This window comes from Cuculus canorus, chromosome 3 (genome assembly GCF_017976375.1).
Source record: "Cuculus canorus isolate bCucCan1 chromosome 3, bCucCan1.pri, whole genome shotgun sequence".
In the NCBI taxonomy this organism is placed as follows: Eukaryota; Metazoa; Chordata; class Aves; order Cuculiformes; family Cuculidae; genus Cuculus; species Cuculus canorus.
The window spans coordinates 116465984-116596043 of NC_071403.1; the positions used below are offsets into that span (position 1 = coordinate 116465984).

A 130060-nucleotide genomic window follows, 5' to 3' on the forward strand; every position below is an offset into this window, starting at 1 on the left:
TGTGATGATGGGAAGGTTGCTGGCTGGATCCTGCCCAGCTATGGATGAAGATCCTGGCTGAGGCACACGGACAAGCACTGGAAAGGAGAAGCATGGCTATTATCCAACCATTAAGCAGTAGAGCCAAGGGAGTCATGTGAAACCTAAGCAAAGAGTCAGCATTTAAAAGGCTTCAGCACTTAAATTATTGGCAGTCACTGTTTAAAGTAGGATAATTAATTCTCCCTGCTGATAGCTACCTGATGCGCTCCACCAAAAATGTGCTTTATTTTGTAGACTGTGTAAAAAAGTAACGATTTAGGATGAAAAAGTCCATGAACAGCCTCACCCAGCAGCATGAAATGGCAATTATTGTACAGTCGGACAGCATGGAGCCTGTGCTTTTAATGCAATTAATTCTGTCACGGCTTAATAAATTCATTATATTGGTGTAGTCCATACTGAAGTTTAACAAGCACAACGATGAGGGGTCTTTTGTGTTTAAACATATTAGAATTCAGATTCTTAAAGGGAAATTCTGCCTACTCCGAGGCCTTGGTTGTTGCATAATTGAAAAAAAATCTACAAAAATACTTTTTTCTGATATGACATTTTTATTATTTTGCTTTGTATTTGCCACAAAAAAATGGAGAGTTTTTTAAAAAATATAAATAAAAGTACTTGGACTTTTAGATCCTCTAATGCTCTGAAAACAAAAAGTAAATCAGGTGCTTTGCTGTGCCTATTTGTGTTGGAAGAGCAGAGTTTTGCGGATGTTCACCACACCTTAGAGGAGTGAAGAAGATGCTTTTATCTCTTGTAGAAATGTTCTCCCTCTTTTCTTATACAGGGCATGATGTCAAAGTATTCAGAGGAGACAGCAGGCGGAAATCACCCAAATCACCAAGATTCAGTTAGGATTAAGTTACAGTCATTATTAAAAGAGGCAGGCAATTCCCACTTTCCCTTCTCTGGCTCTGGTTACTCATTGCCACCAGGCTACTTGGGACATTTCAGGGTTCACGCAGTTGTACCATCAGGGAACAGGTCTGGTTGAAAATTATTTAAGAAGAAAAGAAAAAATAAGCTGTCTTCTGATGGTTCAGTTCCCTGAACTGACTTAGTGCTCATTTCTTGCTCTTATCATTACGCCTGCGTCAATCACCTTCTAGTGGCATGGATTTCTCTTCGTTAGTTGATGCTAGATGGGTTTATCTTCATTAGTCAATGCTAGTCAGTCCAGTAAATAATTCTTTCTTTGAATTTGGAGCAGGATGGGAGCACCAAGGCAGAGAGGCAGAGTAATATTCCAAGGTCACTAAGGACCAGTCTGTGTTTCTCAGCCTGGTGCTGGATGTGAGGGCATGGCTCGTTCTTAAAGGACACACAAAGCCTTTACAGAAGTGAGTTGTTAAGAACATTATTGCCCACACAGTCTCAGTCCAACGTAAAATCTGCAAAAATGACAAAAACCTCCCAAAATACCGGCTTCCCATGGCTTAGTTACAATCTCAGATGTCTCAGTACTCATTTTGATTTGTTAAATCTGAAGAGCAAACAAGCAAAGTGAGGGATGTACAGTCAGTGTAAGGTGAGGATCGACAGTCAGTTGATCCACGTGACAATTGTATTTGTGACTCACATGCTGAGGGCACTTTTTCAGGCCTGCAGCGCTGGCAGTGTGCTCCTTCTTGATGATAGTGGTAACTTTGAATGGTCTCATCACCAATGACAGTTGCAGCACTGGTATTTGTTGGAATTTGCCTGGGGCCTCACATGCAGTTCAGTCACCGCACTTGAAGAAGGATGTAGAGTATTCGGGGCTTCAGGGGACAGCAGTGAGAAAGTTTTAAGGTCTAGAAGATAAGGTTTGCGGTGTCAAAGAACTTGGGGAATGTCAGTCCAGGGAACAGATGACTGCCAGGGAAAGATAAATGTTTCAAACAAGGCAAAAGTGCCTTCAGAACGGAAGGGAACAATCTGTGTTTGTGGCTGGAAAAGGGCCAGAGACTATAGGCTTTAACTGCAGCAAAAGGATTTCAGTTAGGAGTCATGAAAAACTTTCACAACCTCATAATCATGAAGCATAGAGTTGTGTGTCCAGGGGAAGTTGAGTAGCCTTCATCTCACTGTCTTCTTTTAAGGGGAGATTAGAGAAGCACCTGTCAGGATTAGCTTCAGTACTGCTGATCCTTTCTTGGGGTGATGGATCTATGTTATGACCTTGTGAATTCCCTTTCAGGCTGATTTTCTCTGCTGTTATTATCCCATGGAAATTTGTCACAGAAAGTCATCTCTCCCCAACAAGCGAGGTGCAGCCGCGTGGTATTCCAAGTGCACTGTAACACCTTTGCAGTGAGCGGCAGTGCTGCAGAGCCCCTCAAAGCAAAAGTGCCAGGACACAGCACGGGAATGCAGAACTGGAATCTGACCAAGAACCTTTAATTAACAGTGTAGCTCTTGAGAGGGGTGTCCTGGAATACTTAAGAAGCGGGAGGTTATCGACTTTTGCAGGGAATCAGACTATGTGGGAGCTGTGCATTTCCCTGAAGGCTCAAAGCCTTTGCAGAACAGGACTGCTGAGAGACCATAAACTATGTGGCTTGATGATATATTTCTATAGAAAGTCTTGCTCCCTAGCAAGCCAGTGCAAACTTGCCTGTCTCAAATATACCCAAGCAGTCATCAAAAAATGTAGTTTTGCTCTGTAAATCTTGATTCCTGGTGGCAGCAATTATTTGGAACACTAAAAATAAATATATCATGTACCAAATGGCATTTCTTATACAAAATTCATACACTTCATTGGGGTTCTACTTTTCATTTGCCATCTCTAAAGGGATAGATCCAGTCTAGGTAATTGCAAAAACAACACGCCAAGAATTATCTCATTGTAAACACATTAGGAGCTGAGATAAATCCCGGACAAGCCAAGCTTGCAGCAGATGAAACATAGCAGAAACAATGCTGTTTTCTAATTCTACAGAGGTGGGGAGCTGATTCTTCTGTTCAAATACATAGGTATAGATATCTGTACAGGTATACACAGAAAACGAGCGTTCGTCCTGGTAATCCCTTTTCCATTGTGAAACGTTTGCAGTTTGCATGCATGGGAGCCGAGCTAGAACAGCACCTCTTGCCTGGGCCTCTGCAGGGAGAGCCAAAACCAGAAGCAGATCCAACAGGAGCGATTGCTGCTGAAGGAGAGGTGCAGACCTAGAGCATAAGTTGGAAGAGGAGGATGCTGCGTTGCACCTCTCATGTAAACAGCAAGTGCAGGCTGGACCGAGCAGTGCTCCGTGGTAGGAAGATGCTGCCTTTGGCTGATTTGCTTCAGCATCTCACAATATCTTTGAGGCTGTAAGGAGTATCAGTTGGTCACATTTTGGGGGAGAGGGGACACATTTTGGCACAAGAACCTTCCTGACCGTATACAGACCTTTTTAATTTGGTATCAGCTGACTCCCCAGGGCGAACACGATCTGGATTTGTATGTCTATGGCACAACCCTGACCTCCCAAATCACACCAGCTCCTTTGCTTCTGCGCTCAGAGATGCACTGCCAGCCTCTCTTCATTCTCACCTTGAGAGCCGCAGCTGGTCTCACACAAATTGCTGCAGCAGCAGGACCCATGTTTCAATGACCCCCTGCTTTAAAGAGGTCGCAGGCCAACCTGGGTATTTTATTTTATGGTAACTCTGAGAAATGAAGGCACCAAAAATTCCTTTTACATCATCTGTTGAGTCGCTTGAGTTAATGTTAGCATTTTCTATGTGCATTTGCCATGAACAATTCCTACAGGGTAGGGGAATTAGCCAAGCCCCTGTGGCATTATCAGCAAATAATTTTCACTAATGTTTCTCTGGTTTTGAGGCAGTAGACAAAGATGTGATCTGGCAAAAAGCTGTAGGAGGAAAGACTGTATTTCTGATCCTGCCAAGACTTACATCATCATCTCCAGGAATTTCTCCTATGCAGAAAGCACAGAGCAGCCCCTCTCTGGAAGGTTAATAGGGTTATTTAAACTTGGGTCATTTTACACAGCTGGGCAAATGAAACTGACAAAACTGAAGTGGCAGTAACCTCTGGCAATGGGACAGGAAGGAGTGAGAGGCCAGGATGACTGTCTGGAACTACAGACTACTGCTAGCAGACTGTCCCTGGCTGTAATAACTGGTCTGATTGTGTCTTTTCAATAAAGACGTCTGCATCCTCTGTCTCCCATCACTCACTCTGGGGTGGGGTTACATGCTTGAACAAGAGGCTAACCAAGCCCGGTGACTCTTCCTTTTGCAGCACACAGTGGGAAAGAACACCAGGAATGTCTTAGGAACCATTTCTGGTCGGCAGCGTGCCACCAGAGCTGCTCCAGTTAGCAAAGGTCACACCAAGGTGCTCATCCAGAAAGGTGATCACTGGATGCCAGGCAGGGAGCAGGCACTGTGGGAGGACTGTGCCCACAACAGAAATGCGGTCCAGCAGTACATTCCTTATCCCTGAGTCACACGGGGCTGCCTGCTGACCCCTAACCCCACTCTAGCTCCAGGCATGAGTTCCTTGCTTTACTTCTGTGGGAGAGCGGGTCTTCTCAAAGAGGAGTGATGAAAAGCAACCACTGGAGTCTATGGAACACGGCTCCTCTAAGGCGACACTGCACTGGGAGAGCTCAGTGGGAGATGGCTCACAAAGGGGCTTTTCTCCTCTCCCCTCCCCAGCCTGCGGGGGTGGAGGGTGGCCCAAAAAGCACGTTAATTTTATAGGACTCTTCCCCATCGATGGAAGACATCTGAGAGCATGCTGTGAAAGGTTTTAATCTTCACTGCATACCAGGCAATAATGAATGATCAATAGATGATTAACTAGATGCTTTGCAAGATACTGGTCCTATGCAGACAGTTCTGTGTGTTAGAGGCAGCTACAAGCCTATACAGGACTCATTAAAATGTTTCTAGCAAAAGTTACCACAGGGAGAAACTCAGATGCAATGTTGAATGTAGCTCCCCATCTGCTGAATTCGTATTTCTGATGTGGTCAGCCAAGGATGCGTGACTTGTTGGGTTACAAAGAGAGGATGTCCATATGCACAGAAGTTCCCAGCCTCCTCTGGCACTGAAGAAAAGATCAAGACACAGTTTCTGGCTCTACGTCCTTGGGCTATTTTTTGGCATCTTCCACCTAAGCTAAATGTCGTGACCTGTGCTGCAAAATGAAGCCCATCAGGCGGGGATGGTCTAAAAAGTCATGTATACCGAGTTTATCTAACAATCAGCGGACAGACCCTTACCTGCCAGGGATGATCTAGAGTTTAGAGCATCTGGAGCCTCGTCCCACCACCCCACTAACAGCAGCAGCTGCTCAAGCACTGCAACACACAAGATCACCTTCTTTCAAAGCACAAAAGGGACCACAAGTCTCTGATCCTATTAAAGCCAGAAGGAGAGGGCTTCATTTCCCCTAACTCTCGATACCTGCTCTTTCTGAACTAGGAACCATAAATTCCCTCTCTTGTCGTTACACAGAGAAAGGTGCTACTAGAATTTGGTTCATTTTCAAGTAGAAGTGTAACAAGGGTCAGACAATTTCCCCTCTCAGAGCCTGGCAGCTGACTCCCGTGAGCAGAACAGGCCCATAAAACCGTTCTATATCTCCCCCAGGTCTTCCCTGGAGAACTTCTTGTGTTGGCTATTTTTCTCTCAAAAATAAAAAAAAAAAGGAAAAAGATTTTTTGGGTGTTCTTGTTGAAGCAAGTATTAAAGGAGGTAAAGAGAGCTGTAAAGTACCAGATTCATTGTCCTGCTGTAAATACATTAGTAATTAGTCTTCTATAACAGGAGCGAATGTTCCATTTTTTTCCAAATGACTCTGCCTGTGTTCAGGGTGCAAAATACAATGTTTTGCAGTGATGGTGACAGGGACGTGATACCAGTGGGGCTGTATAGGTGCATGAAGGTTAGATACCTGCTTAAATGTTCCTGAAGACTGCAATCCCAACTGGTGAGTGAATTCAGTGGAGTGAAAAAGAAGACAATTTAGACTGTTATAACAAAGGGGAGCTGCAGTATTCATCTTTCCCTTACCAGTCTAAAAGGATATCATTGTCTCAGAAGACAAGCAAGCCATATTCCAGATGTCCAAAGTATTTGAAAGAGGATGTTTATTAATGACCTGGAGACTGAAGATAAACAGGCTGCACAAAAATAACCACTGAGATACAATGGCAAAGTTAACCTTTGCATGCCAGAGGTAGCCCGGGGAGCGTGCTGATAGGAGTACACAGGCTGCGGAGCTGGCTTTGGGCATGTGGCGTCCTCCTTAAATGCTCTTAGAGGTAGTAACAAATTGCAGTGCTGCAGAGGAGGAACACAGATCTGCTGGAGAAGTGTCTCCTCCTATTTTCTGCTTACATGATCAATTATAACAAGAGAAAATTCTGGCCTCATCGCTCATGTCAAAAAGGAGCAACCAATCCATCTTTGTGTAACAAACACTGTCGCGAGGACAAAAGGAGGTTTTACCAGTCCTTCCTTTTGGACACTCATAATTTATAAACCCGCAGCAATATGTTTTGCTGGATCAACACCCATACGAAAGCAGCAACCACAGTAAAAGAAATTCCCTTTCCCTAGCTTCACATTCCCCATCTAGCACACAAAATCTCCCTGCACAAGATCAATGATATACGTATTGAGCAGGCTAAGATCCAGCTTCCGCCTTCTACACACACATATTCCCATAGGGAATGCCCAAAAGAATCAAATTCCATGTCTGCACTGGATTGCACAGCCTGAAACCCAGCGAGTCTGGGCTTCGTGGTAATCAGAGAGGAGAGATACTCGTGTCAAGGACACACTGCTAAATGGCCTTCCTGCCAGCACAGATTAAGTGGTGTCAGCCCCAGCTATTGCATATATCACTGGTGTATGCAGGAAAAGCTCAGCTCTATCCACCTGCCTTTCGGGGTGGATTTACCTCATCAGTTCGATGGCCCAGTTGGTACCCAGTGTCAAAGCACGGAGCAGTAAATTGCCTATCCCTAAAAAATTGCCTTAGCCTTAAAAAAGTGTTTATATAGATGATTAATTTTATGAATAATTTGTTAAACAATATAATATTAGTAATAAATGATTTATAAGTAAATATATATAGGTACATAAATAAAATTAAATAAACTCATAATCACAAAGATGTGGGTTTGAAATACACCGACAATCAGGTATTCTCCTTCACTGGGAGACTACAGCTAAGCAATTGATGAGGTATAGTGAGGGATAAAGCTCTCAGTTGGCTCCTTCCACTTTAATGTGCTTGGATGTAGTCAAAGACCACAACGTTTTGGCACATGTGTAAGGCTCTCTGAGGTTTGCGTGCTCAGGACCAGAGACAAATACATTCTGAGGAGCTCCAGTCCCACCCAAGCTACTCTCTATACCCCTCCATTCCCATCCCATTTCTCCAACCAACCTCAATCTCATCAGCTCAGCTCCTCATTCATCTCGTTACCCTATACTGGCCTCCAGACACCTCCCTTACCTCTCCTTTACCCACACTCAGCAAATGATCTTTTGGATGATCTTTTGGATGTGTGGATCTGGGCTTGTGAGACTTCTTGCTTAACCTCGCCTAAACCACTTAATTTTTTCGCTATCAGTTTTTAAGCCATAAAATTGAGTCATAATTCCTGTTTCAAACAGTGCATCATTTACTTAGGCTGCAGGGCAAGTTATTAGGTGTGACTTGGGAAACAGAGGGCACCCAAATAACATGGAGGACTTGGGCCAAAGCTCTTTTTAAATTGGGTGGTTTCTTACTGTGCGTCGGTATAGAGAACTTCACGGACCTTGGTCTTAGCTGAGACCTACTGTAAGCGCTAATAATGGTTCAGTAAACCAGGAATCCCACGGAGATGTGTCAAAACATCCATCCTGCCCAGCCACAGGTGGCTTCTTCCCATATTCTCCTGATAGCAAATATTTAACATGATTTACTGAGACTAAGATTTAACACTTTTCAGTGTAAAAAAGAAGTCAGGCAAAAATAAACTAATGAAAGTGCTTGGCATAAGGCAATGTACAGTGGAATAACCCTCTTGGGAAAACTGCATATTTGACCTCTTCAAAACTGTTTGAAAAATATTTCCCTGACTCACCAACTATTTCTATCATTTACCTCGCGTTTGCAGTTTTCCCTGGATAAAAGCAGTAAGCTGGAATTCAGCAACATTTGCAAAATTGTCACTAAACACTGACCTAATAACTCACTGGTTTCGCTGGTGCCTTTAACTCATCTAGAAGAAACAAATGCGCATTTGGCTGGGGTGAGGGTTTGTTGTTTCAGAAGAGACCAGTTTATCCAGACTGCTTGTGCATCGCCAGCTTAAGGGCCCCTCAGCAAATATTCCGTATTGTCTGCAGTCTGAGCGGTGTTTACCCAGCCTATTTCTAGGGCTCTCCCAAGAGGAAGCACTGAGCATTATCACCAGTTGACACCGGTTAACTCTTCTGCTTAATGCATCCCCACAAGAGATGTTACAAACACACACATATCAGCTGGCATTAAGCAGGGAAATAACTCAGGCTCCCACTGCAAACCATGTCCAGCTGTATTCATGCTCTACTGCAGTTGCTACCTTGAGGTCAAAAGTTGAAAAAAAAAGTCTTTTTAGTATTTTATTTACAAGGTTCTCATTAGCAATAAGCTGGGCTGGATGGATCATTGAACTAATCCTTGTATTCTCTGAGTGGAATCTTCAAAATGTTGACAAAGTGCTGCCATTTAATCTCAAGGAATGCTTTTTGTTCTAACCCGGAGGCATCTAAGATGTCATGAATTATACCAAGAGATTTCCAGTTTATCACTGTATCCTGATATCTGGAAGAGAAGCGATCCAAAATGGAGCTGTCTGAGAATTTTTCACCTTTTTTCTTTTTTTTTTTTCTAACTGTTGCGTATCAGCTTTTCGAAATGGAAGCCTTTAATGGAATTTTATTACTTTCGCTCAAAGAAAGATTTTTAGCTCCTTGGTAGGCTCAGTCATCAGTCACTCCTGAACGAATACACTGTTCACTCAGAAAATTAGAGATTGGGTTCGGGTCTGTTTTTCTTTATTCAGAATAAAGGTTACTCTGGAAATGCCACGTGTCAGGCAACTGTTTCACCAGATAAGCAAAAGGATTCCTCTTTCCATCAGGAATGTCACTCAGGAGCAAGTTCCCATTGATGAGGAAGGTGGCTTGTCAGGCTGCTCTCACAGGGCTGTCTTCTCCACACCGCCTGAAGAGGATGGCTGAAGAGGAAGAGTTAATTACTGAATCAGCAGAGGAGCAATCTGGAGTGAGACCACCCTGACTGTGGGAAATAATGTACTCAGTTCATCAGCGAGTACCAACACCAGCCCCCTACTTCATGCTATCAATCTATCAGCCAAGTTATCATTTCCTGAGGTCAGAACTTGGGCGAGGTACCACTGCATGAGTAAGGTGCAGCAACTACTGTCCTTTCCATCTTCACAAGAAACAAGCTTCTGATGGGATACACCATCATAATAATACTATTGCAAATGGTGTCTGTCTTTTGAGGGATGAGGAACAAGAGCTGAGGTGTCAGGAGGGAGGCAGCAGTGGGACAAAACTCCCTGGGCCATCACCCAAGGAAAAACTCAAGCACCTGACCACAGACCCCAAGCTCAGGAGTAAGAAGAAAGCTTCAGCTACACATCTACTCAATCGGTGACTTTTCTGAAACCAGCTAAAAAAATTCAGATTTGAGAACTTTAGGTTCCTTATGAGCTTCTATTTTCTCTGTCATACTCAGTGTTGTGACACTGGAGGCTGTAACACTGCCACTAGGAAGTTGGTTTTCCTTGGAAACAGAATACAATCTCAACCTGTTTCCAAATGAACAAGAAATATTTGGAGATGGAGCTCAAGAGTTTGTGTGAGATAAAGAAAAGCCACTAACCCCATGATTTAAAGCTCCTGGTGAAGACTCAGTTTCACGAGGAGGTTAAGGAAAAAGCTTTTTTGATGAAAGAAGAAAACCCAGCCAAGAACACTTGCAAGCTCCCCAACAGAATATGAGCCACTCTGTAATTAAGTCCTTTCTGGATGCTTAGAGATGAGCGAAGTGAGAGGATCCTTGGCATGACAGTGGCAATGCATTTTGTTTGGAAGAATGCCACTTTAGTTGTACCTCAGCTCATAAGTGATTATTTTCCCTACAGGCAGCTTTAAGCCTTCATATAGCAACCTTCAGGAAACAGAAACAGGAGCACCTTCCCCTTGAGCAGATTAGCAGCAGTTTGTTAGGGAGGAAACACAATTATTTGGTTGAACAAATTTCTTTCAGTCCTTAGTTGCTTTCTGAAACCTAAACAGTGCTCTAAAAGGGAAGCACAGCAAGGGTGGCTAAGTCTGTGCTCCAGATTTAAATGGGAACATTAATGTACTAACATACTGCCAGGCTTGTAGCTGGGTATCAGGTGAAGGTCAGAGAAAGCTCAAACTCCTTCTGACAGGTTATTTTGTACTTAAATAAATTCAGATAAATTTTACAATGAGTTTATCTGTAGGTCTCAAGAGACTGACATAGCAAGGCTGCAGGCTGCTGGCAGCCAGCTGATATAAACAGCGGTCAGCATGGCCCAGGACACAGCTATTTTGTCTGAGTATAAGTATCTGGAGTTAATATCGTTCTCAGACAGAGGAAGGCTCATGTTAAGGAAAAAATGCTGTAATATCGATGATATTATTTACACTTGTACCACAGGGCCTGCTAGTGCTTTCAGATTATGTCCAAAGGAGCCCCAAGATGACCATATCTTCTCAAACTTGATGTTATCAGCATCTGGTGGTGCTTGCAGTGGAGGTGGTGTTCTGCTCTGCCCTTTCAGATCATGGTCAGACCTCTTTAGCACCTCCCCTCCCCCGAGCCCCCCACGTCTTTGTCCTGCTGAGCAACAAGGACTCTGCTCTTCAAAGACCATGCACAGAGCTCCAGCTGCACAGCTAGGCAGTTCTCATACCTTTCATTCAAAAACTGCAATGACTCAATGGATGTGACCTGCTCCCTGACAGTCATAGGCAAGTGTTCAGTTTAGAGGTGTTTATGCTTTGACCAGCAACCATCTAGAGAGCCTTCTCCGCCAGACGTGCACACATGCAAGGAGCACCGCAGCTTTACAAGGAATTTGTCAAATAATGGCCCTGCATTACAGGTTTTATTAACTGAGATAGTTATTTCACTATAGCAAATCATAACATTAATTTTTCAACCTTTCTCCCCTTCCTCCTGCTCTTTCCTTTCAACCTCGTTCTTCCTTCATCTTCCATCTCTTCCCTTGGTTCAAGATCAGCAACGTGATCGGCCCCTCTGTTTTGCAATGCTTTGTAACTGCAGTTTTGTCAGTGTGACACTATGAAAAATCTTGCACTGTGAGCAAGAGGAGTCTTGATAGAAGCATTGTGTGTTAGGCAGAGAGAAAATCATCATTTGCTTGTATCTTAAGAAAGATGCTCCTAAGAAGGTAGACATACATCTGAACTGTTATCTTCTTTTTTTTTTTTAAGGGAAGAGATGATGAAGCACCAGGAATAAACTGGAGAAAAACCTTGCAAGAATTGCACAGTAGAAGGCAGTGAATTGTGCCAGAGCTGTTCAGCTTGCTCATCTTTAATTTCTCCTCCTCTATTTATCAGAATTAATTTATACTGCCATTAATCAGGAATAAGCTGTTGCTCTACAATTAGATGGCAGGGTGAGTATTTCTGGCAATCAAAGGCTGCCTCTGTCTGCACCGCAAGTTAGTCCTCGGTAAAAATACCTGGAAAGTTGGGCTGGAAGAGAAGATGCAATGTCCAACTGCACCAAGTCTGTACTTTGGTTGGGACACAAGTCTCACCATGCAGACAGGGAGGTCTGGAGGGTAGGAAATCAGCCCCAACACCTCCTGGGCATTGCTTCCCTGTGAGAATCATGTCCCACTCTGACCCAAACACCAACACTGGCAAATCAACCGTGGTTACTCAAACCCACCTGCTTTTCCAGGCACTGTCAAGGTTAGTTGTAAGAAAGGCTATCTCTCTGTTAAAGACATGCCTTGGTCTGGATTGCTTTAGTGAGGATTTTCTCCCTCCTGGTCTCTGTGTGTACTGCTCGATGAAAGGAAATGAGCCGGGCACAGGAGTGCCCAATCTGCTGAGAAAGGTGTGACAAAACCTTTGTCCAGAGGAGGGCTGCAAAGACGATCTGAGGGCTGGAGCACCTCCCGTATGACGACAGGCTGAAAGAGTTGGGGTTTTTCATCCTGGAGAAGACTCAAAGGAGACCTTATAGCGACCTTCCAGTAGCTGAAGGGGCTACAGGAAAGCTGGGGAGGGTCTCTTTACAAAGGCTTGTGGTGATAGGATGAGGGACAATGGCTTTAAATTGGAGGGGGAAGATTTAGACTAGACATAAGGAGGAAATTCTTGATAATGAGGGTGGTGAGGCCCTGGCACAGGTTGCCCAGGGAAGCTGTGGCTGCCCCATCCCTGGAAGTGTTCAAGTCCAGGCTGGATGGGGCATTTCCACTGGAACAAAGAAATCATCCCCAAATTGTTCTAATAATTAGACAGTTTTTCACATGTTGACATTTCAAGCCAGTGGAGACAGAAAGCTGAGAGAGGAAAGTCCTTCTGGAGGTCCCATCGTGAGGCTTTTTTAATGACATAGCACTGTCCCTTTAAGTCAAACACATTTCTGTTCGTAGCACTAATAACAAATTACATTTATATTTAAAACTGTTCCACTCAGTGTAATTACTCTGCCATCCCTTGTGGCTAAGTCCTTATCCTGCCTTTTTATGAGCCATCCATAAATACAAAATGATTTATCCAAGTGCCACCATGTTGTAAACTTTGTTACATGGAACTGTTGATGAGGCACACCCATAAAGTTTGATTATGCTATTGATTCTTGCTAAAATATTAACTTGAAACTGGCATTGGAGTACTCCATTCACTTGAAATCAAATGAAAGTATAAAATGTCCTGTACTTTAAAGAAGTGCAGCATGTTCTTTTCAAGTGGTAATCCACAGGGAAAATCGTTCATTGCCTGCTATAAAGATAACCTCTTGTATTAGGATTCAATGTGAAGAGTTATAAAAGTCAGAGCCAGGAAGGATCCATTAATTCACCTTCTGTTTCTCTGCCAACATAAGTTTGTTCCAAAAAATGTATTATTGAGTGTTATTGGTATAGCTAAGCTTTCAAAAGGGCTGGCTAACGGGGATTCCATAGCTCTCTTTGGACGACGTCCCTCAGGCTAATAAACCTTGGCTTTGGAAAAAAGCAGATCTGACATTTAATCTGCAGCTTTTTTGTAAAAAAACCCAGAAGTTTCACCTCTCTGCTTCCAACCATACCTGCTTGAATCAGCTTGAATTTTGGCTCTCCATCTCTGGTGTTACACAATCTTCAACACAGAGCCTTTCTGCTGTTGTCTGACTAGCCTGGACACATGGATCAATATTTCGTAGCAGGCTTAAGGGTTCAGCCACAGCTGCAATGGGGAAAAACAGGTTCAGACCAGATGATTCAGACGTATAACTCACTTATTTTTGTGGGAGTCATGTAGTTGCCACCCTGTATTAACTCTGGAAACCTCAGCTGTTCAGTTCTTCCTGTCGTTCCAGAGAGTGGACATCCCGCCCAGCCTGGAACTTGATTTTCCTAAGCTTTTCTGAGTCCCCTCTAATGTTTAAATATTCCCTTAACATCCCTGTCAATGTAATGACTAGGCCAGCTTCCAAATTACTTAGTTTTGACTCTTAATGTATTTTGTAGTGTGTGAGTACTTGTATGCACAGACACGTGTACCTGTAAAAATGCATGTATGTACCAGCATATGGCCATGGGTTTTGTCTTATCTGTGTCTGTAAATGTGTTGAATTTCTTTGGATTGATATTTTATGAGGCAGATCTCTTCAATTCCACAAAATGACCATTTTCTCCCTCTGCAGACTGTAGTAGACGTTCAATAGACTACAAGGAAGCATCAGGATATGTAAGCCAACAACGCTGAAATGGCAATGCCCCTTCTGCTTGTTTTGCTTATGACAATTCCCCACAAAGCCAGACTCAGATGGTCTATCGCTCTGAGAAGCAGATCAACTTTACTTCTTGTGTAGTTTCTCTCTATTAATGCCAGTCTCTTCTCATCCGTAGGATGGTTTGGAAAAGCCATGGCTCTCCTGATAGTGAAAGAAGCAGGTTGGTTTGAGGAGCCCACAGAGATGACGAGCAGTCCTCAAATGCTGATGCAGGTCTCACCTGGTCCAGGTGACAAGTTTTGTCCTTCAATACAGATGACTCTGTTACTTTAGAAACCAGCAGAATAGTCACAAAGTGCTAACAAAGCTCTAACAAATAGGAGGGCTTTTTTGGCTCATGAGTTCACCTTCTTGCATCAGAACAGCAATACTTCAATTTGCAGACCAGTGTTCCTCTACCAGCTATGACAGGAGCTAATGGCTTCAAGGCAGTGAATCAGGTGGAGCGAAGTAACCTCCAGTGGTGGTCCAAAGCAGCCTGAATTGAGAGCTAGGCTTGTTCATCTGAAGGCTGAATTAGTTTATCGGGTAGTTATAAGCAAGGTCATAAGCTCTCATTTCTGATTCCTCTCTGTCATAGCACCATCTGGGGTTGGTCACATCTGTCCACTGAGCAACTTATCACATCACACGCAGATGGACAATCAGCCAGCTGTGGCTCGGAGATGATAAACACCTCTTCCCTCCGATGCAGTGGCGTGATCAACAGAGGTGAGCATCACAGTGAGCAACAAGAAAAATATGGGAAGTGGGCACTTCTGAAAATTTATTGGATGTGACATATATATGAAACTCCATGATATTAATCTTACCTTGGACTGCAACAGCATGTCCTTACTGTTGGGAGATTTCAATACTGCAGCAAAACATCACAGACATAATTCTGATCTGATTAGATTCATATTGTTGAGTTTTACCTCAAGGTTTTGATATTGGATCTGCAATGATTTCCAGTGGGGAAGATGCACTGCAAACCTGATCTGTATAAGAAAGTCTTCAGTAGCTCTTGCTTCAAAGACTTCTTCATGAAAATAAATGAGCAGTTGAAAAACTCCTACCTCCCAAACAGAATTGTTGATGCTTTACTTAAATTTTTTAATTGACATGTCCATCTTCTCCCACCCGGAGCTGACACTGAATAAACATTTGATGTCACTGCACCCTTCATAGGAACAGACACAGAGACATTTCAGAAAATCAATGACAATGATTAAGAGAGCTCTCATTCCTTGCTCCTACCTACTTTTTACTTTCCACACCGAGTGTATTGACTAAATGTCTCCTCCAAGAAGGTTAAGTACACAAGCTACGTGCAGGCAGCACCAGCAATGTTTCTTGTTAGAGGCAGGCAATACTGCAAAAATTCCTAGCAAGCATCTTCCTCTACTGTGTGCAGTACAAGCCCTGTGGGGTCTGGACACTGTCCGAGCCTGGCAAGAGATACTCTCTCTTCAGTGACCTTCTGGGCTCTGATGAAGACAAAAAGTGGCCATAGAAGAAGAATTGAAGTGAATTTTTACTGCACGGGGAACCAGGTAGTAGGAAGGAGGATCTTGTTCCTGGTTGAGAAAGGAAACCCCATAGTAGAGTCTTGCTGATCTATCCTGTAAGCTGAAAAATTCCTCTTCTGAGAGGTCAGACCAGCCACTGTATCAGCAGATTTGGTGTTTGGGAGACCGTCATTGTGGTATCTGAAGACCAGCCATAAGAAACAGACCAAAGAACACTCCACCCAGAATGTGTAAAGCTCTTAAGAAACACTGATGGCTTGTTGGCCCAGCTTTCCCCAGCTACTCCAGCTGCTCCCCATGGTCCCGGTGATGCTCAGATCTGGGCTTGCATCACGGCAGGATACAGAACAGATGGAGCTCAGTGGTATGTCTGGCTCCCGAAACTCAACTGTTAGAGAGCAAGGATCTTGAAGAGCTTTTATTTTTTTCTTTAAATCACCAGTTGACCCAGGCTAGGAGCTTTTACTGCTGGCAACAGTGCTTTGTGCACTATGGCATTATTACTCAAAGATGTATTTTTTTTGTATCCTAAAAAAGTTTTATTTTTTCATCAGAATGCTACAGGTCATTTTTTCCATAAAGGCCTACGTAGAGGTGTCACAAGAATTACTAGTGAAATATCTTCTAGTAAGTGGCAGAACATGCTTATGTCTTGTTTACTTAAATGGACTTGAATCTGTACGAAGCTAAAGTTAACCAAATGTCCACCATCTCTCTTCATTGCTCCAGTAAACACAGATCACCGTAATTAAATCTACTTAGCTGCAAGGCTCAGAAACCGTCTCAGCTGATGAAAGCTTTGCAGGTTCCTGCATGCCAGCTGAGCCACAGCGACTGTGCTGCTGCCGTCCAGGTGCGCCCTTCCAGCCCATGTCTGGAGTAAAGCAATGGGACTGATTTTAAATGTCAGTAAAAGAGGTTTCTTTACTCTGCAGATAGATGGGTGTGTGAGCTCCAGTGGCATCAGCTGATGGATGGAAACTCATGGAGCTTCTGTATTTCAGCTGTGCATCCAAGCCCTGAGGGGAGGGTGTGTGTATATGTGTATCTGTACGTATATCTAAGCGTGTGTCTATGTGCGTGCGTGTGGGTACATATAACAGAGTCACAGAAGGGCTGAGATTGGAAGGGATCTCTGAAGACTGTTTTGCCTAAACTCCTTCTTAGAGCAGGGTCAGCTACAGCAGGTCACTCAGGGCCATCTCCAGTCAGGTTTTGAATATCTCCAAAGATTAAGGCTCCACAACTTCTCTGTGCAACCTGCTGTGGTGGCAGAGTAGCATTTGCTTTAATCCGAGCTACAAAACCACTGTAATCCCTCGCTCGCATGCGGATGGCCAGGGCAATGCCTCAGCCTCTCTGCTGTCCTCCAGTGAAGAAGGCAACCCCTCGCATGGTGCAGATATGACACTGAAGAAATGTACTCAACATATATGCAAGCACCCACCCCCAGAGCAACCAAATTATTTAGAAGCTTTTATGCTTTTAAAATCAATCATTCCCAAAAGATCTTTGTTGATGCAGAGCCTGTTTGAAAGGCTCTGACCACTGTAGCTTGAACCTCTTATGATCGTAAGCACATTTTTACTCACAGTAGTCCAGGATACAATGAAAAAAGGAGTTGAAGTTATTTGTCTCTGTCTGAGACACAGCAGGGCAGCAGAGACATCAATTTCCTTCACCTGAGCCCCAGACCTGAAACATTGCTTCTATTTCCCTCTCTGTTCCAGTATCACCTGTAGCCAATGGGAGCTTTAAGGAAAGGGGATCTGGCATATTCACCTGGCTTCAAATTGCAAATACTAGAAATATATTCAAGCTCTTGGGTCCAAATAAACATGGGTCTGTATGCAAATATTGCAGCTGATGTCTAAAAAAGGATCTGTAAATTGTGTCTCTGGAGACATCTCGGAGTTCCTAAAACTCCTACTGGAAGGTTTGAACGTTGCTGTTGATTTTGCCTTTTAGGTTGTTAGGTCGTGACTGAAAAACAGATAAAAACTAAACTATGCAATGTTATGACTATTGCCTATAGGGGCTGAATGACTTGGCTAAAAGGCAAGTGTCCAAAGAAACACTGAAACAGAGCAGCTGCTTTATGCTACCTTTCGTCCTCCTCCACAACAGTTGGGGCTTCTCAACTGCTCCCCAAATCCCTAAAAGACATCTCCCACTTTGAGAGCACAGGAGGTACTGCAGGGCAAAATAATTTGGTTTTGCTGCCTTTTGACATGCAAAGACTCTTGTCTGACTCCTCATGCAAGGATTTGTATTTCCTATTCAGCTGCAGGCTTTGTGTGATGTATATGCATTTTATATCATGGGAACACTATGGGAGGCCCTACGCCTGTGTGTTACGTTAGAGAGGATATGCCCATGGATGTGTCCTTCGATGCTGGATGACTTAGATTCTGATTGTACTGGACACTGGATAAACATAGTCCTGCTCAAACACAGTTTGGGGGACAGCTGAACTCTGCTAGTTAGAGATTTGGGCTGCTCTAAACCAGAAAATTCTGTATAGCAAATATAGGGTTTCCATAACAGATTTGCTGTTCTTAATTAGTTTTTGCACACCTACGTACAAGTAACTCAAACATCTTTCAGGATCAGTAGACCACAAGCTGAAAAGCACTGATTTAATAAACAAAATACTGCTAATAGCCAAGACAAAAAGCAGAGACAAAGCATAAAGAAGTAAATTGGATGTGCAGAGTTAGTAGCCGGAGCAAATATCAGAATTTCTTGCCTTCTAAAACATCTTCAGGTTTTAGTTTATTATGCATTTTTAAATTATCTTTCTTTTTTTTTTTTCCATGAGTTTTCTTTTCTAATTCTGTGTGTGAGGCCAAGTCTTTCAGGAAGCAGTATGCTCAAGCAGCTATCCAGGGACAAGCATTTGGCACTTGTGCATATTGTAATGCCAGTTTCCATTTGCAGCCCTGCCTCATCTAACCTACATGAGGGCCGTGGTCAATGAAAAAGCTCAATGGATGATGGGAACAATTAGGTTCTACATCACTTCTCGTGGTCATCATTGGCAGGAAGAGAAGAAGGTGGACTGGGGACCCTCGTGGGTCAGTTGGGCCAGTCTATGCTGTCGCAAGCCACCATGTCACAGGTATTCCCGGGTGTTTCCAGCCATCACCTCTTAAAACAGGTTTCATTTCTGCCCTTGGTCTTCCTCCTGCACCAAGACAGAACCTGAAGAACTTTCCCCTCCAGTGATCAGAAAACTACTTTTGATTTCCAGATTAAAGTTATTTTGGGCTGGTTGATACCCACTAGTACTGATGCCAACAGCTGCCTTTAGCTTATATGTTTTTTTTTCTTTCTCTAGTGTTTAACTCCTTGATGTATTAATCACTTCTCAGCATTTGTTTTGCCAGACTAAACTGGCCAAATTCATTCAATTCCCTCTTATTGGACGTGTTTGCTTCTCTCTCCAACATCTATTCTTTGTGTGCCAGCCTGGTCTAGCTGGAATGACTCTGGCCTTGGGGGGGGCTGTGATTGCACACATTTTTTTTGCCAGAAAAGGTCGTAAAAGAGCAAAAATGTGCCTTTGCTTTTTCAGAAGTCTCTCTCTTGATGTGGCAGTATTTGCTATCTGGGGCAAGTGTGCTGTGTAGGTGTTCACAGCCTTTTTGAGGTTGATCAGTGCACTCCACTTTACAGCAAAATTATGATTTTGCTATGATTTCTACGGCAGGCCGGTAAAGCAAGCCAGGGCCTGACGGCATGGCATGGCTCGCATCCACGCAGCTCGACTCTTGTAATCTCTAAACCAGAGTGACCTCATCCCAACAGCCTTTTGGAAGCAGTTGCTGGCCAATGCTAATCCCTAAACCGTGCCTGGGCATTGTCTAGCAGGGAGCTGGTTGGCCCCGGTCAAACAGTGCCAGGAAACACATAAACATTTATCCCTGCCAGTGGTCACAGGGCAGTTCATAAACCTGCCCTGGCTCAGTTTAATTAATTAGTGTAGAGGGAGCGCTAGTGCATGACAGGCACTTTGAACTCTTCACTCCAGGTCCACTGCTCCAGCTCTCAAACGTAGCGTGTTTTTCCTTTGATATTCCCAATTCACCGCTGCCTTCCAACTGAGTATTATCTGCAAATATCATTAGTCCTCACTTATTTTTTGTTCCAGAAGAGAACTATCTAAAACTGGCTCCAAGGAATTTCACCCATTATGTCTCCCTGCTCCTATCATTTTCCTTTCAGAAGAACCTGTTGTGTTTGTTCTCGGCTATTTCCTGACAGACCTTCAGCTCAAATAGCAGTCCCTGCTTCTTCCAACACAAACAATAATTTCCCATGTGGCTTTTTTATCAAAAGTGTTGCTGAAGTCCAGACAGATTAGATCTAAAGCATTTCCCATGTCTAAAAAAGCCCACGGAGTACTTTGTTTGCTCTTCATTATATTTTTCTTTTCTTATCATCAAAAGCTATCAAGTCAGCCTGATGCAAGTGACCTTGGTAAAAGTCTGTTATATTTTTATCGTATTTTTTCTTTTACTTCCATGTCTTCAGTCCTTCCTTCAAAATTAGTTTACATGTCATCTAAAATTTATGTTGAACATATGCAACCTCTGAATTCATGTGAATTCTGTCCCCAGACAATCCGTGTTACTTGCATATTGCAGCCTCTGAAGGTCTGAAATTCTCCTTACTGCTTGAGCACCCTGGAGAAATGGGGTCATTTTCAGAAGTCTGTGATGGGCAGATACAAAATTTATAGCTGGAGCTAGAACAGGCTTGTTGATCCTGAGGCTGCTCATTACCTGTCTGGAAATCTCTACCTTTTAATGGGAGCAAATGAGCTGTGTAACATCTCCTTGTTCAGTGTTCTCAGGTAGAAAACAACGGCTGCACGTGGCATCGCAGCACACGTGCGAAACAACAAGCACAAGACATAGATGTTGACCACTCAACGTGATTTTACCCCACCCGTGTCAGCCTACGGGCCGGCTGTGCAGGGTGAAAACACTCAACCTCACTTTTACAGAGCTAATGCAGTCGAGGCAGAAAAAAAACCAAGCGTGGGCTAATCTTGTTCATATTCAGTATTTAGGCAAATGCAAAGACACACATTACCACTACCCCCCACCCCCATCCCAGGCATCAATAGATTTGCAAAGATGGATGTGTGAGGACATGCAAGGCCAGCACTGACACCACTTAGCATAAGGTAGGAGAAAGGATGGTGCCTGCTAGTTTGATGTGAATTTTCTGGCAGCTTTATCAAGAAATACCCTGTTTGGTCAGGACCTGTGGTCTCCTTTCAAGGGGTTAGGTTGTCATCCCTGAGTGCTAAGTGCTGCAAGGGCTCCTGCTTGGTTTAATTCAAATCCTTTTCAGGTTTCGCCTCTTTGCTGGCAAGCCTGTCCCTTAACCACCACCATTCCGTGGCCTTCTTCACGTGTATATTTATATATAAAAATTATGTACACCTGCATACATACATACAGATGTATATAAACCCAATTTATTCCAAGTAATCCTCTGACTCCTTTTCCACCCAGCCCAAATGCAAGCGCAACAGCAGTGCTAAAGTCCTAGCAGGTGCAGACAAGCTCCTTCCCCACGGTCTCTGGCAGGCTCCGCTCCAAATGTCTGCTGGTCTTAATCTGGGACAAAGGAGCTCTTTCCCTATTTAGCTGGAGGGTAACTATGGCAACATGGCACAAAGACATCTCAATAGCTGGCTAAGGCCAGACCAGCCCCCTGTCTAGCAGACAGACACTGTTCGCTGGTACTTAAACTCTGCTTCATTTTGACAAAGGCTATGTTTATTACCTAGGACTGGGCCCCTGGCTCAAAATGTCCAGTAGCTGGAAACGAAAGCAAGCGCTGCAAACCCTTCAACAAATGGGACGTTTCAGGGGACACCCATGAATAGGTCTTGTAATGGATAATAAAGAGGGAGGGGAGGAAATGAATGAGCGGAGATTGCAGCAGCTAAGGGGAAGCCGGTTGCAGGAGTCCGAGAAAGGGTACTCTGAGTTATAGCTTGTCTGTCTGGGAAAGTTGCATTGGTAGAGCTTTCCTTTTTGTCTGGAATGAGCTGCCTTGTGGCCACACACGAATTGTCTCGCATCCTTTGGGCCTGCCTTTAAATGGAAATGCTGTCCTTGTTTTCTTTTTTGTGCAAGGGTTGTTTCCCTCCTTTGTGCCATGAAGACAAAGGTGCAGCTACAGCAAAACTCTCTGCCTGGTACCTACCAGGCTGCACATGTGGCCATCGCTGGCCTTGGCTCTTGTAAGAGACACGTTTGGGAAAGCATTTCTGAAAATGACTTATAAACGCTTTGCACATAGCATGACACCGGGGAGTTCTACTGGGGAGCACCAGCACAGTGTCCCAACATGAAGCTCCATTCCTGTGTTTACTCCAGATGACATTTTCTCTTCTATTTCTAACTTCTACAGCATTTTGAGGGATGATCATGACAAAATTAGACATTTTTCCAACCGCTGGGTAGTGGTATCATGGAATTTACCACAGCACCTCTATTTTTGACATAGCCAGAGGCTGAAGCAATCCCAAAACACACCAGTTATGAAGACTTAAGCAAAGGGTGGTGGAGATATCTGTCTTCCCAGGCACGTGGTGTCAGACGCAGAGGCCTAGAAGAGCAAGCATCTCTTTCTTTCTCCTCCATGCCACTGGCAGCATTCCCCCTCTAAAACCCTGCTGCCCCTCGCACTATGAAGCTGCCCATGTTGGCACACATAGACCTCACCCCACCGGCGTGTGCCTCAAGCAATCCCACGCATTGTCCAGAGAATATCCTGCACCATCATGTCCTGAAGCATTTCACAGTGGTGACAGAGCCCAGATACGCTGTCTCTTTCAGCTCTACTGCCATTATAAGCTCACTGCAGGCAGCCGCCCGTGCTGGCTGATGGCTTAGCAGTTCTGGTATTGCTGCCGATACATGCAAGCACTTTCCTCACCAATTAGTTTTCTTAACAGCACCACGGGGGCTGCAGAGCTGCCAGCCCAGGCGATGGGCCACCTGTCTGGCGCCACTGGCCCCATCACCTCCTGGTGACAAGTACCTGGAGAGTGGCAAGCCAGCTGGTGCGCGGCAGTCACGGTGCTGACAGCAGGGACATCCCTCAGGTGCCCTCCACGCTCAGTGCCTCCACCTGCTCTTCCCGGTTGTACACGTTAATTGTAAGCCCTGCGGGATGGGAGTTGGCTGGGCTGCTGGATGAGCTTCTCCTGCCCACAGCACAGCCCAGCCAGAGGCTCGAGGCACCGGGCAGGGAGGCAGGGAGATGCCTCATGGCCCTGCTGCGACCTGCCAATGTGGGCAGCACCAGATGGCAACCAGCCTGTGTCGACTCCTCCATGCACCGAGCTTAGGCGCATCTAGGGTGTGCGAAAGCCTCTCTGCTGGTTTGAAGGAGAGCTGGAGGCATTCAGAAGATGCCCATCATCTCAAAAAGCCACTCAAGTGCTTGAATGTGGTGTAAAGCTTGCTCCGCATTACTGAACCACACATGAAAGCAGGATGATCAAAACCAAGCCTAGATATGATACTAGCAAATAGCTCATATTATATATTTGCTGCTGCAGAATGCTGACGTAAGCAGTAAGTTGTTCAGAGGCAACGGCCATTCATCACCCAAACGTATGCCAATACATCAGATTGGATAGTTTATACTTCATCTATGCTCCTCTGCATTTCCTTCTGTAACCTCATGCTATTGAGTCCTGCAGTACTGTACTCTTATCTGAAGCAAAAAGTCGAACTAACTCTCATTTAAAGTGGAAAGAGATGCTGGAAAAAGCATGAAACTATCTCACACCCTGTTTCCTGCCACTTGGCTTGCTGCACCAGTTTTGAGACAAGCAAGGATGCTCGTTGAGTATATCCATGTGAGGGCTGCTGATGTCGGAGCTCTCCTGCCACTTCTCACAGCTGTTGGGGTGGTCCCCAGCCCATGATTGCCAGCTCCTGGGGGTCTGCCCTCTGCCTTACCCCAGTAATCCACCATCACCTTCTCCTGTAGACCCACAGCTCTCACAGCAGCCTGCCTGAGCCATTGTGGAGTGTTAATATCATAGAAATACATTTGCTTGTTTTGTTGGATGAGGATGCTGAGACATCTGACTGCAGCTGAGAGGAGGCAGTGGAGGGAGCAGCACACCCATGGGACAGCTCAGGCTGTCATGAACCTTCTCACAGTTGTGTGTTAGGCTGAGGATAAGCACTGAGATGAACTCTTTTGGCTCCTCAACTTGCTGCTTTGCCTCAGACACATTCCTGCCTGCCATACGGACAAAGATATTTTTTCCTAGGCAGCAGCGATATATGCGTTATGTTTTTTGTCTTGCTCCCAGTGGAAGCAACACCTTTGCCCAGCAACTGCAGCCAAAAGCAGCAGAAGTAAGGAAGAACAATCCCTGGAGAAAAAGCCCCATGAAAGTTTTAGCTTGAATGCATGCTAGGGAGCAGGATGGGGACACTGATACCCACAGCATAGTTGTGTGCATGTTCATTCAGGGTGGCTGGCATCCAGTGGGATCCTACAGCCACGCCACACGGAGCAGGATATGTGCTCTCACTCCAGATGCATGACCTCTGAGGATGCCTTCAAGGAAGTCCACGAGCCGTGTGTCAGCCCCTGAGACTGTCCCAGTTGCCTGATGGGATGGCAGAGGGACACCTACATGCTGCTTTTTGAGGGATCAGATATATTTCCCACTCCTTTCCAGCAGGCAGGCTGGTTTCCATCAGCCTGACACCCTGTGGCACAGCCTCCCCAAGGAGCTCAGGGACAGCAGACACTCACATTTTTAGCTTTACTCATCAGATGCCCGAGCAATGACATCACTGGGGCTCCGCGCACGTGCGAGGGGGTCTCGCTCCCAGCCTCCAAACCACAGCTAATGAAAAAGCCCAGCTTGCTGGGAAAGCAAAGCTGTAAGCCGCAGCTCGCTCTCTGGCTCAGGAAAGCCTGGAGTGCAGATCTTTTTCTTTCTGGTGGGCAGAAGCAGGGAAGGCTGCTCTTATCTAAAGGTCAGCGAGGAGACAGCTGACAAATATCGCTCTCTCTGGTCTGTCATTGCACATGTCACACAGACGCTGAAATAAGCTGACTGAGGGCTGGGGGTTGGTTGAGGGGGAGGTTTGGAGGGGTTATGTATTGTTCTAGAGAAAGATAACTCGTGCTGAATGCTGAAGCTGTTATGGCCTTTTCCTCTGCTGGTTAGATGAAAGGGGTGGGGGGGAGGAAGGAGGTCTGGAACTTGTAGTCCTGAATAACTCAATGGTCATGATCTGTACTTTGAAGCAAGATAATAAAAACCATCTTTTTTGTGCTATTCATTTCAGGAGCCTTTACTCTTCAGCCAGGATTTTTCTGCCTCCTGGGAATTGCCTGATGGAAAAAGTTTTAAAACTTTCAGAAATCCTGTCTGAGATTTTTACTTTGTTCTTTACCTCTGAGGTTTATGTAGCATTTGTACAGCCTTATCCATCAGACAGGACAATAAACATAACGAACTTTCAGGTCACAGAGAAACCAAGTTGCCAACACGGAGCTCAAGTGATTTCTCATAAGTCCCAGATGCTGTACCAGAGCAGTTTAAACAGCAGAGAGTTCTAGAAAGCCATGGACAACATACCTCTCAGGCTCTGTCTGACTCTTGAAGGTGCCAAAACCCAGTAGGAATGACCAGAGTGATAATCCAACAACAGGTCTTGCTGATGGGCTGCTCATCACTGCTGTCAGACACTGCAACGTTTGACGTTGGATTCTGGAGGAGATCTAGGGACCTCACACATACATGAGAGAGCAGAGTCCTAAAGAGGAGTGTAAAGCAGCCTGCATGCTCAAGAGACCTTGAAATGAGGCGTTGTCTGGAATTGTCTTTTGGGTTTCATAGATGACCAACACGACCACTGAGGCAAGCATCCACTACGGCAGCAACCCCGAGCACCCTGAGTTAGTCGGGCAGAGGAGAAGCACATCTGCTCTCTGGGTCATGAGAGGGTTTAGGTGTAAGGTGGGTTTAGCCCAGCTAAATTCATGGATCTAGGCACTCAATGGAGAAGTTTTGGTTATTCAGAAAATGTGAGGTGAAATCCTGAGTTGCCTACACAGTTCAGGTACCTCCACGGAGAGGCAGCAGCTGTAGAGATATCTTCAGACCTGCAGGTCTAAACTTGGCTAAGACTTTAACCCCAAGATGCAGGTGGATTCCTACACCTTTTACTGGGGTTTTGCCTTATTTCTTTAGTCAGTTGAAGGCTTAAATGCAGACCATCTCAGCTGTCTTCCGGATGTATTGCTACATTATGCTATTCAATTATTAATGAAGCCAAGAAACTGCTTCCCCAAAGAGCTTCTGAAAATCGATAGTGTTCTTTTACAACGATACATCTTTACAATGGTAGGTCAATAAGAAGAAAAACCTAAAGCCTCCAGGAATAAGGCTACCTTTCTACCTGAATTGCTGAACTTTAAGTGACCATGTTCAGTAAGGTATGTGAACGTATGAATAATTTGGAGGATGTATCATCACCTTGTCCCTTGTGTTGTGATATTTGTTCTTCAGGGTTATTAAATAGATTGTTAGTAACAATTAATTAGTCAGAGGTCAGAAATGGTTTAGTATTTTAGCACAGGAGAAATACTGCTCTGTGTTTCTTATACCAATTCTTGTACTATTATTTTTTATTATTCCATACAAAAGCCAAAACCAGTTGGTGAGAAGAAATAGTAAGGCATCCATCGAGTAACCTGTTATTAAGCCTGATCATCAATATGTCATGTCAACATAAGTAATCACCTAGAAAAAAAGAGGTGAAACAATCTGGTAGATTCATATTAGGAATAAAACTTTTTTTTTTTTTAAATCAGTTCAGGAATGCTTTGTTTGATTAAAAACTTAACAGCTAAATTACTTTGACTCCAATTTGAGAGTCATATTAAGAAAAAAATCTTTCAACATGTGTCTGCTCCCTTTAACTTCAGTGAGACTGAAATAAATACCCAGGGGTTTTCCTAAATTTGGATATTTTCCTGAGCTGGCGTGTATGTTTGTGAGCTGTCATTCACTCTAGCCGCCCTCTACTAGGCACAGGAAGGAAAAGCAAAGAGGAAAAGCGTATTCACGCCGCCAAAGTTAAAGTACCTCTGTTAGAAGTGATTTCCTGATATTCCCCACACTTTTAATGGGGAGCAATGGAGGCTGCCGAGAAGTGATGCAGAAAAGCAAGATCTTGTACCAAACAACCTCCTTTCTCCAGTCCTTCCCAACACATTCCTGTAGACTTTGGGATTTTCTCCACTGCTGCTATTGAACAGCCGTGGCAGCTGCTGATGCCTTTGTTTTGTCTGTATTTACTTGGTCCATTCCGTGTGACCTTGGAAAAAAATCTGCTGGACCTCTCCCTGTCCTGCCCCCACTTCCCTTTGCGCCCTTGGGCGGAGGTTGTCTGCGCTTAATGCCTTGTCAATACCAAGAGGCTCGAAGCTTTCACAAGTTATTTGAGGATTTATCTTCTAGACTTCCTTATTTTCCTGTCTCTCTCTAGAAATCTTATCACCAGTTTAGGTAAAAGCCTGTCCTTCTCGGCATTAAAACGAGATAAACATAAACAATGGCCTAATAACTCTGCCATTCCACTATTTTTAGTTTATACTTTCTGCCCTATCGTCCCTGCAAGGAAAAATCACTTCTCTTCTGTTAGTGACGTTAATCATAAGCCTTCGGATCTTTTTTGGTTAATCCCTCTTTCCTTGGGAAAGAGGTCTTTCCTTGGGACACTTGGTCTTACTTTTGTTACTTTTCTTCTTCTATATTTCATAACTTTGTTTAAGTTTTATTCTCCTTCCACCTTTCCCTGAAGTTTTTAGGTAAAAATAAGTTTTGCACATTGATGGTTCACCCCATGAATTGGGGCTGAATTGGAGGATAACATTGGAGTCGGTGCTTTGGATTATTCTCCACTTCTGGCAGAGTAAGATCAATAGCCAGGAGCAGGTCAGTCAACAAATCCATCTGGTTTATTTGTGTGTGAAATGAGAAGAATGTTTGCCAATTTGTTATTGCAGCTCATTTCAAAACCAGCACCTGTAACAGCCTTGGGTGACGGGCACTGGATAGCTCTCAGATAAAGTTGTAGCTGGATCTAGGGAAAATATTGTGCAGAGAATAGATAGGCAGATGGATGATGAGAAGGGTGGTGTGACCACCCTGGAGCAGGACTGGGGAAAATCTTCATTAATGCAGCTTACAGGCACAGATGTAACAGACTGACCACAAGTGTTCACAAGACAACTGAGAAGAACAAAAGTTAAGTAAATTGGGACTTCTGGGATGCATTCATTCTACCCCAAAATAATTAGATCTTTCCTTGATTATATTAACATGGGTTTTCCTTGCTTTAACACAAAACTCAGTTTCAATAGCAAATTTTTTTACTGTTCAGCTAGTACCTACAACTACTTCTCACTTCAAAAAAGTAATGTTTTCTTTCCAAGGATTCTTTTTTTTTTTTTTTTTGCTGAGTTTGAGACCAGGTTCCTGGAAACAAAATACTCAACGATAGACATAGAGCCACATCTGAGACAGGGATTAAGCATCACAAACCTTCCCCAAGCAGTGCAGCAGGGCAGAAACAGGAAGGTAAAGGATTCTATATCCAGGAGAAATCACATTTTCCTCCAAGTGGCAAGCAAGTGCTAGAACAATGCTTTTTATTTTATTGAACAGCAATCCTTTCTCATCTCCTTCGCAGAATACTTTCAGTGGCCAACTGGGCCGCATCTTGGAAAACCGTATTAGCAGATTAATTAGTAATGGATTTTTAACAATAGCGTAGATGATATGCACAGGAGAGAAAGATCAAGCAGTTGAATTGAATTATTTTACTTGCATAGGTTTTTGGATTGACTACTCTATGCTTTTGATTAAATTATTATAATTTATGGGCTTTTCAAGTAGCAATCTTCTTTGGGAGATTATTTTCTCTTGACCCATCTCCATATAGAATTATTTCTATGGCAACAGTTTGAGTCATTTGAGAAAGAAATAAAATTATGAACTTCCATTACTTTTGGAATAAAAAACTAGTTTGATTTTTTAAAGCAAAAATACAGCAAACCATGGCTTTATGAAATGTAAAGAACAGCCTTTGAAGAAGCGACAGCTATATAAAGAGGAAATTCAAACTTCAAAATACTTTCAACATTTCTTTGTAGCAAAAATGTTATTTTCAAACCAGGATTAGAAACACACTATTATCATTAAGCCTAATAAATCTAATGTTTATTTCTATCTGAAATTATCTTTGGAAGTAATGGGACATGAAAGATCCATTAATTCTCCTGAGTCAGCAGACCGATAAATCAATGCATAATAAGCTTTATTTGGTATTTCCCCATAATTTACTCAGTGCTGAAATGTTTAGATCAGTTAAATGTTTTAAATGTAAGGCATAAATTAGAGAAATTAGATATGCTGAAGGGAGACAGATGACATTCACCGTGGGGTAAGGGAGAGATCAGCTGAAGTGCTCCTTGAAACACTACCAATTATCTTTGAGTGCACAATGAGAGTGGAAGAGGTGACCCCAAAAGGCTGAAGAAGAACAAACAACAGAAGGCAAAGGAGAAGGATGTGGATGGAGAGAAGATAGTCAAGTCAGACTTGCTTTGATACCCAGAAGGATTCTGCATGAATTTTTCACAACTTTATAAACACCAACAGGATAAAATGCAAATATATCAAAAGTAGATTTTTCACATATAAATCAAATGGGTCCAGTCTGATTCTTTTCTTTGACAGCATAACTGGTCCCGTGAACAGGGAAAAAGTAGCTGATATGTTGCATTGTGACTTCAGAAATGTTTTTGTCACAGCCAGATGATATTCTTATACACAATCTAAGAGAATGTGAAAGAGATTAAATCATAACTAGGCAGGTGCTGAGCTGATAGACAAACAGCACCCAAAGGCAAACTGTCAATCGTTCACTCTAATGAACTTTTCTTTACAAAAGTTTGGAGAGATTTTATTCAATTTGTTTTTCACTTCCAATTCAGACAATGGAGTAGAGGATGCACTTTCATTTCATGCCCATCCCCAAGCATGAGTTTATATTAGATAAAAGATGAAATGTTAAATAAAAAGGAAAGTATATTCTGGGTTATATGGGTAGGAACATCACAGGCTGTGATTTTGCTCTGCTCTTTGTTGATGAATTTTGGGCTTGTGTGCTGAATCCAGTTTAAGAAAGGATGGCTACTCTCCAGGATGGGCAGCTGTAACAGAGGTTTATGGAATTTGAGTCAGGAGGAGTGGCAGATACTCTGGAACAGAGAGGACTGAGGGGAGAAGAGCGGGCAGCAGTTGATCTGAATGTGGTAGGGAGGACAGCAAGCAGCTTTTCCCCCCTGGCTGGTAGCACCAGGCAAAACACATTTGACTGAAGTTGCCACAAACAGCATTTGGATGAGATAGTAGGAAAATACATCTAATGATAAAGTGGTGAAGCAGTGGAGGGAGATGCTTGGGTTGTTTCTGAACCTCTTCCACTGGAGGCCTTTAAGAGGAGATTAGACAAGTCTTCACCAGGGGTGAACTAGATATTCTTGTTCCTGCCTTAAAACCGGCTGAGAGGTGGTAAGCATTGTTACCATCACCTGTATTGGAGGGTGTATTTACATACTGACTGTGGGAAGATGCAGCTAGATGATGTTGTCATCTCCAGTTTGAAAATTTTCTTCATACTCAGTGGAAGCTTTCTTCTCCATCACTCAGATGTCAGCAGAAGGGATGTGAAAGCAGAAGAGGTACCGAGGGCGTGTTTTAACTCCCCAGGCTGGTCCTCCTGAAGTCCTCTTGACACAACCTCCCTGGCTGTGCTGTTGAAGGACATCTGTGCTTCTCTCACCTCTTCAGAGCTCAGATACTGCCTGACCCAGGCACAAGTAAGACTGACACCTCGGTAAAGACTCTAAAGTAAAGACTACCTAGAAGAGCAGTGCCAGAAGCAGAGCCAAATTTGCCTGAAAACTCCCCAAGGAACTTGCAGGATTTATCTGGAGTTTCATTAGCAAAATATCCTTCTTCACCTAAGCAGACTCTATGCCTCTAATCGGATACCATCAATAAACTACAGATTCAGCTATCAAGGCATTCTGCAACATGATGCTGCAATTGCTTATTATTATGCATTTTTATAAGTGCAGAGTGCCCCTTGGGCAGAGTGACTGCTGGGGTGAATGGCCTTTCCCGCTCTAAGGTAATCAAGGTTTATGCAAAAGGATCTGCTGGGAACACGTACACTGTGTAATCCCTGCTGTTATGCGACTGAAAACAGAACTTCCGGCAGAGCCCATTTAATCCAGCTATATGAAATCCATTTTGGATGGTTTCTGTTTCTCAAATCATAATGGATAAAGGAAGAAGCATCTTATCAGCTTGTGGAGAACATAACTCTCTTCTATGGTTTTTAGAATCAGATGCCCTATTCACAATGGATCTTTTCTTCTCCTCCCAACATCTTTCTTCCTTTTTTGTAAATTTTCAGACTTGTCTAGGAACTATTTTTACATTCTAATCCTTTAATCTCAGTGTGATAAAGTTTCTCTTAAAAGCCAGCATTGGAAGTGCTCTTAAAAGTTATTTGGAATGCACACAGCCTTTCAGAAGAAAATCAAACTCATGTTTATGTCATCTCCTCACTAATTTAAATCATGTTGTCTATTACAAGGAAGCCACAGCCAGGATGGCTGTAAGTGAGCGAGGGAGGCTTATTCTAACCACCGTTAAGCTTTCCTGTTTTGTGGTAATAGCAGGCTGAGGTCTGAATACCTTTGGGAAAAAGTTGGCAGTGTGTGAGAAATGTGGACCAGATTAGTTTTAATAACAAAATTTTGTGGTCTTGCATTGTTTTGCAGTTTTCAAGGTCTGGAAAAGTCATTTATAAGTTAATCACTATCACCAGCAGGATGCAGTTCTGGTTGCACCGAAGTTTGGTATCTGCTGAGTTCAACCAAAGTTTAATGGCTTTCAAAATCCTAAAACAATCTTCTGTAGGGACGTTGCTGCCCTGGCTGCTGCCCACTCTGGGTCACTGTACGCTACTCCTTCCCATGTGGACGCATTAGGGACAACCCACAGTGCCAGAGGCTGAAGGACAGGACACTGCCCAAACTGCTCAGAAACCTCACTTCTTACCAAGTTGTTTTGATTGAGGGGCTTAAATATGAAAGAAAAAAAAAAAAAGAAAAAAAAAAAGGGCTTCCAGGTAGCATTGGGAGTGCATCAGTGGGATGCACAGGCACTGGGATATTTGCTGGTGGAGATTCAGGCATTGCTCAGTGACCAGAGATGTCAGTTAGTTTTAGTGCCGGGACCTGGCACTTCCCAGTGGGAGCCCTGCTACCCCGGCCAAACACTTGAGCTTGTCCATCTCATGAAAAGTCCTTTACTAGGTTGTTTTTCCTGTGAATTTGCCTTTAGCAGTGGGCTCTGCTGCACAGGCACGACGTTTCCTGCTGGGTCTGTGAAATCTACAGCATTGCAGCAAATGGCCCTGAAAGCCTTTCTGTGCCTTTCTCAATGCCTTTGCTCCTGGGAAACAGCACTCTCACAGACAAGAACTTTCCAGGAGCAGACAAAAAAGTGCAACCAAGAATTTTAAAAGCCCACCTTCCATTTCTTCCCATTTTCACTAAATAAAAAGGGTCTACTTCAGCCTAGGCTCATCTTGTGAATCTCAGCAACAACTTCAACTTGATTTACGTCTTTGGCACAAAGTCCTTGATCTAGTCTTGATAGCCTGCTCTACCTTTACTGGACAGAAGACCAAGTTCAGGCTTAATCAGCCTCTCCCGAGCCTATAGCCAAAGGGCTGTCGTGGCAAAGGGCACATGCCTTTCTCTTCCCTTCCACGTCATTTTAAAAAGCCAGTTGGCTGTGGAGGCACCAGTTACCGCTGCAGGGATGTGGGTATATGGCACTTCCTAACATCAGCCTCTGCAATGTTACTGGGACTTGCTCCAGCGCAGTGCCATGGTGCAAAGGGAGAAGGCAGAGCCTGTGGAGGAGAGAGCTCAGTGCCTTCCCTGTCCCAACCTTTCCTTGTGTCCCTCTTCCTGCAGTGTAGACAGCAGGAATTCCCCTGTTTCTCCACTCCGACTGTGCTCAGCAGGGTTTGTCCAGTACCTACTACTCTTTAATCTTCCTCTCTATTACTACAGGGCTTGACCTCTTTAGGGAACAAAATATTTCCAGTCCCTTCTCTTAGTTATTTTTAGGCTTTAAAGTTCAGCGGTGATCCTTAGCCCCTCCTCATGTCTGACTGGTGTCCTGCTAGGAGAAGAGGGAGAGCCTGTGCTTCCTCTGACCTTGGTCACCACCTCCTTGTTTTGAGGATAACGATCTCATAAACAACATTAGATTCCTGTGTTTCAATTTCACAGGGAAGATTAGTTTTTGTGCTGCAGCAGTTGAAGATTGAAGGTGAAAGGACACTACGATCAATTCACCAATTTGTAAATGCTGTTTTCCCTTTGTTTGCAATACTTACTTGGGCACCTTAAAAAATGAATAGAAATCAAACTGCTTTCAGACAAGCTGAGGCATCAGTGCAGTAAGAATGAAGTATTTCATTAAAAAGGGCTCAGTAAGGTGAAAACACTTACTCTAAAACTGATTTGTAAGAAAAACAGGCAACAAGCTGTTATCCATGCCAAATGCAAACCAGAAAAAAATGGAGTTTGCAAGGATATTGGTTTAATCACTAATTGAAAGGACTATTGTTCTGCAAACCTTGAGGCAGAAACTGCGTTGCAGTTGTGGGATGTAGCCCAGTCCTCAGGACTTGGGCTAAAGCAGCAGCTTCCCAGTGCCGCAAGCTCTGCTCCTCTACTTGTATTCTCTGAGCAAGGGGAGACGCAGGGGTCCTTCTCTGCATGAGGTGTCGCAGATTCCTTCTGTGTCTCTCCAAATCCAGAAAAAAAAATGTTGACTGACAATTTATCATAGTGAGAGGCAACTTTGCCAGCCGTGTTCATTAGCACCGTGGCTGGCACACCCTGCTTTGGAGGCGAGCAGATTTCTGTATGCTGGGTTTTGGGAGGTTGCTTTGGATTGAGAGACCTTTCCACAAATAGTCACGGGCAATTCAGCCCTTCCAGACCGTTTCTGGTAAATACGACAGTGGGTTTCACATATTCTGAGGGGCTAACTGGAGTGCCACGTGGGAAGATGCCAGGCACCCGTGTGTTTTGTGTCATTTGTGTTGGTTTCATCAGTGCCTGCGTGGAATTAAATAGGAGCCTTTTAAAGCCAGAGTTTAGATGGAGCATCTAGGGTGGCTTTGTCCCAGAACAGTAAATGTCAGGAAGCATAGGTCTGTTGCAGCAATCTGGCTCAGCTGATGGGCTTTCTTTATGCCACCCAGATTTATGTGACTTTTGTGTCTGGAGATCCTCTGTCTGTGGCCAATGTTTGCACGTCCCCTGGGCCTGAGAAAGGGACTATCAGGATGACTCTGTGTGCACAGACGTGGCTCCTGGCTCTTTGTGGACTTGCAGAGTAGGAGTTTGGTCACTGATTTAGCTTCAATGCTTTATGAAACCGCCTGTTGTATGTTATATGAAGCTGTCTGTAGCACACCCCTGTGAAGTAATTAATTAGGGAGACAAAGCTGGGTCCTCTTGGGATGTTTCACCTGAGATAACTGAGAATATACTGCAAATTGCCTTGCCAGGGGAGAATTCCCTGCTATTGGCTGCCCTGTACTTATCCCCATAGACCACAGAGGCAACAAGGAACCCCCACAGCCCTGCCAAGGAAACTGTTTTCTCATCCATCTCTCTCCAAAGAGAGTTGAAGGCCTCTATCACTCATAATCCCAAGCCTTGAGCTTTGTCTCTCAGTCTTATGAACCCCCTATGGAAGTCATGGGTAGTTTTTTAAATCTGAAATATCTTCATAGGGTTAAAGTGTTCCTGCACTCAGGAGCTATGAGTGAGCGGTTTGGGGAGGAGGGAGCAAAAGAAGTCAAGAAAATAGCATTTTCCCCCAGATAAAAGCTCTGACCATTGTCACTCAGAAGATGAAAAGTAGCTTTGCTTTTATGTTCCTGAACACGGACATTACACAATGTGAAACATCACTGACAGCAATGCATTTGGTTTTTGCCAGGCACATCCATGCTGAGCCTTTGGATGCGGGAGGAAATGGACTATTACCAGCAGCCTGGGTATAATGTGGCACCTAGAAAAGTAGTCTAGTGCCCAAATTCCATTGTTGTATGAATTTAAGCCCAAAATCCAGTGTAAACTGCACTTTAGCTGCATTAATGGCGTATTGCTTACGCCAATTCCAAGAGTCCTCACTTTCCCAAACTGGAAGTTATATTCCCAGATATTAAACCACCTGTTGATACACTTTCCCTCAGTGTAAATTACCTGTGAAATGACGTTATTTAACTGGTGTAGAATAACGCTTGCTGTTTGCTTACGTCTCAGGAGACGACAAGTCGACAACAGCAAGGATAATCGTGGTTTGTTCATAGGCTGCTGGCATTTTTGAAAATGGTCGGAAGCGTTTGCTCAGAAATTGGGAAGAGATCTAATGATCCAGAACTAACCTAATTTGCACAGATATTTTACGTTAAATGCCACCTTGAAAAAATTTAAATTCTGCAGAAATGTTTAGGAAGGTAGATGAGATGAGGTTAAGAAAATGGAGACAAACAGAGAACAAAATCTCTCTTAAGGAGGCTGAATTGTCCTCTGGAGGTTCTCCCCACAGATCAGACAGAGAGCCTGACAGTGTTCAGGTAACCAGCTACAACTATATACTTATTTTTAGCACCCAATGTGTCAGCACTGTTCCTCTCTGAGAATATGCGTTTCAATTTCTCATCACTCTCTTGAACCCACAGGGTCTGATGATGATGTGCTGAACACCAAACCATCTCTGAGTTCTGTCACTGCATGATGTTATGAAGACTTGGCTTAACAGGTCATTAGTGGAAGTTTAAACCTTTCAAAAAGTGGAAATGAACCCATTTGAAGGCACGTAAGTGTATTTGAAAAGTCACTGCAACAGCAGAAGCTTCTAGGCAGTAAAGAGGAAAAGGAATCAAAATAGAGCATAAAGCATGTTGAAGTAGAGGGATAGGCAAGGCAGAGGCGGTCAAACTGCAGTCTCCAGGCTGAAAAGAGGAGATTCGGTCCCTCTTAGAGAAGAAGGACTAGAGAAAGGTTATTCCTGTCACTGCATTTCAGGTTGGTTCCAAAGTGAGCTCTTACTTCTTTTGAAACAGGAATGGGACTTAACCCAACTCCTGCAGAGAAGTAGGAGGAGTGGAGTGGAGGAAAGGAGGGATTGCGTCTTTGCTGAGCCTCTTGGGCTGCAGGGCGCTGAGGCACCTGCAGACGCACACAGAAAGATGGGGACAGACTTTTTAGCAGGGACGGTAGTGAGAGGACAAGGAGTAATGATTTTAAACTACAAGAGGGTGGATTCAGACTAGGTAAAAGGAAGAAGTTTTCTGCGATGAGGGTAGTGAAACACTGGAGCAGTTTCCCTGGATTGGTGGTAGAAGCCCCATCCCTGGAAATGTTCAAGGTCAGCTTGGATAGGGCTCTCAGCAACCTGATCTAGTATCATAATATAGTTAGAGTTGGAAGGGACCTCAAAGATCATCTAATTCTAACTCTTCTGCCATGGGCAGGGACATCCCACTGGCTCAGGCTGCCCAAGGCCCATCCACCCTGGCCTTGAACACCTCCAGGGATGGGGCAGCCACAGCTTCCCTGGGCAACCTGGGCCAGGGCCTCACCACTCTCATGTTGAAGAAATTATTCCTAATGTCCAGTCTAAATCTGCCCCTTTCCAGTTTATACCCATTCCCCCTCATCCTATCCCCACAAGCCTTTACGAATAGGCCCTCTCTTCTGTAGCCCCTTCAGGTACTGGAAGGTTACTACAAGATCTCTTCTGAGCCTTCTCTTCTCCAGGCTGGACTAGATGACCCTTAAATATCCCTTCTAATGCAAACTATTCTGCAATCCTTTGATTCTGTGGTCCTTCCTGTGCTCTTTTTGACTACACACCTACAACATCTGAAGGAGTCGCATCAGGTAGTAGGATTTGTCCTCCCAGTTTTGGATGGTCAAAGTGGAAACGAGACCAGTTTATGGTGTTATAAAAGCAATACAGCAAAAAGTGGCCTACAAACCTCAGCTGCACAAGTGCATCCTCCAGTGAGCATCTCATGGCCATTTTACCTGCCCAACCTTGACTGCATCATACCAGTGCAAGAACAGGTAAGAAAGTGAGTGGAAGCCTGAGTGAGTACAGCACAGCTGCTCCATCCCAGTTGCAGGCAGGGCTGAACATGGACAAGTGCTTCTGGGTGGCCCAAGTTCAGGCTTTCCCCACTGAGACAGCACCAAATGTCACCTCTAGCTCATTGCTGAGTCTGGGCTGGTGTCCATGTAATATGTGCATAATATTAGGAGACTGAAAGGGGGCTGCGCATGTATTCAAGCTACAGCGTGGGCTCTGCTGCTGAGAAATGTCTAGCATTTAAACTGCTTGTCTCAGAAAAGAAGTCCATCTTAATGCTTCTTCCTTTTCCTAATTTAGATGGCTGGAGGGTGCCCAAAAGCAGCTCATTGGTGTCCCTGCAGCTCACCAGCTCCAGCCTGCCCAGCATCCTCAGCTTCTGAGCTTCAGGCACTGGCACGGGTGCAAGATATATCAGTCACCACCATGCTGTGGAAAACAAAGGAGATCTCAGCACAGCAGGAGCCAAGGATGCCTGAAAAACAGTTGCTCCTTGTTCAGACCTGCAGCCTCATCCATGCAAGGAGTCAGGCCAGCCAAATATAATGTCTTGAGAAAGGGAAAGGATTCGCATTAATCTTCATCTGCTAGTGAGAGAGCCTGCTTTCTTACAAGCTGAAATTCAGTGTTAATTAAATTGCTCTCCTTCCTCCAGAGAAAATAAATACACTGATAAACAGCCCAGGATTTGAGGGCAAGTTGGCAGGCAAAGCATAGTAGCTTAAGTGAAAAGTCCTGTGATAACAGGCAGCCTCTCCATCCGGAATGAAGGCATAGGTAATGCAAGCAGTGAGGAGCCACAACGGGCAAAACGACTTGCAAGCCCCAGATCCTTTCCTGCCCTCGGTCCTCTTTGGCTTCCACAGAAAAGGTTTGTGAGGAGCTGGCAGTGCTCTCAGAGCTGCTACAAGAACTGTGGCAGAAGAGGGAGACGCGCCAGAGCACGGGAGTAGGTGAAGCCAGTGAGATGGGCTACAAAGTCAAGGGAGGGCTGCCAATGGAAGGGCTGCTTAGTAATGGGTCTCGTGGCAATTCCCTGCTCTTCTTTTAGCTCTGAAGCAGGGCTGATAAGAGCTAGTGACCTCCAGAGTGACCACTTTCAACAGAGGCTAAGAAAATACCTCAATCTGTGACTTCCCAGCTATTGTGGGTCATCACAGAGTCACAGAATGGTTGAGGCAGGAAAAGACCTCCAAAGGTCATTCCTATTTTATGGGAAAATACACCAGTCCTTAAAAGATACGGCAAAACAGCATCATCGCTGAAGAGACTGCACGTAAGAGAGGGTTTTTCTGGCCTGGCCTGCCTGGCACAGAACAGGCTTCAACATTTGCAAACACTTCAGAGATAAAGGGTGCCTCAGAAAGCAGGAAGAGGATTATTTTGACTCCAGCCTTCTGTGTTTTTATTCCAACCGTGGATTCATAAATAACATCTGGCACACCTCTGCTCAGCCAATATCACAGGCTATAAAACGTTGTAAGGGCAAAGACAAGGAAAAAAGAAGTTGATGTCGCTGTGGGCATCTCTCCTTAGTGATTCACTTCTGGTGTGACACAGAGTTTCCAGCTCTCTTGATGACTGGTCTGTGCTCGAGGGTCCCAGCTCTGCAGTGAACCGTGTGAACCAGCTCCCACTTGGCAGAGGAAATGCCTTGACACTCATCCACACAGCAAACAAAGTAAGAACAACAACAACAACAAAAAGATAATTAGGGAAAGATATCCAATAGAGATGCAAATTAATCTCCCTGTACAGAGCCCTTTATAGATCCTGGGATTTTGTGTACTTGTTATGTCTATTAAATGTGACATAGTGAAATCTTCCCTTTGCCAAAACTGCTCTTTCACTCTTTCTTTCTGACCTCACTTAGCCAGGTCATGAACAAGAGAGCAGATGAAAAGAGAGATAAATAAAATTTATTATACACTTGGGACTGTTGGAAAAAATGCCATGTATAAAATCTTGGTGAAATATAAAATATTTGAAAACGTTTTTATTTTGCTGAAAGATTTGAAGTATTGACTACCACTAACATTCAAAAGTTCAGTGTTTCTCTTTCTATACCAAACATTCGCTTGCTTGCAAGGAACTAACCAACTCCCTCCATGCCATCCTTGCTGCTTCTCCTGTTTCTCTTTGCATCGAAGCTTGCAGCATTGGCTGCCTGATCTAGGTAAAAAAAAAAACACTAGATAAAAAATTTGCTCTAGGTCACAGCTCAACAAAGAAGGGCTGTTTCTTGAAACAGGACAGGGCGCTTGCCTAATGTGGAAGGTCCCTGGCAGGCCAGTGCACAGCCAGGGCAGTTTCATGGTCTGCGACCATGGTGAGGCACTGGGTAGAGGTCTTTAGGTGTTGGGTCAGCTACTGGGAAGCAGGTTTTACAGAGTCCCAGTCATGGGCTAAGCCCATGGGGCAGGAGAACCCATTGTCAGGGTGATTTCTCGCTGACCTCAAAGAGGTAGGTGCAAGTACTTTCCTCCTTCTGCCCATCTGTGGCTTCGGTCTCATCTCCTAAAACTGTCATTTGCTACTGCAGCTCTTCTGCGTTTCAGCCCGGACATCTCATTCCTTATTCACAGCTGGGATTGGATGAAACTTCTAGTGGTAGACATCTCTGAGGAGGCAACACCACCAAACAGTGCCCCTTCAAAGGGTGCGCAGTGATCCCATGTGCCATCTCATGGGCCACTCCACATGTTACCCCACATTCTACCCCACATGCCAACTCGCTCTTTCCGGCTGTGATGACTGGAGACCAGCCAGCCTCAGCAGTAATGAACTTACTGACAAAGCTGAAAGGCTGTGAGACCTTGGTGAGCACTGGCCAGTATAAGCTTCCAGATACACCAGATTCCACATGGTGTATCTGTGGCAGATCCAAGATGCTGGATGCAAGTGGAGACAGCATCCTAAAATAGCCAGGGGCAAGGAGAGCATCCCAAGGAATGGGAGACATACAAGTTCCAACAAAAAAAACCCTGAGACTATATCTGTAACTCCTTTTATTTAACAATTAGGAAAATTAGCTACGATCACCTTCAAAATAGTTCTCTTCCAAGCTTATACACAGCTGCCTATGATGCTGCCAGTGTGCAAAGCAATTCCTAAGGTCATTTTCTGAGAGGCTGCTGAGGATCTCCATCATTTTTACTTTCACGTCTTCTACCGACAAAAAATGGGTTCCTTTGAGCACCAACTGGATCTTTGGGAAGAGGGAACCAGGTCTGGTGAATAGAGTGGGTGCTTCACAGGTGAAACACTGTGGGCTGGGTCACACCAGCATTTTCTGACTGAGGGTAACAAAACACCTGTATTTGAACACGTGTCCACTTGTACTGAGTGAAGTGATCAAGGTGAGCCTGTCTCACTGTGACAGGATGGAACATATTCTATAACCACCTCTTCGTCTCTCCCCTCACACTCCCGGTTCTCAAGTTATAGGGTTAGCCTTGTTTTTTTGTATTGGATTTCTGCCAGGCAGAGGGTCAAACGTATTTGCTCCCGTGCATAGTGGGAGTTGGGATGACTGTCAGGACCAAGATTTCAGCCTTCAGGAGATATGAGGCAATTCGGTGTAGCTGTATCCTCTCTCACTACAGGCGAAATGATGTCAAACCTCACCTCTGCTGCCAGAGGCTCAGATCACACTTGGGCACTCGCTGCTGCTGAGGTGCTGTGTGATAACTTGCCAATCTGCAGTCATGTTTTGGAGCCTCTTAATGAGTGCAAATCAGGAGCAACTCCATAAAAGTCGATTACAGTGGTGCAAAGCATCAGCAATGAGCCTTCCACGTGCTTATCACAGAATCACAGAATCACACAAGGTTGGAAAGGACCCATTGGATCATCGAGTCCAACCGTTCCTAACACTCCCTAAACCATGTCCCTAAGTACTTCATCCACCCGTTCCTTAAACACCTCCAGGGAAGGCGACTCGACCACCTCCCTGGGCAGCCTGTTCCAGTACCCAATGACTCTTACTGTGAAGAATTTTTTTCTGATATCCAACCTGAACCTCCCCTGACGGAGCTTCAGGCCATTCCCTCTAGTCCTGTCCCCTGTCACTTGGGAGAAGAGGCCAGCTCCCTCCTCTCCACAACCTCCTTTCAGGTAGTTGTAGAGAGTAATAAGGTCTCCCCTCAGCCTCCTCTTCTCCAGGCTAAACAACCCCAGCTCTCTCAGCCGCTCCTCATAAGACTTGTTCTCCAGCCCCCTCACCAGCTTTGTTGCTCTTCTCTGGACACGCTCCAGAGCCTCAACATCCTTCTTGTGGTGAGGGGCCCAGAACTGAACACAGTATTCGAGGTGCGGTCTCACCAGTGCCGAGTACAGAGGGAGAATAACCTCCCTGGACCTGCTGGTGACCCCATTTCTGATACAAGCCAAGATGCCATTGGCCTTCTTGGCCACCTGGGCACACTGCTGGCTCATGTTCAGTCGGCTGTCAACCAGCACCCCCAGGTCCTTCTCTTCTGTGCAGCTCTCCAGCCATTCTTCCCCCAGTCTGTAGCGCTGCATAGGGTTGTTGTGCCCCAAGTGCAGGACCCGGCATTTGGTCTTGTTAAACCTCATCCCATTGGTCTCGGCCCAGCAGTCCAGCCTGTTCAGATCCCTTTGCAGAGCCTCCCTACCCTCCAGCAGGTCGACACTTCCTCCCAGCTTAGTGTCATCTGCAAACTTGCTGAGGGTGCACTCAATGCCTTCATCCAGGTCATTGATAAAGACATTGAACAGAGCTGGACCCAGTACTGAGCCCTGAGGAACTCCACTTGTGACTGGCCTCCAGCTGGAGTTAACTCCATTGACCACCACTCTCTGGGCCCGGCCATCCAACCAGTTTTCAACCCAGGAGAGTGTGCGCCTGTCCAGGCCAGAGGCTGACAGTTTCTGAAGCAGAATGCTGTGAGAAACTGTGTCAAAGGCTTTACTGAAGTCCAAGAAGACTACATCCACAGCCTTTCCCCCATCCAGTAGTTGAGTGATTTTGTCATAGAAGGTGATCAGGTTAGTTTGGCAAGATCTGCCTTTTGTAAACCCATGTTGACTGGGCCTGATCACCCGGTTCTCTTGCGTGTGCTTCATGATAGCACTCAAGATTACCTGTTCCATGACTTTCCCTGGCACTGAGGTGAGACTGACAGGCCTGTAGTTCCCCGGATCCTCTCTGCAACCCTTCTTGTATATGGGCACAACATCAGCCAGCCTCCAGTCTAGTGGAACTTCCCCAGTCAGCCAGGACCTCTGGAAGATGATGGATAGGGGTTTGGAAAGGACATCCGCCAGTTCCTTCAATACTCTTGGGTGGATCCCATCCGGCCCCATAGACTTGTGGACGTCTAGCTGGGCAAGCAAGTCTCTAACCGCCTCCTCTTGGATCACGGGAGCCTCAATCTGCCCCTCTAACTCTTGGATTTGTAAACAGAAGGAACAACTTTCTTTGCTATTAAAGACTGAGGCGAAGAAGGCATTAAGTACCTCAGCCTTGTCCTTATCCCCTGTCACTGTTATTCCTTCTGCATCCACTAGAGACTGGATATTCTCCCTCGTCCTCCTTTTCCTGTTAATGTACTTGTAGAAAAGACTTTTTGTTGTCTTTCACAGACTTAGCGAGTTTTAATTCTAGTTGGGCCTTGGCCCTCCTGATTTTTTCCCTGCACGATCTCACTTCGTCCCTGTAGTCCACCCAAGATGCCTGTCCTTTCCTCCAGAGCACATAGAGCTTCTTTTTCTTATTGACGCATCTTGAGATCACCCTGCTCCACCAAGCTGGCTTTTCCCCCCGCCGGCTCCTTTTCCGGAACACAGGGATGGCCTGCTCTTGAGCTGATAGGATTTCATTTTTCAAGAGCGCCCAACCCTCATGGGCTCCCTTGCCCTGAAGGACTGTTTCCCACGGGACTTTGCTAATCAACCTTCTGAACAGGCCAAAGTCTGCCCTCTGGAAGTTTAATGTGACTGCTTTGCTAACCCCCTTCTTAATCCCACCTAGAACTGAAAACCCTATCATCTCATGATCACTTAATCCCAGGCGTCCTCCAACCGTCAAATCCCCAACAAGACCTTCCCTATTCACAAACAGCAGGTCTAGGAAGGCACCCTCCCTTGTTGGTTCGCTAACCAGTTGTGCAAGGAAGTTGTCTTCGATGCACTCCAGGAACCTCCTAGACTGTTTCCTTTCTGCTGTATTGTACTCCCAGCAGACATCCGGAAAGTTAAAGTCTCCCACTAGGACAAGAGGCAGAGATTTAGAGACTGATTTAGAGATTTAGAGACTGATTTAGAGATTTATCAGCAAGGCTAGGCCCATTAGTCATGTGTTACTCAAAACTGTACAGAAAAGAAACAAAAGCCTGGCTGGCACTCATTGGAGTAACTGCTTCAGGCTGATTTATGAGAATTAGAATGATTATGAGAAACGGGCTGTGTAATGGGAAACAGATCTTTCCTTCTGAGCTCACGTGCCACTAAATGGTTTAAGTATCTTCCACGTGTCTTTGCCAGTCACCTTTCGTCATAGTGAGCACATTTGTTTTTTTATGAACATCCTTTGGGAAATAGTGGTTAACTTGGGAATTTTTTTTATTTAGAAAAAACATCTTCCTTGGGACTGACTCCATATGAAAAGCTTGTGCAGCATAGCGGGGAAAAAAAGGCAGTTATAAGAACTGCTGTGCTCTTGCCTTATATTGCAACTTCCAGCAAACACCCCAGCTACGCTGCCGTCCCGGTGCTTGGGTCAGACCCTTGGGGAAAGGCAACCTGCACCAGTCTCAGGCACCAGAAGGACTTTACCTATGATGCTGAGGTGGTTGGTGGTCCATCCCTGGCACACATCTGACCTTGATGGTGTCTCCAGGTCTGGGAGTCAGCTCACATTACGAACCATTCCTACAATGACACAGTACCCCTGTGCCAACTGGTGTCAGCTCTGGAGATCCTGCAGAAGTTCATTTACCAGTAGTCTTGTAAAGTGCTTTTTAATAAATACCTGAATAGTCTTGTGCCTACCTCTTGGTCTGGAATTATGTCGGCTCCCCAAAGAAGTAGACTCAGAAGCAGCTCATTAGCAGGCATGGGCTTCTCCTCTAAGTATTAATAGACTACGATCAGGTCATTTGTCAACCCATCTCCTTGTAAAAACTTTGTCATCCTGAAAACTGATCTTCTTCATACCCTGGTTTCAGTGCTGGAGGTTTTCTTACTAAAATTCAGATGATTCAACGCCCACGTGCAGGCTCAGGAGAGAAGGGCCCCAGCATGGCAGATGTTCTTGCCTTGCTCCAAAGGCAAATCCATTGTCTCTCAGCCAAACACTTTCTCAGCAGTGCTGGCGCAGTCTGCCCTTGAAAGACTCACCCTGAATAAAGTCTGTTCTCAAGCAAAGAGCACAGCCTGCTTTGTATGACAGATGAGGGCCAACTGAAGTTGCCCAAAAGCCATAGCTTAGTCTTAAGTGTGAATAGTCCTGGATGGTCTCTTTAAACACTGAGCTGTGCATGGGGAAGAGGACTGGCAGCAGCTCTGCTTTGTGCCATGCCTCTGGTCAGAAGAGCACAAGACAATCTCTGCTGCATGAGCCTTGTGTTGGAGATGCCCAGAGGCAGAACGAGGGACCTCAGAGATAAAGCATTTGCGCTCTGAGAAGAAACTGACCATTGGTTATGGAGAAGGCAGCCATGGCCCTATACAGCTGGAGTAAGCTCCTCGAGGTACAAAAGTCTCATTAGGCAGGGCTGGTTTTGCACGCCGAGACTCGCACCTGACCCCAGCTCACCATCCTGGGCATGTCCTGGGCCAGCAGAGAAAGAATGGGAGTAGCATAGCCAGTGGCAAGAAGAGGATGAGCAGCACAGCTAGAGGCAAGAGGGAGCATCTGTCTCATGGAAGGAGGTACCTTCTCACAGCACATCTGAGCCTCACAACACCATCTCAAACTTCCATTGACAGAGGCTGAGATTTCACCATCCCAGGTGGGAGTAAGGGAGGACATATTGTTGAAATAATGTTCCCCAAGAGAGGACAACCAGACCTGCTGACGCCTGAAAAAGGACATAGAATTGTCTTTCCTAATCATGCTTCAGTAAATGGTTCTCTTCTTTGTGAGGATGAACACAGGACCAGGTCACATAAGTCAGTGACTACCATGGCTTTTGAGAAGGGTGTTTGCTAGAAACTAGGCAATTTTCCCACCAGATTATAGCAGCTATGAGGTTGGCGACATGAAGACCTCAAAACCCAGTGCATTGCTGGCAATGGACATTCTCCCAGTGAATGTAAATCCATCACTTTCTTTGCAGCCCCTTCCAAGGCTACAAACCGCAGGTGCACACAAGATATGACCACCAGCAACAGAGGGAGGCAGTTCTGTACGAGCACATTAGTCACTGCTGTCTGCAGGGTTATTTTTAACCATCCGCCTTCTCCAGGGAAACTCTTTCATGCAGCATTTCTAAGGGGAAAAGAGGGTCTTGACATCGCTGCCCTTTCATGCTGGGCAAGAACAGAGTGTCTACCAGCAAGAGATACGCGCAGCCTGCTGCAAAGCCAGTTACAGCAAAATAAGCTTTCTTTTCAGGAAAGTCCCACCTCTGCATTGCCAGCTCACAGCTGCACAGACCTGAAATCTGTCACCCAAGATCCCATCCCAGAACTTCAGCATTTGGATCAAGAGTCATTCTGGATGGATAGAAATTTGCCTTTAGCAAATGTACCGCAACTCCAGGAGTGCTCCTTTGGCACACGGGGGTAAAGGCACTTTGCCGTACACACTAGTAATAGCAGATGATTTCACAGAAGAAGACAATTGAGGTGCAAACACTTTCCGTGTACCACCAGCACCCACAGCAGTCCAGCTCCATACCCTCACACTTGGGCGTGAGGGTGTCCCTGCTTCCGTGCTGCAGGGATGAGGAGGTGGACAGGGCTGCCACAGCTGCTTGCCTGCAACGCCAAACCAGAGAAAACTCCTGGGCCATTCCAGTAAAGTCCCAGTTTCATGTTTGTATGTCAAAGCAATGATGCCTTTATTCTTCTCGTGTGCTAACAGACAAAAAAATTGCTCTCAATATGGCAGGGAGGGGTCTGGCCTTTACCAAAGGTGGTTACGGATCAGTGGGGTGTGGGGGTTGGCCAAGAATGGGACACGTCACTTTACAAGCAAACAGATCCTACTGGATGGAGGGTGACGGGGCAGAGGTAAATCACCTTTGAGGACTGGTCTAGAGCACAGCTCTGAACAAAATTACATCAACCCCAAAGAGGTGATGGGGATGTGGGTCAGGAAGCAGCAGCCACAGGAGGGACACTGAAGGAGAAAACTCTCCTACACTGGCTCCCCCACCACAGACTGTGATTAGGAGGTGCCACCCTCAGCTCCAGCACCTCCTCTGGGACACTCAGTGTCATGGTCCCCAGGATGTGGCGGCAGTGGCGTTTGCTGTCACAGGGATGTGCTGATGCACTCCGGGTGTTCAGCACTCTCCAGCGCTGGCTCAGTGCATGGCTCCAGACCAGATGTGGTGCGGAGGATTTTGTTAGCTTCGGGAGACACCATGTTCATCTCAGCCTGACCTTTTTCTTTTAAATTCTACTAGTAGAGGAGTTACTCAGATTAGGGACAAAATTGGCTGAATGCAGCAAAGGTTTCTGAAAGATTTCAGTATCAACAGAAATTTCAGCTTATTGAAGCAATTTCCTGACTCTTTTTATCTAACCTCTAAACCCAGTAGTTTTATCCTGAAGGGCAGGGAAACATTTGGAAACCTATTAGTTTATTTACTGTCAGCTTTTTCTGTAAGAAAATAAAAGCTGGCTATAGGAGCAAATGAAAAACAGCAATACCCAGCAAGACATTCCTTGCCATTTTCATTGCATAATGCCGCAAATCGCACCAGTATTGTGTCCATCCACGTGGAGCATGAGAGCTGGGCTCTGGCTTTCCCCCAGCCCCTGTAAAGGAGAAATATCTCAGCAGCAGGGAAAACCTGGGAAAACAGAGATAGGAATCTGTCCCTTTGTTTTTAAATTCACTACAAAATACTTCAACTAAATTAAATGCCAGCCCCTCCTGTATGACTTATTGAAGGCTATGCCAAATAATTGCTTGAGCTACAAAAGCCGCATCACAATCCCTTTAAGATCAAAACATCTTTGGAGATTTTCTTTAAAAGCAGTCAGAGGTTTCAGGTTCTCTTGACGCTTCTGCTCCCATTTACTGTATTTATTTTGTTGAGGTGTCAGGCTGGCATCAAAAAGGCAGTAGCTGAGTCTCGGTGCAGCAGCTGGCATTCACATGTGTCGGACTGGAGATGGGAAGAAGGCAGGTCCTGAGGCCCACAGCAAGACATCATCTCCAACACTGCATGGCCACGTCTTCCTCACGGACTGTGCCAGCAGCTGCTTATCACCCGTCCCCAGCCGCTGGGCTCTGGCATCCTGTGCCAGTTGAGGTTCATTGCTGGAAAGCCCAGTGTTTCAAAAGCTGAGCACAGAGCACACTTTCTTTTTGGCTCCTGTGAGAACTTCCTTTGGGCTGTCATTATGTTCACACTCTTATAGGGGGAATTAGGTGACTATTAGAAACCTTGTCAAAGGCAGTGACAGGAAAAGGGGTTGCCTGAGCTGCTCAGCCCGTAGGCAGCACAGCCTTTAAAAGGACAGAGTGATTTACGTACTGGAAAGAGTGGAAAAAGCCCTACAGTTAGGCAAGAAAATAATAAATGTATGTTCTTGGTAGGGAAATCTACTGCACAATCCCAAGGGCACATCTGTACACAGGTGGATTTTGTTTCTAGGGAAATGGAGACAATGCAGCTTTGTGGATGTTGAGGAGCATGTAGCTTTCTCTTGCGTTCATCAGCCTCACATGCAATCTGCAGGCTGTGTTAAAGCACCGTGTTCTTAAAGACTTAAATGGGAACAGGATGAGAAAGCATGGGCAATGCATAACCCACCTTCCCTTTACCCCAGTATCATCTGTTCTCAGAACCCGGGGCACTGTCATTCTTTCCTCATTAAAGATGAAAGCCAGTGGGAGCTCCATCTCCTCATTTCTCTGAGCCTAGAAATCCAATTAGATGTCAAAAATTTGTCAGATTGCCTCAGGAGCTGCTGCCCCAAAGAATGGAAATTTAAGAATCTTTTCATTTGACTATGTTGCTCAAAAAGGCTTAGGTGACACTTGGGCTTCCCAAATACCATGAAGGATGTAGCTTCAGAGTCTGACCTTTGAAAACTCATCAGCTGCCTAGTCCTGGTGAATATAGTCTGCAAACCCCTCATATACTGACATTTAGGTGCTCTGGATCAGCGATTTTCCATCCATTATTCCCAGCCTCTGCGAGTTGATGTCTACTTCTCCAAATTTCAGAGCAACTACTGAAAACCAGGTCTGCTGTCAGCAGGCTTGTTCTCATCACACAGAGGTGGACATCCACCCTGAGGTCTTGTTCTCATCACACAGAGGTGGACGTCCACCCTGAGGTCTTGTTCTCATCACACAGAGGTGGACATCCACCCTGAGGTCTGCATATTGGCAAAACTGAATGTCACAGAGTCAAGCGCGTTTCTGGGCACGCCTGGAAGTGCTTCAGCCTTTTGCTTTGCTGAGTAGGATCAAACCCTGTTTTGAGATGTGGCTGTGAGGGTCGTGATAAGCCCTGTGGTTTTTGTACTAGGTCAGTGGTTAGGCAGCTCCCGGGGAAAACGTGCACAGCCAGGCTTCCCTTAGGGCAGACCAACCTGTGCCTCCTTCCTAACAGGTAGATACCTTGAGTATGTGGCCAGCAGAGGCTCTGGACACGGACACAATCAGTTTTTCTTTTGAAAAGTGTTTTTATTTTGTAAATTGGTATTTGTATTGGTACAAAAAGGGCATGAACGCTGAATACCACCTAAGAACATGGAGATCTGCTATCAAATCCCTCTTTGGGCTTAGCTAGTGTGGAAATGCACATATTTTCATCTTTGGGGAAGACTAAAACCAGACACATGGCCTCATGTCTATATTATGGATGTATACTTATTTACTTATTAGGCTCAAATATATACTTATACACTTATTAGGCTCAAAAGCCTAAAGCCACTTATTTTTCCTATGCCTCCAAAACCATGAAATAATGTTAATATTTAGGGGAACATTAAAGTCCAGAATACTTTTTAACAAAGTGAATTAGGTTAAGGGCAATTGACACACAGGGGCTGAATGAACTACAGTGTCCAGTGTCTAGAGACATCTTGCTAGCCAAGCAGTACACAATGGTGCCTCTCCCAGATCTGCCGTGTGGCGAAGGGTTAGGGCTCCATCTCTTCCTTGAAAATTTTGCTTTTTTGTATGACTTTCCTTCAAGAGGGAAGATCTGAAGTCTGGATCGTATGTTCAAAGCCAGATACATTCCCCTTCCCTACCTTATATCAACAGGACTAGGACTGTAGTGATAGGATGAGGGGCAACAGGCTTAAACTGGAGAGGGGCAGATTTAGGCTAGGCAGCAGGAAGAATTTCTTTGCTATGAGAGTGGTGAGACACCGGCCCAGGCTGCCCAGGGAAGCTGTGGCTGCCCCATCCCTGGAGGTGTTCAAGGCCAGGTTGGATGGGCTTTGGGCATCCTGATCCAGTGGGAGGTGAATTGGATGATCTTTAAGGTCCCTTCCAACCCAAACTATTCTATGATTCTATGACTACTGAAACCTCACCCTGTTTGTGTCCCTAGGTCACTACTGCTGCAACAACATTGCAGCTAATGCTTTTTATCTGCAAATTCAGGTCCCTCAGGGTGCATGCTCCACAGCCGGGACACACTCCTAGAAGCATTGCTTCTGCTTTTATAAGCTGGCCACGGAGTCTCTGGCTTACAAAGTTGCTCAGGACAAACCCTCCCCTGTCACCACATTCATGAGCAGGCTGTCCCCAAGCAGGCAGCAACCGAGTTGGTCGTTAAAAACACATAAATAAATAAGGAACCAGTGATTGCTACAACAGATGATGAAACTGCCGAAGCAGCTCACATGGTTTCCTACTCTCAAAAGCCATGGCAAGAAACAAGGCACCTCGATGGTGAGGGAAATGCTTCAGGTTCTTGGTAATAGTTTTTCAGTCTTTCTACAGCAAAATTAAGCACTGCTGTTTTCCAGCTGTGTCTCTCCCCTGGTGACAGTGTTGGTGTTAACAGAAACAGGTACTTTCAATCATCAAAAAATCATCTATCTCCTCCAGTGTACAAAGACAACACCCAGTCCTACAAGTTTGTACCCACGTGAGCCTCCCCACTGGAACCAGCAAAGGAAACCTGGGTGCATCCACCTGAGTGTTTTGCCTTGGATCAAGTGCAAACTTTTGAAGAGAATCTTCCTCTCTGCCTCCTCTACTGCTTCAATTCACATCAAGGAGAGGTCCTGGAGTAAACTACGAGTCTTCCAGATGAAATGACTGAGTATCGCAGTGCTGAAGGCACTCCTGAAGGGCACTGGCTCCATGGCAAGAGGTACCTCAAGGAAACCCTCAGCTGTGAAGAGTAAATGGTGGAGCATCAAAACCAGCTTTCACCTGACCACGCTGCCCCCCTTGCTCCATACTGTTTCCGTTTTCTCCCACCTGTCTCCCACATATCTTCTTCCTTGTCACACAATGTGGATTTGCAGAACCGTGTCTCCAAGCACCTCTCCCCCTGTGTGCAGCAACAAGGGACAATGCCACCGTGGGGCTGGGTGTGCTGGCTCGCAGCAACACCTGAAGAGGCCTCGGACAAAGCTGGCAAGAGAAGCGGATTTTCACATTAGCTGCTGTTGGAACAAACTCTGCTAGTTGATTTCCAGCCTCTTTAATGACTGTTTGTGAAGGCAGGGACCCAAGGCAGCTGCCAGAAGCATCTTGCATTTGACTTTTCTCAAGGCACTGTCTCCAGATGGGGTTGGGTTGGGTTTCTTTGCATGCACATCAAAAATGGAATAACGGGCCAAGGGCTCCCTCTGTGTCCACTGCTGGGCATAACTTCTGCTCTCCCAGCTTGAGGAGCAGGACTGGCACATTCTGGGGTTGGGCACACATGTATGATTTCATTTAACCACTCAGTCCGGCACCGGTGAGAGATCACCTCCAGGTAATTTTGGAGGCCATAAATGAAGTACCCGAAGGAGATCAAAACACCCCAGAGCTCTCTCTGGTGTCCCTGCATTTCCCTAAGGGAACTCATGGGTTTTATTTTATACAGAAGCATGTGCGCACGTCGGGTTAGATTCATTTGGGGTGATGGTGGGCACGACGGACTATTCATGCCTTTTGCTCCTTTCGACAAACTGAGCTTAATTACTGCTTGCAGAGGGCCTGGATCTTCTGTAACAGGACAAAGGGAGGAAAGGCACAATCTGAATTTCACACATACAAGGTTTTATGTAGGTGGCCCTTTGGATAACTTGTCAATTAAATATCATTATGTCATTGCATGAGATAAAAAGCTTTTATCTTTGGCTGGACAGGCTGGCACCAAGTGCACCTTTTGCAAAACAAGGAAAAAGACCCTTTAAGGGAATAAAAAGAGGTGGGGGGCACCACCTTCCAGCCCCTACCTGCACAAGGAAGTCAGGATGGTGCTTATTTTTTGGGTGCAAATATTGCAGTGCAAATCAGAGATCTTGTCTCATGAAGATCCCACAGGCCAGCTGCGGGTACCGTTCCCTTTCACTGTTCCTGAAATATTTATCACCCAGGCTTTCCAAAAGGCACCACTAATCCAGCTCATAGCAGGAGAGCAAAGGGTATTTTTCTCCTCAAGTGTTCCCCCTGGTGGGTTTTAAAACGTTCTTCACTTCGTCTTTGAAAGGAACTTGGAGTGAATACAAACTGTGCAGAAGAGCAGGGTGACAGCCCTCTGCAAAGATTTTCACATCACTTTCAAGCACGTTTAGAAGAGTGCAGAGCAACAGGAGCTTTCCACCACAAAATACGGATGCGTCTCCCCTTTGTGCTGCCACCTTATCCCATCTCCCCTTCCAGACACGCAGATACCGTCTCTCCTCACCTGCTCCTGATATCTCTCCGCTGGGTCCAAGTGACGAGGAACTGCTGGCTGGGATAAGGGCACAAGAGGCAACATGCCTGGATTCAGATTCATCCCTGGCACACTGTCTTCATAACAGGCAAATAATCCGCCGACGTCACACCACAGCCGCCGTCTGCCATCTGATGCTGTAAATACTTAATGGCTTCACGGCCAGAGAATGTACTTCTTTTTCCACTGGCAGGAGGTCTCAGAGTCCTCTGCTCTCCCGCTTAGAGAGGCAGCTCTTCATACCAGTTGTCAGTCCTGAGGAGACAACGCTCAGCTCCCTTCCTCCTGCTGAAAAGGAGTTAGCAGTCATATCCCCTGAAAGGATGCAGTGGCACAGCACAGCTGAGGTTCTGCAGCGGGGCAGAAAATTGCTTCAGTTTTGACACTCCACAATGAAAATGTATTGTAAAGGAATTGAAACAGGGCTGTGTCTTTCTGAGTGAACTTCTGGTTTTCAAAACTTTCATCTTTTGTTTAAAACAGCTATCACAGGTGCTCACATATCTCATTCCTGGCTTTTGCTTAAATTTAAAATTAAATTATGATTTTATAATTTTTGGGGGAAAGTCACACTCCGAATGAAAACCTACTGCCATTGTTTCTGGTTGATGCTTTCTTTTACGTTTTTGTTTAGGATGTTTTGTTTGTCTGTTTGAGATTTCCCCTTTCTATGATGATTTGAAATTGAGGTGTCTCCTGAAACCTTCAGATTTCCTGATAAATCTGTGCTCCACCCCAACACCTCCAGCTACCGCTCTCCCAGGCTTAACATGTGTTAATCGATTCCTTTAAATACGCCCTGTGAAAATGCACTTTTGCTGCCGGTTGAGCACACGGCAGAGGGACAAACCTCTGCTCACCTGCAGAAGGTGACCCGTCAAGGCATGAGAGGAGACTTGTCCCACCTGGAACAAACCACCGCTTCTCCATTTTCCGTGCCTGGGCTGACATGAACCCCCTCGAGTCCCCTCTGCCAGCACATTTTTTGGCTGGCTTGGCTGCCAACAAACAACCCAAAGCACATGTGCAGGAATAGGCTCAAAATAATGCTCACGGCATGGCTCCAGCAGATGAGTCCCAGCCTGGAATAGCCTGCCGGCAGCTGGCAGGTGGTAGCAGCCACCTCCTCTGCTACAGCTCAGGAGAGATCCAGCACGAATTTTGGAGTAAAAGTTTCCTGAGCCAGGATCTATTTCACTTCACTTTAGATTCCTACAGTCTGCAGTTGAGCGAGTTGGCCAGGGTCCCTTTTAGAGGAAAATGGGCACCTCCAGAGGGTATTTCATGTCACCCCAGCTTAGGTGAAGGTCAGTTGAAGCAGTTTGGAAACACCAGTTGTTTTCACTGACTAAAAAAGGGTTCTCAGCTGCCAGCTCTAAGACAGGAAACACCACCCTTGAAGTTTCGCTCCTTTGCCTGAACATGGATGTGTAATATCTGCTTGGCCTGCAGCTGCTGGCCCCCAAAACTCCTTCTTGTAGGTCCTCCCTAGCCCCAAGACGATTACTTGCTAGGTGCCATACCTCCTCTGAAGCTGGACATCGGTGGCCAAGAGGTGTAGTCACAGGGCAAGTCTCACTCAGCCTCTTCCTGCAATGGGCTTATGGAGAAGTTATATCCATGGGCACTCTCAGGGGAGACCACGTTCACAGGAAAATGTGCAGAATTGCCCATAATATTTAAGTACTGTCAGGGTTGGGTTTTTTTTCCTTTCTTTTTCCTTTCTATCATATGGGGAAATTCTGGAAGATTTGGGTTTTACTTCTCTGCTTTTAATTAATGAGGCAAAAGGCACAACTCTTGACATCCAAGTGATTTCTATGCTGATTTCCAAACCCTTCTTCCAAGACGCAAGATTATAAAGCCTCACACAATTTTAAGAAAAAATTATTTGGACTAAAAGAAGAATTTTCCATAACTTCCTCATCTGAAAACTGCTGAACTACTTAAATTGAAGCTTTCTTTAATATCTCAACTGGAGCCAAAACAGCAAGCAGGTGAAATATTAAGCTGAACAATTAAAACCTAGCAAAGTTTAAGGGACCCAGTGTGTCATAAAGGAAATGGCTAGACATATTTTCGTGGAGCAGGAGTAACTTTCCAATTAACACTAATAAGAATCATGTTCCTATTGGTTTAACCAGGTGCCAAATGGGATCATTGTCTCATTCGCAATGTGTGATCAATAAGGAAATAATAACAGGAAGCCTCCAATGATTAAAAACAACTCATATCCCAGCAAACTATGCTTTTATTCATCCTTCAGTGTCTCAGTTCTCACTCTCCCTGCAAATCTCCTGCCCTACACGCACATATGATAAGGTGCAGCGATGGGAGAAAGCCCCGCTGCTATCAGCCCACCACGCTTCAGCGACCTCAACGCCTCTCTGTTAAATCCCTGACCTTGCTTTCCCTTCTTGTAAAGTGCAGAGTCGCTCTCATACGTCATTGTTCATTAGTCAGCATTTCATCACGCTTTAAGTATTTTCATCGCTGTGTTTCTAAGAATCGGAGCTGCCATCAGGACATCGCTTTCAGGCTGCAACAAGAGAATATTCAACTCAGCCTCTGCGGCAGCGGATTCCATTTCCATTTCAGGCATGATTACATCCGTGCCCGTGCTGAAGGGGTAGATGTTTTGGTTTGTTCAGGGAGCTGCCCTGCTTCTGGGAAGCTAGGAAGGAGTCAAAAAAACAGACTCCTCTCCCATTTTTGCATGCAGTACCTAGAATTTTTAGGAAACCACGAAGCCTGAAGTCCTAGCACTTAACCCTGGGGGAAATCACACAGACGGCTTTCTAGTTTTTATGCCTCTGAAGGCATCTATGGGTTTTCCTGTGACAAGTTGACTAAGATTTCAAATAAGCTTCCCTATAAAAAGTTTTGTTTCACGGTGATCTGACACAAATCCAGTAAATATTTTATTCACATCAATTCTGAGTAGTCTGCAGTGACCAAACGGTGACTGGTTCAGGGACTGGAGACTGGACAGGGAAGATAAAGGTGACTTTTAAAGGAATTTTTTGGTTTGGGCTTGTTTTGCTGACATAATAAAGAAAACAGTTAAGCTTTTCTTCTTTTATTTTTAAAGGTCATTCATTTCCTTCTTATATTTTATTGGGGAAAAATAGGAGGAAACCCAGATTCCCACACCCATAGTAGTGGGAAAATAACATTAGCGATTCTAACAAACATTGTTTTTCTCACAACCGTTGTTAGACATTTTTAAATAAAACAGGAATTCAACCGGAAAAGAAATTAAAACTTATAATCCCCAAATATCCTGTCCTAATGCTAGTTTTCCCTCCCTTTCACTGGTTGCAATGTCACAATGTGACCACAGCAGTCAAAGCATCTTCCTGACTTTCTAACAAAACAGAGAAAAGGTAGGCAAAAATGCTTTTCGAGGGCGAGTACTTCAGGTCATCCTTATGCACATGATGAAAAAGTGAAAACAAATCAGAAAAGCTCTAAACCCACAAGACTTGTTTGTTTGTATTTTTAGTTTAGCCTTGAGGTTCATGGCCAAGATAGGAAACCAGACAAATCTTTTGCTGGCTTTGCTACAGAGTTCCTGTTTAACTGTGGGAAGATTAATAAACCTCTCTGTTTTTTCCATGTTCTCCTATGTACTATGTGCTTACATATTATCAGTCAGAGAGAAACACAGAGCCTATAAATTACTCCAAAGTCTTAAATCCCAGTCTCTACTGAAATATCTAAAATAACTGTGTGATATTTTTATGAAATAGCTGTTATTGAAATAGCTGCAGGCGAAGGAAAGAGAGGCAGCAGAGCTCTGGGAGTTGCACCCAGGTCAATACCTCAGCCCCTGGACCAAGGGGCATGGAACTGTGCTCCCTTTGTCACTTTTGTCCAGCACACTTTAAACTGTCCCTGCCAAACAGCACAGTCTTCACAGCAAGGTAAGACAGCAGACAACGATAATTGCTATCCTGGCATCTCTTGCTGGTTTCTAATGCTGCCCTGCGTGGAATCTCTGGTAGATTAAAAGGAATTTGTTATTCAAACATGGCTCTAGGGTAACAGTTTAATTTTTTTTCCACTAAACCGCTGATTTTTCCCCTTCCTCTTCTCATCATATAGCTAAGCTAAAAACTCCCATGGTTTTCTTTCACAAAATTGGTAAATCTGCTGGTCAAGTGGGAAAAAGGAAGAGGAAAAAAAAAAAAGAAAAAAGGAAAAAGAAAAAAAAAAAGAAAAAATGAAAAAGAAAAAAAGAAAAAATGAAAATGAAAAAAAAAATGAAAATAAAAAAAGAAAAAATTAAAAAAAAATAAAAAATGAAAAAGAAAAAAAAAAGAAAAAATGAAAAAGAAAAAAAAAAAGGAACAGCAATAGAAATGGATCAAAAAAGCTGTGGTAAATGCAGGCGTTACAGATTTCATGCACAGTAATTACTGGATGAGCCACTGCGGGTCAGTACCTTGAAGGGGAAGGCAGTCAATCCGGTAATTACTGCATTAAAAGGAAATGGGTCAGCTCGTGACTACTCGGTAAAACAGTCTCGTCATGCACGGAGTTGCAATTATAGGAAAACTGGTAAATCTAGCAAGTGCAACACAGTTCGGAACGGCCTTGATGCCTGTCAGGCCCAGCTAAAAGCAACCCTCTAGGTGCAGCCTGGGAGCGTGGGGCACAGCCAAACCCTGTCCCCCTCAACCCATCCTGGTTCCATGGTGCCAGTTTGGACACGGGAGGAAGAAACAGCATCTCATAGTGACCCTCAGGCTCAGTGAGCTCAGTCTGTTTAGCCTGGAAAATAGAAGACTGAGCAGGGACCTTATCCATGCTTATAAATATCTGAGGGAGAAGGGTCGAGAGGATGGGGCCAGACTCTTCTCAATGGTACCCAGCGACAAGACAAGGGGCAGAGAGCACAAAACGGAGCAAAGGAAGCTCCATCTGAACACATGGAAAAACTTTATTGTGAGGGGGACAGAGCAGTGGAACAGGCTGCTCGGGGAAGTTGTGGAGTCTCCTTCTCTGGAGATATCCAAAACCTGCCTGGACGCATTCCTGTACAATCTGCTGTAAGTGAACTTGCTTTAGCAGGGAGGTTGGACTGGGTGATCTCCAGAGGCCCCTTCCAACCCCAACCATTGTGTGATTCTGTGATCACCCATTTCTCCAGCAAACATGAAGCAAGGCAGTGCCAAACTCATGTTTTACCTTCCCTATTGAAACTGGAAAGAAATAGGATTCTTGGAAGAAGAAACAGATTTTATAGTCAGTAATAAGGACACCTTCACGGAGCAGGAGATGTGGGGGTTTGTCTCCCACTGACTCTCCCATACAAAATGGCAGTTCCTTTAGTTCAGCCAATGTTTGCTGAATGCAAAATTCATTAACAGCCTAGAGACAGACAAGCGGAGACTAAGCTGTTATATTAAGTGTAGCTGAGTGGGTATTGTGAAATCCACTCCAGCATCCGGAGACCATGGGACACCTGAACACCCCTGTGATTTTTTCCCTTCCTCCTTTTGCTTCCTCAGTACAACCCCTTACTGCAGAGGTGGAAGGAAACAGGCTGAAGGTCAGCTGGCTGCGAAGATGCTCAGAGGGCTGAAGCACCTCTGCAATGAGGACCGGCCCAGAGAGTTGGTGGTGTTCAGCCTGGAGAAGAGAAGGCTCTGGGGAGACTTTAGAGCAGTTTCCAGTACTGAAAGGCGCTCCAGAAAAGCCAGGGAGCGACTTTTTACAAGGGCATGGAGTGATAGGATGAGGAGGAATGGCTTTAAATTGGAGGGATGAAGATTTAGATTAGACGTTAGGAAGAAATTCTTCATGATGAGTGTGGTGAGGCCCTGGCCCAGGTTGCCCAGGGAAGCTGTGGCTGCCCCATCCCTGGAGGTCTTCAAGGCCAGGTTGGATTGGGCTTGGAGCAGCCTGAGACAGTGGGAGGTGTCCCTGCCCATGGCAGGGGGGTTGGAATTAGATGTTCTTTAAGGTTCCTTCAAACGCAAACCATTCTATGATTCTGTGATTCTATGATTCTATGATTTGGAGCTTAATTTACCACCACACAGCAAGTGAAGCAACACAACCGGGGAAGATCTGCAAAGTGAAACAGAGTACCCTCTGCCCACGTGAACACATCTAGAAGTTGTTTCTACTTTTAGCTGGGTCCTCTGGACCCAAGTGTCCCATTTGCTCCATGGCAACTCTGTGATGGGAAACAGTCCATGGTAAGTGGAGCCCATCTGGAGATTTGCTATGAAAGTGCTCCTTTGAGCAAAACTAAACCACTGACAACAACAGACGCAGATTTCTTTTTCGTTCCTCATGAAAAAGAGAGATTTTCCACATCATCCCATGTAGACTTAGGTTTGCTTTTTAGGCAAAGCATTACAACTATAATTAGCCAGCGGTTCTGGATGCAAAGAATTCTTTCCAGGGGGCTGTACACAAGATTAAATATGTGAGCTATTAAAGGTCAAGACACAGGAAGGCATAAGCAGGAAAACAAATCATAACAGCCTGCAGATTTGATTGCACAAGGTGAGGGGGAAAGCACTGGGTAGCTGTGATTCTCAGCATTCAAGGTAAAGAAATGATTATTTTTGTTCACAGTGAGAACTTAACATACCCAGAATTTATCAAACTGAACCGTAAGCTCTACAAGCTCCTCTGAGGTGAAATTATTCACCTATTATTGCCAGCAAAATAATCCTAGAATTTTGTAATCATTAGCACAAATTCCCTGGATGAACTTAAAAAGCGCACAGAAATGAGCAGAAAAGTAAGAAAAGTGCTCAGTAAATACCCCAGGAATTTTGTAATTTTATTTTGTTTGCTTTTATGTTCATTTGAAAAACAAGCGTGCTCGTCTTACCGAAGAATCACGAAATGAATTGTTTGTTTCAGCTCTACAGCCCCAATCTTTCAAGGGAAGTGAGACGCTCTGATGCTCTGCATATAAATCAGGCACCTGCCTTACTTCATTCTGTCCCGTCTCCCCCATTCTGTGGTGCTCTCCAAGTTGATTAGGCTTGAACAGTGGTGTCACATCCTATTCCTTTACCTCCTTTCCCAAGCATCGGCATCACCAGGCTTCTAATGATCTGCATGGGATTTTGACAGATCAGATTGACTGTATGACTCTCCCAGCAGGCACAGGAAGGAACCCTTCGGTGACGTAAATGGCACTGAAACACTGCCTTTGGCAGAGAAGGGCTAAATCGCATCCGGAGAGCATTTAATGAGTTCAAGGAAAGACTGGTTTTCAGTTTTGTTTTACCAAAACCCAACAAAACGACAGTTTTCATCCATCATCCCAATTTGGCGAGGTGACTGAAACTCCCACATTGAGACGCTATGAGAACTATAATGCTTCCCCACGGCTTTAACAGTTCCAAACCTCCTTATTGCCAACATATCTATGCTAATATCCATGGATTAGCAATATCCATGGATATTACTGTTATGATTCCTAGGCACTTGGCAATAAAAATAATATACCTGAGGGCAGGAAACCCTGGTGGCTGTCGATGCAGCAGGGGCCAGTGGGCTGGTTTTTGTGTTTGGCGATGACTTCAAGTTCCTGAGCACCTCACCAACAAAAAGAGCAGAACATCACATCAGATGGTTTTGTTTGGGGGTTATTTGACTGAAATTTGCTAGGTGGTGTGATGGTGCCATTTGTTTCCTAGTTACCCTTGGCAAGTCTCCTACTTTTAACTTCCTAGGCAAACCCTAGTATCTGCTCATCCTACCATTAGAGGTGGGATCTGGAAGAGCAATTAAGATTGGCTGGAATCTTCCTCTGATATCAATGTGACTTTTAGTGCTCACTGCAAATGTAACAAATGCTTGTCAAATGTGGCTTTTTTTTGGAAAAAAGAAAGTATATATTGCAAATCAAATTTTCCACTGACTTCAGGAATCTCTCCTGAGTAAATAGGAGAAATGGCTTTGTTACTTTAAGGTCAGTGGATGGATTTTATTCAGGGTGCCAGGAAACGGGTTGATAAAGCACTGAGGATGTTCTGTTCTCTCAGTTACCAAATCCTAAGTGACTCATTCAGGTGTGGGTTAGTTCACTATAGTATTCTTCACAACAGCCAAAAGCAGATGACTATAGGCAAATATGAATATTCTCCTTTTTTCCAGCAACTCGTAGCTCAAGGACTTCTCAAGCTCTAAGCAGCATCTTTAATAATCCTTGACAGATAACTATTCCATGAGTCTAATCAGTGTCTCCTTGACCCCACATAAATTTTTAGCATCCATAACATCCTGCTATGGTTAAAACTAAAATATTAGTCTCTTAATATCTATGACTTCTCAATGCTTTAAGCAGCTTCGTTGACTTCTGAACTCCCACAGCAGCACATAATTTGACTATTAATTTAATTTGCCATCATCACCTTTCAGTACTAGTGTTTTTACTCAGTGTACCCTACAGATGCTTCTCTAGAAACACTGGCAAATAATTTCCCTTCACTTTGATTCTTCATCATGTTCAATGCATGACATTAAATACCAGTTGTATGCAGAAGGCTGTAAAGGAAGATCAATGACATAGTGAGCGCTGAAACAGTGGATCAGAAGGATTTAGAGGTGAATCAAGGAATGAATGGGTTCAATACAGAAAGCAGCTGAGTGACTCCATTCAGTCCAGTTGTTGCTGTTGAGATGAAGAGTATAGATAAAACCTCACAGTAAACTCCCTCTCTCTTCTTGTCTTAAGGAGGTTTAAACTGTCACAAATGTGTGACCACAGCAATCCATAAGAAACGTGATTGATGGACACACACACACAAAGATTCAAGGATCTTTGGTGACATTAGTGACAGTCACATTTTTAAGTGAAATATCAGTGCTCTTTGTACTCTTTATTAAATCTACTGACCACAGGAATTCGTCATTTACAGCCCCCTTTCATTAGCTACTGCCTAATTGCCCCATGAGCGTGCTGGATATTTATGACCATAAATCACAGACTGCTTCCACTGTAGCAATCTCAGTCTCTTTGCAGAAGCTAACATCTGATCAAAGACTAGCAGAAATATCAGTTTCAATTAATATATTTTTTTCTACCCAATCCAAATCGTCACTGACTGAACCAAGTCTTAGATTCTATGTGGGAATTAGCTTTCCTAAAAAATTAGCAATGGAACAGAATGGAGCAGATGACTCACAGGTCATCTGTGAAACACCCAGCCTGGTGACATCAACATTTTAACAGTGACCCAAATAATGAAGTCTATAGTGTTTTTTGTTAATTAGTGCTGCACTACATAAGCAGAAGGTTATACAAAACAAAAAGCAGCTTCTAAGGCAATAGAGATTAGAACTCTAATGAGTTCTAATCACTAAGGAAAACATCTTTTGTGACGGTTTAAATTTAACTCTCTAGCTTTTCAAATCTTCTGATGAGCTTGCTATTACTAATGTCAAAAGGTGATGCCTGTCAGCCAAGAACCACATTAGAGTCCATAATTGAATTTCAAGAGTTGTCAGGAGCAGGCTAATAAAATAGCTGCTACTAGAAGTGATGTATGCATGAATAAAAAAAAGCTCTGCTTTAGCACCATTGCAAAGTATGTTGTGTGGCTTCTCTATGTCATTTCAAATAATGTGTTCAGTTTTTCTGGGCTACATTTGTCTGACATTCTTCTCTTGTATAATAATGATCCATTATACATAATTTATTCAAGGACTGTAACTCACCTCTAAGTGCCTATAAATATTACTGGAGCTAGACATTTGCATTGTAAAATAAATGCTTAACGCTAGGATTTATGAAGGATCCTTTTATGATGGCTCCTTAACAGGAAAAACAGATTTTTCTGAAGGAAAACATCAACCTTAAAATCATTTTAAAAACCTAGGCCAGGAGACAATTAACAGCTCTTCCCTTCCTGTGTTGTTTGGGTAATCTGACAGTGCTGTGGAGGGCTTGGGGGCAAAGAATTCCTTGGCCATTCAAAGTGGATACAGCTATACTGTTGCTACATTGGTATTACTGGGAATGTTCCCATGGTTATGGCAGTAATATATATATCTTCCCTCCCACTGCTTTGCAAAAGCATGAGCCATTTGTGAGTGCAGCTTTTCACAGTGGCGGAAGGCAGACAGATGACATCGCAATGAGAAATGGTGAAAATAAAACATAGTCCCAGCTGGAATGTTGTGTTACCGCACCAAACGGCGTTAATGAAAGTGTGGGATGCTGTCAGCCTTTATTGCCCCCGGTAAAACGGTATATGGATATGTAGCAATTCTTCTAAATACAGAGGAGAAATCCAATGAAAGATTACATTAATTTAGGGACCAACAAGCCCTAAGAAGTCGGTGCAGTAGCGATGTCCTCACCTGTCTTGCTGCCACCCTCGCTGGGCAGAGTTGTTCAGTGTAGAAGAGACTGAAAGGAAAACATTAGGACATTGGGAAGAATTTCTTTACGCTGAGGGTGGTGAGGCCCTGGCAGAGGTTGCCCAGGGAAGTTGTGGCTGCCCCATTCCTGGAGGTGTTCAAGGCCAGGTTGGATGGGGCCTTGGGCAGCCTGATCCAGTGGGAAGTGTCCCTGCCCATGGCAGGGGGGTTGGAACAAGATGATCTTTAAGGTCCTTTCCAACCCTAACTATTCTATGATTCTGTGAAAAGTCTTTATTCTCTTTCTGTGGTGATAAGAATCAGAAGTAATGAGCTTATGTGGCAGGAAGGAACAGTTAGGTCAAAGAGTAGGAAAACATTTCTAATACGATGGTAAAGAATTGTTATGGCACATCTATAGAGACTACGATGTTTCTGGTGGTGCTCTCCAGACAGACAAACCTTTAAGGACAGGCTAGAAACATGTCTATGTGAGGAATAACACCTTGTCCTGGCCAGTAAGAACTGCCACCAGCAGGACACAGGCCAGATATTTCTGCTTAGGTCAGGATGGTGGACAAACTGGTCTTCCCAGGCCACTGCCGGCCTTGTTCGTCTATGATTTCTCTAACTTATTTCAAGAAATCTTCATCTTGTTCCTTTGTTAATCCCTCACTAAGGGTGAAGATCTTCATGCAGTCTGCTGATCATTAAATCCATGGCCCTCAATACGGTAGTTTTAGCAGTGATGGGTTGTGTGCCAAAAAGAGAAAGGTAAGCGGTCTCCCCAGACAGCGTTGAATAAAGTGGGTATCAAGACTCCTCAAGCCTCAGTTAAACATACAGTAGTTGTTCACGACACCAGGTAGTACAACAGGAAGGTTGTCCCGAGTTAATTTCTCCTGCCTGCTATTCTCTGCCTGTTCTCTGGGAAGTCATTTATTTTCTCCTCAGTGCTTTTGATCCCTCTTTGCAGGATGGGATAAACAAACTTTCTAATTACACCAGAGCACTGTGAGAAGACACAGGATCAGGCACTATCTTTGCCCATAAATAGTTTTACCTTTCACTGCTCTCAAAGGAAATATGAGAGCAGCTATATTTTTGGCTTCATACTTATTTACACATGTTTTTAGCTGAGCATGCACTTCAACACCTTGTAACACTGCTCATGTCTTAAATGGAATCCATCCTTTAACTCCGGTTTGCTGCTACTCTACAACCTAAGAACAATAATAACAATAACACCTGCGGGCTAGCAAAATGTTTTATTATACTGAAACATACTGTACATAGACAAGAGCCAACAGTTATGTTCTATCTGTTCCATCAAACCAAAATACCTTTCTCTTCTCTTCCATTGGCTTAAAAAGGAAACACTAATAGAGATCATTTCATTATTAAAAAAATAGATATAATGCTTTCTATTTATTTTGTTCCATATTAGAAAGGCAAATTTAAGGATAGTGATATGGCTTCAATATATCAATATTTTCCCTCCGGGGAGCTTGACTTCACATATGGATAGAACACATGCAGCATGAGTTCAGGAATCTCTTTCTATCTGATAGCAGTATCAATCCACATCAGATGTAAATTCAGAATATTAAGCCTGAGAGGGATGCAGTCTGGGATGCCTAATTCTACCATGTTTTCATTTTCCTGTATATTAAAATTTCTCCAGTATATTTTCTTTCTGTTTTTTCCTCCAAACTGGATAATCCCAAGTTTGTCCTCCCTTGTTTCAACCACTGTCATACTAAAGAACTGAACACTGTTTGGTCAAAACACTCATTTTATCTTAGTGGAATTAATCACCATGGCTTCTTCTTTGAGTTCTGGGAGAAGGTGAAAGAGAGTCAGTGACTCCAGAGAGTAATTCAGAGTACCTCCATCAGGGCCCCTGCACTGAATCACCTGCTGGAGCAACCTCTCTCTCTCTCTCCCAACTACAGTGGAAGCCAAGGAAGACTTGGCTGGAAAAATTTAGCCCTTATGAATCTCGAGTAGGTTCACAAGTATCCTACCACATCCAAACCTCGTACAGGCTGCAACCTCCGCATATGCCTGGTGCTGCCATCTCAGCCATCCTCGGCCATTTACTGTTCTCCCCAGGGGTCAGAGATGCATAGTATATAGTGTCTGCAAACCTACGGCTTCACTCACAAGTTGGCATTTGTGCTACAACGAAGGCAGCAGATTGTCAGGCTTAGTTGGGACTTCAGTGTTTCTCTGAACCACAGAGAAACTGTTCCCTATACTTAACAGTTCCTGGTTAGAAATTACTGAAATACCAGCCAGGGAGAAAAGAGCCGCTACGAAAATGCAGAAGATAAAAGGAAAATTACCTCTCCAGTGAGCTGAAATACACTGTCTAAAATGACAGGAACAGTATCTTGTCCTGCCTCACACCCTTTGTTAGACACTATTCATAGCTGCCGTGTGTGCAAGACGCTTACCATTTTCAGTTGGGATTGGCCAAAACTGTACTATGTTGATGCTGAAATAGGAGTAGCTCATCCGTAGTTCTATGTCCATGTCCGCATTCCCTGTAAAACCCTGAAAATCTAAGGCAACACTATACCACAACTGAATTGTTTTGAAAACATCGTGTCACACCTCTGCTAGTCAAACCTGCCGCTCTCTCTATGATGGTTCATGTGTGACAGCAAAGAGATCTGGTCAGTTCTTGCTACCCTCACCGGAGCTCACTGGAAGTGTAGGTCAAGAAGGCATCATCACATGTTAAAAATACGTATGTTCAAAAAAGACTTGTATCTTGGTTTTCAATAGATTCATTTTCCTGGATATACCGGAGAATGTCCACTTCATTCATTGTCTGAATCTTGTTTTCCTTTGGCTTTGCCAGTGGAGATGAATCAGTGCTCCTGGGGGGAACTGCTGGCTTCTGAGGCAACAGTGGTTTTGGTGGTATCTTAGGTTTTGGTTTGGAGGCTACTTTCAAGAGTTTGTCTAAATCGTCTTCAACTCTGGAATGAGAAGAAAAAAACAGTAGCATTTTGGAAATTTCTGAACTGCTTCTTGTTGTGTAAGAAAAAGCATTCTTGCAAAATAAAACTTTCTGCAAGAAAAGATCAACTTTGATGAATTTCTCTTTTAGAAAGAGCGTTCTGTAAAAGTTTCAATGTTACAGGACAGTTCGCTTCCTTGAGAGCTCACAAATTTTCATGGGATAGTAAAATATTTTACATTCAACTCTGCTTCCTCATAATCCCCATCGCCCAAGATTGAGATTAAACTTCCTCTATGCTCAATCATGAGAAAGTGGAAAACCTAACGGCCTTAAAAATATTATACTCATATTTGCTTCCAAGAAACTGAGGGAGTTTTGCAATCTGTGAATGTACACAACAACAATTTTGCTCACTATTTCACTAAGAAATAGTTCTACTTCTTAGTGAAATATCCCCAAGCACCTGAAACAATTAAGTATGTTTTCAACCTGGACTGTTTGACCTTAATAAAAAGCACAGAGTGCTGTGTGAGCCCAACTCTGTTCCCATCAAAGCCGTTAAAAGATTTTGAGAGAGCACTTTTAACAGGCAAGTCTTGTGACTCCAAATGGTAGCTGTCTTTGTAAAGTGAATATGTGAAGGAAAGGGAAGGGAAAGAAGGTTGGGACACGTCACGTCTCTAAAACATATAGCAGAGATGACAAAGCAAAAAAGACACGGGTCTTCACAGGCCACAGCGATTTCTGCTCTGAATCAAAACAGCCTCTTGTTTCGGTCCTCTGAGCACACTGGTCAAACAAAATACCGTAAGGAGTAAGCATAGTTGTTGAGTTCCCAAAGGCTTGATTGATAGATAATTGTTAAGCAGTCAAAACCTAGCAAGCAATCCATGCAGATCATCAGCTGCATAATGAATAGCTACAAAAGTGAAGCCCCTGATAAAATGTGCTGCTTATATGTGCTTACAAAACACACGACTTCCAAAAGGCTCCACCCCTAATTGCAACACACAAAATCAAGAAAGCAAAAGCATAACAAGTATAATCAAAAGCTTTTCCATGGGGGACCAGGAGCCAAAGATCAAGAGGAAGGGCAGGTTTGTAATAGGAGGTACCTCCTTGCCAAACCCCAGCTCTAGCATGATACACTTTCTCTGTGACTGTAGCATCTTAGGCAGTGACATTATTTAATTGCTTACAAGCACTGATAGAAGAACCTATTTTATCAGATTTCAGTATCAGCTGAAACAACCCACTAGGCTGTAGCAGTGCCAGCACTAAAACTCCCTCTGCCTCAGCCACAGGGCAGCCTGACAGGGAAGCTACAAATGAACTAGGAGGTAAAATTAAGGTGCAGGAATTATTCAAAAGAGATTGGAATATTCCTTGGTGTTAAAATTCCCTTCAATTAGTTTTATTTAATTCACTCTTGGAGGACTTGTGAGTCTAAGAAAGTCCGGTCAAGTGATTCTTAAACAAGAAAGAAGTTGGCAGCACATATGCAGCCTGTCCTCTCCCTCTGTCTCTGCTATGGCACATCTCCATGCAGCCCCCCCATCCAGGCACGGCCCCTCCATCCAGGAGGATGGGCTGGATACTCTCTGTTGGTCACAGCACCCATAACCACCACACGGCAAATGGCAATGGGCAAAAGGAGACATGACTAAGGGAAAATAGCTGTTTCGCTCTAGGAAGACTCTGAAGCTTCTCATTTGAGCGCCTGGTGACTGGAAAGGGTTTATTGGAGCAGCTCCACTCACTGGAACAGGATACCGTACATGGAGTCTAAGGAAGGCACCTTTTTAGTCTGTTCTTCTGCAAGCACCATAGGCAGGCAGTCCCTGGAACATGAATAAGTTTCACCTCATTTTATGTCAGGCATCTTTTGGACGTTTCACTCACTTGTCTTTTGTCTTTCTCACTGCAGGCAACAAGGCCATTTTGGGGTGGGTCATTCAGATCCCTGCAAGTCACTGGGATAACCTCTGTTGACTAAATGGGACTGCGGTTTCCCCCTTTCTCTCTTTGTTCACTGGTAGGCTTAGAAGACAGACCGTAAATGCCCCTAACACACAGCAGAACGATTGGTGGGGCCTTCTGCAGACAGTTAAAATAAAGTAGGCAATTAAAGCAAAGCCAAGCTCTTCCATAATTTGGAAATCGACTTATTTGGGCAATGAGCCACGATCCTGGGGAATATGATCAACAGAATGTACCTGAGACACTTTATTACTCAATCCCTAGTGCACATTGTCCGAATGTTAAAACCACAGATAGTTACAGAGTTCCAGCACCCTCAGCAAAGGATCTCACTATTATTTAGAAAAATTGGATAATATCAAGGGTTTCTTTTTCATGCTCACCCTTATTAAAAGCTGTGAGGAAGTTCTGACTGCAGTGTCCAGGCTGAAACAAATCACACTTACTGTGAATTGGCCATAAAGAGAAAAAGGATTAGCCTCAATTTTCTGCTGTATAGATGGTCAGAGCCCTTTAAGATAAAATGATTCTTGACATCAGATCTTTTTGTGACTCCCAAAGGCCATTTAAAAAAGGATCAGTTTTAACCAAGGCTAATCTTGTAAAATCAACTTCCTGAACACTAGTATCTAAAACTAGGAAACACCTAAACAGACCAACTGGTGGACAGAGCTGGGCCACTGTCTCACAGCTTTACACCTTGAGCTCTACCTTGTGGACTTTGTATTTCAGCAGGCAGCTCCTGCTCTTACCTCAAATTTCAGGCCCCAAGTAATTCTGGAGATTATGTTCTCTTTTATTTAGATCAAAGGTTTCTGATGTCTCTTAATTTCCAGGATTCCCTGTGAGTGACACAGCCCACCTAACTTACGAAACACCTTGTCAGTGTATTCTTTCCTTCTGAATTCCTCATCTACATAGAAGAAATTAATTTAATTTAAGCCCAGGTATTTTTGTTTGCTGCAAACTTTAGATATCCAAGAGCTATCACACCTGTGAACACATTGCCAAGACATGTTCTTGTTCCCTTTGCTGTGTAATAAACAAAACATGTTAGGGCTCGTATTTCTGAAGACTAACTCTCGTTAGCTGATCTGATGCCTTGGCATAAACAAATACCGAATGAATCAGTGTCCATGTCATAAAGTTTTGGTCATAAATAACAGAAACCATAATAACCAGATGAACAATACAGAGATATACATACAGATCACATAGAGGAAGCATGACTTTGAACGAGCTGTGCTGCCTGAGAACGAGGGGCACTGCCCAGCAAGGGCAGCAGTAAATACAGCTTGTTAGATGGTACAGATTCTTCAACTCTCAATGCCTGTGTGGCTTCATACCAATTTCTGTGCTAGCCACAGTGACAAAACCACTCAGCACAGTCATAAAACACCACCAAAAGACGCAGTCCAGTGGGGGTGGTGGTGTGGGGGGAGTTGGCAGTGTGCTTTTAGGCCAAAACTTCACAGGAGATGTTTTTTCAAAGTCTGGAAGCCGACCGTGTAAATCTCCTTTTTTTGTCCCAGAGTTTTAAAAGAACTTGGTTAGACAGAAGTCTCTTACAGAGAACCCCACAGACAATATGTGGTCTTTGTCTCAAAACCTGCTTTTCAATGCTGCAGTGATAGGCAAACTGTTTGATCCGCTACCATTTGATCATGTGAGACACAACTGTCTTTGGAAAACTAAAGAGATAAAATGCAAAATGCCTCAGGCAGAGATAGAAACAAGGACTTCTGTTTCTTGAGAGGCAAATGAATTGTTACAATGCATAACTACCACCATGTTTAACTCCAGGCCAAGAGGAGGAAGGAAAAAAACAAGCAACTATTCTGAAATAACAAGATTAAAGGAAGAACTTTCCCACCTCCATCCACCATCTTTTTATAGGCAATCAGGCACAGAATCCATGTAATTAATCATTCTCTAATTAGTCTTTTTCTTTTTTTGTAATGGAAAAGCACTGCCATATTGTTTAGAATTCCTGTCATACTGTTGTGCTGATTCACAGGCTCTAATGGTGGAAAATCTCATTGTTTCCAGACACAGAAAGCAATCAAAACCCTTGCTGAAGAAAGGCTGTCACAAAGCCCTATGATATGACTGCTAGCATGTGGACTCCAAGACAGTGAACAAGTTCTGACTTGGAGACAGACGCAGCTGCCATCAAGAACATCAACATTTTAGATGCCACTTCTCTGAACTCTGTCCTGTCTATCTGGACAAGATCTCTGGGACATGAATGACAGTGTGCGTACAGCATCTAGCACGATGGGGCAGTGACCTCTGCTTGCTGGAAATGCTCTAATGAGGAGAATCAGTAATGAAACCAAGAGGCAAAGACTCCCGTACTTTGCTGAAGTATCCAAAAGGACCATGTTTGAAGCTAGGTTATGTAACTCAGAGCAGTTCTTGCATAGCAGACTTCTATCTTTCCCTATCTCATTATCAGCATCTTTATTTTGTCTGGTGTTAATTCCAAGTACAAGAGAGACCTTAGTGAAGCCTTGGGGAGAGGCATAATATCACATATATGACTCAGGAAAAGACTTAGTGCCCAAAACCAGGTGGAGGGGCTTCAAAGTATCTGTTGACAATACTGCTGTGGTCAGTAGAGACAGTGTGATGTCTAATAAGGCTCACGTCCCAAGGTTGGAATTAACCACAGGAGCACAAGGTACACGGGGCTGTGGAGGAGCTCTCCTCCTCCTGCTTTCCCTTGCAATCCATTACAGTGAAGTTCATATCAGTCCTTTCACCAGCACCAGGAAACATGTCTGGACACTGGAATGTGAAAGTCTGTACTGTTGAAATGCTAGAAGAATCACTGGTACAGCTCTGGTCTTGGACAGATTAGTTCTCCTCCAAAAAACTCCCAGGCACAACTCGGAGCTGGTGTGGGATAGAGACCATTCCCAGCAGGGAGCTGAATACAGTCACCTTGTTCAGGAGCTGGAGAGAGTCTAACAGCACAGATGCAGCCCAGTGCTGCTGTCTGGCTGAAGACCAGAGAACAGACTCACCAGTACAGGTCCTACATGCACATGCTCACAAGAAGCCCTCTGCGGAAGGCAGCCCACCGGTTAGATCACTCACCCAGGAAATGAGACAATTCAATTTTTACAATTTGAACTGGAGAGCTGGTTCAATTTTTCCCCAGACTGCAGAAATTTAAACCTCTCTCCTGCTTCTCTAGAAAGTTCCCTAATCACCAGGCAAAGACAAAACTGGGCAGGGGAGCGCAGACAGCTTTTATTCCCCAAGATGAACATGGCTGTCAAAAATACAAGTAACTTGGGCAAGAGGCAGTTGAAATCTGCTGACTCTCAAGCCCAGCAAAAGCATCTCATGCTGGACTAGGAGAGACTAGGACTTTAGGTCACCTCTCTGCATTATTCCATACAACCGATATATGTCTCTAGGGGTGAGGCAAGAATTGATGTTTTCCATCTGTCAAAACCCTTTCTGTTCTGTTGACCAACTTTACTTTGTAGCTCTTGCAGTGTTCTGAGGTAGAATCCCCATAGATCACAGGAAAAATAAAAAGAATAACATAAATACTTGAAAATCATCATGGCAAGTGCTCTTGGCCAGCAAGAAAACTCACCAAGAACGGGTAAATAAAACAAGAACAGCTATTTATTTGTTTTCGGAAAGCTACCGCAGGCAAATGAAGTTCCTTCCCCACCGACAGGTCATGACAAGCAAGGGAAACTGCCCTAGAGTGGTCAAAGAATTTCTGACTCAGTTGTTGTAACCTCTTCTACCTCCTGACCATCACCCAAACAACTCTCTGTGCAAAGGACCTAGATTTAAACGTTCTGGAGTTTCTCAAAGCTCTTCTCCCACCCACACCGCTGCTCTCATATCCTCAAGACAGCAAGAAAGCTTTTCTTATCAAGGTGCCGCTGGAGGTGGTGTCCCATATGACTCCTGTCTGGTCTGAAGATCTAAGTGTTGTGCACTGAATTCAGCAGCTGCTAAGGGCTTGAATGAAGAATACGCAAACTTTTTCTGCTTCAAGGATGGTAACACTTCCTTGGACAACCTGCAGCTAACAAACCTGCTCGAGAAGCTGTATGCGCTGAATGGTGTTTATAAATGGCCACTGTTAGGATGCAGTTTCACAAACAGCTTCAGTCTCGAACAACATAATGCTCCTGAAAGGGTCATCACTTGCATCACTGATGGCACAGCTGCAAAAATTCAATCTCCAAAATTCAATCTCCAAAATTCAACTTTTAAGGGCACAGGCAGGATAATGCAGCTGTAACACAACGGAAAGAGCTAGACTGTCCCTTTCACAGAGAGAACACACCAGGTCTAGCATCACAGGGCAGCAGAATGAGAATTCTGCTGCTGCTGCTATTCTCAGCACTGGAAAAAGACAAATCTTATGCTGACAGCTGCTTCGTTCCAGTTCAACTCCCTATTCATTATCAAAGGTGAAGCTAATGAAATCTCTCCCTAAATGGCTGCTCAGACAACTGCGATAATTATTTCAGGCTAGGATGTGTGATAATTTATGTAATTCTGTGGGTCTTCAGGGCTGCCGCAAGGCTCACAGGATCAATTTTAGCATTGGTTTTCCACAGAAACCTGATCCATCACACCAGGGAAGCACAATTTAGATTAATGAGGCAGAAGAGGTCGACCGCAGTCCTACTGCATGAAACTTAATTTGTACATCTGTGGCCACCGGGTGGACGGAGATGAGAAAATAAGACTGCATGAGAATCCAGGATGGGAGAGTTTGCAGGATACTAGTTTCCGCAGAAGTTGACTTCTCTTTCCAGCTTAAATAGAAATCAGATCTGAAGGGAATCTTTGAGAGTAGAGGTAAATGGCTGAATGCATCCAGAAGGAATGATGTGACCCAGGAAAACAACAGAAGAGAAACCTGGTCCTAAATCCATTCCCAATAATAATTCTTTTAACATCTGGAAAAGGGCTGACCAGCTATTCTTTCACCTCTCTGCAGTTGGTCACCTTGGACCATGGAAGAGTCAAAAGCAATGGGACCCAGGACTTCTGGGAAGAGCTTAGTTTGCTCCATATCCCTGTGGTAAAGAGATAAGCTAAAGGACTTGGTTACCTATCCCTCCTTTTCTCAAAGCAAACCCCAAAAAGGAAGAGCACGACATGCTCCTTTTTTCCAGAAGGCAACATGATGGGACTTGGCCTTGCTGGGTCCTACCACAGCAATTTATCTCCTTTCCACAAGTTCTGGAGGGACATGTAAGTACAGCCCTACAGGCACCTCACGGATGTATTATGGTAGACCAAGGGGTAGGAAAGAGTCCCTGCATCTACAATGCCAGTGTTTCGAGTGAGGTATCTCACCTAGTCTCTCTATCACCATCACTTAATATTTGTTGGTAGGCCAAGGAATTAGTAACTAGTAAAAGGCTGGTCAGTGGACAGGAAGAGGGAAGATATGCGTTTGAATGGGCATCGGTATTTTGACATAAAAAGAAATATTGTGTTACATTTAAAGAGCAACTGGTTCTTCTAAAAGCTCAACACTTGCTAACGCAAAGTAACTTATTCTACTTAAAGCAGTAATTCTCATTTCACTGGAGCAGGTATCCACAGAGAGCTCCGTCTTGAGTTTGCAGTGAGAACATTTATCACATTCTCTTCTCCCTCATGTTGTGACAAGCACAGCCCACACACATTTTGCAGACTCATTTGTCTCCACAACAGGCTCTTCCTGAAGAGTTACAAGTCAGTGCTGGGGACTCTGTGCTGTGCTGACAGCGCTGTGGTGCTACTGCCGCTACAATCACTCAGGTACCATAAAGATCCCAAAGGACTTGGTTGCTCCTGTGTTCTGCGCTGAACACCATCTTTTTCCCATCTCCCCTTTGGAAGAAGGTTCTGCCTTCCTCTGCCTCAGGCAGTGCTCTCCTATCTCTGCCCATGATTTATTGGAAAGTACGTTTTCTAGTAAGTCAGACACTTCTTGGGCCTACCATGTGTGTGTGAGCATGTGTAGTACATGCAAACGAACGCTACATAAGTTGAGAGCTACCACATCTGCATTTTTCAGCTAATCCATCTGTCTGCAGTGAACATGTCTAGGTTTCTGGACCTACCACAGACCTGCAAGTGCATCACAGCTCAGGCCAGTCTTAAGTCTTGACAAAACGTGTCCAGGGAAGTATGGTGTAACAGAGAACGTCCATCAGACCAAGATATGTGCCAGTTTTCCTCAACTTACCCAGCTCTAGCCCACTAAAGGAACGGGCTGTCACAGATTGCACTCTGATCTGGGGGCTGCGGAGAGATTTCTTCATCCCCCTTTGGGAGAGAGAAGGATTGTTGCCATGTACAGGGCAAAGACAAGATTTATTCTTAGGCCTCAAAACATGCTCAAGCCCCCATGCCAAAAAGATTAAAAAGTTCAAGTCATGATGAACTTTTCTTCTTGATAGGCTGAGAGAGTGGGGGTTGTTGAGCCTGGAGAAGAGAAGGCTTCAGGGAGATCTTTAGCAGCCTTCCAGTCCCTGAACGGGCTACAGGAAAGCTGGGGAGGGACGTTTTACATGGGCACGGAGTGATAGGATGAGGCGGAAAGGCTTTAAATTAGAGGGGGAAAGATCAGACATTAGGAAGAAATTCTTCAAAGTGAGGGTGGTGAGGCCCTGGCCCAGGTTGCCCAGGGAAGCTGTGGCTGCCCCATCCCTGGAGGTGTTCAAGGCCAGGTTGGATGGGGCTTTGAGCAGCCTGGTCCAGTGGGAGGTGTCCCTGCCCATGATTGAGGGTAGGAACTGGATGGGTTTTGAGGTCCCTTCCAACCCAAATCATTCTATGATTCTACAGTTCTTACTACAAAGTGTCCCTGCATGGAAAAGTGACTGTGGCACTGCCCTGCAAGAACACGTAACACCAGTCTGGAGATAAGGAAAAGTGAGAGATGATTCAAATGCTGCCTCTACATTAGACCTGCCAGCTAAACAGAAAACAAAGTGCACTGCTCATTACCACTTTAGAAAGCTCAGCTACAAGATTTCAGGTGACTGCAATGAATTTACATACAGACAGGGTGAGACATTCTACTTCGTTAAAATAACACCGCCTCTACTCTTCCTCCTGCAACAGCTTCCCTTTTACCCCAAGTCACCTTGCAGTTCAGTCCACCAGCTCTCCAGGATGTGCAGATAACACTGCGAACTAGGTTCATCAGGGGGATTTCAGAGGCACCTGAACAGGTCAACAGATCCTGTCCTATCTGCCTATACCTCTTGCACAGCCAGGAGTTACATCTGGATTCCCATAGCAACTTTCCCACTGGGCTGCTGGCATGATTTCCAGTTTCATTATGTATTCACTCCCAATTGGATCTTGGTGACTTGTCAACTACTGCAAGCACTGGGACAATTCAAGAATAAATGAGACATACTGGAATTTAAAAGAAATGGATTTTTTTTCCCATGGATTTCCATTACCATCTGGGTGCGCTGCTAGCACCGATGACCCCAAACTGATCTAAATGCATGGTCTGTTGGTCTCGGAGCAGACTTTTGAGACCCTTCTCTGCCACAGAGGAAGAGAAGACATACAATCCAAAAGACATTAACACGTCAGATGGAGAAGCTCTTTCCGCTAGTGGATTATAACGCAAGGACTGCATTGAAACAGGTGCTTCTCCTGCAGCTGTATGAGCAGCCTGCATTGAGCACTATATGCTGAGATTGCTAACAGAGGAGAAAGCAAACATGAAATATTGCAAGCACATACGTGTTTCCTCCCAATACACTACAGCACTAAATCAGGTCATGGCCTGCCCCATCAGCTTCTATAAACATCAAGTGGACTGTCAGGATGTAATGCGAGATGGCATCCAACCCAATTTAACCTCTTCTTAAATTAAGTTAGGTATGACTGCTGAGACAGCCGGCACTTTTGCATGCATAGAAAGCAATAGCCACAAAACCACCTCCTTCAATAGAGGTTTGAAACCACACACAGATTGTCTCTCCTGGGTTTAGTACCTGCTGTGGAAATCATACATCCTAACAGGAACTGGCTGGTAAGAATTAGCACTGGAAGCAGGTTGGCCTCATCATTCAGAAACCAGCTTGAGGTCCAGATGGCATCAATCTGACTCTACTGCAGCACAGATTCCCTGGTGATACTGGTGTCTCTGGGCATTGGCTCCCTGCTTGATTTCTTGAGGATTATCAGTGGAGGCAAAATTAGCCTTCTGGGAGAGATGTCAGGTCTAAAACACATTAAGTGATGATATCTTCCAGCACCACACTAAAAAGAGGACAGGTAAGTGTAAGAGCAAGTATGTTATTACTTCCTGTAACTGTGAGCTCTGGCTCTCCTTTCCATTAGATTAAGAACGAAATGCAGGGTGATTAGTAAGAGTACCTTACAGCTGGGGAAGTGCGCACAGGATTCTTTCTGGAAGTGGGCATGGAGGGCTGTGAGCCACCAGCAGAAAATCATTCTTCTCCTGGTGGGCAAGAACACCTGATTTCAGCTCACTGAATCTAAATTCTGACTTGTTTCTGTGCTTTGTTTCTCACTTTTCATAATGGAGGTGAATTTTCTCCCCCCGTGGATGGCTTGGAGAAAGTGGAAGTGTCATGTTAGAAAGCAGGAACTAGATGGCACGCCTTGGGACTTGAAGACCATTCTTTTGGAGTTGCAGAATAATACCCTGCACTTTACCTTTCTTAAAAAGTCTCCCTAATTTTCTTTTTAATGTGTTTAATTTCCAAGCTCCATGACACATCTTACCTTCCAGATCTAAGTACAAGTATTGATTTGCAGTTAGCATGCAAAGTATTTAAGCTTTGCCCTCAAAGTCATCTTCTTTGAGATCTAAATAACTCCTCAGATGACCTTTATCATGCATGACAGATTTGAGATGCATACCTCAGCAGTTCCTCCGTGTCCTCCTCGGGACCCTCGTTCAGCACATACTCCCTATTCTCACAGGCAGCTGGCAGCAGTAGCGAGTCACCCAGTCTTACCACTCCACCGAGGTCTGGATCTTTGAATAATTTCAGATCTAGAAAGGGAAATCAGAAAATGCCGTAGTTAAATGTAACTGCTGTAGTTTAACATAACACAACCTGCATTAACACTAGCTTGGAAATCTGGCTACTGGACTAAAAAAAAGATCATGAGGACAATTCTTATTTTACATGGACTTCCAGTCCACAAAGTGCAGCAGTACTCTGCACTCTCAGAACTCTGTAAATCTCCTTTCTTCTTGCAGTCAAAAGTAGGTCAAATTACTCTTGTTAGTGAAGCATGAGTGACTGTGGGACAGGCAGCTCCCACAGACCTATAATATCCATGCCCAAAATGTCAACAGTGAACATCTATGGGAACTATAGGTCTTATTTATTCGTGCTGAATGATTCCAGATGATTCTGCCCCGGCTGAAGATTTGCCTTAACATTCCTAAGTCGTTATTCAGCCCATATACTCTATATGACTACATTTTAAAAGTTCAGTTATACATATGTTCTAGATAAAGCAATCTGTATATTTACAAACATAGAGCAGATTTACTTTCTTTTATCTGCTTCCTAGGACCAATTGATGAGAAATCCTTTTCTGGGCCAAAGAGTCCTTCGTCTGGGTCTATGTCCTCTTCAAAAAAGGTTAATTTGGGCTTCTCTTTCTTGTTTGGAGGAGTAGATGCCTTCTTTGTTTTCTTAGTTCTAAAAACATGACAGACAAGAAAGTCAGGTGCAATTCTTCATTTAACAGGAGAGATCTATGGCTAGAAAGTCTCATAAACTGAAAATAGAGGGAGGCTGGGAAAGGATTAGAGAAAGGTACATATGCATCTCTTAGTGGCTGGCAGGAACAGGATATTGAGCTGGAAGAATCACTGCTGTGACATACTCTACCTGGACTTAAGTTTTGTATTAAGAACTATTAAGGAACCCAGTGGGAAACGGAATAGGAGGGCTAACAATCCTGCACCGTGCAAACTACCACCCGATGACATTTGTTTTCAGCAGCTTTATTCTTCCCACACAGAAAGTTTAAAATAAGGAAGAAGAGCAGTTCCAGCAACACAGCCATACAGAGACAGAAAAGGGATGGCTTGAAAAACAGGGCAGGTTGGTCCATCATATTGATTCCTTTGGACAAGTTTTTCAAACTCTCTGGCTCCACTTCCTTGCCAGTGCTTGCTGCTGCTTCTGACACTGTGTACTCTTTTCATAAAGGTGTTATACACCCCCTCTTCCTTCCCAGAGGAACCATGATACGAAGACTACATCACCTTTAAGTTAAAGCAAGCAGGGACTGGAGGATGCTTGGTTGGACAGACTGCTATTTTCAGTATTTACTAATGTCACCCAGTACCTTCCTGAACCAAGGACAGGATTAACTTCCTCTAAATTTAGTCTTCTAAAAATTTGACAGTGAGACAATGTTAATTTTTAGGCTCCTTCTCTACTCAGTGGAAGGAAACAGACATCTCCATAGGGCAATTAATCCCATCTCTTTTGAACATCGATGTTTGGATGCAATGAATCCCTAAAGATCTTCTCCTCTCCCCTTGGCTGGAGAAAGAAGCTAAAAACTCGTTTGGATTAGAGGACTCACTGGCACACAGCTCAAACTAGAAGAGCGGCATTGCCTTCTGAGAACAGAGTGAAAAGCGTGTGCCTCTTGCTCCCATACCTAGGAGTCACGTCCCACTAGCTGATGCTACAAGGCAGCTTTCACAGTAGGGCACCTTGAGTTATGAGGCAAACCAGGTGGCATAAAAAGGAAAATTTAGAGAAGAGGACAAAAATCTTTGGCTGAAATGTCCAATTCAAGCTAAGCTAAAAGAGAACCATTCCTTAGGACAGCATGTCCTTCCTAAGGAATTGCCACATTTCAGAGATCCCTACTTTTGGCAGTCATGGCCTTGCAATTTCTAAGGCAGCCCCTTTGAATGCCTCTTTCAGTAGAAGATCTGATCTGCTCTTTGAAGACAGCAGGTCAGGTTTCAGCCTAAAGCAAACCCAATTATCAGCCATAGTCATCAGAAACTAAGAACAAGGTCAAAAGATTATACATACATTAAAGAACCTGGTAAAATCCTCTTCCAATTACAGCTGCACACAAAAGAGTGGAGTCCAGTTACTTCCTAACATAATAAGGACGTGGAACTGCTGGAATGAGTCGAGAGGAGGTCCATGAAGACGATTAGAAGGCTGGAGCACCTCTGCTATGAGGACAGGCTGAGAGAGTTGGGGTTGTTCAGCCTGGAGAAGAGAAGGCTCCAGCGAGACCTTATAGTGGCCTTCTTGTACCTGAAGGGGCTGCAGGAAAGCTGGGGAGGGACACTTTACAAGGGCATGGATGAGGGGTAATGGCTTTAAATTGGAAGGGGGAAGACTTATATTAGACATTAAGAAGAAATTCTTCACGATGAAGGTGGTGAGGCAGTGGCAGAGGTTGCCCAGAGAAGCTGTGGCTGCCCCATCCCTAGAGGTGTTCAAGGCCAGGTTGGATGGGCCTTTGAGCAGCCTGGTCCAGAGGCAGGTGTCCCTGCCCATGTTTGGGGGATGGAACTGGATGGGCTTTGAGGTCCCTTCAAACCCAAACCATTCTCTAATTCTATGACTGTAAGTATATGGCAACATACAGGGTGCCAAGAAGTCTTTTACAAGACCCCTCGTCCATCCGGAGAGTTACTACAGCTCTCCTGATGCATAAAAGCCTGTTATGGCACAGGTATATATATGCAGGTGCCAACACATTCCCGAGCAACAGCTCTCCACTCCAGTGATGTTAACAAGGAGTTTACTAATAGTTAGCTGAAATATTCGCAGCGAAGAGTATCAGAATAGTGGGAAACGCTGAGGAAAGGGAGGAGAACCATAATGACTGTCATAAAGAACAGACCTGTAAAACAGAATTAATTGAAGTGGAAGGTCCTGGTAATAACTTTCTGTTTGTTCTAACCAGCCCACTTACACTGGCTGCCTTCTGTTTTGCCAGGGCACTCCATTGGCAGTTACAGGGCACAGGGCCAAACCCACAGGGCTTGACTGCTACTAGTAGGAACATGAAGAAGTTGTTTTTCTGCCTTCAAGATATTTCCCCTCACTGCCCTTCTATGGAAGCCACAGTCGGAATGCCAAGTAATTCCAGCATATCCATACAGGGACTCTGTTGAGGTCAGTCTCTAACTGGGAATCAGGATTCCCACGGTTCTGTATTTGGCTGTGCCACTCCATGCTGTGCACTGCTGAGCAGAGGTCACTGGATGAGAAAGGAGGTGTAAGAATTTTTGGAGCCTGTCTGAGATTCTGGTTTCTCCATCAGCTTCAGCTGGCCCAAGTGTGTGTCTGCCCACCCATGCATCCCCTCTCGCTATATTCCCGTCACCTCCCCATATGCAGTGCACCAGGGACTTAGGTGGGATTGAGCCGCTTGCGGAACCACATGTTAGTAGGCACACAGAGCAGATAGTTAATTCGATAATCATGATGTGCTAGGATGCAGTAAGCTGCTGCAGGAATGCAGAGGCTTTTGGGAGGACAGGAATGACAGAACATTTAGTCTCCTGAGGTATTACTGTACTCAAGCCCTACACTTCATTAGCGCCTTCTTCATACATCACACTCACAACCTTGGCATCTGACATTTAAAACTACCTGCATTCGGCTGGCAGAAGATGACCTATGTCATTGCTATTTCTTTGAGGCTGAAACAAGTGAACACTGGAATATCACTTTAGTGAATGTTAAAAATCTTAACCAAACTCAAACCAGCCCTTAAGATGACGTACGCTTTGTTCAGCTGAACATATTTACCCAATTGAGCTCACCGAGTTCTATTCACAAAGCACTGTGAGAAGGACTCAAATAACGCTACTGTCTTCTGCTCTGAGTCCAAAAGGAGCCAAACTGCTTCATAAGTGACTGTAGATAAAGACTGGCCTCTTAAGTGACATGGACCAAAACTGGATGATCAAAATTAGAGTGTGTACGATTCCATCTACTCAGGCTGTTGGCACACTTGGAAATCTAATCGAGATTCCTGGCTCCCAAACAATTCTCAAATCACGCATGAAAATGTCAACAAAACCCTGCATGCAGAAGACACTCAGTTTCAAATCTAACCCATCCCATGAGCACAATTCTCAGGTTATTGTTTACCGACACAATGTAGGTCACTTGTTTGGCAGTCTCCACCTCTCACTGGCGCATCAGTCATGCAGGAAAGCTTTCTGGTGAGCTATGGTAAACAGTGACGGGAATAACTTAAGGACGTTCCAAAGTCAGACTTCCAAACCTGTATGTGGGAGAGCTCTATTTTGTAACATTGCATCTCCAGACCTAATGCTCAGTGACACACTGCTTAAATCGAAAGGGCACATCCACTGTGCTCAGAGCAGACAGGGGTCCCTATAGCCCACACTCACTTCTGGGTTAAAACAGTGAGTGCAATTATTCTAAGTATAATCTCAGCACACAGACAAAAAAATTCAGGGCTTATTATTCAAAAAATATAATAATTTCTTTTTTTATAGAAAGAAGATTATGCTCCAGGAAAGGAATGTTACAGTAATATAAAAAAAGACTTATTCAGAATATACAATCATACATACAATAACAGAATGGTTTGGGTTGGAAGGGACCTTAAAAATAACCCAGTTCTACCTCCCCCGCCATGGGCAGGGACACCATGAACAGTTCATGAACTGCAAAGCTCTTTCAGCACTTTTAAGACACTATATATAAAGGTTTAAATAAAGAAATCCAAACCCTTATACATCTCAGTAAGATCCCAACTAACAAGTCATATCACTATGTTGGCATTTACATAGTCACCTTTTATATACATGTTGATATTTTAGGTATCCATGGGATTTTACAAGGAAAGAGCTCACAAAGATAAATGGACCCCCCAACTCCTGCACAACTAGGTTCAAGCTTGGACAAAAAAACTGCTGCTAAAATAGCAGCAATATTAGCACATCTTCTTCAAAATCATTTCCGAACAAAACAAAGAATCTATACACTAGTTCATGCAGAAAACAAAATGTCATCTGCAGCTTTCTTTTCATTCAACAGCATTCATTTTCCAAAGCCATCCGATAATAACAGACAAGACAAAAGGGGTCATTCTCATCCGCTCTGGGCAAAGGATGCTGAATAGGAATTCTAAGCCGTCAGCTCAACACAGTCTGACTGCTGAGCATTGAGCAACTGTGACAAGCGCTGGCCGCAGGGATATTTTACCTCACACAGTAATCTTTTTCTTGTGGACATCACAGTAGCTTACAGTGTTTTAAATAGCCCTGACATATCCCAAAATAAGATAATGCATGATAGATGGAATAAATCCCGTATTAGAAATCGTTTGGCAGAACAGCATTCAATTGCAGGCAAAGTTTCCTCTGCTGCAGCCCCCCGATCAGGCCAGCTTGGACTATTGTTCCACCTGAGCAACAGATGGAAAAAAAGCCTGAAGGAACAGATGTCATGAGTTCAGCTCTCATTTAAGGACCTGCATTTGTGGAGAGATTTTTCTGAAGGGCTCAGCACTCGGAGGTCCCTGTTCTTCCTAAAAGAAGCCAAGCCGTCTTTATAATCTGCCCTTAAGCTTTCTGGTAAGATCCTTTATCAATATTATTTGAAAACAGATGACAAGACCATAAATGGCCAACTTTTGTTTGGCATGCAGCTCATTAGCAATAATCACAATACAGAAACATCTCCTAAAAGGTTTTCAACTAAATAACTAATAAGGCACACAGGCAGTCATATGCCTGGCATGGGAACAAGGGTTACAGAGCATGCTGGAAAGAAAATTAACATAAAGGAAAATTGTTTATCACAGAATAATAGAATCGCTAGGTTGGAAAAGATCCTTGAGATCCTTCAGTCCAACCATACCTGCTCACTACTAAACCAGATCCCTGAGCACTTCTACTCATCTTTGAAGCCCCCTACAGTGATGGGGACTCCACTGCCTCCCTGGGCAGCCTCTGCCACTGCCTGAGAACCCTTTTGGTGAAGAAATTTTTCTTGATGTCTAATCTGAACCTTCCCTGGTGCAACTTGAGGCCATTTCCTCTCATTCTGTCACCTGGGAGAAGAGACCAACACCTGCCTTGCTACAACCTCCTTTCAGGCAGCTGTAGACAGTGACAAGGTCTCCCCTCAGCCTCCTCTTCTCTAGGCTAAACAACCACAGTTTCCTCAGTCATTTCTCATACGACTTGCTCTCCAGCCCCTTCACCAGCTTCATTTCCTTCATTATCATTTTAATTTGATTTTTCTAGGCTAAACCTGGATGTGAGACTTGCTGAAACAAGTTAAGGACAACAAAAGGCAAGTGGCAAAATATATTCATAATTAAACTAAACCACAGCAAGGACATTGCTCCAGAACAAGATAGGAATAATAAAGTTGCCAATAATAACGTGAAAAAGCCAAAAATACTCACTAATATTTTGGGTTTCACCTGCAAAGCAGCAGAACAGTACTTTCAGAGTTTCTGACTACAGTGAAATAGTTCTTACCCTAATAACAATGCACGTTTTCAAATATGCAGAACCAGATAACACACAGCAATGTGTTCTGGGAAAAAACTGGCCAGGCATCTTTCTGCACCCTGGATGTAACCCCTCAACACAATTTAGAACTTCATGGAAGTTACAGAGGGCTAAAAATAAAGCTATTTTAGTAATTAGAAAAGTTAGAAAAGTACAACACAATGAAGCATGGGCTGGTGAGCACAGCCTTGATACCTGGCAAAGTTAAGGACAGCCAGATAATCAGATATAATCAGATGGAAAAGAGCATTCATTATTAAGGTCTTGCCAGAATCACACCAGTGTACAGGCTTGGTTAGTAACAGTTTCTTATCCAAGGACTGACATAGCAGTGCTGAAACTTCCCACCATTTTCTCCCACAGCAGGACCAGGACAATAGAAGCTCCTATTTTCCAGCTCCTGTGGGCAGGGATCTCACTGCAGCATTGCAGGTATCTGCTTCTTGGATAGGGAGAGAGCCTGAGCTGTCTGTGCATTAAGTTAGGAACTCAGATACCACACACGAGGAGAGACAAAACCAGAACACCCTCCTTTTGCTTCTTCTTCATGAGATGGGGAGGAGAGACTCTTATGTCCTGCTGTTCAGCCTATGAATTAGTAAAAGAGCTACGAGGCAAGCATGATGATGGCAGCATCAGGGCTCGGTGTATTAACAGCTTTTATTATGCCTCTAATTCTCTTCCTCTATTTGTATGTTTGTAAGACTTGATGTCAAATTGATTAAAGGAAACATTGATTTTTCGCTCTTCTTCCATTTTCTAGAGCACTTTCTATTTCCCTGTGCTTTGTCCATGCAATTTCTGCCTAATATCATCCTACTTCCACTTTTCATCCCTCCTCAATCCATTTCCACCGATTTCTGGCCAGTATCAGCACTTTGTTGCTCCACCTCAAGCATCTGCAGTCTTGCCTTATTCTCCAGACTGACAATCGGTCCTCCTCATCATCTTCAGCCCATTTTTAACTCCCCATCCGCATCATGTACCTCTTACCCTCCAGATCTCTATTCTGGACTCTTCTTCTTGTGCTTTAACTCTGGAGATTACTATTGTTGGTCAAATTTCGCTTTTGAAAAAGACCACAAGTTGTAACTGAAGGAGAAACAGAAGCTGCAGTGGGAAAGTAGGAAAATGCAGAAGAGAGGGTAAAGAAAGAAAAGGATGAAATTAAGCAGAGATAAGGGTAGGCAAGTTAGCAAAGGAAGAGAAAGGGAAGAGGTTGAAGCTGATCACAAGCGATAACCAGCTGTAACTGCTGATCAATATATACAAGGCTGTTTACCAGTCAGTTTTCAATAAAAGGTAAAATTAAGGTTAGAACTTAAAATCTTTCTGATGAAAGGAAGCTTTACTGGGAAAAAAAAGAGGATTAACAGTCTCAGCTTAATAAGCTCTGCCATATGTTATTCCTTCATCTATTTTCTTTAAGGTCACTATTCAAGATAATGGAGTTATTTTCAGGAATAGGCCCTTGCTTTATGTTTTGACCCCATAAAAATTACATTCCAAGAAAAAAATCGATTCTCTTACACTAATTAATAATTGTTACAGGTCTGTAACTCCAAAGACAGCAACTTCTTGAGCAAGTACTACATTGCGTGCCTGCAAAGGGATGTTTACATGCTGTATAACTCAGCAATAAAATGTGTGACAAGCACATAAATATGACAACTGCAATGAAATCAACCTGACAACATTGTCCCTTGATGAGACATTGTTCACAAAATGTCCTGAGCAGCTTCACAATCAGAGTCAACCAAGCGGAAACAAACAAGGAGTGAAAAAAACTAGCTAGTAAGCATATTATCTGCCAAATGCTCAACCGATTCAGGAACAAGCACAAAAAAGAAGGCCTGACAAACAGGGAACGTATCCAATGTTGCGGTTAGAATTCTTAAGCAAGTAAACAGAAACCGTTTTGGAGAAGTGATTGGTTTCACCAACACTGAAATGGTGAAAAAAGCCAAAAAACACACATGAACCCAGCACCATAGCTTCTTGTGAGATGTGTTTGAACAACTTCTGAAAAAGCACTGATAGCTGATGCCTTATTTCTAGAGGCATTCGACGCTTAAACCTCTAAACCACAGAACTAAAGGTTCACAGAATGGGATGGGTTGGAAGGGATCTTTGAAGACCATCCAGTCCAACTCCCCTGCCATGGACAGTGACATCTTTCACTAGATTAGGTTACTCAAACCCCAACCCAGCCTGACCCTGAACACTTTCAATGATGGGGTATCCACAATTTCTCAGGACAATCAGTTCCAGCGTCTCACTACCCTCACTGTAAATAATTTCTTCCTTATGTTCAATTTAAACCTACCGTCTTTCAGTTCAAAACCCTTGTTCTGTCAATACAGGCCTTGGTAAAGCCAAATCAGCAGGACTCACAACTGTTTGGTGCCTCCTCCCAGGGACAGACAGCCTGACTGTTCCACACCTATTTTGCAAACGTTCCATTTTGTGTTACCTAATCTTCACCTCCTCACAAACAGAAGGCCATCGCATCCAGCAGCATCTCCTGCCACCTACGCCTGACAGCCTCCTGGCCTCGAGTCGTGTTCCTCAGGAGGAGACCATTTCCCCTGTGCTGCTGCCTCACATTAGTTTCCTCCTCACTGCATCCAAAAGCAGAGAGGGTCCAGGAACACCGACCGCAGGCACAAGTCTAGTTTTTATCTGCCTGTTGAAGAGAAATGCCTCAAATAGATAATGTATCAAGAGAAGATGTTTGCAGCTGGCCTTTCTAGTCTCACAGGCCCTGGGTAAAACTTGGTCTGAAAGGCACCCTTCTTTTTTTTTGCCTGGTACCTGCACAACCCCACCCTAACCTACAGAAAACCCTTAGCAAACTACAAGTGATGTTCCAGCCTAAAATTTTGCCTTACAAACCTGTCATACCACATCTAAAGAGCTTATGAAAAGCCAGAGGAGGGCTGGTTACCAAGGCAGTGAGCAGATTCCAGCAGCAGCCAAGTAGGATTTGCACTCAGATGCAGACTGCCTCAAAACTGCAGGATCTCGACTGCTCCATCACACGGCCCAAGGAGGGAGATGGGTCTGAGCCTGGTTCCACACTGTCTTCCCTCTCCCACATCTCGCTGCTCACAGAGGTCACATTTTTCTCTTGGCTGCACCGTGGGTAAAACAAACCTCTCACCGCAACACAGAGATGGCTCCACAGGAAATAAAATAGCAAAGGACACAGTGAGACATTGTCAGAGCTAAATGCTAATGCTGTTGCAGACACAGCCTCATGTTCTGCGCTGATCACAAGATCAAAATCTCTTCCACAAAAAGAAAATGCAGCTTTCCTGCCTAGAGGTTTCCTGTGTTGTTTTTTCTGTAACAGAGGTAAGTTAAAATTGCTATGAGTGAAATATTCCCCAGGCCACGGATATATGTATTGCACAAAGCTATTCCATTTCTGATGTTGCAGACATTGCTGGAGGTCATGAATGTAGGAATAGTAACACCAGGGAGCACTGAAGACACAAAACTCTCCCTCCTAAGCAAGGCACTGAGGCTCTGCAGTGGCAGCTGCGAGGGGCTTCCTTCTGCTGCAAGCAGAAAAATAGCTAACATAGTTCTGAGGTTTTTTTTTTTTAATTGGATTCCTACTTAATGCTTTTATCGCGAACTCGCCTGACTTCTCAGAGCACAAGCTTTTGCAACATGAGTGATTTTAGGGGCTGAGCACTGAGCTCAGCGCACACAGCAGCTGGCTGTCACGCTGAAGGGACGGGTTCAGCTGGGGAGGCACTGCGAGCCCTTCGCGGAGCACAGCCAGGTCAGGTGCTGAATCGCAGAAACCTGATAAGTGCCAGCAATCCACAACCACGTGACTAAACGAAGAAGAAATAAGTAGTCTTATAAGTGTTCCGGCTCATGCGTGAGATCCAGCTCAGCACTGGTGTTATTTAAAAGCTGTGACAATGTTCTAAAATCATAACCAAAATAATTCTTGTCCTATTGGCAAAAAAAAAACCTCTCAGAGCTCAGCTCACCCAGAGCGACACTTGCAATTCCCAAAGCACTCTTCAGAGATGGCAGATGGATGATCTCAGTGAGGCCTCCAACCAGCATCTCATATCCCTGGAGAATTATGACTCGACACAAGCGACAGGAGCCTGCAGATCCACCCAACTGATTCGCTGAAGACTTTGCTCCTACTTAGGGACCTAATGATGTGCTACTGGCAGCCGTCCCCCTTGGGGCTGGCTGGATTCATGTGCTGCAAGGGATGCGGCATGGAAAATGGATCAGGGAACACAGACTGCAGGTAGAAATGCTGGTAACCATCTCAGATTCTCAAATCCCAGACAATATGAGACCTCAGGCCCCTGTGGATGCAAAAAGCAGCAAGCGTATCGCACTTTATTAGCCCAAGGAAGGCTCTTTCCAGGATTAGCTGCTGTTAACTCACAGTGAGAGCTTGGGCAAGTAACTTGATCCTTCGGGCCAGTCTGCTGACTCACATGGATTCAAAGTGTATTAAAGTTATACCATTTTACCCCAGTGGAGAATCTGGTGAAATTCAGCCATCTAAGTTGGAGAGATGTGAGAAATTAACAGAGGTTTGGAAAAGAGGGAATCTTTTGTTACACAAAATACACAGGAGGAGAAGAAATTATATCACTGCTCTGTGTCACTGGGAGGGACTAGTGGAAAAGTGATGAAATCATGCTGATGGCAGCAGGGGAGGAGCAATTACAAATAACTGCACAATGTTTTAAGCTTCTAGTCCCTGGTGTTACAGTGGCTGTGGCAATGATGAAGGAAAGAATGATGATTTCAGCATAGGAAGGACATGGATCTGTTTGAGCGAGTACAAATGTGGGCCACAAAGATGATCCAAGGGCTGGAGCACCTCCCATACGAGTACAGGCTGAGAGAGCTGGGGTTGTTCAGCTTGGAGGAGAGAAGGCTCTAGGGAGACCTTAGAGCAACTTACAGTACCTAAAGGGGCCTCCAAGAAAGCTGGAGAGGACTGCACTCTATATCAGGGAGTGCAGGGAGGGAATGAGGGGGAACAGTTTGAAGCTGAAAGAGGGAAGATATAGATTAGATATTAGGAAGATTTTTTTTACTGTGAGGTTGGAGAGGCAAAGGTTTCCCAGAGATGTCGTGGCTGCCCCATCCCTGGAGGTGTTCAAGGCCGGGTTGGATGGGGCTTTGAGCAGCCTGACCCAGTGGGAGGTGTCTCTGCCCATGGATGATCTTTAAGGTCCCTTTCAAGCCAAACCATTCTATGATTGTATTATTCTGACAGAAAGCACAGACCTGGGATATTTCAGGATCTCAACCCATAAGGAGAAATGCTACATCAGACCTTTCACATGCCACGTGGCTAGGACAGAGAACCAATAGTCCAGTGTGGTGGTAAATGTATAGTACATCAAGCACATCCAGAACACCAGGTGCTGATTCACAGGGCTGCTCACTAAGCTGCTCCACTCTGCCCACCCAGTTCCTCTCTGCAGCTCCTGGCATCACTTCTGTCTCTATCCATCTTCCTTTGCACTCCCAAGAGAGGACATTGGCACCTGCCTGTATTCTCTCCAAGGATGGGAAGGGTTTTGAGGGTGCCCACCTTACCACGGCTGGCAGAATTCCACAGCAGAAGTGCCATGAGCATAGAAGGAAGCACACCTCCCCCCTCAAACAAGAGGACTGTGGCAGGATTGTGTCCATACTATACAACACTTGTCCTTGGTCTTCCTTTGTTCTATGTGGTGTCCTGGAACTATTATTTATTCTGCTTTGGATTTTTCAGTTCAAAGTGCTTGAAATAATGTGAGGGTTGTGCTAGACCTCTGCAAAGTCACAGCCTGAAACAAAGGGTGCTTATGACATGCTGTGCACAGAACAAAGACAGGCGGTGGTGTTCAAAGGAGTAAAGTTTGATGAGATTCTACATGGAGACAAATTTGATGCAGTCTTCTCCATGTCACCTTTTGGAAGCAGCCTCTGCAACGCGTCTTGAGTTCCAGATCCATACAAAGGCAGGCAGTGACAGGACTAGGGGGAATGGCTATAAATTGGAGAGGAGAAGATTTAGACTAGACATAAGGAGGAAATTCTTCACAATTAGGGTGGTGAGGCCCTGGTACAGGTTGCCCAGGGAAGCTGTGGCTGCCCTATCCCTGGAGGTGTTCAAGGACAGGCTGGATGGGGCCTTGGGCAGCCTGATCCCGTGGGAGGTGGCCCTGCCCATGGCAGGGGGGTTGGAACTGGATAGGCTTTAAGGTCCCTTCCAACCCAAACCATTCTATGATTCTATGATCCTTCCAGGAAGAACAGATAAGCAGAGAGCAGACAGGAGACCACCCTTGGCCCTGCTGTCTGCAGCATTTAAGGATACCTTGGCATCCTTCATAATATCCATCAGAAGCATACCTCTTGTAGCACACAACACCACCACAACGGCTCCCATTCTGCGAACAATGGTGCTGTGCTGCCAACAGCTGGCAAACAAATGGCAGACCAAGCAAGTTCCTCCACAAAGGTAAGGGATACAATAGGCTGTGTCACATCTCCCACCACCTCCAAGGCCAACTAAAACAATGCTTATGGCCAAGAGTCTTAACATTTGGATAGCACCTAAACACCTCTTAGCCTTCCAGAATTCATTCTCTTTGCACCTCTACATGGCAGAGCATTCCAGCACTCTTATTTTACAGATCAGGAATGAAATGTGGTCTTGAAAATGAGAAGTGAGCTGTCTGCAGCCTAAAAAGGATGTCTTCAAAATTAAGAACTGAAACCCTGAGACCCTGGCCAGCAGCTCTGGACCACGCGCTTCTCCTTCCCATTTGAACATCCTGCATTGTGTGGCACTGCCCTTGTCTCTTGGCAGCACCACTGAACAAATAAAAACAGCTCCAGTGAGGTCAGGGTTTGTTGTAAGCCCCTGAGGGAGGAGGTGAGGGTTAGCCCTTAGGAGCCTCTTGAGAACGCATTAGCTTTATTTCATATTATAGGAACAATTGGGGCCATGGCTTTGTCACTCATAGCCAAGATGAGAAAGATGGATGACATGGAAACAAGTTTCCAGGACAAGACTGTTATACAGAGCAACAGTCTATGCCGGCAGATAACCCATCACACAGATGAAAAATGAGACATCTTTAGCAAATGGGTTTAGATAATGTTGTAAGGTGGTTTTGAGGGTATGACACTGTGTTTTGTGTTTAATGATGCCTTCAAGAAAGCCTCGGATGCCATTACAGACAAAAAAAAAAGCAATAAAGCAAGGCAGAGTGAAGTCTGGAAATATTCCATCCAAGCCACTCTGACCAATTTCTGCATTGTGCCAAACACATAGTGGTTATTACAGAAGATCATGGTTCAGAGAGGAGACCTCAGAAAAGAGCTTACACCAGCAAAAACTCAAGTCAAGACCTTCTCCTAGCCAACTGACACACTCACATGGCTGAACTTCACCATACTTCGAAGCAGGCTGGCTGCACCCATCCAGTTCTGGCCTAGTTCCTGAGCTGTGTCCACTCTCATCAAGAGCTCCAGCTGGCAGGAGCCACAGCAGCCACATACACTTCGCTGCAAAATGCCTTTGGTCTTTTATGCTGACAGAGCATCCTTAAGTGCCAGGCATCACATGCACCAAGAAAAGACTCGTGACAAATCCTCAACGGCTCAAATCCTGAGTCCTAAATGTACACCTTCTTCAAGCTGTCCTGTTGACAACGAAAAGTCACATCTACACTAGCAAATTGACTGTCAGGTCTAGGGCTGAGAGAACACCACACAGTATCTGTCTTGAGAGTTTTTAACATGCTCCCTGGCACAAATTCAGCCCAGCCTAATTACTGCTTTCCCAAATGATGTTTGGGACATAGTTTAGTGATCAGCACAAGCTCAGGGCCCTTTCTTCTGGATGTGCCCAGCTTGCTCTGGGGAGCAAGGAGATTTAGCTGTTGGACAGGAGATACTTCATCCTACTTGGCACAGAGCAAGACTATGATTCCAGTCTGCTCTCATTTACTAGTTTAGCCACAGTCAAATCACCTCCCACTCCTGTGCATTTCCCTGTGGTGATAAATCTTCCTCCCCCTTATGATCTGGACATGATTGAGCATCTCAGGCAATATGGAGAGAAAGGTTTTGAGTCTTATCCAAAATTTATGGAAGGTAATAGAAAGCATTTCTTTCACTTCAATGACAATTGTCATTAACCACAATCTGAATGCGGAAATTCTGTGTAAACGGAAACTTTTCCCCAGGCAGACCTATAAAATCAGTTTGATTCCTTTTGCCAAAGGGACAAGGTAAAGATATAACTTTTAAGTACTGTGTTGTGACCCGAGAAACTGAAATGCAGAATGAAGAGCTGCCGAGTCCCAGCTGTGTGTCTGTCCTTAAAGACATTCTTCCATTTGCTCGCACTTCAGATGATTCCCGATCTGGCCAACTGCTGCAAGGGGCAAGAGCGATAGATGTGATCCCCAGGTGTATTAATTAGTATTAATTAGTAGCAGCTCATAGTTACAATGGATAATTCATGCATTCTTGGCAAAGTTTTACAGATCACTTCCGAAAATGGTTTTCCAAGAGCCACTTCTTTGATCCTTTGAAAGTAAGACAGAAAATCTGCAGCAGATCCATGGGGAAAAGGGAACAATGGTTTTAATAAATTTGCTGAATTAGGAACTTGACAGCATCAGACGAAAGGCAAAGCAAGTCTCCTATCTCAATTTAAACCGAGCATACATTCACCCCATAGACAGCTTCTTCTAGAGCAAACAGTTCTGATAATATTTGGTGAACAGAAGAGCAACAGGGCAGCTCTGAATCCATCCCTCATTAGCAGTCTGCCTCATCTGCAAGCAGTTCCCTGCATCTGTCGATTAAACATTTCCCGTGCCTTGGTGAAAGGAGCAGGCTAATCGATGAGGTAATGCTTTTTTATTCTAATTAAGGACTTGAGTCATCCTATTATTGTGAAGTCCATGAAACAAAACATGATGTAATTGGGCAGATTTAAACATGTTCCATCCTCTTTCAAAGCAGAAGTAAAAATAAAATACACTTTTGATTCTGTGTGGTTGTAAATTTATCCTATACCCCTTCTAAAGGATCTCCTGCCTCCTACAAAACAGTTAAGTAAGGACCTGCTTAGTGCATCTGCAGAATGGCTCACGGCAGCTTCTGCACGCCTTCATGGCTGTTTAGTTCTGCACTGCTACAAATGACCGCACACTGCTGTTAAACAGGATGGGAAAATCAAAAGCTGAGAGTTCACTCAGAGGACTAAGGGAATTATTTGAAAGCTGGTGCCAGCTAGTGGCAATGGTATTTCGTTCCAGTTCCCTGACATTACTTGGCTGCACAATTCTCCTATATACAGAAAAGTGTGTGGTAAGTTTTACTGCTTTAATGCATTGTAAACAATGAACCAGGTCCATTAAAAGCTCGTGACATCATTCTTAAAAGCAGGCATTTCTGCTTCAGCAAGCTGGTCAAATTCCAAGCTGCGTATTTACATTTACATTGGTGCAATTCCCCCTGCAATTCCAGTTGAATTACATGTTCTCCCCTTACTGCCTGATGCTGCAATGAAGTGTTGCACTAAGGTGTTTAGCTCTTGCTGCATTTTACCCCAGGTGCAGTTACATTTGTGTTCTGCTTGAAAACAGGGCCGGATGGCGTGCGCAACCGTAACACTACACAGACCACAGGGTTATTTGCAGTCCTTTGGGTTTAGGATGATAGTATAAACACAATTTTACTATTTATAAAACCCATTAAAGTATATACAGTATTCTAATCAGAAAGAAAATGAAGCATATTAAAATAATTACTTGAACTCCTTCCCAAAGGATCCTTATGTTGCAGCTGCACTGTATGTAATGGAATTGCTCAAGCCAGCCACGACAGAAACTCTCCACTGAAGTTTAACCAAGGAAATTGCTTCAACATGCAAGATAAAACCTGGGGAAATAATGCCTGCATAATCCTATGGAACCAAAAATCCAACACCAGACCAGGAAATACAAATGCAGATAAGGACAATGCTGGCACGAGGGAGGAGGCTCACAACTTTTCTTTAGGTCAGAGAAGTGACTACTTCCAGAATAAAAGAAAACACAGAGCAGACAACTTTAGATCTGTAAGTTATGCATCCCCTCCTCTCCAAACCTCCCCGACCGTCTGAGCATCCCAGCTCTGATCCCAAGGTACAATCCCTTCTGACTGTCACAAGCGGACACAGCAGGAGGGTTTTTGCAATCACCTGTCAAACGTGCTCTCCTGAAGGAATGCTCATGGATGTAACAGATGCCACTTTTAAGCCCAGGAGTACAAAACCCACCTGGTTTTCCTGAGTGCACTTATTTTAGTTAGCACTACTACAGAAGGCTGATGCCTCCATAAATCCAGCTCAATTCACCTGGTTGGAAAGTACAGCTAGAAAAGGTTCTCAGTTTCACCACTTGGAGCCACACAGACCTTGGTGTGGTTCTTCCAGGGAAAATATATTCCAAGAAAATATGTTTTTTCCCCTCAGAAGACAACAAAGAATCAATACCGATGATTCTGTGAGATTCAATAGCTAAACATGGTTTCATTTTCTATGGTTTTCTTTCAATCATACTTTCAACCTTTTATCTGTGGGAGGACAGTAAGATTTGCATTAAAGAAACATGGGAAGCTGTACTCGCGAGATGGGAATGGTGGCAGAGGGAAAGGAAAGCCCACTGCATAAGAAAACAACACTCACAAAGCACCTATAAACATAAAAAAGTCCAGGCCAGACAAACTGGGGGGACAGAATTCCCACAATCCATGCTATTCTGCCTTATCCCTTCGTCACTCGGTTAAAACACTTCCAAGGAGAGGCTATAAGGTTGCTCCCCAAAAGGGTTGAGAACAGACAATTCATGAAATGTAAGTGAGGCTTATGCTTTAGCTGCATAGATAATGCAGACTTTTTGCTGCGTTCTCTTCTTTTTCCTCTCTTTGATGGGGAAGCACACTGTATCAGGCCGTGTCCTTGGTTTTCAGAAAAATTTCAACTGTCAGAAATGTTTCAGTAGAAGAGCAGTGGGGTTGTTTACTGGGATTTTGCAAGTGGCCAATCTGACAGCAGCTGGATTGGAATCGCGACAAATACTTGTGTCACTTGGCAAAGTGATAGTCGAGCATGCCTTGCAACCTAAGCTTGTGATTCAACAACTGAGAGAAAATAAAGATCTGCCTGTTTAAAGCTCTGAAGGCTTCACAGCTGTGGGCACGGACACACACGCTGCCAGGAAAACAAAGCACTCTCTTTTCATTCTTGTTCATTGTTTTAACTATCTGAATTTCATTAAAAAATAACCTATCTCTTCTCTCTTCTTTGATGTTTTGTCACCTTCACACTCTCTCTTAGCACATCAGGACAGACAGACAAGTGTCTGCTCCAGATGAACCCCACTGGATTCAGAGGGGAAGCCGCGCACGTACCTGGCTGGACCTAAAGGCAGTTGTGAATTTGTGAGTCGCTGATGAGTAGGAGGATGCCTGAGGAGCGGCATCCTGAGAAGCAGCAGGAGTACAACCCTGCCAACCATGGGCCAGAAGGCACAGCAGCTGAATACACATTTTGACAAGTTTGCTCCAGACTGTCCGTCCAGCAAACAGCAGCTGTGCCATGACACAGCTCAAGCCTGAAAGAATTCCCTTCCTCAGAGGTGAAAATCCACCAGCAAGCACGCTGCCCTCACCAATTACAGCCCTGGGCACTTCATCAATAAAACCACTTAGAAAGATGCTAAATGCAGGACTCCCCTTAGGCCAATTTCTGTCTTTTTGGCAGCCACTCCCAGCAGTCTAAGACTTCTTGCAGACAAAGCACAATGCAAGGTTGTCACTCATTTCCCCCCCAAAGACAAAAGGTTGAGGTGATCCTAGGCTATTCTGCCACCACACGGAAGAAAAGGAAAGGAAGCACTGGGATGAACAGCTCTGGACTCGAACTCTAGCCTGGCTGCCATTCTGGGGCTGCAGACATGAAGGTGCAGGACAAAACCCAGAAACAACTGCTGGCTTGTGCATCAATCTACCTCCTCCTGCAGCCTGTCTGACTCTGTGGGGCTCCGGCAAGGCCAGGGCTGGCTGCCTGGCTGCTCCTTTCCTGCCAATCTCTTGCTCAAATCCATTGTCCAGCTAAAAAAAAACCTGAGTCCTTTAATAATCTCCTTCCCAAATAAACTGAGAAATGGCAGATCTATGGCACCAGGGGTGGTTGAGCTTGACCCCAGCAGCAACTAGCTACAAGGCTTTTAAAAACCTTTGGCAGAAGGCCCTCAAAAGGTCATCTCTCACCCACCCCACCCCTTCCTAACTATTGTCAGGAGTCAGCTGCATCTGCATTTAAAAAACAAGAAACACAAAGCTTCCACACAGCCATGCCCCTTTATTGCTCTGTGAAGGCACAAATTTGGATGGGGAGATGTCAGGAGGGGAAATCTGCTGAACAATAGCAACGGTAGAGATGGAAACAGAAACTCTCTAGGACTTGTGAGGAGACAGAAAAGCTTTTGCCTGGGGAATACCTGCCTCTGGGCTCTATGCAGTTTGCCAGGAAAAACCTAAGGCTGAGGGAGGATGTGCTGTCACTGAAAGATTTAGAGAGGTAAAGGAAGAAGGACAGAAGGGAGAGAACTGTCTGTGGAGTAGAGGCTCCTGCAAGGGCTGTGGAAAACTGATGGAGGCAGAAAAGAAAAGGACAGGAAAAGGTGGGTTCTCCCAAGCTGGTAAGTGAATATTACCTCTCAAGTTAATTGCAGCTGGAGAAATGCAAGCACAGGGCTGCTGCACACTTTAACCAAAATTCCCTACAGAAGGCAAAACCCTAAGGAGCCCTTGGGGCAGAATGGGAGCAAAACCCTAAGGAGCCCTTGGGGCGGAATGGGAGCAAACACAGCAGCAGGCAGAAAGCTAATCCCTGTGTGCAGAGCAGCTCACAGCCATTCCATATTTTTTAGCAACTCCTTTACATCTTCGGTCTGAAAATAGGAGCTCAGTTCAACAATTCCACTGTTAGGACAGTCGCTGGCGCTCCCCTGGCTTGGGACAACTTGCCTTCTCCTAAACCACATTACTGCCTGCCCAGGAAGCAGCACAGGTCAGCAGCTATTTCCAGTGGGAATTCTGGATGTAGCAAATGCAGTCTGAGGGACAGGGGAATGTAACGGTATAGACACAGCCAGGAACTGCCCAGCCAGCCAATATGCCCCGGCATGGCTGAACTGACGAGCACTGATGCTGCTCAGGATTCCTGCTTCATACAGCTCTCTTCACACCATGCAAATCTATTCTCAAATCACTGGCAAATGACACCTTTTCCCACCACAGAACGTTCAGCAGTATCTTTACGAATATCGCAGCTGAAAGTGAAGAGCTTCTCCATCCTGTGGCTGTCTTCCATGCCTTTCCCTTCACAGAATTAGCCTCTTTTGGATTCAGTATTCTTGTTTCTTTCACAGAGTCATAGAAGCACAGAAAGGTTGAAAAGGACCTTAAAGATCATCGAGTACCAATGCCCCTGCCATGGGCAGGGGCACCTCCCACTGGACCAGGCTGCTCCAAGTCCCATTCAACCTGCTCTTGGACACTTCCAGGAACGAGGCATCCACAACCTCCCTGGGCAACCTAGGCCAGGGCCTCACAGTGAAGAATTTCTTCCTTGTATCTAATATTAATCTTCTCCCTTCCAATTTAAAGCCATTCCCCCTCGTCCTGTCACTCCATGCCCTTGTAAAAAGTCCCTCCCCAGCTTTCCTGTGGCCCCTTCAGGTACTAGAAGGCTGCAAAAAGGCCTCCCTGGAGCCTTCTCTTCTCCAGGCTGAACAACCCCAACACCCTTCACTCCTGAAGGCATTCCCACTGGAGCAACCCCTGCAACTGTGACTAGCCACAAGGTAGTATTTTCCAATCTACCAGGAAAATCCTTTAAAAGACAGCACTGCTAAAAGACACTGCACCTCGGAAAACTCAGGTATTGTCAAAGCACCACGGTAACCTACCGATCACTTAAATATGTTTATGCAAATGCTGAGATAGATAGATTTAGAGAAGAGTGATAAAGAGTGGTCTTGTGCTCACTTTAAGAAGAACAACAGAGTCAAAGATAAATCAATATGTAATATTAGCCTGACAATGTGTAGTAAAATACATATCTGATTTCCCACTTGTAACGGAATTAAAGCATTTTATCAAAGGGATATTCTAATGATCATGGCTTAAAACTTGAAAAAAATGAGAGCCCTGTGATTCACAAGTCTTACAAGATTTACGAAGCACTTGCACTGCCAAGAAAAATGAAACAGAAATGTGCCACTGCTACGAAAGTGAGTACATTATATTCATTCTCTGCTGCACAGCTAGAGTCAAAGGACCACCTTGCTCAGTACTAGGAGTGCTTGTTCCTACGAGACCTGTATTTTCTGTCCAAAGCTGAGAGGATTTCTACAAATGTCCAGGAAAACTGGCAGAGTAACCGGTGACAATACCTGGGAATGACAACACTTAAAACTAGAGCAGTGGGAAAAGAGGAGAAAACACATACATTTTGGAAACGTATTTCAAATGAATTTCAATAATGCATCCCACAAACATAACCTAATTTTGAGCATTTCTTATTCTAGGAAGAACTAGGCCCGGGTAAAATAAAAAAGGCAGTGGGGTCTTAAAAGCTGAAAACTTCATTACAAATACGCACTGTGGATTTTGAAAGGCTTCTGATTTGGACAAGAAAAAAAACAGTCTTTCTGTTGTTAAGAATCCCAGGCATGGCCCAAGATCACCCTGCTAACACAGCAAGAAAGCTTTGGGGTATGAGAATCATAGAGCAGAGAAATACAAGGCTATATCCACAAAAACTGAAGAGCGGAATTGGTGAGCAAGTCGCTCACCAGACATGAAAGAGCCACTCAGACGTAGCCTTGAATGCAAGGAAGAGAACCAGCACAACTGGGACGTCTCCTCCAGGCAAAAGGAATCAGACCATTATGAGCTTCCACCTGGATGATCACCAGCAACACAAAACCAGAAAAAAAAGACCATAGTTTAGCATTTTACCCCTGAAGCCAGTCCATTTAATTGGATAGCTGGTGGTTCAGCAGCACAGCAGCAGGGCTGGGCCAAATCCAAGTCACAGCCTTCTGGCCCAGAAAGAAAAGTTGTAACCAAATGAAGCGTGCTAACAACATATGGAGGCCTGGGCTACTGCAGCAGTTTCATCCTCATTCAGAAAGAGAAAAAAAACCCAAAACAAAACTGTAAGATTATGCCAAACACATGATACAATTTAGGTTAGAGCTCTGCTGCTCAAAACACTCTGGCCACTGATGCTGCTTGGAATGGACTGGCTTGTTTCAGTGCTGACTTTACATCTTTTCAAAGGTTTTTCACAGGGTAAAGGGTCATGAATATATATATTTTTTTTCAACCTGAATTTATTATGCATTAAGGAGCAGTTTACTACTAAACATATTTATCCAGTCTGCATCACTTCCTTTTTTATTCACTCCCATCCCAAAGAAACTTCAAGCACACCTGAAGCACTAAAGCTGCAAGCTCCCTCTTCAAAACATGGAAGCACCTAACATTTTAAATGGGCATAGCAGATATCCTGAAATAGTCACCCAAGAAATGCCCATCCACTGACAGCCTGGCTCCTGCCTTTGGCCTTTAGACACCTAGTAATCCATACACAAAGCTGGGATATGATGCTTGTGTCCAATCTCCATGGATGTGAACTGAAATTATCTTCCATGGAAGCAGGTTGAGTTACAGAACAGAGACGACCAGGATTCTCATTTCCACTTTCATGTTTCTGCCTCAACACTGTACATATGAGATTCATAAACATAATACTAATAAATACATATGGAGATTTATTTTATAGAGCCAACCATTGCATTTGAGTGAAAAACATCTTCTTGCATAACATCTCATGCTGCACCTCTGCACCCGTAAAGCACATACTTCTTACACAAATGAAGTTATTCTGCTTCAGTAAGAATTCTGCTCTCAAAAGGAATGGAAGCAATAAACTAAATAAGGATTAAATACCAGATCTTGTCATCCTTCAATGCATTAAAAGACCAAAATAATCAAGATTTTCAAATGCTATGTCAAACCGTGCAGAGCAGGAAAGCAAACTTCTTGCTTGCTTTGGCACAGCAAGTTCTTTACAGCTTATACTTGTTGTAAGTTGGAAAATACAACATCGCATTTGCTAACCCAATAGATCATTTTCCTATCCAAAAAAGGACTGCTGCTTTTGTAAACTCACCAACTAAGGACCATTTCATGGGAAGTATTGCTTTATCTAACTTTTCATTGTAAATAATTACTTAACTTTCTCATACTCTTCTTCAACAAAAGAATAATTTTGGTGCTGAGTAATCAACTATGTGCTTTGTCAAAAGATTAATATTTAAAGTTTTCTGGTGATATGTAAAGGATTAAATACTTCAAGTAAAAAGGATGATATCTGGACATCAACAATTACATACGATTACAATAGCAGAAGCAAAGTCTAAACGGTGCTTCCAGTATTAGTTATTGCAGTTGACCCGGCTTAGCGTGGGAGAGCCCGGCTTAGAGCCTGGAGTGAATGATCCCCTTGGAAATGATTCAAGGTAATTGGGAAACATCAAGAGAGGGCTCTGGCTTGTTACTATCAGTTACAGCCCATTGCTGTGAAAAAGCACTTTGAAAGCATTGTCTGGGTCCCAGACAAAGAACAGTAGACCGTGGCTGGCTGAAAAAATTCATTTGAGTCAGCTGGTGCTTACTGACGATCAAGAGCAGCCAAACCTTTTCTACTTCGGCACCTAAAACCTGAGAGACCCTAACAAGAAGTAGTCATTACTCATGATCCCAGCCACTGAGAAACTAACTTGCTTCTAGGCTTCAGTAGTTAGAAATGTTTGGGGAATTAAGTGACAAATTCCATCTTCAAGGGAAGAACTTAACTGTCTGAAAATTACTGGACAGGTAAGTGAACCAGGATACCAACATCAGCAAGCATTGATTCAATTATTGTTTCACAAGCTGTTATTGCTTATGCCTGAGTGGCATTCAGCATGTGACACCTTCAGACAAGCAAGAAGGAAAGAAAAACCTGTTTGTGAACATCATGATTGAAATGTTGGCTCTTTTGTTCTTTACATTACTGTAACTCTACCTTCCTGTAGACACAAGGAGCTCAGAAGCAGTTCTAGACACTGTAAACACCAGTGTAGCCCAGAGCAGTGCAACCAATGGACCCTGGTGGCTTTATGTTTTGTGGTGGCACCCTGCAGGCTCCAGTAAGGTGCCTGCTGCAGCTGAGACTATTGCCAAGGCATTCACAGTGTCCCACTGTCACTTGGATTTCCCAAGGAATGCACTAAAAAGTTACTACAAAGTCTCTTCTCTCTACTGAGACACCTCCTTCATGAACCGCAGAGGCCTCTCCTCCTCTGTGGAATTCAGCTGAAGTCACTGACGCTAAAAAATGATGGGAGGAGAGGACAGTGACAGAGAACAGTTTGGATTGTTTAGAAAACTAAGCTAATAACTAAATAACAAAGGCACTACCAGCCACACCTTATTAGACCAAGAGGGTCTAAATCTTCTTCCTCTTCCTCCTCCTCTTCCTCCTCTTTTTTCTCCGCTTTTTTGGCATCTTCCACTGACGAAAACTGTGAGATTAAGTCAGGTGTCTTCTCCTCCTCGAAAAAATCCAATGCCTCATTCTCTTCGTCTTCTTTCTCATTATCAGGAATGTTTTTACCCTTGATGTCAATGGCAGTAGTAGCAGTAGATTTTGTTCCTGCAAAATACCATAGCAGACACAAAACTGAGAACACAAGATACTAACTATGTTTTATTTAATACTTTGCACCTGTTCCTGATGTTTTTTTTGGGGGGAATGAAGGACTCCACCACCTTTTGTGAAACTCCTTCAACATCACTGACTGTCCTTTCTATCCACTGCTGTGTCATTATGTGTCTGATGCGTTTACTGATTTAAAGTAGTTAAGTACAGAAAGACAGAGGAAATTATTTTTATCTCAGACATAGCAGCATATATTTAATCTGCTTATTTAAGTTCTCTATAGACAATCGAAACAACAGAATTTCCACGTGGTGTTTCATTCCATCCAAATAGATTTGTCTGAGAAGGAGTTTCCCTCTGAAGTGCGTATTTCCTTCCACTGGCTACAATAAGGTCATACTCTGCTTATATGTACGTAGCTAACTTTCACATAGTTAGTTGAAATAAAGTCCACTTTGCATTACTAATTGAATTCATTTGGGCTAAAATTATAGCACTGGACAGCATAAAAAATTTTCCACAGCAGCTCTTCAATTTACACTTAGAAATGAAGCCTGAAGTTCTAACTCCCTTCAGTATGCAAGATCCATCCAAGTGAGCAAATTCAGCAAACTGAAACGTGCTTTGACCAAGTCTTCTCACCATACTTGTTAGATGCAAAGCCCAGGAGAAGGAGCAGAGAACTCTTCCTTGCTGTGCAATCGCTGAATGTTTAGGAAAGCAATTTAAAATAATGACACTTGCTAAAAATAGGCTAGTGAGAACCATGATGGATAAAATTCATGCTTTCATCCTTTTAACTGTTAAAGTAACATGGCGTGGGAGACTCATCTTATGCAGGTCTTCAGGCTTGCATCTGCCAAATCACCCAGGGCAGATTTCATGGACTAAATGTGGATGCCTACACTGAGCAACTGGTCTTATGCTCCCCTTTCCTTACAGGCAAGAAAGTGCTGGTCACGGTAGGCGGTGGATCTTAGGATGCTGCTTATCTTATCCCCACAGTCATCTGTTTTTTACCATGAGTCTCCCTAAACACCCCTGAGATGCACAAGGTAGTATTTTCAGTGACAGCCTTTATTCTGGCATTCTCTAGTTTCTGGCTACCCGAGCGAAAAGCTTAATCGTGCTTTTAACAAGCACATTCATGGGAAAGGGGACACTCACATCTTTTCGTTACCTAAAAATTCCAGTAACTCAGGACTCGTTGCTAGGTCCTCGTTTTTTGAGATGAATTTCATGATATCATTGAACATAGCTCTTCGTTCGCAGATGTCGGATTCCCCCACGAAGAGAACTTTTCTAGGCAAGAGTGGAAGAGAAACCTGCGGATATCGTGCTGCCAGTTTCTGATAGAGCTCCTCTATCTCGCTGTACTTCTTGGACACCTGCAATGAAACACACTGACAGGGTAAGCTTCTTTACAGAGGAGACAGGAGCAGCAAAGCAGAAGTTTAAGTGTGGTGAAACATTAACCCTCGACACTGAAGTGGAAAAACATGTATTACCAAGGAGCTTTGCATATAGCCTAGCGAAAGCCTGCTGTCTGCACAGTGAATCCCCAAGCACTGTTGCTGGTCTTTTAATTCTGTTACTAAAATCTGCTCCCTAATGGAATTGAAGTTCACTGCCACATACCCAGCATCCGTTTGTCTGACAAGACATTACAAACAGCAACCAATCAACAAGACTATGTTGAAACAGCTTTAAAATATGTAGAAAGTACACTGAACTGAGATACACGAACTTTTTTCTTTCCTCACTTAATTTTCATTCCTCCCCTATCAAACTGTGTAAATTATTCATAAATCTCAATTTATGTCTAATTACACCATTGAACCTAAAATAAATGCACGCCCTCGCATCCTATCACTAATTGAGCCTTTGTGAATCTGCGTGGGCTTTGAACAACACCACCAACCGTAACAGGCGACAGAGCATACAAAGTGTGATAACGCTATATCCAAAGCATACTAATATGCTTCCCAAAAGCCTGCAGCACTCCATGAGAGCTCATTTCCAACAGTGTGGGGATGCCCTCTGCTGGAATCACCTACGACACAGGCAAGATATTAAACCTTCAGCCCTTCCTCATTTACGTCCCAGCAAGCCGGACTGACTGCAGCTCCTTGCCTGCTCTCCCTCTGCCTTAAACCCTGGCTGCCACTGGCTCCTCTTCCCTCATCTTTACCTTGGATTTGGTGCTAGAAATGCAGTAAAAGACTAGCTGAACCCAACAGCCTCAGACTAGTGCATTCAGAGCCACAGCATAGCTTGGGTTGGAAAGGACCTTTAAATTTCATCCAGTCCAACCCCTCCGACATAGACTGGAACATCTTCACTACATTAGGTTGCTGCAAATCACATCTAACATCCAACTTGACCTTGAACGCTTGCAGGTAGGGGGCAGCCAAAACTTCTCTGGGCAACCTGTGCCAGTTCCTCAGCAAAGTTTGTAAAAACTTTCTTCCTTATGTTGAATCCAAATCTACCCTCTTTCAATTTAAAAACATTGTCCCTTGTCCTGTTACTACAGGCCCCAGTACAAGTCTTTCTCCATCTTTCTCATAAACCCCCTTTAAGCATTGAAAGGCTGCTCTAAGGTCTCCCCGAAGCCTTCTCTTGTCCAGGTTGAACAATCTCAACTGTCTCAGCCCTTCCTCACAGGACAGGTGTTCCATCCCTTTGACCATTTTTGTGGCCACCTCCTGGACCTGCGCCCCCAAAAGTCCATGTGTTTCCTGTGCTGCAGGCTCCAGAGCTGGACACAGAACTCTGGGTGGGGTCTCACCAGAGTTGAGGGGCAAAATCACCTACCCCTACCTGCTGGCCATGCTTCTTTTGATGCATGCCAGGATACCATCAGCTTTTTGAGCTGCGAGCATACACTTGGCTCTCCTTGTTTCAAAGCAGCAGCACAAAAGCACTGCAGCGAACTTACACAACATTGGCCAGACTATTTTCTCAGGCTGAGTCCCACACATCACCCAAAGCATTCTCACCCCTTTCCAGTCAGGAAGCACTGCTGTGCCATGACAATTCTGGACCCTTTCAGGTTGACGTCCTCTGACAATTTTTCAGGAGAAAGGCATTTTCTGCTTCTCCTGGTACCATTCAAAACACTTTGAAAAGATCCTATGGCCCAAAATGTCAGGATTAAAAATAAATGCTGCTCTAAAAGACATTTTATCATTCCTATTAAAGTTCAATTTGATTAATATTCAAATACATTTCTTCTGTTGCCTGTAATTCCTCTAGGTCTTGATCCCACGATTATCCTCTCCCCCTCTATGCCTCTAACCGAACTCCATGAACACTGTGGAGCAAAACCCCCACCACCTGTAAGTCAGCCTGAGTGCAAGCACTTCAAGGCGTTCTGTCAAGTCGCAATATCAAAGGCTCAATCTACTCCACTTCAAAAGAGTCAATCATGCAAATACGGCAAAGCATGTGCATATTTGCCAGGTCAAGACCCTATTTGCCTGTAACAATTAACATCCAACATCAAACTGAAAGAAAGACAGGGATGCTTTTGAATATTTTTTGCATCAGGAACAAATAAGTGGAATAAGATCAAATATAGCTAGAAGGTTAAGAAAACCACTGGGAAGTTCAAAGTGAGAGCCTGAAGTTTGCTGCTAATCCCTCAAATCTCATGCATGTGCCTTGCCCCCTTCTTCAGGAGAACTTCATGCATGAAAGTACACACATCAGAATGCCTGCAGGATACGAACCTGGGACTCTCAGATGTGAGTAGGAGAATTTGATCTCGCTCAGTATTAATGGGATTTAATGCCTCCTTTCCCTAGGCGCCTTTTAATGTCCCATTTCTGACCTCAAACTTGTCTACATATGCTTTATATTCACTGCAAGGATTTCAATGAAATGGAGCTCTCAGATAGAGCTAATGCAAGCCCTTTGGCCAGCCAACGCGCACTACTGAAGTTGCACTATTTTGCACTTGATTTTGCACTATTACATGAAATACTTACGGCTACTCTGACATTCTTTTTACAAAGCCCACTTCTTAAAACCATCACAAACTGAAGGTACAGCAACACTGTCCTTTATACAACCACCAGCTTTGGATTCAGGAATCAAAAGCATCCCTTTCTGTAGAGAGCACAAATCACGTTTTCACTTGTAGATTCCCAGCTTAAGCTGTTACTAGAATTAATCTTGCTTGGTGACCTCGTGGGTATGCATTATTGTGGATTTTAATTACACGACCACACGCTGTTCTCCCCACCTGTTTTGCCCAGCAGAAGAGCAAGCACTCTAATATCTCTTTTTTATCAACATGAACTCTTAACAGCTCCTGAACCTACTGCTACATGGAGCAGGGATATTTTTCTCCGCTCTCGTATCACAGAGGTTATAATGTGAAGGAATTTATCATCACAACACACCTGTATAGTCAGGAAATACCAACTCCAGCTCATAGATCTTGAGGCCCACAGAAAGAAGAGCAACATATGCAAACAGGCAACGATGAAAACATAGATGAAAACACACCCATGTACTTACGCACACTCCCTCATTTTATGAGAGGAAGACAGTTCTACAGCAAAATTCCTCCCAAGAAAGTGCTGTGCCTGTCAAACATCAGTAGTTATTTGTTCAGTTTTGTAAAAGAATGAACTTGACTAATAAAAGTAACTTGTAAAAAAGCAGCAATTAAACTGGGCACAGATAGAAAGAGAAGGCACTGTAGACTGGGTGGATATTTAATAAGACCGGGAAGAAAGAAGTTAATTGCTAAAATAGGTAAGGTGTGGCTAGAAGAAATGCATTTAAGATAAACAAAGCCTTTTCTTCTTCTCATAGAAAATGACAGATCTACAGGCAATAATTAAATATCGGCTTTGCAGCAATACCTCTGATGCAGCATCAAAGATAAAACCAATTTCATTCTTTTAATAGGGCAAGAGTATTCTGACTTTTGAAAGAAATACAACTGAGTTTTCCTTCAATCACCAAATATAACCTCAAGGTTCTACAACCCATTTCCCTTGTTTTACAAATATAATTTTTTTTTACTTAAAAAATCCTTCTAGTTTCTAAAAATTTAGATCTGAAAGTCATCAAAGAAGTTAATTTATTCTTCCATTAATGCTTCACAAGCGCTTCAATGGAAATGCCATGATACTGATTTTGCACAGTCCCATTATGGCCGAGGAACAGGGAACTTTGGATTGTTCACACTCGCAGTAAAGGGTAGTAACTCCACAGGTCAGATCTGAAATCTCTTTTTGCTGTTCATCTGGTTTTGGTCACCGGCCCTTAATGCATCTCGATCCAGTGTGATGTGAATTGCAGCCCAGAGATCACAGCTAGCTTAGAGGATGCTTTTGTCTTGCCTACCAGGGGATACAGAGAAGCTATTTGGAAAACAAAAGCTGCTCAATCACATCGCTGCCGGCAGTTGCTCACAGCCCAATGAACAGGAAAACAGTTTCGCTGCTGCCACCTAGGGCATGAGAGTCTGCAGAGCAGCCACTTCAGCTGGAAGCAGGCAGTAGAACACCTAGACAGGGAAAATCGGTTTAGCTGACATATCAGGGAGAGAAAGAGAGGAAGGAGGAAAGAAGAAAAACCACAAAGGGTCTCGAAACACAAACCTGGCTCCTGAGGTGGCCCAGACAGGATTAATGTAACCAGAGCTACTGAAAATCCTGCCTCATCTATCCATCTTTAACTTACCTGTCGGCTCAGCGCTGCGATGTTGGCTCTTTCTTCCAACATCTCAAATTTGATAATTTCAACAGCAAAACAAGTTCCCTCTCCCATCCTGCTGCCACGCTTGGGAAGGCAGAACGGGCACACAGTCCCTCCTGTTCACGTTAGCCCTGCTGCCCAATGTAACCTCATTCTTCTCCGCTAATTCCCCAGCCACTCGGTTCTCTCACAGTTCACCTGCAAACTCTCTGGGAAGGGTTTCAGTTCTTTTTTGCGCTGGTATAACATCCAGGAGAATGAGGTACTACAGAGACACTCAGCAATATGGGTGCAATCCCCAACCAGCCACAGGGCTGGGATTCACCTCCAGGTTAAGACAACTGCCCAAATGTAGGAGGTGTCTCAGCTCTCCTGACAGTGAGATAGTCACTACATTTCGGCCAGAAGTAACTGAAAATCAACTCACCTGAACACAGGCAGCTAGTGGTACCTGAGATGGTGTATTGTATTTCACCTCACTCTGCTCCAGGACCGTGCCCATGATTTTGCATCTTGTGTCACATCTGCCAGCCCTACGCAGACATCTAGGATGACTTAGGCTTTCTCAAATGGTACCAGCCACGTACGCTACGCAAAGTGGATTCTCCCACAAAACACAGGCTCAGCTATGTTCTTCTCAACAGTACTGCACTGACTGGGATGGGAGCTTAGAAATCTGCAGCAAATGTAGACACCTAATCACAGAGAGCAGAGTGTTCTGCCTAATGGGAGCCATCTGAAAGTAGGGGCTGGGAGCGGATGATCTTTAAGGTCCCTTCCAATCCAAGCCATTCTAGGATCTGAGATGCTTTAGAGTATCCAAGAGACTTGTGTGAGGCAAGGAAATATCACACAGGACCTATGGGAGACCCAGAACCTTCTGAAGGCTAAGTGGAAAATCCCAGGGCACTGCTGGTGGTCTGTACGGTGAGTTGTGTGCAACTCAATTGAGCCTAAAGCATTTGTGCTTGGAAGTGACGGTCCCCACCCCAACTATCTAAAATGCAGAATGCTTTCCCTTTACAGACAAAGAAGAGAGGCATCTCCAGAGGATAAGTCACCTCATTCCCCTTCTCATTGACCATAAAAGCACAGACAGGCTCATATTAAAATACCCAACATACAAAGAGTTAAGTTAGGACAGGTGAATCCCTCTGTTCATTCTAGAACTACATACAGAAAGCACTCATCGCAACAAATCCATGCAAAGCATCCATCCTTCAACCCCCCAGCTCACAGATTTAAATCACTCTCAGACACCGAAGTATATGATATGTCCGACTTCGTCAGCGAAAAGAAATGTATCTGATGAGGTGGATGTTATTCCTCTCAGACTACACCGATTTTCTTCTTCATGAAGAATGAAATGTCAGGAGGCCTGACCAGAGAAGAAATCAGAAAGGATCATTTCATTTAAGAAGAGCAACTAAGTGCTAAAAATCCTCCTAGAGAGAGCAGGTGTGGGAACAGACAATCTCAGCAAGCGGGGGGCCACAGTAGGAAGTCTGTTTCTCCTCCGAATAGACAAGCTGATTTTATCTACTGTTTCTTAAGTGAAGCAAAATGTTAGATGACAATTGCCCAGTTTAACACCTTGGTTTTAGTCAGGTTCTTTCTTGCTCAGAGCTGCACGGAAATATTACATAATAAAGCAGGCACTGCTGCAGAAAAAAAAGCAATGACATATCCCCTTCTCTTATCTGCCCTATATAACTAAATAACAATCCCCCAAATACCCATTTTTAGCCAGGACCAGTTCCTCAGCTGAGGTTACAGAATAGCCACTGCGTGACACTGGCACGCAGAAGGAAGCACTGCAGAAGCAAGAACAAGCATTCAGGGACCAGGGAGAACAGAACAGACTCATGCCAGCCTTGCTGCTTTTACCATGATGTTAAATACAGCACAAGGAGTGCAATAGATGCATGAGATCTGCTCACCACGTAACTCTTGACAACACTGACAGCTGTGACTTTATCTGCAAATCAGACTGTGTATATACCCATTTATCAGCTATCTTCTACGGAGCGCGACTTACACTCGGGCTAATGGTCTACCACGTACCATGCACTAACATCAGTGACATTACAGTTATCCCCAAAACATCTGAAAAGAGCACATGTTCACAGCATGCAACAGTGCATCCCTTCACAGTCAACAGACAGAGAAACTCACTTCTTGGGGGTAGTTCGGCAAATATGAAACGTACTCCAGTGCACCTTTTTCCATCGACTCAAAAGAGAGTCCCAGCTGAGAGAGCTCAAGTGGGCGTGCGTGTGTTATCGGTGGCTTAAAACAGGGGAAATGTATCTCACGTGCTAAGTTTTCAAACCTTTACTTTGCAGGTATCACAAAAAAGACAATACAAAAATGTTTTCTATGGAAACTTCCTTGTAAAACTCTCTTACTAAGGATTTTAAAAACCATGTAAAGACTAACAGACCAAGGCTAATAGGTCTAGGATAACCTATTGCAAGGTTAATTCATCATATTCCCCCATATGATTCTCTCTCCAGTCAAGTAAACTATCATATATTTATTTTGTGTATATGCACACTGTAGCAGGACTTATAAAAATCTTAATTATTTTCTATTTGTTGATCCAAAATGCCTTAAAGGCAACAACAAACAGTCATTGTCACTTTGAGCTCCTGGAACAAAACATTCAATTAATGTATGTATAATACTCCTACTGCAGAAATGATACACTGTTTGTCCTACCAAGGACCTTGATCCAGAGAAGCTGAGATGACAAAGTATCTGCTACATCAGGACCTAAATAATCAAAGTTGATGAAGAAAGTGATCATTAACACAGAGATGATTAAACATTTACCATAAATTGAACTACATCTTCAGGCTTGTGCTTTGCTGATTTGAAGGCAGCCAGTTGGGTAACAACGACGATGTGATACTCTACATGGCCAGACATCATTTTCCCACGGATTTCCTGATATTCTGGTACTGACAAATCCAGCCCCGTGTGCGTATTCTGAATTTGCCTGGGGGAAAAAATACAAGCAGAGTTCAGGCACTGGCATGAAGATTTTCAACTGACCCTTCCCGAGCATCCAGTTCAAAGCTCACGAAAGCCAGTGCCTCCCATTTCAAGACAGCACAAGACAAACTCCACCCCAACGCTGTTCCTACTCTGCAACAACACAAATTCAGACACAGCCAGCTTCCTACGTTCTATCCCAAAGCACCTTCCACTGGACACTTCAGAAAAAAAATGCCAGAACAAAGCATTTCTGGGAACAGAAGATAGGGATTTATTCAGAATAGGACTCTGCTCACAGGAGTTGAAGGTGCTTGTCCTACCCAGCAGAGCAGATGAGAAGACCCCATGATTTCTCATCACAGCTTGTTTTGAAGCAAAGGTCTGCTCACTACAATTCACACCAAGTCTCATCCACCTCTCCTTTGACTTAGGACACTGCAGGAATGGCAGAGATCATAGCTGAAAGAGGTCACAAAAGGAATAAGGAGCTTGCTTGAGTGCAGGGACAACGTGCATTTTGTAAGAGCCAACCAGGGAGCAAGATAAAATCCTGAAATACAAAGAGAAGTTGCTGGAGCAGACTGCTGGGCCAACCACAGTTTCCATCTGTGGAGCTGCTTGAGAAAAACTAGACAAACACCTACCAGGAATGAGCAAGTTAAAGGAGGTCCCAGTCTTTTCAAGGCACTGGCACAGGCTGCCCAAGGAAGCTGTGGATGCCTTGTTCCTCGAAGTGTCCAAGAGCAGGTCAGATGGGACTTTGAGCAGCCTGGTCCAGTGGGAGGTGTCCCTGCCCATGGCAGAGGGTTGGAACTAGATGATCTTTAAGGTCCCTTCCAATCCAAACCATTCTATGATTCTACGATTAACCTCTGTGAGCTGCCAACATTCAGAACCATCCAGGACTTGTCTTGGAGGAAAAGGCAATAACGGCGCTGCAGCACTTTACTCATCACATTTTTCTCCTGCCAGCTTCAGATCCACTCAACCATGGTGTCACCTTCCGCCTGGATTCCTACCCAAGTTCTATGACATTTTTGCAAGACGAATGGCAGGATCATATTATAGTGCTCACACATCAAAAGTATAACTGAGCAGATGGGCACAAGAGAATGGTACATTTAACGAGATAAAGAATCTGCTTCACTAGAATGGAAACCAAAACTGATCGGGGATCCTTCCCCCAAAGCTACTCCCATGCCAAGCCATGGCACACTCTCTAAAGCTGTCACTGGAACCAAGTACTCTGCCAGAAGCCAAAAGAAATTTATCATCCAGAGCATCGAATACTCTCGGAACACATCTCCGTGTCCCTCCTATGTATGAGTGAATGTTTTTTAATGATATCAGAAGAAACTGTTTAAAAAAACCAAACCTTTTCATTAAATATTTATTCTGCTTTTTTTGTTTTAAAACCTTAGCCACATGGACAATGTCAAATCCCTTCTTCTCTGGACTTCCTGTAGATTGCAGAGGTGTCTTGTGGAATTCTTGCCTCTGTCTTCAGGAAGTTTAGATTCATTAACACAGGTGCCCTTTCACCTAAGGATATACGAGGTGTATGAACTTAAAATACACTTTAAAGAGGTTTAAACAATCTAGTCTCAAATAAAGTTTCAAAAGACTCCTCTCATCATGTCAAAACTTGACCAGTTCTTTTGAAACTTGAGTTTTGCCAGAAGGTGACCTGTGAATCTCCAATACAAAACTGAATAAAAAAAAACTTCTTAGAGAGTTCTCTGTAACATGGATAGCAACGGAACTGATAGGGTTGTCAGGCACTGGAACAGGCTGTCCAGGGAAGTAGCTGAGTCACCATCCCTGGAGGTGTTTAAAAGATGTGTAGACGTGGTGCTTACAGACAGAGTTTAGTGGTGGACTTGGTACTGTTATGTTTACAGTCGGACTCAGGATCTTAAAGGTCTTTTCTAATGTAAATGATTCAGTGCTGCTTTGGGAAACAAAGGCACAGGCCCAACTTTGTACCCAATCCTCTCTGAAAGGTATGCTTAACACATTAGAACTTCAAAACCAGCTCTATCATCATCAATATTTTGTACTAGATACCTAAATGCCATTCAGTTTGCTCCAATTCTCATTTCCTGCTAGCCAAGGACTTGAGTTTACACTAACAGATAAAATGTTGTTCTCAGTTACAGGCTGTTGGGCTGTAAACACAGAATCAATAGTACTTATGTATAAACACAGAGGTGCCTGGCTTTCACCCAGCAGTCTGTCAAACCTCTAAGCAGGTGTCATTATCTGGAGCGTTGTCTTCTTCAGTGGCAGCCAAAATGCTGACCCAAAGGACACCTGTCAGCAAAATCAGCTGGAGATGGTTCTTATTTATAACGTGCCTGCAGCAGGAGGATTGGTCTCCAAACGCGGAGTCATTCAGAAGTTGTGACTGCAGCTACAAGAGCGAACAGGTCTGTCGGCTGGTACTCTGAAGTGACTTATTTCTGTTATCACAGCCACAGAGAGAAGATACATAGCAAATTAACCTGCATTTCACCTTTGATGTGAACAAAAGGAAAACTCACCAGTAAACCATCCTGCCCAAATGGCTTTATTTAGCTTAGAACACCAACCAGGCACCGAGATGAGACAACAACTTCACTGTAAGAGCTGCTGCATCAGAGTCCTAAAAATGCCATGAAGTTAATAAGAACCTTACCTAGACGCAGGGTTTTCCTTTTAAAGTGGTTAAAAGTCTCAGTTGCAATGCAAAGCAATTAGAGGTAGAGGGAATAGCTGCATTTTTGCTCATTTGCTTCAGGCCTTGTGATCACTTTCATTACCATCTCTACAAGAAAAGCACCACTATTGCCTCTTCCACTGGAAAAGCTTTTTTAATATAAAAATTATTCTGAGGGAGGCTGAGACAGACACAGCACAACACCTGAAGCAGACATTAGTTCTCGTAATGTGCTTTAGCTTCAAAATAAGCAGCCCTCAGTGTGTTAATTCAATCAATACTGTTATTGTTGTTATTCAAACAGCACCTACAAATCTCAAGACAAAATATATTCTCATTGCATTTTCAAATAAAAACAAATTATTTTTACACTAGTAGCTTTGAAAAAGAAATAAAAGGAGAAAGCTGGTTGTTAAAATTAGACACACAGGTTTATCGCTTCTACTCCTTATTTAAATCGAGCTCGTCTATCTCTAAGCTGCACTTCCACCTACGATAGACGGTTATAAGGGGAGATTTGGGCACACAGTTAACTTGCCTAACATGAACCACTTTAACACAACGAGACCATTCATACCAGTTACACAGTGCTTGCACAATCCGATCACGCAGGATTGGCAAAGGACAGAGGAAGGGGAAATGATATAAAGGTCAGCTGAACAGAGGAGCTTCCAGTTTACGGAAGAGCCACAAGTTTGCATTCTTGTCTTTTGATTTGCATACAATGTAGAGGCTGTGTATTTTAATTAATCTGCTTTCTGTGCTGGAAGGCTAAGATGGGACAGAAGGGAAAGCAGCCACTGCAAGTGAGAAAGGAAAGTAAGGGATGCAAGAACTGTGACCAAAGAAACTTTATTCCAATGTCTGTGTGGCAAGGAGAGCAGACTCTGCAGTTTCTGCCCTGAGAAAGTCAGTCCTACCCGCAGCACCCAGTTCTAACAACCCCCACCCATAGGGGACCAAATTGTGACAACCCAGGTCATGGGGAAAGGAAAAAAAAACCCTAGTAAAACTAGCTTATTCATTAAGTGAAGGCAAGATAGTAGACACAAATTAGGCAGAAAATATTTTTATTTCTCTGTATAGTCTAAGTATACAAATTATCATTAATTTATATTACCATAGCAACTAGGAACTCTTCTCCCAAAGCAAAACCAGTACATATAGAGTGACAAAGGTCACAACTGTAGAGCTATCTTATCTCACAATCTAAAATATACATTCCCTTGCTAAAGCCTTAATCTCCCATATATATATACATCCAATATTAACACTGAAAGCATTCCAGTATCCGTGGGACAAGATGCAAGTGGTAAAGTCTATTGACCGTTAAATGAATACAGGTGTTCAGACTTCCATCTCCATGGCTAAAGCCTTATACAAAGTCAGTCCAACAAAACACGTATGTGAGTTAAGTCAGATACCTTTGAAGATCCAAGGTCACTGCTCTAAAGGACGTTAGGCCCTGATACAGCCAAACATTTAAGGATTAAAATAATGGCTTTGACGTTAATGTCACCGAAATAGTTTCTAGTTATGTCCTAGGAGGTAGGCGCAAGGGTCAAGACCTTGCTGAATCAACATTCCTGTTCCTCATATGACATCTGACAAGGAACTGCTTCCATGTGGTCTCAAATATGGAAAAGAGAAGTAGTTCTATCGTTTCTCCATAAATATTGCCACAAGTGTTTTCTTCTTGAGGCATTTCTCTTGCAGGTTCTTTGCCACATTTAGGAAAATACAGGTTTTTAAAACTCAGTGAAACTAAAAGAGCACTGCTGCATCCACCCAAGGTGAATCCATCCAGAATGAATTTTCATAGAATCATTTAATCATTACGGTTGGAAAAGACCTCCAATATGATCCACCCCAACTGCTAAACCGTGCCTGCTAAACCATGTCCCAAAGTACCACGTCTACACCTTTTTTTAACGCCTCCAAAGAAGGAGACTCCACCACTTCTCTGATTTTTGAATTTAATTCCTTCTGACCCACCATGCAACACTGACACAGAAAAGGTGTTTCCAGAGGGTGAGAGCATCCGCAGTGTCAATGTGGAAGGGGAACGACCCTGAGTTACCACAGGAGGAAAGGACCAAACGGACAGGCCAGGCAGCAGTTATGTGTCCTAGCTGCGAAATGCCAAAAAAACTCAAGGAACCGCGTATTTCTGAAGTGTCCTGGGGGCAAATCCATGCACCATGCACTGTGCACCTCAGCCTCACCTCAGCACCGCCACCGCCCTCAGTGTCTCCTCAGTGCCAGCTCGCCCTCAGCCTCCCCTCAACTCCATCAGTGCCCTCAGCCTCCCCTTGCCTTCACAACGGCCCTCAGCCTCTCCTCGGGTTCATCACCCCCCTGGGCTTCCCTTCGGCTCCACCATCCCTCCCAGCCTGCCCTCTGCTCCTGCTGCCCCTCAGCCTCCCTTCAGCCTCCCATCAGCTCCACCATCACCCTCGGCCTCCCCTCAGCTCCTGCGGCCCCTTGGCCTGCCCCGGGCTCCATGATTGCTCTGGGTGTCCCCTCGGTTCTGCCATGACCCTCTCAGCCTCCCCTCAGCCTCCCGATCGCTCTCAGCCCTCCCTGCTTCTTGGCTTCACCATCGCCCTCAGGCTTTCCATGGCTCGGCCACTATCTTCAGCCTCCCCTTGGCTCCTCCACCGCCCTCAGCCCCACAATCGTCCCAGCCTCCCCTCACCTCCTGGATCGCCTTCAGCCTCCCCTTGGCACCTGCCGCCTCCTGACCTCCTCCCTCAGCCCCATGACCGTCCATTGCTCCTCGACCTCCTCCATCGCCCCCAGCCTCCCCTGGGTTCCTCCACTGCTCCTCGACCTCCACCATCGCCCCCGGCCTCCCCTCAACACCGGCCGCCCCCTGACCTCCTCCCTCAGCCCCATGACCGTCCCCAGCCTCCCTTCAGCTCGTGGATCGCCTTCAGCCTTCCCTGGGCTCCATGACTGTCCTGGGTGTCCCCTCTGCTCTGCCTCCCCTCTGCTCCTGGTGCCCCTCGGCCTCCCCACAGCTCCATGATCGACCTCAGCTCACCCTCAGCTCCCGCCACTCCCTTCAGCCTCCCCTCCAGTCCTGCTGCCTCTCGGCCTCCCCGATCGCCCTGGGTGTTCCCTCGATTCTGTCATTGCCCCTCTCAGCTTCCGCTCCACGATGGCTCCCAGCCTCCCCTCGCCCCTCAGCTCCACGATCGTCCCCACCCTCCCGTCAGCGCCGCGTTCACCGCCACCCCCTCTCCACCCCGAGCTCCGCGCAGCAGCGAGGCCTCTCCCCCCCACCCCGAGCTCCACGCAGCAGGCACGTCACTGCCCCCCCCCCTCGAGCTCGGAGCTCCGCGCAGCAGCGGGGTTCACGCCCGCCCCCGCCTTCCGTACCTGCTGGTGCCGAGCGCGGCGCGCGGCGGACGGCGCTGCATGGCGGGGAGCGCGGCCCCTCGGCTCGGCCGGTCCCTCCCGCAGGCCGGGCGGTGCCGGGTCCCGCCCCGGCGGGCTGCAAAAGGCTCGCTGGGAGCGGCCGGGACAGGAAAAAGGTCCTGGAAGGGAAAAGAAAATAAGCCCCTTCAACCGTAGTCGGCAGGATTCGAACCTGCGCGGGGAGACCCCAATGGATTTCTAGTCCATCGCCTTAACCACTCGGCCACGACTACATCGGCAAGTTAGGCGCTTGGCACGAAACAGTCACTAATGCAGCTTTAGACTCATAGAATCAGACTCACTGGGTTGGAAAACACCCTTAGATCACCGAGTCCAACTATTCTCTCTGGTACTAAACCTTGTACTCCTCCTTTTCCTTTATCGGACCAAAACATTTCCCCCATGACATCCGTGTGTCCATCTCCTAAGTGCAAATAGCTGGCACGCCTCTCTCTGCCTGACTCTGTCACGACTACACTGACATGTGGATTTTCAGGCACGAAAGCTCCACTAATTCACTCTTGTACTCTTCCCGTATATGACCAAAACATTTCCCCCATGACATCCCTGTGCCACTCTCCTCAGTTCAAACAGCTGGCACACCTCTGCCTCCCTCGGACACCATCGCCTTAACCACTCCAACACGTTGCTCTTTTAGCATGAAAGCTCCATTAATTCATCCCCTCTGTCTTCCTTTTCACTTACAGGACTAAAACATTTCCCACATGACATCCGTGTGTCCATCTTCTATGTGCAAATAGCTGGCACACCTCTCTCTGCCTCGCTCAGTCAGCACTACACCAACATGCTGTTGTTCTGGCATCAAAGTTCCACTAATTCATCCTTGCTCTGTTGTTTTTTTGGGTTTTTTTTTTCCTTTATGGGACCAAAATGTTTCCCTGGTGACATCTCTGTGCCCACCTTGTAAGTGGAAATAGCTGACACGCCTCTCTCTGCCAAGGTTTAGCCCCAGCCTGGCCCAATTTTGGCAGCTAAAATTGAAGAGTTCATAGAATCACAGACTGACCTGGGTTGGAAGGGACCCACAGGGATCATTGAGTCCACCTCCTGCCCCTGCACAGGACAACCCCAACAGTCACACCAGGTGTCTGAGAGCATTGTCCAAATGCTTCTTGAATATAATCAAGCTTGGTGCTGTGACTGCTTCCCTGGGGAGCTGCTCCAGGGCTCCACCACCCTGTGCGTGAAGAACCTTTTCCTAATATCCAACACTCCACTAACTCGAAGACCTTGGTTTCTATAGGAATAAGTACAAGCAATGACCTTCTTGCATACCAATGCCCTGTGTTATCACTTCTAGAGAAAAACAGTCTGAAAAACACGCAATCAACTTTCAGAAAATGAAGTTAATTAGATGAGACTTAGCTGAAGTGATAAAACTGATTCTACTTTATCTCAAACCAGAATATTGCCTTAAAATAACAGGCAGGATGCTGCTCAGAGGGTTTGCTTCAATGAGAACCAGCCCAGAGGCTGGGTAATCCTCCACCTCCACAGCCTTTTGCCCTCCGTGGGGACAAAGAACACAGCCGGGCACAGTGTACTGCCAAAGGGTTGCTCATGTTTCAATATCATGGCAGAAAACTAAGGACATGCTGGGGATTATTAGAAAAGAAATTGAAACCAGAAATTAGCACTGATGCCTCCTGAACAGGTTCTGCACCCTGAATGCGTATGCAGCAGAGTCCAGGTGTGCCCTCCAGAGAGGAGCAGCTCCTGAAAGAGGAGCTGGTGAGTGGAGTAGGGCTTTTCATCCTGGAAAGAAACAACTGGAGGAGTTGAGGATGTGACAAAAGTGTGTAAAAATCGAGAGAGATCCAAAGGTGGCAGATACAGAATGATCTTTTGCTGCTTCTGGTAAAACAAGAAATCTGGAGTGTGAAACTCATGAGTCAAAACAAACGAAAAAAGGGACACTTTAGAAGTGAAGTTCCTTCCTAAATCGTTGTTGTTTTCTCTCTCTGGCAATTGCCACTGGAAACCTTTGAAGAAGGGTGTATATACAACCACATGGTTGCAACCTTCCTGGTGCAGGAATTGTGTTTGCCAGGAGCACTGCAAGCACTTTTGAAGTGTGTGTTGTTCTCACGTGGCCTCTAAAGAGTTAAAAAGCTCTGGGCTGTGTTTTGTGAAAGAAAACATAAGTATATCCTAAATAGTTATATGTCTAAACAAATTACTTCTTTAATGGCATTTTCCTACCCTCTTGGCTTCTTGGCTAATCCAGTTTAGCTGTCAGTTTGCCACCTGAGACAGAAAAAAATAGAGCAGGACCTGAGCCACGAGCGCGTGCAAAGGCAGCGCTTGTCACACTTGCTGAACAGTATCCACCCAAACATCGCCAAGTGCCTGGGAAGATGTTTCAAAATCTGGGGCTTTTCTTCCCAAACAATAGTGTCTGCTTGGCCCCGGTCTGCTCCTGGGCTCTGTCTTTGATCTGGAGAGGCTGTGTGCGCTGTGTTGAAGTGCTTATCAAGAAGAACAAGCACTGCCCATTTTTCTGCTTTCTTAGCAAGTTGATACGATCGTTTCCCCTCACCTCTTCATGAAATTCTCCTTCACAACCAAAAAAAATGTTTCTTTCCTTCCACAGTACCTATCTGCTCTTCTACCTGCTGACTGCACAGACAGGAGCAGGTCCTGCAGGTGTTTCCTTCAGCACAAGGAGAACAGTGAAGGGCTGCATAAGGGGGAAGAAGTTGGGATGGTGCCTGTGCTCCATGTGTAAACTCTTATCTGACAAAGTGTGCATCCCCTGCGACCCTACAATGCTCCCACATCAAACCTCTGCCCTTCAGGGTCACAGATCAAGAAGACCCTGCTTTAAACCACCTTCCAAAACCCCTTTCCCAGACACTCAGCGCAGCCCCAGGGTGCGTGGATATTATGGACTCAACGCGAGGTGTGGGTGTTTGGCTCAGGATGAGTGAGCAGCAGCAGTGTATGCCTCTGGACTGGTGTTTCTGTCCGCTAGAGAGCACTCAAATACAACCTAAAGACCAGGGAGTGCCAGCTGCAGACCACAGCTGTGTCTAACCCCGTGAGAACCAACTGCCCAGCTCGTGTCCACCACGGTCAGTCCCACTGACTCCAGTCTAACCCTCAGTTCATACTCAAAACCTCACTCTGGGACCAGTTACACTGGGATTTTCTACAGAGCTGAAGCCAGTCAGCTCTGTAGAATGGCCACATTCACAGTTAGAACCCATCTTTATATTTACTTTTTATAGGCAGTTTTATTCCCAGTAGCTAAACTAAGAGCTGTGTTGACTCATAAGCCAGAGGAGTTTTCTCAGCCACTTGCAGCGATACAAAGAGGGTTGTGAAGGACTAAGTTTTAGGTTTGCAGTAGGACTCAATAATCTTGAGAGTCTTTTTCGACCTAAATGGTTCTATGATTTTATGATTCTCTTCTAACTGGCAGTGGGATGAACAGAGAGAAGAAAGGAATGCTGAAGGTTGGGAAACAGCAGTCTACAGCTCCTGTCTTCAATGATCTCTGCCTATATGAGCATAAATAAATTCCTCAGAAAAGTGAAGGAACAGTCAATAATTGCACAAGTTTCCAAGTAGACTCCCAAATATGTTGCCAAGTTTTTCAAGTACACCTTTGACACACACCTGTCCTAAGCTGTTGCCCAAGTACCTTGGTTTCCCTCACTTCCACCAAATAAGCTCTGGAAGTGTTTATGTCCGTGGTAATTTGTTTGGTTAGAGATAAACAAGAGCCCAAGGTCTGCTTGGCTTTGGTCCTAACTCCTGGTTACTCGGGGGTTGGACTAGATGACCTTCGTGGTTCCTTCCAACACAAACAATTCTATGATTCTATTCTATGATTACCCGTGTGAAATGGGGAGATGACTCCCTTTATGAAAATGCTGCCTGATGGAGTAAGAAAAGACTGAGTTTCATGAAGACTCAGCTCCTCTGCTGAACTACCCATTGCAGCACAGTTTGAGCCAGTTGGGTTAGAGCTGGATGGATTTTGTTCCTAGATTTCTTTTTTAAAATTAGAAAACTTTTCAGGGACATTGTTGGAACAATTCCTCCGTTTTATGAGTGATTCTGGACCTGACTGAAATGCTCCTAAATGGAAAAAATTCAACATTTTTAATTAGCAAGAAAAAGAGAAGGGGGTGGGAGGTGAGATGGTGTTAATAGGTTTTTTTTTCAGCATCTCTGGATTGGTTTGTCTGTCTGTCACTCCATATGTCTGTCTGTCTGCTTCCCATCTAATAACATTGTATATAACCTGACGGACAATTTTAACCGATTACAACAGAAGAAGTAACAGCTGGACAACTTTCAGCTCCTCCAATTATTGTAAAATCCTGGCAGCTCAATAGGTTAGAGACCACCATTGGTGTCCCTCTAAGGGAAAGACTGAAACCCGAACTCAGCAGATACCTGTTTAGTTTGGCTTGCCAGTAGGGCAGACACTCCTTGTGCACCTCCAGTGTGAGATAGGAGTGTAAGGGAAATGCAATAGAGATTGTGTGGGTCTCGTGTTGGTCTTGTGCTATGTCTGCATCTCCAAACAGATGCCTTGGAACTCTGGTGCATCTCAATTTACAGTGTCTGTGTGCAGGCAACAGAATGAGACCTAAGCGGTTGAAATTCATGGCCGTAGAAGCAAATGTCACCATGCTGGTGCATAATATATATATATGTACTTATTACAGTAAATGAAAATCAAGTCAGTATGGCCTCTGGAGCTAAGAAAGTGGTACACCTGATGTGTGCCCAGCAAATCCCACATTTATATTGTAGAACAAGTGAAATGAAGACACCCTAAATGCTCCCTTATCACACTCCTCCAAAAATGATACTATATGAGTACTGGAGATTTTATAGAAATAGAGGACTGTCTTTCAGAAAGGCAGAGGAAAATACAGCTCTAGAGATAGATGTAGCTATTTATGCTGCAATGGCATAGAACACTCTTTGGATATTTTTCTCATGAGCCAACTTTTTAGCTTTCTGTATGGCAAGGAGAAGCAACCATCATCTGGCGAGAGAAACAGTCAGATTGAAGAGAATGGAAATGAAGTGTTCTTGAGGGACCACTTTGTTTTAGCTGGCTCTACAACCAGCTTTATCCATTCCCTTTCCATATGACCGGAGCCCCTGCTGAAATCAGTCAGAGCGCAAAGCTATAATTGCTAAACCCAAATGATGAATGCTACCCAAGCGTTACACACTCGGACAAACTGGTTTGGAGAGTGGAAAGAGACATCCAGGAATTATGGACAAACTGATTGCGTGGAAAGTGCTCTTCCTTCTCCAGATTCCATCAGGAACGTCCATACAGACCCTGTGCAAGACTGGAGAGTGGGCTATGTGTATCCTTTCCTCCAGCTGACCACAAGAGCCAGTGGGGACCTGTTACTATAGAGTGCCTTCCACATTTCAGCTGCACACGGGAAACAACTCACTCGGAGGATTGCTGCCATAAATCCCTTCACCAGGAGATGGTGCTCCTGCCCTGGTTGTGATCCTTCCCTGCAAGCCCGGCCACCTGCCAGGACTCAGTTTTCTGCTGATGCTCTGTCCCACTGCAGCCACCCAGCCCCTCTGCTGAGATGGGTTGAGGTGGCCCTGTGGGATGGTTTCTTCTCCTTTGAGCTTCTAGTGCTACTCAACAGCTGAAGGAGAAAGAGGTCCAGGGTGTGAAAAGTCTACAAGAAAATATTGGAAAAGGCAAGACGGAAAAGAAATTATGGGATTAAGAAGCAGAACCGTCTGCAGAACCATACATCTTCTGGAGGCCAGAATATATAGTGGTGGTAAAAAGTAATTTTTGAGCTGCTCAGTTCACCTCATGGTCTGTACTGGTCTCTGTGGGGCCTTTCAGGTGAGAGGCATCTCTCCCAACTGGCAGGTGTCCAGCCCAAATCACCCATGTCTGTCATAGAAGGACATGCTGCCATGGCAAGAAGGTCAGTGACATAGTCTTTGAGAGAAGTGGGCCAGGCCATGCAAAGTTGCAATCAAACAAGATTAGACTGCATCCTTTGCCCTACCTTTCTCCACCTCCTCCTCCTCCTCACAGCCCAGCACAGCAGCAGGCACAGAGGACTGAAGGGAGGAGGACTGGGCTGGAGCTGAGGGGGTGCTCAGGTCTGCTCTTTCTCTCTTCATGCCCCAGCTGACCCCCATGGCTTCTTGGTGTCCCCAGAGTAACTGTTAAGGCAACCAAAAGTTATACCTCCAACTACCTTGTGTTCTTTACTGCATCGCGGTGGCATGCAGCCACCTGTTGATTCCTCCTCAAGGTGATGCTCCCCAAAAGGACAGAAATTGATTCTTGAGGGCAGGATTTTCTTTGCTAGACCCCTGTCATTGTGGAAAACTATTGGGCTGACCTTGAGGGCTTATTAGTTTATGTCCATTTGTCTGGTCTACAGCAGAAAATAAAAGAATGAGATTAAGAGAACCAAAGTGAAAAAGAGAGCAAAAACATCCGTTTGACAAGGAACAAACAATATCGAAGGATGGAGGAGGGGAACCTCATTTTCTTTCCATGTTCATCGTGGTGAACAGCTACATCCAGAAAGTTAAGAGTGAGACAGAACCGGAGTTTGGTCGCACTTTTTATTGGGGTAGAGAGGAAAGACTTGGTTTTGGTAGGAAGAAATTCTCTGTCTCAAGTGGCAGAGAAGTGAGAATGACATGAGAGCCATGAGCAGTGCTGGCTGGGGAGGAAAGGGGAAAGGGCAGAGATGGGGTCTCCTGGGAATAGCTGAGAACTGAAAAGGTCGAGGTGAAGTACTGTATGAATGCTCCCTTTTGGACGCTTCCTTAGGTGCCCACTGGCAGACCCTCTCCCAGCCAGGTCTCCCTTTTGGGACTGGCTGGTACCCTTGAATTTGAGTGGCCTTCACAACGGGTCTGAGAGCTGAAGGATGAGAAATTGGGGAAAAAACACAATAATGTAGGAGACAGATGAGAGAAAAAGGGACTGAGTGGAGGTCAAAGGGTGAAATATGGAAGCACCAAGCAGAGCTTGAGGAGAACTGTAGGAAAGAACTTCCCCTGGTGACATGTCACATGGACAGCCAGGGGTGGGCAGGCAGCTGAGGTCTTTCTGTACAGGAAGACCAAAACCTCTGTAGCAGCTATCTCAGCTGGGCTCTTCTGTAAATGCTGTAGGAATCACTTTCTGGAGGTTCAGCTCTCCCTGTAGTAAGTATTAATGGGAGGTAGGTGATTAGTTAGACTAAGAAAGAAGCCGAAACGAAGCAAGGTGAATCCCACCTTTCCCAACCAGATGCTAGCCTTGACTACCATGGTGAGGACATTTGGGTTGAGTCATCACCCTGACTCTGCATCTGTGGCTTGGTGCATTGACAAATTACCTGCTGACTCTGCACTTTTCAAAAAGCACATGGGTTCGCTTAAAAAATGACTTGCGGTCTTCAGGTGGCTTCTGCCAGACCCTGTCAACCAGATGCTGAATAGGACAATTTTCCCTGAGGGGAATGGAAACTCTTATCCAAGAAGCTTTTAAGTTTCCAGAAGGATTGAACTCTCAGCAAAGCACTTCCAGAAGTCTCCCATCCCTTAGCTGGAGTATAGTGCTCAAACAGAAAGTGATGTGAGGCAAACACAGCTTTAGATACCAGATGGTGGTGACGTAAGGTCTCTGGGCCTGAAGGAAAGCAGCCCTACGGGGTCTTTGAGTCCATCTGATGTTTCGTGCATGGAGTTTGTACCTTGATTTGTCTTATCTTCCCTGGCTGTCCCCATGCAGACAACCAGGAAGAATTTATCTGGGCTTCAGCTTAAGTAAGCTTTGGAAGGAACTGCTGGAAGACTTGTAAAGAAAATGATGCTGTTACTTGGTCACTTGTTGATCTGGCCTTGCCATCACTCATAGCCATCTTGCTAGAAGACATTTATAAAGTGAAGCCACAATCAGCCTCTCGTGTGGTCACTACATGAAAAGATATTCTTCCAAATAGCCACTAGCATCGATATTCTGACCACTCTGAACTTGAGCAAAGGTTGCAAATTTGGTTGAGCCTCACTGGCTTGGCTGGTGGAAACAGCTACAAATACCTCTAGTTTTGGAGCGTGGAGGGGAGTTTATCACTGCAGTGGTGATAACAGAAAATGTGAATATCTGTGGAGGCACAGGGCTGTGGGAACATGGCTATGATACCAGGTATATGGTTATTGTTTGAGGATCTCCTTTCTACCTCAGTTTCCTTCTTTGAGAAGTGGTCTTCCACAGCTGATGAAGTTGTGGATAAATAAAATATCCCCTAGAGCAACTTGTAGGGCAACCTGGCAGGCAAGAGTCTAAGGCTGGGACCTTTCCCACAGTTGCAAAAGAGGATGGAGTCACGTTACTAGAGTCCACACTGCCCAGGACTCAGCCCCACATACGGAAATGAATCAATGCTCCACACACAAAGATCCTGGACCACCGTGGGCTACACTGGAGGGCGAGCAGGGCAATGCTGGGGACCAAAAGAGGGAGCAGAAGGAGGGAGACTGCAAAGGATGGGTCAAACCCAAGTGTCAGCCAGGCAGAAATGATTCCTAGCTGATCCTGAAGGAATCGGCATCCAAAAAATGTCCCCAGTTTAAAAAAAACCAACTAGGCTTAGTGAAGTGACTGCACCCTGATTTCAAAAAGCCCACCCAGAATATCCTTTTTCTGAACAAAGGAGAAAACCATGGTGGGACAGGATGCAAGCTGGCGAGGTGAGGGAATCAGGGTGGCGTGCAACCAGTGGATTCATGTTATTCAGGACAGGTTTTCAAGAGGAAAATAGAGGCAAATTTAGCCCTTTATCTTCACTGAGGGTTCTGACAGACTTCTGGTTCTTTTAATACTTAGCGAACAAGGTGATGAAACAGTCTCAAAACTGTGTTTTTCCATCTGTGCTGGAGGTACCCAGAGAGTTTGTAAGTGTGAGAGCAAAGAGAGGAGAAGCAAGTAAGTAGGGCTGGAGCCAGCATCACTGTGCTGGTTGAGGGACAGCGTGGGCAGGAGCACGTCGCTGTACCCACAGCAACAGGGAGTGCCCTCAGGAGGAACAAGTCTATTTGCTGGTGAAGCTGAATGGACATAAAATCTCCCTCAGTTATAGGGGTGTTTTTTCTATATAAAGTTGATAATTGAGTTGTAAAATAAAACTGCAGCCTTTCCTCTCCGATTTCTGCTGCTGCAGCAGCGTGCTAATTTGATTTTGGAAGGGGGGGCTGGTAGAAGGTGGCTCTTTGCCAGTGTGAAATTGTGCGCAAAAAGTTTGCACTGGGAGAGAAGGGAGCCCATCCTCGGAGTAGGGGAGGGCTGAGGGCAGGAGCTGCTGTGCAAGGCTGGTGTGACTTAGGAAGGTCCTGCAGCTGGGCTGGGCTGATGGAATTTCAAGAAAGCCCTAAAGGGTTTAGATGAAGCTGCAATGGAGAACAGATGGGAATCTCGGCGCTCATGCACAGATGCTGTGTGGTTGAGAGGATGGGCTGTGGGATTTCATGTGTCCCCACCAGCACAGCTGGTCAGGATTTGGGTGCTGGTCTCTTCTCCCAAGTGATAGGATGAGAGGGAATGGCCTCAAGTTACACCAGGGGAGGTTCAGTTTGGGCATCAGGAAAAAATTCTTCACTGAAAGAACTGTCAGGCCCTGGCTGCTCAGGGAGGTGGTGGAGTCCCCATTCCTGGAGGTGTTTAAAAGACAGGTAGATGGCTTGCTTGGGTATATGGATAGTAGTGGACATGTACAGTTGGCCTTGATGATCTTAAAAGGTCTTTTCCAACCTAGTGATTCTATGGTTCTATGGTTTGTTTCTTGGGTCTGTGTACTTGTGCATCTGTGTGTGTGTGCACCAGCTGGTGCAGGGATGCGTGCCTGGTGTGTGCAGACATGTGTACGTGTCGCTTGGGGTTGTGTGGGTATGTGCGTGCCTGTGTTCGGAGCTCCATACAGACAGTGAGGACAGCAATCTGGCTCTCATCACCCACACGGCTCCGCTGCAGGAGCAGCTGTGCAGGGGGACGAGCATGGTGTGGTGTGAAATGCTGTGGAGGAACCTATTGCTCATCCGTGCTGCCTTGCGCCAAGCAAGGATTTGGCCCTGCTACTCACACTGGGGGCTTGAGGGCTGGCCCGGGGGTGCAAAAGTTGATGGGAGGGAAAGAAAAAAACAGACAGCACAGCCTGGCTGTCTGTTGCATCAATGTAATTTTAATTTCTAAAAGATACACAGAGAAGATGCAGTGACAGTTCCAGTCCCTGGGAATTTGGCAAAGCCTGGAGTTCTTCACATGTTGCAGGTACACACACTCCAACACGCAGGAGGATGTACCTGCGTACAGATGTGGATGTCCTGGGGCAGGGCTCACATTTGTTGTTTTTGTACTTTCACTCTTTCCCATAAAAGTGGCTGCTCAAGAGGAATCCAGGCAGGAGGCTCCAGAAACAGTTGCGAGAAGCCCAGAGATTTATGGATGGACTTGTCTGCCCATTTTCTAAAGCTCAGCATTCCTTCCCATGTCACCAATCCATCCTTCCATCCTTCCACTGACTGTTTTTCTCCCTTCCCTCGGCAGCACTGGGAAGGGAGCACTGCTGCACCCCATGGCACCGGAGGAGCAGGGAGCTCGGCCCTGGGGCGTGGGTCCAGAGGTGGGATTGGCAGGTGCAGGACAGTCTTTCAGCCTTCTCATTTTCAGGAAAGGCCACCCCAAATCCTTAGCCCTGCTGCTGCCTGCCCCGTGAGGGCACCCAGAAGGGGTCCAAGCAACCTGTCCCGGAGGGTAGAGGGGTGCCAGGGATTGGAAGGTCTAATTGGATGCTTTCTTAAAGTAACATCTAAACAGCATCAGGGTGGATTTAATAAGGGGCTGACAGAAGAAGACCCGTTAACGAAGCCTTTCTCTGCCTCCTGCCCGAGCCAGGTGAGGGCTCCGTGTGGTCACCAACCCATTGGTGAGTGGTGCCAGTGGGATTGTGCAAGACCCTGTGCAAACCACACAAAGTGTGCAAATGCTGTGCAAGCCTTGAAAACACTGTTCAAGCCATGCTAATGCCGTGCAAAGGCTGTACACGCTGTAGGTTGGAGAGGGGAAGATTTAGACTACACTTTAGGAGGAAATTCTTCATGATGAGGGTGATGAGGCACTGGCACAGGTTGCTCCAGGAGGTTGCGGCTGCCCCATCCCTGGAGGTGTTCAAGGCCAGGTTGGATGGGGCATTGAGCAGCCTGATCCAGTGGGAAGTGTCCCTGCCCATGGCAGGGGGGTTGGAATTAGATGATCTTTAAGGTCCCTTCCAACTCAAACCATTCTACGATTCCATGAAACATCATGCAAAGGCTGTGCAAATACCGTGAGAACATGCAGCCCGTGCAAATGCCGTGTGAAGTGTGCGAGGTGTGCAGATGGCTTTGGGCCAGGCCATCCCACAAGGTGTGACACAGGGATTTCTTGGGACGTTGTGGTGGGAGCTGCCACCAGTGCTTCACACTATGTGTACATCCCAAGCCAATCTGCCAGTTGGCATTAGAAACCTGCTCATGATACTGTGACAAAGCACCTGTAAAATTACAGGAGAAAGAAATCTGAGAGGCTGCAGTAACAAATGCTCGTGAGAAGCGATTGTTGGGGGGGGGGGGGGAAGAGGGGGAAAAAAAAAATGTTTGTTTTGGCAAAACACCTACATTCCTTCAAATAAATCATCGCAGCACTTGTTTTTGTATTTGTGGAGAAATCGCAACAGACATAACCAGGGACTTAAGAAACTTGAAATAACATCCTAGTAAATACCCCACTTTGTTATTTTAATCGAGACCCAAGGAAACATCTGATTTTTACCAAGGAAACCCTCCGTGCAAGGGAAAACATTAGCCCGCAGCCCGGCCACAGCTTTGTTTTGCTCTGGTGCTGGTCTCCAGAGGTGGAATTACAAGGGCTGATGGAAGAGCAGAGCAGCAAGGATCTCCGGTACCGGCCTGGTGGGCATTGATGTCCTCCTCCAATATGGGGCAGGAGTGCCTGACCGAAATGCAGAGTGCCGTTCCTCCATCCAACACACAGCCCGTCTGCCTTGTCTCCAATATGGGACCGGGGTCCCCTGCCCAGATACGGGGTGGAGGGTGAACCCCGACAATATACGGTGAAGGTTTCCCCCTCAAACAGAGATGGGTTCTCTGCGAACAGAGGTGGTGATGTCCCCATTCCCATTCCAATCCTGAACCAAGGAGAAAACAAGGGTCAGACCTATGGCCCCCATAGGCTGGGATGGTGGCCACAGCACGGGGGCTGTGGCAGGGAGATGTTCCCACAATTTAGAGGTGAAGGATGGGGTTGGGGTCTCACCTGCAGGCAGGAGCACCTCCGGCAGTGCAGTTCATGACTGTGGGGATGGGGATGCACCTGGGCTTGAGAATGGGTCTTCTGCATGGGTTTGGGGATGAGAATGGAGTGGGGCATAGGAACAGGTTTGAGCTTGAGGATGGGGCTTCTGCGTGGGCTTCTGGATGGGGATGAGGCTTCTGCATAAGTTTTGGGATGGGGACAGGGCTTGGGCATGAGTCTGGCGATGGGAATGCGCTGAGGTTGGTGTTTGGGGCTTCTGCATGGGTTTGTGGATGGTGACGAGGTTTCTACATGCGTTTGTGGGATGGGGATGGGTTTAAGCTTGAGGATGGGGCTTCTGCGTGGGCTTGGGGATGGAGCTTTTACGTGAGGATGGGGATGAGGCTTCTACATGGGTTCAGAGATGCGGACTGGACATGAGTTTGGGGATGGGGATGAGGATGGGTTTGGGCTTCAGGATGAGGCTTCTGCATGGGTTCGGGGATGGAGCTTTCACATGGGGCTGGGGATCGGGCTTCTGCATGGGTTTAGGGATGGGGACTGGGCATGAGTTTGGGATTAGGATGGGTGTGGGCTTGAGGATGAGGATGGCTTTGGGGATGGGGATGAGGATGGGTTTGAGGATGAAGCTTCTGCAAGGATTTGGGAATGAGGCTTCTGCATGGGTTTAGGGATGGGTACGGGGCATGAGTTTGGGGATGGGGGTGAGGATGGGTTTGGGCTTGAGGATGGGTTGGGCTTGAGGATGAGGATGGCTTTGGGGGTGGGAATGAGGATGGGTTTAAGGATGAGGCTTCTGAAAGGATATGGGAATGAGGCTTCCGCATGGGTTTAGGGATGTGGACTGGGCATGAGTTTGGAGATGGAATGAGGATGAGCTTGTGGATGAGGATGAATTTGGTGATGAGGATGGGTTTGGGCTTGAGGATGGTGCTTCTGCACGGACTTGTGGATGTGAACGGGGCTTCTGCATAAGTTTGGGGACGAGGATGGGGTTAGAGCCGCTGCACGAGTTTGCGGATGGGGGGGCGGCCGGCAGGGGGCGCCCCGGGGAGGGGGGGTGGGGGGGTGCAGGGGGCGGGCGACGCCGGGGCTGCAGTAGCACCTCTTGTCCCGCGGGGGGCGCCCCGGCAGGCGGGCAGCGGGCGGCAGCGGGCGGCGCTGCGGGCGCAGTGTCGGCGCTCGGCCGGCAGGCGGCGCCCCGGCGGGCGGGCAGCGGGCGGCAGCGGCGGCGGCGGCGGCGTCGGGCGAAGACGATGCTCAAAAGCGGGCGCGGAGCGGCGGCGGCAGCAGCTGAGCTCGCAGCAGCGCGGCCGCAGCCATGCGCCTCCGCGCCGCCGCGCTCTGCCTCTGCCTGCTGGGCGCCTGCCGCCTCCGCCGCGGGCTCGAGGCTGCGGGCGCTCCCCAGCGACCCCCGGCAGCCGCGCCTTCCTCCGCCTCCTCCTCCTCCTCCTCTTCCTCCTCCTCTTTCCCCTCCCCGCCGCGCCGGGACGGGGCTCTCCGCAACGGGTCGGTGGTGCCGCACCGCTACATGGTGGCTCTGTACCAGCGCCTCGCCGCCCGCAGCCCGCCCGCCCGCAGCCCCGACACCGTCACCGGCTTCGCCGAGCGGGAGAGCGGGGGTGAGTCGGGTGGGGTGCGGTGGGAACGGGATCGGGATGGGGATAGCGATAGGGATGGGGATGGGGATAGGGATAAGATGGGGATGGGAGTGGGATAGACATAGGGATAGGGATAAGATGGGGATGGGGATGGGAATGGGAATGGGATAGCCATAGGGATAGGGATAGGGATAAGGATAAGGATAAGGATAAGATGGGGATGGGAATGGGATAGGGATAGGATGGGAATAGGGTAGCCATAGGGATAGAGGTAAGATGGGGATGGGGATGGGAATGGGAATGGGATAGCCACAGGGATAGGATGGGAATGGGATGAGGATAGGGATGAGGATGGGATGGGGATGGGGATAGGGATAGGGATAGCAATAGGGATAGGATGGGGATAATGGTAGGATGGGGATAGGGATAGGATGGAGATAGGATGGGGATGGGGATAGCGATAAGGATAGGATAGGGATAAGGATAGGATGGGGACAGGGATGGGGATAGGGATAGGACGAGGATGGAGATAGGATGGGGATCGGGATAGGACAGGGATGGGATAGGGATGGGGACAGGGATAGGATGGTGATAGGGATAGGGATAGGATGGGAT

General features: G+C 45.0%; 2 protein-coding genes and 1 non-coding gene across 4 annotated transcripts in view; 1 reads left to right on the top strand and 2 right to left on the bottom strand.

Moving 5' to 3' along the window:
- Positions 1-63558: 63558 nt before the first annotated feature.
- Positions 63559-115607, bottom strand: HS1BP3 (HCLS1 binding protein 3). Of its 2 annotated transcripts, none has more exons than XM_054062947.1 (7): positions 115457-115607; positions 109210-109375; positions 101837-102044; positions 100425-100650; positions 76814-76965; positions 76169-76304; positions 63559-65306 (listed from the first exon to the last, which is right to left on the bottom strand). In XM_054062947.1, the coding sequence occupies exons 1-7, from the start codon at positions 115495-115497 to the stop codon at positions 65078-65080; spliced, it is 1158 nt and encodes a 385-aa protein (XP_053918922.1). In that variant the 5' UTR covers positions 115498-115607; the 3' UTR covers positions 63559-65077. The 2 variants fall into 2 exon arrangements, with proteins under 2 accessions (XP_053918922.1, XP_053918924.1); XM_054062949.1 differs by lacking the exon at positions 115457-115607 and adding an exon at positions 111918-111943.
- Positions 115608-115646: 39 nt separating this feature from the next.
- On the bottom strand, positions 115647-115728 carry TRNAS-AGA (transfer RNA serine (anticodon AGA)). The gene has a single exon. It is a non-coding gene; the product is annotated as a tRNA-Ser (tRNA).
- A 13390-nt stretch (positions 115729-129118) lies between these two features.
- The window catches only part of GDF7 (growth differentiation factor 7), a 5171-nt gene continuing 4229 nt past the window's right edge, over positions 129119-130060 (top strand). Inside the window, exon 1 of the mRNA XM_054063814.1 lies at positions 129119-129466. Coding sequence (XP_053919789.1) covers positions 129166-129466 — 301 coding nt within the window. The 5' untranslated portion in view covers positions 129119-129165. The remainder of the gene's footprint in view (positions 129467-130060) is intronic.

Coding starts and splice junctions, on each gene's coding strand:
- HS1BP3 (XM_054062947.1), bottom strand. CDS start 115,497: ATGCAGCGCCGTCCGCCGCGCGCCGCGCTCGGCACCAGCAG. Junction 76,305..76,813: donor TAGGAAGCAGATAAAAGAAA/GTAAATCTGCTC, acceptor TTCCCTTTCTAG/ATCTGAAATTATTCAAAGAT. Junction 65,307..76,168: donor GACACGGAGGAACTGCTGAG/GTATGCATCTCA, acceptor TTCTCATTCCAG/AGTTGAAGACGATTTAGACA.